The sequence below is a fragment of the Pleurodeles waltl genome, chromosome 7 (assembly GCF_031143425.1).
Source record: "Pleurodeles waltl isolate 20211129_DDA chromosome 7, aPleWal1.hap1.20221129, whole genome shotgun sequence".
NCBI classification, from domain to species: domain Eukaryota; kingdom Metazoa; phylum Chordata; class Amphibia; order Caudata; family Salamandridae; genus Pleurodeles; species Pleurodeles waltl.
Genome location: NC_090446.1, coordinates 23,906,394 through 24,050,572, shown reverse-complemented (window position 1 = coordinate 24,050,572; position 144,179 = coordinate 23,906,394). Strand labels below are relative to the sequence as shown.

General features: G+C 46.2%; 1 protein-coding gene across 2 annotated transcripts; it reads right to left on the bottom strand.

Annotated features, from left to right (window-relative positions):
• Positions 1-28,061: 28,061 nt before the first annotated feature.
• LOC138303583 (uncharacterized) lies at positions 28,062-143,597 on the bottom strand. Of its 2 annotated transcripts, XM_069242847.1 has the most exons (6): positions 142,489-143,596; positions 108,255-108,338; positions 79,871-79,960; positions 77,459-77,637; positions 41,770-41,873; positions 28,062-29,520 (listed from the first exon to the last, which is right to left on the bottom strand). In XM_069242847.1, exons 1-6 carry the CDS (start codon positions 143,318-143,320, stop codon positions 29,409-29,411), a joined length of 1,401 nt encoding a protein of 466 aa, XP_069098948.1. In that variant the 5' UTR covers positions 143,321-143,596; the 3' UTR covers positions 28,062-29,408. The 2 variants fall into 2 exon arrangements, with proteins under 2 accessions (XP_069098948.1, XP_069098949.1); XM_069242848.1 differs by lacking the exon at positions 108,255-108,338 and having other exon boundaries at positions 142,489-143,597.
• Between the last annotated feature and the right edge of the window lie 582 nt (positions 143,598-144,179).

Here is a 144,179-nt window from a genome sequence, read left to right as displayed (position 1 = left end):
TTTGGGGCCCTGGGGCTCAGCCAATGAATGGCAATGTGTTGTTTTGCGACCACTAGACCCAACATCGTAAACCTCCTACTGAGTTTCTTGGCCGGGTTTTCTGGGATTAGACCCAGCAAGCACTATTCAATCCCTAATGGGGCTACCCAACACGTTGCTGCTTCAAGTTGCACCACGATGTCCTCACAAAAAGTACGTATTTTTGGGCACCTCCATGCTAGATGAAGGAAGTCTGCTTCCCCCTTCCACACTTAGGACAACGATGGTCACGTGCAGGATAAATGGCATGCATACGTTTGGGGGTTAGGTATACCATGTGTATAAAGTAATAGCAGGCCATCTTAAATCTGGCACAGACTGCTAGCTCCCTTACCCCTTTATGTATCCTTGTCCATTCTCCTGATGTCAATACATGTTCCTTGAATGCCAGCGACTCTCCACCACCAGTGGCAATTGTGCTTTGTCTGAACGCAACACCCGGAATAGATGAGTGATGAGTCGAAACCCTTCCGCCATCACCAACAGGGTTACTAAAGTTTGCGTGGGCTTGGGTGCATCTGGGAACATGGGCCACAATTGCCGGGCTATTGTTGCAATCTTTCTGAATTGCAAAAACTGACCAAGCCCCACACTAAACGTTTCTTGTGATTGTTGGAGCGTGATAAATCTATCATTGGGGTAGAGATCTGATATCATCATACATCCACCTTTCTGCCACCTAAACACTGACATTACCTGTTTCATTTGGAGGAAGGGTGATAACATCCAGATATCCAGATCCAGAGTATAGGGTGCCCTCTTAAAAAGCCTTCTGACCATTCTTTCCCACACTTTACCCATTAGCTGGAATAAAAGGGGAAGGGTGGAAGGTATGTGCGACCCCCATCATCAGGAGTTCTCCTAATTGGTAGGCCCCATGTGTTCCCTCTAATAGTTTTCTTTCCCAATTGAGTTCCCCGTCCAGCCAGTGCACTGCATCTTGTAATTGGGTGGCTAAGTAATGCAATTCTAAATCAGGAACTTCTAGCCCACCTTTTTCCTATTCTCTTCATAGAATGGCCAAGCTCACCCTTTGGTGTCTGCTATGCTACAGAAGTTTGATTATTAAACTGTCTATCTCCCGGGAAACCAAGTGTGGGAATTCAAAGAAGGACCCCAGCCTGATGTAGAAACCTCATGGGAGTACTACCAATTTCAGCAGGGCTATCTCCCTCATTAGGGAGAGATGCAAAGTATTCCAGAATTGTATGCAGGGCTTTAGTTTCCTAATCACTGAGCCCAGGTTACTGTCAGAAAATTTGCCCTGATCACAAGTAATATTTATGCCTAAATATTTGACCCTGTCCGATTTCCATGGGAGGCCGTCCAACACCTCTCTCTCCACGACACCTGACCAACCAAGTCCCTCAAAGGGAATAAACTCGACTTTCTTACATTGATTTTTAGGCTGGAAAAATTCCTGCATGATGTTCAATAGTATTGGGACCGAGATGTCGGGCGTCCCATATATATCATAGCATCGTCCGCATATACGGCTACTATATGTTCTATAGTTCCTATGCTGATGCCCCAATCTTCCTGTGCATATTTACGTCTACAAGTAAAGTGTTCAATAGCAATAGTGGCAGAAGAGGGCACCCTTGTCTCGTGCCGCGCTGGAGGACAAAGTCTTCTGAAACATAGCCTCCCATTCGAACTTGTGCCCGTGGGCGGGTATACAGTACCTTCACCCAAATAATATATGTGGTTCCAGTCCTACCCTTTCCAGGACCTTCCATACATATGCCTAATGTACTGAGTCAAATGGTTGTTCTATCAAGAAAGGCGAGTGCGTACATTCCCTCTTGTATATGAGGGTTCTGAATCACAAAGGACAGCTGACGTAGGTTTCTCAGTGTGTTCTTCCCAGGAATTAACTCGAACTGATCTTCATGAACCAATCATTGCAGGTGTGGAACAAGTCAAGCTGCCAGCACATGACTGAGGAGTTTAGCATGGATATGGGGTAATATGATCCTGTCTCAAACTAGTCCCTACTGAGGGAGGACCTGCTTTTGGTAGGCCTCTGCATAGACCTTCACTAATTTATCCAATACAATAGTTGGGAGCTGCTTATAAAATTCAGATTGAAGCCCCCTCTCCTAGAAATTTGGCCATTTTTAAAGACTGCAATGCTTCCAGCAGTTCTTGTTTGGTGATGGGGCCCCCAATGTTTTCTGGACATCTTGGGAGAGGTTTGGTAATGGAAGCTGTTTCAAATAGGTTCCCAATTCTTCCATTGTGTCTGGCAGTTGTGGTTGTGTATATGTCGCTTGCAAGAGTGTGGTGAAAACCTCGTTAAGTGATGGTTGAGAAAAACATATCATGTCCTTGTCATCTCTTATAGAAAGAATGGGAAGTGGGGCTGTAACTGATGTAATCAGTCAGGCGAACAATCTGCCCGCCTTATCCCCTTCACAGTAACAGTGCTGTCTCGCATGTTTCCTACCATATTTTTCTAGTTGATCCCACAGCTCATACAGTTTATGCCTTTGTGTATCTCAGTCTGGCATTAGGGAGGGGTCAGTAGCAAGTCGTTTCTCCAGCCTCTCTAGTTCTGGAGAGGTTGTGCTCCAACAGCCGCCGCAGCCCCACAGTGGCGGACATACATAGTCCTCACACCACCACTTTCATGGCGTCCCATTCACCAGCACAGGATTCAGTTGATCCCCAATGGTCCTCAAAGTGTTGCGTCAAAGTGGTGTTTATTGTACCATGTAATAGGGGACTCGAGAGGGAGTCTACCTGCAGCCTCCAAAGCGGTACTCTGTGTGGTTGTCTATGAAGGTTGTAGGTTAGAAGGAGAGGTGAGTGATCAGATACATAGCACGCCATGTATTGGATATTATTTATTCTAGGGGCATTGTAGGAAGCTTGGCTGGTGTATGGCGGGTACCAAAGGTACTTACACCTTATACCAGATCCAGGAACACTTTTAGTGAATTGTAGGCAGTGTCTAGAAGCCAGGCTCTCTAGAGGTAGCTGTGGATGAGCAGTAAAAGCTTATCTAGGATACATGCAAAGCTTATGCAATACCACTGAAGTCACACAGCACTTAAACACATGAAAGAAAACACTCAGTTGTACAAAATATAAGGTACTTCTTTTTGGAACACAATACCACATATTACTAGAAGGGCAACCCTCCAATAGGAGGTAAGTAATACACTAAATATATACACTAGTAATCAGAAAAAGGCATAGAAAAGGTTAGAAAACAGTGCAAATAGCCATAACCAATAGTGGCCCTAGGGGGAGCACAACCATGTAATAAAAAAATTGAATGCTCCTAGGTAAGTAACACAGGACCCCCCCCCCAGCAACCAGGAAAGCAGGAGTAAATCACTGGAATTTCCCCAAGCCACCCAAAAGGAAGGAAAAGACGAAAAGAAGACACCCAGGCAAGACTGCAAAAAAACAGCAGTGGATTCCTGAAGAAGACCTGTGGAGAGAGGGGACCAAGTCCAAGAGTCACAGTGGAGTCCAGGAGGAGTAGGAGCTACTACCCACCCAGTTGTACTTGCAGGAGTTGGTCGACGATGAGGAAAAACAGGTCAGCACTGCAGCCCTGGAGCTGGAGAAGAGTTCCTGATGGATGCACAAGATGTCCCAGACAGGAAGAAAGAGTGCAGATGGATGTCTTGCAGGAATTCCATCAACAAGCCTTGGAAAAGACAAATTTGCGTTTAGTGGAAAAGTGGTGCTGCTGGGGATCAGCAAGGCCTAGGAGGACTCAACCCAGAAGGGGGAGTCCCAAGGGGCCCTCAGTGTCACAGAGAGTCCACAGGAGCAGAGGCAGCACCCACAGGAGTCCTACAGGATGGGGACACAGAAGTCATAGGAGCCCATGCAGCACTATAGGAAGGGATCCCACACCGCAGGAGAATCACACAGAGGGCTGTGCATTGCAGGAAGGAGTGCTGGGGACTGGAGCTACACATCACCTGAAGATCCCTTAGAGGAGATACAAACAAACCTTGGCAGCTGCAAGAGGTGTGGTGCATGGGGGTACTGTCCTGTGTGGGAAGGCAAGAGCTTACCTCCACCAAAGTTGTATAGCTGGCAGAAAGAACCAAGAGGACTACCCCGTATGTGATGCTATTGATTAAGTTTGACCAATGACTTTGTGTTTCACCACTGCGCATATTAGTTGCTCAATGTTCACCAGTAGCACATTATGGCCCTCATTCCGAGCCTGGCTTCCCCCCTCCGAAATACCGCTCCGCGGTCGTAAGACCGCGGAGGGTATTCCGAGTTTTCCCCTGGGCTGGCGGGCGGTCTTCACAAGACCGCCCGCCAGCCCAGGGGAAAACTCCCTTCCCACGATGACGCCGGCTCGTAATAGAGCCGGCGGAGTGGGAAGGTGCGACGGGTGCAGTTGCACCCGTCGCGTATTTCAGTGTCTGCTTTGCAGACACTCAAATACTTTTAGGGGCCCTCTTACGGGGGCCCCTGCCGTGCCCATGCCATAGGCATGGGCACGGCAGGGGCCCCCAGGGGCCCCGCGACTCCCCCTCCCGCCATCCGGTTCCCGGCGGGAGAACCGCCAGGAACTGGATGGCGGGAGGGGGAGTCGGAATCCCCATGCCGGCGCAGCATGCTGCGCCGGCTTGGAGGATTCCTTTGGGGCAGCGGGAAACCGGCGGGAGACCGCCGGTTTCCCTTCTCTGACCGCGGCTGAGCCGCCGCGGTCAGAATGCCCCGCGGGGCACCGCCGGCCTGTCGGCGGTGCCACCGCGTCCCACGGCCCTGGCGGACTTGTTCCGCCAGGGTCGTAATGACCCCCCATATGTTTTGTTCAGTTTAGCCGCCTATTGGCTTTGACATGGCATTAGCCATTACTTTCTGTATTTAGTTTAGCCGCCTATTGGCTTTGACCTTGCATTAGCCATTACATTCTGTATTCTGCCTATTGGCTTTGACATGCTGTATTCAGTTTAGCTGCCTATTGGCTTTGACATGATATTAGACATTGCATTTTGTATTCAGTTTAGCTGCCTATTGGCTTTGACATGATATTAGACATTGCATTCTGTATTCAGCTCAGCTGCCTATTGGCTTTGACATGATATTATATATTACATTTCGTATTCAGCTCAGCTGCCTATTGGCTTTGACATGACATTAGACATTGCATTTGATATTTAGGTTAACTGCCTATTGCCTTTAACGTGGAGTTAGACATTGCAGTTGAGAATCCAAACTGTATTTTTCCAAGCTATGTTTTTCCACAAGATGAACCAAGCTGTTTTCTTCTCACACTAGACTAGACCTGATAAGAGAGAGTACATTTGGTGGTTTCCTTTCGGCTCAAGCTTGGGAAGAGGAGCAGTCTAGGAGATCTGGCCAGTCTACAAAGGCTTGCGTAGTTTTCCCAGGTCTGAGAGGAGGGGGAACGCTTTTCTAAGGGTGGCTCAGGGCTTCAGAGAATTAGATCGAATCTGCCTGACTTCAGACCGGAACTTGGTGCCAGTTGCCATTCTCCCGTGTGGGTAGATAATCTCTTTCTCGCAGTTGACCGGAGTCATCAACTTGCAGACCCCAGAAAGATGAAGCTGTAAACAGTTTCTCACACGGTGAAGTATTAGTTTTGCTTTGCATTCAATATCTTATCAATATCTTATATATATATAACATGCTGTGTACATTGCAAACTGTGATATATTTTGTTTTCATTGAACGTGTGCTTGAAATCTATTAATTCGTCTCTCACGAACTTGCGGGTGGGAAGAATGAACAACAATAAAGGTCTTCTTTGAACTCAGAAGTGCATTCCTGATATGTTCTGTAAGCTCTGATTACGAGATAAGTAGGAAAGCAGAACACCCGTACCACCACCCATGATGCAGGATCCAATGCCGTCAGTATGAGAGGAGATCCACACAGCCAGTCATCATTGCAGCAGGTACCTGCGGATGCAGGGAAGTGACTCCTTCACTCCAAGGGAGATTCCCTCTTCTTCTTGTGCAGGCTGAAGAGTTGCTGTCTTCTGAGGATGCACGGCTGAGGAAATGTTGCAAACTGGAAGGAGACGTGGAAACAAAGTTGCAGAAGAGTCTTCTTCATTGATTGCAGCATTGTCGGTTCCTGGAGGTTCCAGGGTTGCAAAGGAATCCACCCAAGAGAGAGACCCTAAATAGCCCTCAGAGGGGGGTTGGTCACCTAGCCAGGTAAGCTCTGATGTCACTTGCCTGGCCTGACCACTCAGATGCTCTCAGAGTCCCCTGCCAACCTTGATAACAAGATGGCAGAACCCAGGAACGCTCTGAAGGAGCCTTGAGCACCACCCCTTGGGTGGTGATGGACAGGGGAGTGGTCACTCCCCTTTCCATTGTCCAGTTTCATGCCAGATCAGGGTCTGGGGGTCCCTAAACCGATGTGGGCTGGTTTATGCATGGAGGGCACCAAATGGGACCTTCAAAGCATACCTGTGACTTGGGGAGGCTACCCCTCCCAAGCCAGTCACATCTATTTCCAAAGGAAGAGGATGTTACCTCCATCTCCCAAAGGAAATCCTTTGTTCTGCCTTTCTGGGCTTGATCAGATCAAGTATCAGGAGGGCAGAAATCTGTCTGAGGGGTGGGAGCTGCTAGGGCTGCCTGGAAAACCCTGTAAGACTGGTTATAGCAATACTGGGGGCCCTCTAAGGAGCCCCCAGAGTGCATGGAATCATATGTCCAATACTTGCAACAGTATTGGGACATGATTCCAACATGTTTGATACCAAATATGCCTGGGTTCGAAGTTACAATTATGTAGCTGGACATAGGTAGTGACCTATGTCCAGTACATGCATAAAATGACGTCACTGCACTAATGAAGTCCAGGAAAATGGTGCTGGAGCTAATGCAGGGGTGCCCTCACACACAGGTACTTGCACCCTGCCCTCGGGGCTAAGAGGGCCTGCCATAGAGGTGACTTACAGTGACCTGGTGCAGTGACCTGGTAGTGAAAGGGTGCATGCACCCTTTCATACAGGCTGCAATGACAGGACTGCAGAACACTTTGCATGGGCTCCCTGTGGATGGCATAATACATGCTTCAGCCCTTAGGGACCCCCTGGTACCTCTATGCCCTGTGTACCTTGGTACCACATACTAGGGACTTACATGGGGGCACCAGTATGCCAAATGTGCGGTGAAGAAAAAGGTTCCGGCAACCAAATTTGCAAGAAGAGAGCATAATCACTGGGGTCCTGCTTAGTAGGATCCCAGTGAGCACAGTCAAACACACTGACAATCGGGCCAAAAGTGGGGGTAACCATGCTAGAAAGAGGCTACTTTCCTATAGGCAGCAGCTGCCTGCAAGAAAAAGTAGCCAAGATGGCTGTGTATGTTTGTGACCGGAGTATAGCAAAAGTATGTATGAGTGTCGGGTTGGTGATGTCGCCACAAGGCCAGGATACCCAAACTGTGGATTCTTTGAAGAAGTGTTGTGGAGGCATGGGGTTTAAGACCCTTCCTGTGGGAGTGTCTATTAATCATCTCATTGATCACACAGTTAAAATGTCCAGAGGTCTCAGGGTTAATCGGGGCCGCTATGACCACATCCCCAAAAAGTCTACATTATCTGTTTTGGGGACATGGACATTAATAATACATATTACATGTGGGTCTAGCGTCCATTCTAGGATAGTGTACCTGCCCCCTGGGTCAGTGACCGTTTGAAACGGGGTCCCCGGAGCAATCCATATTAGAGGACACGGGCACAGCCAGAATATGATGTGGCAACTATCTTACCTCACCACCTTCTCTACAGTGCCTTAACACAATCTCCCCATAACTGTCTCTTGTAGACATGCGATCGCCACTCTATAGCATTGTAGGGAGCTTAACATCCTACTACATTTCATCATGTGCCCCAGACTCCGGACGTTCCATGTCATAAATTTATAATGTGGTTCTCCCATTTTTGGAGATATTAAATAGTGCAGGTGTCACTATCAGTCCCAATGATGGGAAACCCATAACATTTCTGCTACATCTATTTTATTTTGGAAGCTTCAATACAATAATAAAAATAAATCATGCATCAACTAATTTCTCAAATCAACCCAAGAATAACTGACCAAACCAGCCCCTCGTTTGGCAAAAATCAGAAACCAGAAACAATAATCATGTATTTCAGCCCAATACCCCTTCACCCTCAGGCAGTGGCCTTCATCTTCAAGACGCCTGGGTATACCTCTTTGGAGCCATCAAGCCCCGCCCCAATGCCCCACAGCAATGGTTAAGTGTCCGTATTTGTGGTTGTGTGTACATAATGTAGAATCTATCCGGGGCCCCAGAGCTCTGCTCGTCGCGGGGGGATTCAGCAAGTCACAGCTGTAGGGGTACCCGGAATTCCTCCCATCTGGAATCGTGTTATCACCCAGGAAATTCAACTGTCAGTCATTCTTAATGCAATGCAGCCCCTTATGGCTCTGAGCAGGCGTTAAAAGTGCCGAAAAAAATGACACAAGGAAATCTCCTAACAGGGGAACGCCCCACCTTGCATACATTATGCCTTGTGCTAGCATAATGTGGTGCAAAGGTTTTCAAACTGGTGCAATGCATGCATTGCGTTAATTTGTAAATATGGCATGGGGCATATGCCACTTTAGTGCCGCCTTATCTGAAAAGAAATTATGCTATGGCAGTGTTAAAGTGGCTCTATGGGCTCTTAAATCTGCCCTGATTTGTTTCTATGGAGGCCCCTCCTGTTGGAGTGTTCCATCCTCGGTCACAACAATGTGGCCTGCAGTGTGTGGTGAAGATGCATCCTGTCGCTGGGTAGACGATGCTCACTGCCACAGAGTTTTTGCCGTCTTTTACGCTGGGGGGCTTGCCACTCAGGGATCCATACCCCGCTAATGAGTCCTAGGGAATCGAGCCAGTCAGCGACCTGTTGAGAGGTGTCAAAAAAGTGTGTCTTGATCCCATAGTGGCTGGAAAAATCAGGCTATATTTGATATTTTGGTGTCTCATTCTGCACTTGACCACCAGAAATTGCCTCCTGAGTTCTTGGAGTCTCCCAGTCTGGGAAGAATTGTATAGGAGTGCCTTCATAATGGGGAGGGCCATGAGTTCTGACATATCGAAGGATGTGGTCTCTATCCTGATAATTGAACGAACATTAAATCATGGCCCTTGGCGGAGCCCTCGGTCCTGGTTCCGGACCTAATGCTCTAATGGCTATTTCTAAGGAGAAACATTTTGACTAACGAAGGGAGGGCATTGCCAACTGAACCCACTCCTCCGTAAACAATTCTGCTGAGGGCCCCTAGGCGCTCTCCAGGAACTCTAAGGCCCATATTTATACTTTTTTCGCACAGCATTTGTGGCATTTTTTTACGCAAAAACGGCGCAAACGTACAAAATACAATTGTATTTTGTTAGTTTGCACCGCTTTTGCATCAAAAAGCGGTGCAAATGCGGCGCTAAAAAAGTATAAATATGGGCCTAAGAATCTAAGGTAATTACGTCGGGAGCATCCCTCAGCATCCTCCAGGCAGTTTTCCAGTTGCGTTTTAGTGTGGGTACGATCATCCACTATGGCTTATAAGTCGTGAACATTGGCCTTAAGTGCGATGAGTTTGCCCTATGTGGTGGCCACTCTATCCACCACCTTTCAGAGATCTAGGCGTAGATGGTTGAGGTCCAGCCATCTAGACCATTTTGGTTTTGAGTGCTTCTCATCTGCCTTGAATCGTTGCCAGAATTTCTGATGCAGTATTGGTAGCCCCTGTCCCCTCCATGGACATATCTCGGTTCTGGACAGTAAATTGCACAATTTTATTGGCCTAAGAGCTTTTCATGTGTCCATCCTTCACCATTTTAAACAGCTGGGCAAAGTTCTTATTAAGGTCTCAGTGCTTCAAAAGACTTCCATTCAGGCCAACCCTCCCTAGCCTCATGCAGTCCGTCTAAACTCATGATTGATAAGCCTGTGCTCCAACACCAATCCAGCACGGACAGCCGAGAAGCTTCCCCTAATTTTGCCGGGCGGCCGTGAGTAAGTGTAAGCAGGGGTTGAAGTCTCCAGTAGCGCTGCTACCCCCACCTGCTAGAGCCCTCTATATATGGAGCCCTATCAGGTCCATGATGAGAAAGTAACGGGTGCTGGAATGGTGGGGAGATGCACAGTCCCTCTAGGCCAGCCACCACTCAAATGAGGTCCTCGGGCGTCCCCATCTGTGGAGCACGGAATCAATGCAGCTTCATCCATGGCTGCGGACCCTGCACTGGGTGCCCCAATCCAAGCCTCCATCTTCTGGGGCCTCCTCCTCTAGGCAGCAGGACCCTCACAGCTAAGCAACGCCTCCGCCATACCTGCATGTATCGGATCTGCCGCTGGCCTAGAGGGACAACGCAAGGAAGCCACCCACCACTCGTGTGGCTCCCCGGTCACACTCGCTGGCTCGCAGCCCTCATCCCTGTCAGCGAGGCCCTCCTGGGCAGGCCCTATCAAGCACCACCTCCGGTACAGCCTGCTCCTCTGCACTCACTGATTGCGGCTGCTTGGCGCAGATACGGCTCACTCTCCCCTGCTCTGGGTTACAGCAATCGTTGGCAGCCGGGAGGGCCCTCAATAAGTTCTGGTGTGCAATAAGTTTAATTCTGCTACTGCAGATGGTACGGTACCATTTGCAGTCGGGTGCACAGGATTTAGAGAGGATATTTTCTCCAGGCCTGGAGCTCAGGTAGAGGGCTTCTATGCGGCCATCCTACTCTGCCACGCCCCTAAATTTACCCTATTTGTATAAACTTAAATGTGATTTTTATTGTGTTGTGTTGTCTACTATGTAACAGATTGTGGTGCTGGCAAATGGTTTACAAATGTCTCCTAAGTTAAGCCTGACTGATCTGTGTTACAACTAGCAAGGACTGAGCTCATGCTTAAATTATTGAGACCTAACTGGACCTAGTACGGAATAGTGCAATCATTATTTGACAGGGTCTACTATCCACTTCAACTAACAATTCACTTTGTCACATATCCATTTTGCTTTACAATCACCCTTTCCCTAGTCTTCTCCTGCCTTTTTGGGAAATAGGGTTACACTTTGGCAGAGCACATTACTGTGTGCCACCCAGTCATGCAGGCGACGATGTCACGGAAATTAAGTTTCAATTGGGTCTGCTATACCATTGCTTCACCCTACCATCGCCTGTCCTGGTGCCTTTCACCTTGACATGGGTGCCCCTATAGCATTGCTGCATTTCCTGCTGGCGTCTGTTAATGTGGTTGCCTGTGTTGTGTTGAATCGTTGGTAATATAGTATGAGTGTGTTAGCCACATGTCAGATGGAGCTCAAGCAATATAATGAGACAATAGGACAGATCGATATAGGGAGTTTTGCAAGTAAGATGAGATCTAGTTTATTTGATTCATTGTCCCTCAATGCCCAGGGAATTCTCAGGAGTTTCTTGCATGGTCAACAGATCAAAAAACACAGCCTGATCCCAGAGATTTATTAAAAAGGGATGCAAATAGCATTGTCTTCCAATTGTAACAGGCTTCCTCAGTGCTCCTGTCTAACCTGAATTCAAATTGGTAACCACCCAGCAGTCTATTGTTAGTGTGAATAAACTAAGTTGGGATACTGTGATGTGTCTCTGGCCAATAAGGGTAAACTGTAATGAGCTGAAAATTGTTGAGGTCACAAAGGTCTAAAGCGGCTTCTTTTACTTCTTGTGCTCAGCATACAGCTAAGCTACGTTCTTAAAAAGAAATTCGCATTAGGGGCATGAACATTGACAATGCCAGACATAACTTTTTTGTTGCAAGAGGGTGGTGAGTTAAAAACAATGAGGGAAAAGATAGGCCAGATGAGAGACCCTGTTCAGACCCAACTATTGGGTCAATGATTTTGGCTTCCTGAATCTAGACTTAGCCCCTTAGTTAAAGTTGATTGGACAAGTTACTCTGCTACAAACATGGTGAAGTAACTTTCCAGCCAGAATTGAGTTACCCCCACCCAGTGTATTCAGAGTCTAGGGAATTGCCATGTTTCCAGTGCTAGAGTCAGTACTGGCACTTCTGGCGGACACCATTCACTGACAGTCTGTTAAATATTGGGACAATGGACATCATTCTTGACTGTTTGGGGCCATCATTGAAAACCTGGCTCTCTCAAATATGAAATAAGATTAATGACCACCACGCACCGGATAAAAAACTCACAGAGCATCAGGGTGAACAGTTTTTTGTGTTATTATTTAAAACTCTCACTGGATTTTGTTTTAAAAAAAGAAATTATTTTGCTCTTCAAGTGAACTGAGATTGGCACGGCCCAGCAAACATTCACTACCTTCAGCAGATCTGCGGTGGTTGAAGATTCACACATAGCATGAATATCTCTGCCTGGTGGAGAGCTCTCTATAGGGTGGGTGATACTAAAGGCTTTTATGGTTGTTAGACGTGTCAGCCTTAGGGTGGTCTTCTCCAAAATGTTATGCATGCTTGCCTCATCTTCTTGCTGCATCTTTTGTTGGCCTTAGGACTTTGCACACTTTACTACTGCTGACCACTGCTAAAGTACATGTGCTTCTCCCAACATTGGTGTGTACACAATTGGTATGTTTAATTTCCTTGCACGTCCCTTGTAAAGTGGTTTACCATGTACCCAGGCCCTGTAAATTAAATGCCACTGGCGGGCCTGCAGCACTGATTGTGCCACCCACCTAAGTAGCCCTTTAAACGTGTCTCAAGCCTGCCACTGCAGAATCAGTTTCACTGCCACTTTGTGCTTGCATTTCAAAAGTCGTTTCTCTGCTCTTCCAGCTATGTGGGACTACAGCCTGTCTCCAATACAAGTCTGGGGTGGGTGACAGCTACACTTTGTGCATTCACTCTAGACAGCCACAAACACAGAAAAGTTAGGTGTGTCTGAGCACTCCCCTGCATTCTGATAGCTCTTCCTGGGCCTGAAGGATTGAGGAGGAGCTGACACACCCAAATATGGAGTGTCAGTCCCCACACAAAGGGCTGATTAACCCCTACTGATAGACTGGAACCAGGACTAAGAAGAAAGGACCTCTGTGCACTTCAAAGACCCTTCTTTGAAGCCACTCCACTAAAAAAGGCACATTTGGGTATAAGAGCTGGGCCTCGGATCCTACCAAATCAGTGCACTCCTGGATCTGTGAGGACCTCAGCCAGTAAGGACTACTGGGCTACAAGGAGTGCCAATCTGCTGGATTGCTTTCGAAGAAGGAATGCTCTCTGCTGTGGTGAGTTACCCTGCTGCCTGCCTCTCTCTACCCTGCTGAGTAAGGATTGGACACCCCCATCTCAGAGCCAAAGTGACTCCAAGCTAGCTGGCTTGCCTCCTGTTTTCTGAAGTCTCAGCATCACAATAGATTTCCAACACTCTTGCAACAGCTCCTGGAGCCGTCTTCATCCAGCTTCTGAACCCCAAGAGGCCCTCTTCAGTCCTGGGACCTCCAAAGTGGTTTTGTTGGTTCTGAAGTCAAGCTTTTGGGCTCTTCACTACTGCAAACGGACCACTGGCACCAGAACCACACCAAAGAATCAAAGGGAGCCGCCACAAGTTTGTCTCTTATCAGAGCCAGCATTGCCACTCATAACCGCCAGGCTCCAGTCTGACAATGCCTGGCAGCACCTCACAACTGCGAACCACCACCTGTGATGCTCTCCTTGCACCCAGCGAACTGTTTCCCCGTGAGTGGGACTCTTGGCTCAATTTGGGAAGCTAAAACTTCATCAGGACTTACCTTAGACTGTATCAAACCCACACTCCATCACAGTCAGTCTGAACCTTTGGATTTCACCCTGGCTAGCACGAATAGATAGCCCTGGTTGGCGCTTAATGCTTCTAAGCACTATATTCCTTTTTTTTTTTTTTTTCATTAATCTCTCGACTTCTACTTGGTGGATTTTTGTTGTTTTGGTCTTGTTTTACCCATAGAATTAAGCTCTATGTTTCTACCAAAATGTAGTGTCTTGTGTGTGCTGTTGCCACTGTTTTGCTGTTTTAAGAGTTGCACAAATACTTTGCACATTGCCTCTTATATTAAGCCTATCTGCTCTGTGCCAAGCTACCAGAGGGGGAGCACAGGTTATCTTTTAGTGTGTATCTGACTTATCCTGACTAGGACTGTGGTTCCTGCTTGGACAGGGTACATGCCTCTGCCAATTAGAAACCCAATTTCTAACAGTGGAGTAGCAGAGTACGACCCGTCAATGTTAAAAGCCCCTAGGTTTGTGGTCCTCTAAACATTGCTGTGCGTAATAAGTTGCTCCTGGCACCTCAACATTTTGCTCTTCCATAACAGTATTAATTTGCTAGTGCACATATTTTGTGAAGGATAGCATATGGAGACTTTCACACTCCATGCAATAACTGTTCCTAGGAACATGTTAAGGTAGAAACACAATTTTTTAAGGGTCCCAGGGTTCTACAAAGTGTGTATGCAAACACTGTAGTGGTGCCTTGTGGTTAAGGGAACCATGAGTTTCCTCCTGAATTCTCCAATGAAGCCAACAAGAAGTGTCAGCTGGGAGACACTAAGACTATGCGACTCCCATTCATGTTTCTCTTTAAAGAAATAGGAGAATATTCGAGGATACAGCCCGTAGGGTCTATTGCATGTATGTTAACTTCAAGGTGCATTGCTCACTTTTTCTATTTCAATTTTATAATCATCTATTGATTTAGCATATGGGTATTCTCTAGAAGAGCATCTAGTTCCCTCACTGCTGATACCGCCAAGCAAAGAAATAGATCACAGAGTTCATTCACAAGAGTAACTTACACTTTTGAGTAAGTTTACACTTTTGTGTAGGTTTAGTACTTTTCAGTGTTCACAAACTGCCCTTTTGCAGTAACATACACTTTTGTAGGAACTCCAGTGCTACACGTGGCCAACCACTGATACTGCAAAACACTCCCACTGTTTTTCGGTACTCACAGATTATGATTTAATAGTGACTTTACATCTGCAAAGACTCCGCAGTGGGCAAGAGAACTCCACACATAAAACGATAGGCCTGTCCTATCATGCATACTGCTCCAAATAATTTTATTAGTACAAGAGTCAAGATCAGTTTGAGGATTCATCTTCCTACGTTTCCAAACCACTCACATATCTTTGAAGTCTCTGATGATCAAACTAGCTAAGGAATCTATTCCCTCCCACTCACCAGTCTCTTCTAATCCATTTAGTTCATACGTGATGTTAGAAATTACCATGAAGTTATTAGCAATCTGGTTATGTATCTTTGGGATAGAATCAAAACACTACCTCAAACTTTGCACTTCCGCACTTTGCAAAATCAGCCCACTTTTGCAAGGAGCATGTCTAAAGCAAGCATGTTTTGCATTATCATAAGTCTAACAGCAAGCATTTCCTTGGTAATAACTGTGAATGTACCAGTGGTGTAATAGCAAGGTTATCTACCAAGGGCGACAGACGATTCCTCAAGCTTCACATCGTTTAGAGCCACTCCTATTGCATTATGGCACTGAAGGTATCTTCCAATATTAGCTCAAAACTCAAACTACTTCTTTTAAGGAAAGTGTCATTCCTTGCCATCAGATTATCAGTGTAGTATATCATTGGAAAGACTTAAATCACATCAGTAATGGACTCTTTCATGAATAATGCATAATGTCCTTCTCCTTGACAAGTCCAAATGTAACTTTGGATGTAATTCCTTTTTTTCACCTCTCTTTTTTGCCTTTCAGTTCTTCCTTTGTTTCTTAATCTCTCTTTAAACTTGTCTAGAAACATTATCTTCGTATGGGTAACTTTGCAGGGAAGTTCATTAACATTTGATAATAAACATTGTAACAAAAATGCTTTCAGAATTAGTTTTATTTGAAATGTTACCTTTTATTTTTTTTTGTTAATTCTTGTGTTTGTTTTACTATAATGTTAGGTGAGGCATCTCCTGCCAGAAGATAGAAGTCTGCCAGCAAGCGAACTACAGATACTACTGTGACAAAGGCCAAAACTATTAGCATATTTTTGCAGCAAAAGTGTGCCTTAAATGCTATGTTAATATCTTTACAGCTGAAGGTGAAAAAGAAAAACCAGTTTCTCTATTCAGGTTTCACTTTTTGTTGGTCTGATGCAAGCTCCCCTGCGGTCTTTACCCTATCTCAAGATCTGCAGTGATAGTCACCTTCTTCAGCTGCATAACCAGGGGCTCTATAGTCAAAGGTAAAATTATCTGTAAAAACCAATCCTTCCCACTGTGATGTTCTGCAAGCTTAAAACATTCTCTGTCAATATTTCTTGTCCTCAAATACTGCTTCTGATTCTCATGGGGGTTAGCCAATGTCAGCATCAGTCTTAAGTCCATTCAGTGCCTGATTACGTTTGGTTTGGTTTCTCAGTCTCTTTATCTCTGTTTGGTCGCTGTCAGTAAACTGTCCTTGATCTGCGTTGTCTCATTCCTCTCGCGCTCTCTCCTCTCTAATAGTCTCGGGGGTCCTTGCTCTCATCAGTGCTATGGTTCTACTGCTTTTGTTCTTTGTCTATTCATCTTCCTGATGCACGCCTTCCCTTGAGGTACTTGTCATTTCCAGTTCATGGACCACGGTTTGATCTTCACTCCTGTTGCTTCTGCTGTATCATCTTCATCTGGCAGTGCATTGCACAGTGCAGTATGATCAGTCTCTGTACTCTGGGATTCATCAGGGACAGATATGGATTCTCAGTCCTGTTTTCTGTGTTTCTCTTTATGGTGGAGACACCAGTGTTCAGCCCGAGCTCTTCTCTGGCTGCTCTTCAGGTGACTGGACCTGTGGACTCTTAGATCTGGTCTCTTCTTCCTCTGATGCCTCAGAAACTTCAAATTGAGCTGGACTTGAACAACCAGTGGGTGTAGTCCCCCCTTTGTCTCCTGCGCTTCTCGCTCTCTTCATACGTGAGGCATGAACCAAGTTAGGAAGACCTGCATACATGGCAATGTTGGGCACAAGAATTACTGGGTGAGGACCTCTCCAGCCCTCTTCCAAGCATGATTTGGCATGTGTTCAGTTCACAAGAATTGAATCCTCTGAGTTCAGGTCATGGTATGGGTCAGACTGCATGGGTGGTATCACCGAGTAGACCCGGTGAGAGATAGAATGGACCACATCAGCCATTTCTTTGCATTAATCGAGGACTATGTCATTTGTAAAGTTCACTTACATAACTGTAGAAACAGAACAAATTCTCATGGCACTTCCCATCACTGTCCCATTCTTATGCAGGGGGCACTTTGGATGCTCAATACTACTTTCAAGAGTGCATCTGGCCACTTGAGGGATGTGGAGAAACATACTTTTCCTAACTTAGCCTTGATCTTCCTATTTACCCTGCCTATTACTCCTAATGCTTCGGTCTGTAACTGCAGTTGGATTTCTGGTCGATAGAACAGATGTATCACCTCAGCCAAAGTATGGAATCAATTCCCCCAACAGTTTTTGGGCCATAGTCAGACTAGCACATCTCCTACTCGGGTATGCCTCCACCCACTTTGAAAACAAGCACACAACAATTATGATATACCCCAGCTGATTACATTGGGGCATCTCCAAGAAGTCGATCTGAAAGGCCATCTGACTTTGCTTTGACTTTCCTATGTCCCTGTTTCAGGCTGGGAGGCTTACTTTGTGGCTCAGCACTTTGGCACCTTTGGGTTTAGTGCGCTGTACAAATTTGCTTCATTTCATTTAATTTCATGGTCACAGCAGCGGTCTTTCATCCTGCATTTAATTTTTGACGCACTATACCAGTGCTTCCCAAGCGTATAAGAGCCACTACGCAACTTTTAGTACCACAAACGTTCGCCACTCACCTAGCTTTAATAGATATGAGGTGGGGGCTAGTTTTCAATGTAATAGTTGACATGTTTTCAAAATCCTTTCTATTATCAAAATAACATACTCTTTACAGCAATTGTTTGTAAATGACACGCCTTTGACCAAGCCCTTGCACATGTCTTTATCAGATTGTGGCCCGGGTGTTGATCTACCCATAACAGTGGCAGATGGTGAACTGCACTGGGGCTGGAACACTTTTCAATGAGGGATGCTGAACTGTTGCGTCCATTTACTCAAATCACAAGACCTCTGAAAAATCTTGATGCTGATACAGATGATTTTAGAATGGGGTAAGGCCTCATTGATGAACTAAAAGCTGACCGTGCTAAAAATATTAAATGAATAACATGACTAAAACATGTTAAAGGCACAGGTTAAGGGCCTAATGCTAAAATTAGGGTGTCCAAACCAGATACTAAGGGGGGCCCACAACATCAGCAGCTCTGGCCATTAGGCCACATATATATTTCTCCATTTATGTGTGAAGGTTGAAGTGGGATGACTGTGTATGATCACATACTGTGAGCAAATTCTCAGTTGACATGACTTTGTGAAGAAAAGAGACACAGCAGCAAAGTGTACTGGAAAGTCTTCTTGGGAATACTTGCAAGGATTTATTAGGAAACAGACTCAGTTCAGCATCTTTGTACCGCTGGTGCTGGAACAATTGTCAGAGTAGGGGTGTAGATTTTAATGTTACATCACTGAAGTCATAGAAATTAAACATAATCCGAGCTTCAAACAAAGTGTAGCAAATGTATTCAGTTCAAGGCTTGTAAGTTTAATTATGTAGTTGGAGGCATTTTGGAGCACACTGTCACACATTTATTCCGAAAGCATTGCAAATAGCACACTGTCATTTACAGACAGCAGATTTTCCACTGAAATGGCTGCTAAATGTGCACAAATATACAGTTTTACTTATAAAACTATATAGCACACAAATGATAATGTGTGGTAATCAGGTTTCAGTGGAAATTTAACATTCACTCATCATCAAGTGATTTGTTTTGGTACTGCTAAAATCTAAGACCCAGATTTAAAAGGGCGTAGCGCCTACTTGTGCCACATTAGCAAACATTTATTTTACTTTACTGTGGCCCAACGAGGCCAAAATCGCTGCGCCAGTTTACAAAGTGGTGCAAGACATGCACTGCATCACTTTGTAACCCCTTGCGCCACATTATGCCTGTGCAAGGCATAATGTATGCAAAGGGGGTATTCCCCCATTAGGGGAGCCAAAAAAAAGGCACCATTTACTGCGGCATTAAAAGGAGGCACACCATTATTTATAATGGGCCTCTATGTGCTTTGCAGGATTAGCGTCAGCATTTTTTATGCTAATCCTGCAAAGTACCAAACTAACGTAAAAATAGTTGACGCTAGTTCCATAAGTAGCCCCATGGTGCACCGTGAATTACATACGGGGCACACATGGTGGCGCTAAGGGGTGCAAGAAAAGTGGCGCTACAGTAGGTGCAGCACCACTTTTCTTAAATCAGGCTAAGTTTTCAGGTTTTTAAATTATGTTGTGAGTAACACATATGGAATTCTACAGCCTTTCCTTTCATACTCTATGTGCCCACGAGATTGTCACATAGTCCACTATAGAAACTTCTTTCACTTTGCAGTCGGCAAAAGAAAAGTGGACCTCTGCCTTTGCCCAGGCCAATGCTGTAAGTTAATGCTTGAATCTCAGCCACCTATAGCACTATGGGTCTCATGTCGCAAAATCACAAGGTTTGAACCCACACAATTGCTTATTGTTATGTACAAATTCCCTTTGACTCGTAATAAAGAAGTTGCAGTCATTTCTAATTGCAATTAGGAGGTGTCATAAAAGGGTTCCCCACTTTCCTTTTCAAATTTGAAAAGGAATATATTAATAGTTTACGACTGCAATTGATGTCACAAACTATTGATGACATAACCACCCCTGAGTTGTGGTGGGAACTAATTTGAAAGGGGGAAATGGTCCCTTTAGGAGCTTTCTCACTTTCGGAATAATTTCATAGAGAGAGCAAAAGGCCATGAATGATGGTCTATGTGTAGGAAGGTGTCCCTTCCTGCACATAAACAATCATTTAATAATGACGATTTCTTACTCCTATGTGAGGTGCACTTTGCAGCACGCATAGAAGTGCCAAATCGCCATGGTAGATTGTTTATGTGCCAGAAGAGCCACCTTCCTGCACATAAATATTCATTCCCTTCAACGCAGACACCTTTGTGCTATGGTGCGAGGATGCCTGCGTTGGCGCTGGCAGCTCAGGGGAAACATAAGGGTGCAACATATTTTTGTAAATAAGATGCATCCTTGCGCTTCAGAAGTGGTGAGGCACTACCAATTTTGTCACAGCGCCGCGACAGTTCATTGTAAATATGCCCCTATGTGTGCAATTTGGAACAACATTTTGAGAATGAATGATCACACATCGGGACTCTAACATTTATAAGAAGAGGGATGCAGTTCTACCTGGTGGTAAGTGCTTGTTGAAATCTGCATAAGGCATAATGCCACAAAATGAAATCTGTTCAGACAGCAACTGGGCTAGTAATGAAGTTCCTCTGCTTCTGGCCAGGTTTTGCATTTAGCGAACCACCAGATGAATAATTAAGTTTATTTTCCATTTGCTAGTCCAACAGTACATCACTTTTGCCATTTAGCCAGCTGCCTGATCAATATTATTTTGTATTGCTACTTGCCAGGCTGCCAGTGAAATAGTATAGAATTTCTGCAGTTTAACCAGCAGCCAGCAAAATAGGTAATTTTATTTACTACTTGTATGGCTGCTGGTCATATTGTAAATAATGTTTGCTGTTTTGCGAGCATCGGAGTAATGAGTGAAGTTCCTTTGCTGTTTGCTTGACTACTGGCCAAACAGTATATAACCTGTGCAATTTAGACGGCCAGGTAAACTGTGACGCTTCCTTGTTATTTGCATGGCTGTCGGTGAAGCTGTGCGGACTCTCGACTATTTTACCAGAGGCCGGTTAAAAAGACAAGTTTTTCAGATAGTTGTACAGCCGACGACCAAAGAGTGCAGAATCCCTATTATTACACAAATGGGCAGGTAAGTAGCTAAATGTCTCTGCCATTTTCTAGGTTGCCAGCCAAAAAGTAAATAATTTCCAGTATTTAGCCAACCGCTAAGTAAAAAGCAGAGAAAAGTCACTATTTACTAGGTGGTCGGCTAAACAGCGGGTACCTTAAGCCAGTATTGCCTTACTGGAGTTACAAAAATAAAATCTACACCCAATGGAGCAATACTTTAGTAAATGAAACTTAGGCCACAATAGTTATGTCAAATAACATTTTTTGTTTTTAAGTGGGTCAAGCAACTTCGATGTAAGTCCCCCTCAAGCAGTTCCTAGAAGGTCAATTCGAAACAGTCAAGCAGGAACAGCTATGAAGGAACCCACAGAGTCAATTCAGTGAGCAGAAAGCCACATGAAAAATCAGAATTGTGCTAAAAATCAGTGGCTTCCCAGTTTCTGTGTGCAGAGTGTATTTATGACTGAGCATGCTGTTTAGTAACAATTTGATCCTTCTTAAAACCTGACACTGCTTTTTATCCTACAAGATGGTCTCCTGTTATCCACTCTTCACCCTACTTTGTAAAGTAGGCTGAAATAGTATTGAGGTTCTACTCTTAAAAGGTACAGATAAAATTCGAGCAATATTTACAGTTGTCAAGATCTCTTCTGATGTGATCGCGCACCGGAGCAATTAAGATGGCCGCGAGATAACGACGTTCAAGAACTGCGGAGGTCGTCTTCAAAATGTGGAATGTGAATATGCAGGGAGCAATTTGGTGAGTTTTTTAATCTTTTAAACTCTGTTTTTTCACAGAGTTTACTTCATTAAACCTGCTGCTCCCTTTCTCACAAAAATGTCACCGCCATTTTGTGAGGACCACTTTTATTCTCCTTGGCCACACTCTATATTACCCACAATTATTTTAATTAATGTGGGGACCGCTATACTTTTTTTTTTTGTTGCCATTTTGAGATGTCGAGATTTTCTTCTATAATTTTCAACATTCATCCTTTGAGGTGACCTAACCGACGGTGAGAGAGCATCAATTAAAAATACTGTATTAAGTCTACACTACATCGCTAAAATGGAGATTCCTCATACTTCAAAAGTATCTGTATCCTCTGTATCTAATTCTAACGGTCTTAAAGACTCCAGGGGTAACAAAAGAGCTAAAAAGGACCCGTCCTCGCCCACTAAGTCTCCATTGCCTTTTACATTGGAAGACATTATGGATGAATCAGTTAATAAGACCTTTTGTTATGGAAACACATATTGCACTACAACGAATTGAGGAGAAATGGTCACGTCTGGAATCTCAACTTTCTGATGTGGAGCAGAGGATCAGCGACATACAACACACTACTATTAAAGTTGATAATCTGACTAAGAAAGTCACACTTACCCTCTTTCTAAAATACTCAGATTTATTGACAGTCTTACCTGCCGCCAAACAACATAAACAAATGTTGTCTTCAGGCCAAAAGATTTTCTTTAGCCAGGATGTGGCCACGGCGGCAGCCAAAAGAAGGAAAGAATTTCTGGATCTTCGACCAGCTTTAAGATCTATGAATGCTAGATTTGGCCTTGTTCACCTTTGTTTCTTTAAGGTTACCTTCAAGGACAGAACAACTACTTTTGAAAATCCCTCTGACTTGAAACAATTTATATTTACCAATAAAGGGGAGGCAATGGAACTCAGCAAAACTTGATTGGTTAATGTTGGATTTTTAAATCATTCATTTTTTCTTTACAGGTATTGAAAACACTGAAATGTCAGGCAAAGAAAATCCCCTTTCCGATTGTGTCTATATTCCTGTATAATTAGATGGCATAGTGTTCTTTCCCTTGTTGGTAAGTCATGTCGTCAGTTGTTTATACTGTAATGTATTCATTCTGTTTTAACGTCTCTCCTCCCTTTTGCTATATAATTATTTTAATTCCTCGGGGTGTTGTTGCCGATTGGCCTCTAATTTTCTTGCTCCTCCCTTTTTCCCTTGCAAAATATATTCTTAATAATTATGACTCGTTTTTCCTCTTGTTCATCTTGTTTTTCTTTTATCAATGGGTTGCTTTCGCCACCTCTTTACTTCTATATCTCTTTCATACCGTCTTCTTCTCCTTTTGTCTTTCTTTCTTCTTTTATATGTTTGACACAACACAGGTTTAGACAAATAGGAAATATTTATCTAAACAAAACAAGACCAAAACAACAATAATCCACAATACAAAAGTCAAGATATCAATTAAAAAGCAAAAAGAGTCTTTTTGTAGTTCTAAACACACACTAACACTGTTAGCGTGAAAATGTACCTTGGTTGCGTCAAAAATAATCCCGCACGGGCGAGTGTGTGTCAAAAAGGGCTTGTGATGCTTCAATTTCACTCACGAGCAAGACCTTGCGTTGTTTCTCCTTTCGTTGGGTCGGGCGCGTTGTTTCTTCTTTCCGCAGGACAGTGATGCGCTGATCTGGTCAGCACTCTCGGGTCGGGCAGGCCTTGCGTTGCTTTTACACGCCCAGCAGTGTTTGCGTCTGAAATCCAGCCGCACGATGATTAGAAAACCACGCAGCGGAAGTTGCTATCTCACCAGCCTCCGTCAGCGATGCTGTGCGTTGTTTCTCCAGCTCCGTGCGTCGATTCTTCGGTCGCGTTGCAGACGAGCGTCAGTTTTTGAGGTGCAAAGTGGCAGCGCATCGATTTTTCAGCCCCAGATTGGAGTTGCGTCGATCTTTTCCCCACACGGAGTTCTGTGCCTGAATTTCTTCCTATTAGGCTGCCAGCTTCTCCTTTCAGGGTCCCAGGAACTGGATGGGTACCACAGGGCAGAGTAGGAGTCTCTCCAGAGACTCCAGGTGCTGGCAGAGAGAAGTCTCCTGAGACTTCAAACAACAGGAGGTAAGCTCTAAATCAAGCCCTTGGAGATCTTCACAAGATGGAAGGCACACAAAGTCCAGTCTTTGCCCTCTTACTCTGACAGAAGCAGCAACTGCAGGATAGCTCCACAAAGCACAGTCACAGGCAGGGCAGTTTTTCCTCAGCTGTTCAGCGCTTCTCCGGGCAGAGGTTCCTCTTGGTTTCCAGAAGTGTTCTAAAATCCAATTTCTCCTTTGAAGTAGGCCTACTTCAAAGTAAAGTCTCTTTTGAATGTGAAATCCTGACTTGCCCAGGCCAGGCCCCAGACACTCACCAGGAGGTTGGAGACTGCATTGTGTGAGGGCAGGCACTTCCCTTTCAGGTGTGAGTTACCACTCCTCCCCTCCCTCCTAGCACAGATGGCTCATCAGGAAATGCAGGAAATGCAGACTACACCCCAGCTCCCCTTGTGTCACTGTCCAGTGTGAGGTGAGCTGCAACAAGCACAACTGTCAAACTGACCCAGGCAGGGAATCCACAAACAGGCAGAGTCACAGAAATGGTATAAGCAAGAAAATGCTCACTTTCTAAAAGTGGCATTTTCAAACACACAATCTTAAAATCAACTTTACTAAAGATGTGTTTCTAAATTGTGAGCTCAGAGACCCCAAACTCCACATGTTCATCTGCTCCCAAAGGGAATCTACACTTTAATCATATTTAAAGGTAGCCCCCATATTAACCTATGAGAGGGTCAGGCCTTGCAACAGTGCTAAACAAATTTAGCAATAGTTCACTGTCAGGACATATTAAACACATTACTATGTGTCCTACCTTAACCATACACTGCACCCTGCCCTTGGGGCTACATAGGGCCTACCTTAGGGGTGCCTTACATGTAAGAGAAGGGAAGGTTTAGGCCTGGCAAGTGTGTACACATGCCAAGTTGAATTCACAGTTAAAACTGCACACATAGACACTGCAGTGGCAGGTCAGAGACATGATTACAGAGCTACTTATGTGGGAGACACAACCAGTGTTGCTGTCCCACTAGTAGCATTTGCTTTACAGGCCCTGGCACCTCTAGTGCACATTATTAGGGACTTACTAGTAAATCAAATATGCCAATCATGGATAAACCAATCACCATTACAATTTACACAGAGAGCATATGCACTTTAGCACTGGTTAGCAGTGGTAAAGTGCTCAGAGTTCAAAAGCCAACATAAACAGGTCAGACAAAAAATAAGAGGCAGGAGCCAAAAAGATTAGGGATGACCCTGCATAAGCATACAAAGTCCAACACAGATGTATTAGAATTTACATTTTATTCTGCAGCACATCACTCATATTCAAGAATAGATTATATATTTGCTACACAAAATATTTTACAATTAATTTCACATACTGACTTTGGGTCCATTCTTATATCAGATAATGCCCCAGTAATTATTGAGTTGAACTTTCCAGGCAATTCTCCATCTTCTAATCGCTGGAGATTAATAACATTTTATCTCAAGACCATTTATTTATTGAACAATTTACAATGTTTTCTAAAGAATTTTTTAGGCACAACTTATCTTCCAATACTCAAATGAATTTTATATGGGATGCACATAACTCTGCTGCTAGAGGTTTTGTTATAGATTATGTTGCAACTAAAAAGAAAGAAAATTCTAAATTGACCTCTCAATTACTTGCACAAATAAGGCATCTAGAGGATGAATACTTCTCCTCTAACAAACCAGATACTCTATCCAGGTTGATTGATTCTACAATACAATAAACAATCTTTGGATAGTGCATGTGGTACTCTACTCAAAATAAATTCCAAATGTTATGGGGGGGGAAATAAAGCGGGTAAACTATTGGCAAACTACTTAAAGATTAAAAAACAAAAGTTTAAAATTTCTGTTATCACAGACACATTTGGAAACTGACACACTAATGACTTTAAATTTCTGGAATGTTTTACTGATTACTATACCACATTATACTCTCGAAAATACTTCTTATATATCTGAGGTTGATGCTTTCTTCCACTCTATTCCTATGACACAAAGTAGATTGTCTCTATTAGACTCTGAACTATCGGATTCAGAAATTAAAAATGCCATTACCAAACTTCCTAAAGATAAGGCCCCAGGTCCTGATGGCTTTTCAATTGAATTTTACTCAACATTTGCATCCATTTTAGTTCCAAAGTTATTAACACTTATACAATATTTCATATCCCAAGATAAAGCAAATGGCACCTTTTCTGAAGCTATGTTGTGCCTGATTCCTAAAAAATACAACGATTTATCCAAATGTGGTAATTATAGACCTATATCCCTTATCAATGTTGACTGTAAAATGTTTGCAAAAGTCCTTGCCTTACATATTAATCATTTTATCCCAGATTTAATAGACTTTCACCAGTTAGGTTTTGATAAGGGGCGGTACATATCAGATAATTCTAGAACTTTTCTCAATGTTCTCCATCTTGCTTCTAAATCCAGAGACCCTATAGCTGCTATAACTCTTGATGCTGAAAAAGCCTTTGATCAAGTTTGTTGGGATTTTATGTTTCGAGCATTAAAATGGCATGGTTTTAGTCCTCATATTATTAAACTCATTAGTATTTTATACTCCTCACCTTATACACCTATTTTAGTCAATGATAAACAATCCCACTACTTCCCCCTACACAGAGGTACTAGACAAAGTTGTCCTCTATCACCTCTTTTATTTATATTAGTCCATGAGCCCCTTCTAGAGAAAATACGTAGGTCGTCTTATTTTTACGGCTTTAAGCAAAAAGACATAGAGATTAAATGTACAGCAAATGCTGACGATATTCTGCTCTTCATCTCTAATCCTCAACAGACTATTCTGGAATTTTTTCACTTACTACGAGAATACTCGAATGTCTCAGGATATATGCTTAATATAGACAAATTAGAGGTTTTGCCATTAAATGCTTATTGTCAACCCGACATGTTTAAAGATACTGGTTTTACTTTGAACTCTAAGTCTGGGCATATCCTATTCCAGTTATATTAAAGACACTATTTGAATTAATCTCAATCTTTAAAACTATAAATACATTATTTATGATTTTTTTATGGAACAAACGTAAATCTTGTATATCTTTAATCAAACTACAAGAACCTAGAGATAATGAAGGTGTACATTTTCCATGCCTTAAAATATACCATTCTGCATTTGTATTTAAATAAATCTGGTTATCCCTCTCTCCCACTTTTCACAATGGAACCTCTCTATGGAATCAATTGGAACACTCATAAATTACACCATTTACTCTTAGAGATGCAATTCGGCTTTCAAAACCCCATAAATCTCTTCAATCTCCGATAATCACTCATTCTATCTCTATTGCCAAGCCAATACTTATTGCCTCTCACTCCTCATCTGAGAACCTTAGGCAAACTCCCATAAGGTACAACAAGGATATTAAAATTCAAAATAGAACTTTAGTCTGGAAGGAGTGGGTGCACAAAGGCATTATAACTCTGGATCATTTAATTTTAGATAATGCTGTACTTCTATTTCAAGATAGTCAACAGACATTTCATATTTCCTCTCATTATGCCGTGCAGTACCAATCTCTCTCTGCAATCCTCTATAAATTGTTATCTCATAATTTCTCCTAACAAGTCCCAGCATCCTTTATATACAGAACCCTTACACATACCAGTCGCGTGAGACCAAAGTCTAAAATAGAATTGGCATGGGAACAGGATTTCAATAAACATTTTCCTATATCTACATATAAAAAAATATGGTCAAAACTCCATACAGGATCCTGTTCAGTGTCTCCAACCCAAACATTATTTTATGTTTATAATAGGTTGTATTATGCTCCTATAGATCTTTATAAATGTAAACTTATTACAGACAGGAAGGGGCATATTTATACTCTGTTTGGGCCGAATGTGCGTCAAAAATTTTGACGCACAATCGGCGCAAACCCTGCCCCATATTTATACTTTGACGTCCGACCCCGCGGGCGTCAAAATTCCACCATGTGCGTCATTTTTTGGAAGGGGGAACCAGCCATGCGTTAATTATATGCAAGGTAGGCGTTCCCTTCCAAAAAATGACTTTAAGGCCTGTGCCCCATATTTATACTCTTACGTCATTTTGACGCACAGGAGGGGGTGGGCCTTAAAAAACGACGCACAGCCTGATGGGCGCCATTTTTTAACACCTGGGTCAGGGAAGGCGTTAAGGGACCTGTGGGCTCGGAGGGAGCACAGAGGTGCCCTCCCCTGCCCCCAGGGACACCCCCTGCCACCCTTGCCCACCCCAGGAGGACACCCAAGGATGGAGGGACCCATCCCAGGGAAGTAAAGGTAAGTTCGGGTAAGTATTATTTTCAGATTTTCTTTGTGGCATGGGGGGCCTGATTTGGGCCCCCCTACATGCCACTATGCCCAATGACCATGCCCAGGGGACATAAGTCCCCTGGGCATGGCCATTGGGCAAGGGGGCATGACTCCTGTCTTTGCTAAGATAGGAGTCATGTCAATGGAGGTTGGGCGTCAAACAAAATGGCGCAAATCCGGTTTGAGGCCTGAATTTTGCCTCAGACCTGACTTGCCCCATTTTTTGACGCACAACCCCCATTTTCCCATACGCCGGCGCTGCCTGGTGTGAGTCATTTTTTTTTACGCACACCAGTCCGCAGCGCCGGCTAACGTCATTCCATAAATAAGGCGCCCGCATGGTGCGTTGGAATGGCGTTAGCCGGCGGTAAACTTTTTGACGCACAACTGCGTTGGCGCAGTTGTGCGTCAAAAAGTATAAATATGGGCCTAAGTGCTGGTCGTGTTTTAAAGAAAATAGCCATTATATGCACATGTTTTTTTAATGTTCAGTCCATACTTTTTGGAAACAAGTTTGGGATAAAGTCAATCACATTTTGTCCATTAATGTACCCTTCAGTATGTTACATGTTTTTTTGGGCAGTACCTCACCTATTTGGCATTCCCAATCCCTGCTTGGCAAACTGGCTGATTTCCTCATTGCTTGTGCACTGCAAATTATAACTTCTAATTGGAAAGATGCCACAAAAATATCTGTTGTAGCTTGGTGGAATCTAATTTGCTATAATCACAGAATTGATCGAGCAAATGCTAATACTATTCAACTGTTAATTAAAAGAGACAAGTTATGGCTTCCTCTCACATTTTTTCTTTCACAACACAAGACCTTTCATGCTACGGTTAGTACTGCTTTTGAACCTCCTTGAATGTCCTTTATTTTGTTTTTGTTCTTTCTCTTTTTTCTCTTTTTTATTTAGAATTAATGGTTGCTCTATTGAGAACATGTGATCTTCATTTTGCTTTGTTTTCACTTTTCTTTTATTTTTATGTTCTCTCTTCTCTTTTTTCTTTACTAAAATATAACAAAAAAGGTATTATTTTATGGTACAATATTTTATTCTGATTGTGTATATAAATTGTTTTTATAGGTCTAATTATCTTTATGACTTTTTTTGTTCCAATGTAGTTATCTTATTGTACTAATGTTTGTTAACTTATTCAATAAAGCATTATTAAACACATAAAAAGATCTCTTTGGATGTTAAAACTAAGACACAAAATTTCAAAATCTTTTTGGGGTCCACAGGAATAATGATGGAACACTGCAGTCAGTCACATGGCTTTCTTCTACAGAGGGAACTCCGTCTCATGCTGCATTCATTTACGGAAAAAACATCCTTCCTAAGGTATACGCAGTCACCATATCCATTTAGGGGAAACCTGAAATGGGAAGAGCAGAAATTTGACCACATGCATTTAGAACAACAAAATATGTTAATTGTTTTCTTTGTGTGCCAGATATGTTGTTCTACTATTTATTCTCCTTAACTGGCAAGCATCATAAAATACAATACACAGATCCTAAGCATTTAGGGGATTATTTACAAAAAATTAGCGTAGACAGCACCACAAGTCTTTTTGCTGGCTCTCCCTATATCAATGTGAAAGGGCAAGAATGCACTGTATTTATCAGATATGATGCATTCTTGCCCTTTCAGCCAGCACTGGCACACAATTTGGTGCCTAGAGCCAATCCAAGGGTGTCTGCATTGTTAGCAGGATTGTTTTTGAGCAGGAAGGAACACCGTCCTGCACAAAAGCAATCCATGGAGGCTTTTTCCTTTTTATATGTGTGCTGCAGAATGCTAACCAGTGCTAAAGTGCACAAGCTCCCTGTCTAAATTGTATTGGTGATTGGTTTTTCCATGACTGGTATATTTGATTTACTAGTAAGTCCCTAGTTAAGTGCACTATGTGTGCCCAGGGCCTGCGAAACAAATGGTACTGGTGGGCCTGCAGCACTGACTGTGCCACCCATATTAGTAGCCCTGTAATCATGTCTCAGACCTGCCACTGCAGTGTCTGTGTGTGCAGTTTTAAACTGCCATTTCGACCTGGCAAGTGCACCCACTTGCCAGGCCCAAACCTTCCCTTTTACTACATGTAAATAACCCCTAAACTAAGCAAAGAGCAGCCCCGTGAGCAGAGTGCGGTGTATTTAAAAGGTAGGGCATGAACTGGTGTGTTTTAAATGTCCTGATAGTGAAATACTGATAAATTTGTTTTTCACTATTGTCAAGCCTATCTCTCCCTTAGGGTAACATGGGGATTGTCTTGAAATATCTTTTAAGTGTAATTTCCCTCTGGGAGCAAATAGAGATATGGAGTCTGCAGTTCTGAACTGACAATTTTAAAATACAACTTTTGGTAAGATTGTTTTTTGAATTGTAAGTTTGAAAATTCCACTTTTGTAAAGTGGGCATTTTCTTGCTTGACCATTATGTGCCTCTGCCTGTCTGTTGAATTCACTGCTGGGTCAGGATGACAGTTGGGCTGTTTGTGCATTCACTCTAGACAGTCACACAAAGGGAGCTGAGGTGTGTCCTGCATATCATGAAGACCCATCACCCAGCTGATAGGTCTTCCTGAGCTAGAGTGGTGGGACAAACTGACACCCCTGAAAAGGGCTGCGTCTATCCTCACACAAAGCCTTCTCCAACCCCCTGGAGTGTGTCTGGGGCCATGGCAGGGAAAGGCAGGGTCTTGTCAAAGACTTATCTTTGAAGTTTGCCTACTTCAAAGACAGAACTGGGTATAAGTACTGGACCTCTGACACCACATAGTTAGAATCCTTCTGGACTCAGGATATTCTAACTGGAAGAAGAGCTGGATGCTGTAGGAGGGACTGCCACTCTGCCTGTTGCTTTGCTGTACTGGCCTGCTGCTTTCTGCTTCTGTCCTGGAAATGAAAGGACTGGACTTTGCTTTCTACATCTTGCTTCCAAAGATTCTCCAAGGGCATAGACCAAGCTTGCCTCCTGTTAGTCTCAGGGACATCAAAGACTTCACCTACCAGCACCTGTGCTCTCCTGCTGAGAGTCTGGACTTGTCAAGTGGTGCCAGATCCAGTGCCTGGGCCTTTGGGAGTGAGTTGTGGTGTAACAAGGAAGAAACAAGTGCATCGACCTCCACAATGACTTCGGAACCGGTGCCACTCTTTGATCCCGCCCCACTGTCTGCACTGCAGCTGAGGTCCTCGCTGAGTGCAACAACAGCGACCAAAGCCACAGCACCTCCTAAGTCCTGCCAGAGGACGCTGTGTCACCGACATCTGTGGCACCCGACTCCACCGCAGCAGCTGTGGCCCCGTGGTGTGTTTGCGACAGCGTGGAGTTGCCGCCTCACATTTTGACTTTCTGGATTCATCGACCATGCCTTGTTGTAAGGAAACTGTGCCTCACCACCAACAGTGTATCACCTCCTGCTGCAACCGTAAGGAACCAACGCCTCACATCCCCTGCCTAGCAGTAAGGAACTGTCGTCTCACCTCCCCGTTTTGTAAAATAAATAAATAAATAATCTATAAAGATGTATCAAGCAATCTACTGGGTGATTGAAGTAAGTGCTGCAGTTGGCTTGGATTTGTACATTCTCCTTCAAGATTTAAAGCTTACAATATTCTTCTTCATTACACACACACTTAAAACTAGACCGGTCTCATGTTGGTGGATCCTACATTACTGCTCCCCTTAAAGTAAGGCTGTAACTATCATTATAACATTGGAATGTTGACAGCTCCATTGAAAACACTGGAGCAGAAGCATGCTATAAAAACTGATACAGGCCCACTGCTGTCCACATTGCAATGCCCAAATTTCAGCCTTTGAGACTCTCCCTCACTCCTGACTCTCCAAGATATGTGGATTGCAGGGAAAAGGAAGACGCTTAGAGACCAGGTGAAAGCACACAGCAAGCCTTCTCTCCCATATCCTCCCATGCTCCATAGTGTCACATGAGAAGCAGAAGGATGTAGTGGAACTCTTCTCATTTTGGTTTCTCTCTCAGCTCTGCCAAATGAATAAAATACGTTTGTCACAGCTGAGTGAGAATCAAGGACTACTGACTACTCTCACAGCTCCTGCTATCCATGATCAACAATAAATCGTTGTGACTATGCGTGTGACAATCAACTGCTACACATACACCATACACAGCAGAAGCTGTGAAACGCTAGATGGTTTGAGGACAAGAGGTTATGTAATCGACTGTCTCTCTCTGAAAATGTTTTCTTTTTAATTAGGACATTTCATCCTCATGGGGAAAGGGGGAATGTTCTGAATAGCCTTATAGTATGATGTAGAGGCTGTTCTGCACATTGGGGGTCACCTCTTGCCGTACACTATCAGCTTCAACTTGGAACAATAATACTGGAGCTGGACTTTCATTGGTGGTACAGTCTGCTGGGATGGGCTATAAGGCTATAGTGTATTCGGAATGTCTGAAACAAGCCAGAACATGTTTTGGTTTTCCAATAACTATTCCAACCAAGGTACAGATCTGATATGTTTAGGTTGTTACAGATATGTGCATAACAGTCTTGGGCAAGAAGGACATTGATCAAAGGAAGGTGTTCTTCTGGGATAAAAAATATGCCCCTGTAGAAGAAGATGAGAGCTCAGAAACATATTTGTCTAGATTATGGTTTATACATTTAATATCTGTCTAAGAGTGGAGGAGCCACTGCTGTTTTCAGGTAATGAAGCTAAGCATCCAGTTGGTGCCAGACACATCCAGTGTGGATGCCCAGGGATAAAAACTGGATCCCTGCAACTCATCTGTCTTGTGCAGTATCTTACCCCCATATTTGCAGGGAAATTCTTCCTGCACAGCAGTCTATGGTGTGGGCTCTCAGCTAGGTGAAGGAGATAGATGAACCACCACTGACAAGGTCATTCTGGTGCTATCATTATCATTCTTGTCTTTGACAGGTAAAATGTGATCAGAACAGTTGGTAAGAGAGGAACTGGAGGAAATGCATAAAGATATTTCTCTAACCAGTCTGTCAAAGGGGTGCTTCACTTCAACCCTGGCTGGTAAAATCTAGAGGCATAATTTTGGCATTTTTTGGGCCTGATCTAGATATTGGCAGAAGAGTTACTCCGTCACAACGGTGATGGATATCCTGTCCTCTGAAATCGAAATCTCATTGGATATAATGGGATTTGGATTTCTGCAGATGGGATATCCATCACCGTTGTGGCGGAGTAACCCCTTTGCCAATATTTAAATAAGACCCTTTGTCATTTAGAATCTAGTCATGATTTTCTTATAACGCTTGACTGAGGGTGTCGGTTTTCATGTTTTGAACACCTGGGAGATGGGCAACAGTGACTGTTAAATTCCTTGCAATTAGCCATTTCTCTATGGCCTGTGACTCTAGGGAAAGAGGGTTTGAATGCATCCATCTCTGCTTGGTTCGTTAGTACATTGTGGCTGTGTTATCCTTTGAACTAGTAGAGAAGTTGTTCTTAATGCAGAAAAAAGCATTTAATTCAGAAACAAAGAAGGGAAGGAGAGAAGTTTTGCAATGCGGTCCAGCAGACTTTCTCCTCATAATCAATGCAATGTGTCTCCTCACAATCAATGCGATACTCAAATCAGTGTGCTGTTATGCAGCAAGTTCTCACCATGAAAATCTGATTCAAAGGATGTCAGAGGTATCTTTTAAAGGATGCACTGGATCTTTTTTTGCCAGTCTCAGTGTCCAAGCCATGATCAGGCGACAGGGTGGTGAAGGAATTCCTGCTGTGAAATCGAACATTTGGCACCATTTGCGCTCTCTAATTGGCTGCTTGTTCATTGGTTGGTCGATTGGGGTTTACTCTGTGTCTCAGATTCATGAGTTTCCCAATGTTTTTTAAGCAGGTAACCTCCATTGTTGATGATCCTTCCGTTCGCAAGTATCCAGGTCCAGGTTTCGTCAGTTTCTGAAATAAGCGAGTTGTCTCACCCTACACCACTCCCAGTTTGCTGGCAAATAGTACGGTGCATTTCAGGCCCACCTGTTGTAACTGCTGTTTGATTGTTTTGTAGGAACTGCACAGCTGTTGCATCTCCGCTGTGTAGTCTGTGTAGGCAGTTACCATGGCTGCCTCAGTGAAACGGTGCTCTGGCTTTGAATGCTTGCAAAATTAAGTCTTTGCCATTGTAATTCAAGAGCCACATAATGACTGGGGATGGGGGATGTTCCTAGGGACGGGGCCGACCTGAGTCCGGTGGGCCCTTTAAAAGGAGAAGGCATTGGGGACCTTCCTCATCAGGACTGTGTCCATTAGCCATTGTTCAAGGAACAGTTCTAAATTTGGGCCCTCAACCCTTTCAGGGTGGCCCAAGAAATGGACATTATTGCATCAGGACCTTACTTCTGCATCTTCTGCTCTTATTTGTAGACACTTGATGCCAGCCTTTATAAGTTGCATCTGATACTGCACCTCCTGCAGTGTGAGAATTATTGTTGTTAAAAGCAGAGTCCTGTCTCCAACCCTATCAGATAATTTCTGATGGTCAGTTCTCAAGAAGGACACTTCCAGAAAACCTGTATCAGTTTTATCTCCAGGGTTGTCTTGGTGTCTTGTATCACCTGCAGTATTCTCCCCTTCCTGTGACAACATATCTTGGTAGTCCAATATGTCCTTGGTGGACGACTGGGGTTGCCTGGTCCATTGTGGTTTCACCATCATGGTGTGCATGTGATTAAAGGTATGTTAGGCCTAACTGCGGCAGGGGTCCGGTCTCTGGGACACTCTCTCCCCTATTTCCAAGAATCGTCCAGAGGGTGTTGCCAATCCATCTCTGCTTCATTCCTTTCATGTCAGGGGAAAACGTCCAGATAGGGGAGGATCCAGAAGGCCCTGAGTTTGTGGCACTCTCCACGTCTCTGCCACGTGCACCACTTTTCAAAGGGTCCCATCCCAGATAGGGAGGATCCAGAAGGCCCTGAGTTTGTGGCACTCTCCACGTCTCTGCCACGTGCACCACTTTTCAAAGGGTCCCATCCCATCCTCCTCACCCCCAAACCGGAGGCAGAAGCTATGCAAGCAAACCCTGTTGAAGGGGGGGTGTCCTCCACAAAAAGGGCAGGCAGCAAAAGACCATCCTGGAAGCAAGGCAGGGGGGCTCAGTCCACAGAGATCCTCCAGGCCTGCTGCGGGGTGAAGCCTGCACCGTCTGGCCCTTGTAGTCAGCTGGTCTCTGGGACCTGCTGGTGCGGGCAGCAGTACTCCTCCACCACCTGCAGTGTGTCCCCAGTCCAGAGCTTGTGCAGGCACTCCCCTTGCATACACTCATCACCATTGGACTTCCCTCAACCAGCATCTCAGGCCCTAGGGTGCCTACCTGCACCGGTGGACAACCACCTCTAATTGGAACTACCCCACCCCTGAGGCCGAGCCCCGCTCTCACCACAGGTACAGCTATTGCCTAGGGGGGCACCTCCATCTCCGGTGGTCCCTTAAGGCACCTTAGTACCTGAAAAATGCTGAGGCTCCAGTCCTCTAGGCGGCCACAGGAACCAGTAGGGCTTTGTCCCCTCACTGCAGTAAGTCTGCCTCACATTCACTAATAGGCATGCGGCAACCTTCTGTTGCTCTGTAGGGAGCCACTCAGAGTGGTCGGGGCCTCCGGTTGCCAAGCCGAGGATAATATACGATTTATACAGGATTTATGGCAGAGTTCAGCAGTGCACCTCTAGATTGACTGCCATCCTGGCCACGCCCCCACCAATACATTGTTAAATGTTGTCAGATCTTTAACTGGTGACACTCTTGCTGGAGGTGTGTTTGACCGACTTAGAGAGGAATCTCTGATAGAAGAGGTGTCCATGAATGAGAGTATGTCCTATGGCAAGATCATGACCTCCTGCTAGGTCTTGTATTAGATCTTCTTGATCTAAAGTGAGAAGATATTTTTTTTCTCCAAATTTTCGGTAGGATTTAGGGCTTGATCTAGGGCTTGATATGTATCTGATCTTGCATGATGTCTATGTGATGAAAGTGGACTTGTGTGTTCCTGTAGTTTTGTGGGAACTAAGAGTGATGGGTTGATCCTAGGTGAAGGTTTAGGGGATGTTACTGAATGGGGTGAGAACCCAGATAGTGTTGCCCCCTGGTAAAGGTGTGCCAGCTATTACTATTTCAGGAAGGTAAATATGCCTAAATATGCCTAAAAATAATCTAAGCCTGGAGTAGCAGGTAATCTCTCTTTTCCAAGCTACCATAGCCATCTTGGAGAAAGTTGTATAGATAGTGACACAGAACTTGTTATGGTTGTCAGTGGCTTCAACATTGATGGTGGTGGCTTTTGGTGGCTTTGCTGTCAACGGTATTAGCTTTGACACTGATGATCTTGATGCACAAGGTGATATATTAAACATCAATTTTGATGGTGACCATCAGGATTCTATCACGTCAAGTGATAGCAATACCACTGACCTGGTCAGTGCACTGGTCTGCCTCCTGTGGCTACACCTTGTAAGTAGAGCCCTTTCCCTGGCTCCTCTGAACTCCTGACCCCTGTCAGGAGTTCGAGGCCCTCCTCCACCTGCAGGCTTCTGCATGCACCTCATCCCTGGTGTCTAGTGGGAGAGCTCTGCTTTCCTACTAGGCTACCCTCTGCCTCTCTTCTCCTTTTCTGCTCCTTTCTCTGCTTTTCTCTCTGTTCCTCTTCTGTCCCTTTGTGTTCCTTTTGCTTCCCTACTCTCTTCCTCATTTTTCTCTCACTCCGCTCTCTCTCTCACTTTCGCTCTCCCTCCTTTCTCTCTTCCCTGTGGCTGCTGCCCCCAAGGCCCCGCCCCCTTTCTACAGCCCGTCCCCTTTTTCGTGCCATTTTTCACCTCCACTCCCGCCTCCCAGCTGTCCTCTCCTCCCCTACACCTTCCTACTTAAAGGCAGCCCATCTGCGCCCATCCATGCCTGGAACGTGCCCAGCACCAGAACCTCTGGCCCCGACCTCCCACCGCCGCCACGCACGTCTTCACTATGACGCCACCACCCTCCACACCCTCAACACCGGCTGCTCTCCCAGCTGCCTTCAAGGCTCCCCGCAGACCTCCCGCGGACCCTTCTCCTGCCGAAACTGCACCTTCACCAGCCTCCACGCCAACCACCCACCCACCAAGGCAGGACGCAACCATCTCAGATGTATCCTCCTCAACATCTGCTCCGTCCACAAGCATGCAGTAGAGCTATGGAATCTACTCGACTCAGCCATCCCAGACGCCGCCTTCCTGACTGAGATCTGGATGAACCCCTCCTCAGTGCCTGACATCACCGTAGCCATCCCGGGCAGCTACAAGATCACCCTCAGGGACCACTCCAACAAACCCGGAGGAGGCATCGCCATCATCCACAAGAAACCCCTCAGGATCACGACCAGCATCGAACGCACCCTCAGCACTGCCGAACACCTGCACTTCCAGATCCACACTGACCCAAACACCACCCTCCGAGGGAACCTCATCTACAGGTCCCCCGACCCCAGACAGCAGTTCAGCAACTTCATCACTGACGTCATCAGCACGCACGCTCTTGCACTGACTACATACACCTCGAGAACACCAACGACAACAACACCGCCACCCTGCTCGACAACCTCTCCAACCTCAGCCTCAAACAGCTTGTCACGATCCACTCAGCAGGACACACACTTGACCCTATTTTCTCCACCAGAAATCACGTCTCCTTCAGCCACACCACCGAACTCCACTGGACAGACCAATGCTGCATCCACTTCTCCTTCAAGAAACCAACAACACACCACTACCAACAACGGATCCACCACCACAGTTGGATCAAGGTCACCGAAGACCAACTTATCGCAACCCGCTCCTGGATTCCACCCATCGACGCCACTGACACCAATGCAGCTGCCTGCAACTTCAGGCAATGGGTCGACACCTGCGCCAATACTCTTGCCCCAATCAAGAATCCCTCCAACAGACACACCGACAGAAAGGCCTTTTGGTTTATCGCTCACCTCCATGAATCTAAGCAGACCTGCCAAAACTCGAAAGAAAGTGGCGCCAAGATCAGACTCTGTACAACCACACAGCCTTAAAAAATGCCAGACAACACAAACTCATCCGAGCTACCAAGAGAACCGCCTTCAAAGATCGAATCAATGCACACAACAACAAGGAGCTCTTCAACGTCATGAAGGAACTCTCCAACCCCAGCTCCAACGGCAACAACATCCTGCCATCCCAAGACCTCTGCGACTCCCTAGCCTCCTACTTTCACCACAAGATTACAGGCATCAACAACAGCTTCAGCAACCCAGACCTTACCCCCCCCCCCCGGCAACCACCAACACCACAGATTCACTTCCGACCAACCTCCTGCTCTCCTGGACCCCGGTCAATGACAACAACACCCTCGAAATCATGAACACCTTCCGCTTGGCTTGCCGTCTGACCCCTGCCCTCACCACATCCTCACCTTCCCAAAGAGCTGGAAACACGCAGAGATAAACGCCCTCCTCAAAAAACCCAAGGCGGACCAAAAGGACCTCAAGAACTTCCGACCTATCTCCCTGCTCCCCTTCCCAGCAAAAGTCATTGAGAAGGCTGTCAACAGACAACTAACCTGCTTCCTCGAGGAGAACTGCACCCTGGACCCTTCCCAATCTGAATTCCACAGCAACCACAGTACCGAAACCGTCCTCATCGCCGCCACTGATGACATCAGAGCCATACTTGACAACGGCGAAATCGCAGCCCTTTTCCTCCTGGATCTCTCTGCGGCATTCGACAGTGTCTGCCACCACACCCTACGCTCATACTTCAACAATGCAGGAATCCAGGACAGAGCCCTTGACTGGGTCACCTCCTGTCTCACCGGCAGAACCCAGAGAGTGCACTTCCCCTATTCTTCTCGGAGGCCACCGAAATCATCTGCGGCGTAACCCAGGGTTCATCCCTCAGCCCGACCCTCTTCAGCGTCTACATGGCCACGCTCGCTAACATCGCCCGATCCCACAACCTCAACATCATCTCATACTCTGACGACACCCAGCTGATCCTCTCCCTCACCTAGGACTCCACCAAGATCTACCTCCACGAAGGAATGAAGGCCACCGCCGAATGGATGAAGAGCAGCTGCCTAATACTCAATTCCGACAAGACGGAAGTCCTCATCTTCAGCTCCACCCCCTCTGCATGGGATGACTCCTGGTGGCCTGCCACTCTCAGAGCCGCTTCGACTCCCACCGATCACGCACAAAATCTAGGATTCATCTTGGACTCCTCATTATCCATGACCCAGCAAGTCAACGCCATAACACCCTCTGCATGCTCAGAAAGATCTACAAATGGATACCCACCGAAACCAGAAGGACAATCACCCAAGCCCTCGTAAGCAGCAAACTGGACTACGGCAATGCCCTCTACGCATGAACCACGGGCAAACTCCAGAAAAGGCTTCAACTCATCCAGAACACCTCCGCACTCCTCATCCTGGACATCCCCCGCCACATCACAGACCACCTGAGAAACCTCCACTGGCTCCCAGTCAACAAGAGAATCACCTTCAAACTCCTCACCCACTCTCACAAAGCACTGCATAACACCGGAATAGAATACCTCAACAGACGGCTCTCCTTCTACACCCTGACCTGGCATCTCCGCTCCACCGACCTCGCCCTCACAATCATCCCACGGGTCCGCAGAACTACAACCGGCGGTAGATCATTCTTGCATCTCGCCGCCAAAATGTGGAACACTCTCCCCACCCACCTGAGCCAGACCAAAGACCTCCTTACCTTCAGGAAACTTCTCAAGACCTGGCTGTTCGAGCAGTAGCAGCACCCTCTCCTCTCCCCTCCCCCTCAGCGCCTTGAGGCCCTCACGGGTGAGTAGTGCACTTTACAAATTCCTGATTGATTAAAGTGGTGACAGTCTTTGACTTCATGGTCTTCGATGTCAAGCTTCTCAACGTTGATCTGAAGTGATGTCTCCTCCTATGATGTCTTCTTTTCTTCGATCTTCCCCTGGGAGCTTTCTGGGAGCATGACGATGTCCCTCTGGCAGAAGACTGACCTTCTCCATTGGGTTTCGAAGATCTGCCAGCATATTCAAGTTTCTTCCTTTGCCACAACCCAAGTAGCCTAATCTTCTGTCTATCCTTCAAAGTTATTTTTTAGAATGATTGACAATGAATACAGAAGTTAGGAGAATGATCTTCAGGAAGAGACACTACTCAGACTATTTGGGGATCTGACTGTGTCTTCTTTTTTCCACAAGAAGGGCACTTCACAAAAAGTGGAGCCATTTTTGACAGACAAAATAAAAACACTCCATATACTCTATCTGTCAAAAGACGTCAAGTGAAACTCTAACTATAAGGTTTTGGAAAGATTTCAAGTGGATTTGGCCAAAAATGGCAGAGCTCAGTGCCCCAGGATTCTGTTTCCAGGAACGAGAACTAACTTAACTGTCACCATTGCGGCATGATGGAATGCAGGGTGTATGGTGGGGTTCTTAAAAGCACGTGCCAGTTTTTTAATCTCCTAAGCTGTACATTGCATCCTACTGGCTAACTATGTCATACATTCCCTTTCCTTTTCCTTTTAAAAAGATCTTTTGTGAAAGATTTTCTATGGTCACTTTTCTATCAGTCACCAATAGTTATGCATTTGGCGTCTTTTTTATAATGTAAATTAAATTAAATCTGGCCATGTTTATTCTTCCTTTAGGCCGCAAAGGTATATGTATAAGTTAAACATAAATATATCATTTTTAAATATGTTTTTCGGGATCTCTGCACGAGGTTGAGACTATACAGTGGTTATGACTATTGATGAAAAACCTTTGAAAAAGAGCAAAAGATATTTGAAAACAACACAAATTTCTGTAGCGATCACAGGTGTGTTACGGGCAGTGGAACCAGGACTAGGGAGCAAGGACAGGTCTACATAAAGAAAGGAATACATAGGCATACATACAAAATATGACATCACACAAATGCAGTGTGGAATTTTTTAAGGCAACCTTATTGAAATTGGTGTGGAAGAAGGTCATACCCATGACCGTTCCATCCCAAACATCAGAAAGGCTGAATTCTAATCATGGGCCTTACAACAAACAAGCTAGGGTGGATGTAGATTTATTATAGGATATGCCCAACAAGCATGGTGAATCAGACATAACTTGGCAGGACACTAGCAGGATCTCATTTGAGCATAAAACAAAAATAAAATAGTAAAGCACAAAAGAGTGATATGGACATCTAATTCTCTATCATCAGTAGAATGCACTTTTTACATAAACAGAACCGTGATATTCATGGGCCTGAGTGTGGTGCCCCACCATACTAATAGAAGTGACCAAGCCCTAACTCTTAGACACCAGGAATATAAATTGATTATTAAGATGCAATGTTGTAAGACAGATGGATTAAACTACGATGAAGGTTAGGTCACCGATTTATCCGTGAATAAAATATCTCCTTCCTGAATAAATCTCATTACGTTACCTTACCAGCTCCTAAAAGGAATCCAGACTTTTGTTTTTTAGATTCAAGATGCAAGGGGGTTTAGAGAATGTCACTAACAGCAAAGAATCATGTCTTTATGATGTCTGCAATAGTTCTTGCTTACACAAGTGCTTAATAATTCAAGTGTACGCCTGTAACTTACACAGTGCTGTTCCAACTGGTTCCATCAACCCATTGAAATTCTTCCTCCAATTTATGAAGACCAATCCATGGATACCTCCTACCGTATTCTTCGAGTAGCTCTATCTGCAAAATACACAATAAAGTGCATCATTCTTAGCAATACAGGATCATCAAGTGATCTTGTACCTATATAAAATGATTTTAAGTGAAATATTGCACTGAAGACACTGCACAGTGAAATATCCCCTCCCAGACTAAACAAAATGACGAATGTAACGCTGCAAACAATTTATGTCAGGAACCAGAATGTTATAGAACACAGGATGTGTACACATAGACAAATTGTGGGGAATACTGTGTGAGAGGATATAGGAAGCAGATGAGATACAGGTGCAAATGTGAGGGGTTTGTATTGGCTCTTTGTGCTTGGCTTAGGGAGAGGACATGAAAAGATGTGAGGAGGAACATAATCTGAACTAAAGATGAGTCGATCACCTCTAGATAAGCATTAATACAGCAGTGTTTAAGAACGTTGTAACTTTGGAAAAGTAGAGGTTTACTGAGGATAGAAGAATGGTGGTGAAGAGATAGGTATATGGAAGACAGACTCAGTGACAGCTGGATCTGATATGTAGAACTAGACGCTGGAATTCATCAGACTCCAAGTCCTTCACTGGAACCAGTGAGCCAGAGGCAAAGGCTATATGGCTTTATAACTCTAGGAATCACAGACAGTAGAAGTTAGTTGTGTTTGCCTAGCTACGAGAAAGGGGGCTCAAAGGTGCCCGAAAGATCAGTTCTAAAAGAAAATGACTGGATTGGTATCATCTTTGGTGACACACCTTTTGGTGCTTGTCAAAGTGAATGTAACATGAAAACTGCTGTGATTTCTGTAGAACAAGTTAATCAGGAGTCAAAGCTAAAAGAGTTTGTGATGAAAATGTGGGGGGCTAGGTGGAGGTCTCACATTCCTGAGGGACCATCTTAGTAGCTCAGATCTCACTTGTAATCTAGATTAATTACACACTGGACTGGTCAATGTTAGTTGAACCTCTGTGTTGGGTGTCTTCAACTGTTTGTGGAGTAGAAAATGATATGCAAGGCAAGCAACTCATTTATTGTACAGCTGTATGCATCGGGAGACCTCTGTGACCAATCTGACCGCTTTCATTAGCAGAATCAGCACCACTGTGGCAAAGTATTCAGTAGTCTTGTGAATCTAAAGAGGAGGTATAATTGATAGGAACAAACTGATATTTCATCTTACTGTAATGGTGGCTATTAGTATACAACTATAACTATCCCTCATGTTGCCAACGAAGTCCAATTTTCAGCAGCGCATCTCATATGTTGTATTTGACTTATTTAGTTGGGAATAGTCCATCAAGTAAATGTGTAAAGAAATGTGTAGTTTAGTGCTGCTTAACGTCCAGAGGTCGTGGGTACAAGAGGTACACCTAATCAGATTTGTACATCATTTGTAGTTTCATTGAATTGTGAATAGAAAGTTCCCTACTGTGCACCAAAGAAATCATGATTTTATAAAAGGCATCAATTTCTTTATTCAGGAATAAATCTAAAATATATTCAGCTTGACCGTGGAGGAATTTTATAAAGATTTTATAGCAAGGCCCCGAGTGTGTCCTTGTATGTTAGCTTCTCATTTGAATGCCACTGAGCAGCACATAAAGTTCAAGTAGTGGTACCTGCCTTATGGGATGCTGCCCACAGAGAACTTCAGTACATTCTTACGTGTGGTTGGGAGCCTTGCTGTTCCACTTGGGAAGCTGCTGTCACCCTTTTGGTAACTTATTCTAATGCACAGAGCAAGCCACCTAAAAATGGATTGCTTGGACAAATCAGTCCAGTAGCATATAATACAAAGACATGTCTTGAGGTCATGACAGCTTCAGTGTGAGCTCCATATAAAAAAGAATCCACTGGGACTTTCCAGCAAGAAGTGTCAAATTGGAGGCAAATACTGACATGAAAATCCAACTAATTTTGGATAAGTAGGAAAAACAGCTTATTTGACCAACTGTATCTAGATAAACAACAAAAGGCTACTTGTGAATAATGCTCACACTTTACAAACTATCCTAGTTGGAATTAAATCCCCCAAAAGACATTTTCATGAGAGGGTTCTGATTTCTTCTAGCTCAAAAACAGGACCTATGAACAGCGGCAGACTGAGCTCCAAGCAGAAGGTTTCCAGATTAGAGGGAATGCATGAGGAAAAAAATCCCCAATATTGCGGATTCATTTCTAGTAAAGAAAGATCACTCAATGGAATTCCTTGCACATGCAGTAAAATGGGATGAACTCTTAACAAAGACTGCTGGAGCTGTTACAGGTGCAGACGTAAAGTAGAATGCCCTACTCCTGATGGAACACCAGCCTTCTATCAGCAACCACATGAAAAATATCTTTCAAGAACAGTCTTATAGGCATCGATGGTTTAGGAACCAGAAGTGACCGGGTCAAGAAAAAGCAATCCAAATGACCTTGGCATTCATAGTCATAATGATTCTATAACCGAAGGGAGCACATATGGCCGCCAAGGGTATAAGCACCTACACTGACCACATTTTAACCTATAGTGCAAGGTCTCCCAGCTTTTAAAACTACTAGCCTGGAAGGGAGAAGATGGCTCTAACCTTGAGTAAACAGGCCTAGAGACCATTGTTCAATTTTTTATTAAAGAAACTCTTATTGTAGATCATGGATGGTGAAATCCCATTTAAGAAAAAAACATAATCAAGTTAACCTTGAAGTGTGGGAACCAGAACATTAGACCACTTTTGGTGTGTGATGTCTAAAGGAGGTCAGAGCATCAACTAACATACAAGAACTTACAAGCAGACTGTGCCCATCTGGACTGAGGCACCTTCGAAATCAAGAAATATTGAATACACATAAGTCTTACCAGTGCTATAGGTGATGAATGCTTCCGCTTTTAGCATTGGCAAAGCGGTCATGATGACCCCACAGGTTATTGGCTTAGTCAGTCAGGCTCAATGATCAGAGGGCAAGGGACTCTGAGGAGAACTAAGGAATAGTTTCTTACCTGTGATCCTAGTTCTCTTTCAGGGGAATCACCACTGAAACATGAGCACTGAATAGTCCTTCCCACATGTGGGGATCCCGGAGCAATTCTTTGCAATATATTTTCTTAAGTTTTCTCAAGTAAGGCCTGGAGGGACACTCAAGATAGCAATGTTTTACACCCTATAAGAAGGCTATATTGGCCATCTGCAGATTGCATATGAAAAAGGGTAATATATATTAAAATATATCAGACAAATTAACTAGAATTGTGTTATTTCACTATGTAAATTTCTTTCACAAACCCTTTTTTGACACAAAAAAGATAAATGAGAGGACAATGCAGCCCCGTAAGCCACAACTGTGCAGATATTGAAAGAGCTCATAGCCCACCAGTATCCCATCATGCCCAGCATGTGGCAATTGCCTCTGTTATTTTTACTGAGACAGTGGAAGTGTCATGTAGGGAAAGTGACCATCCATTAATCGCTTATGTCTCTTCCACTGGGGAGGAGAGCGGGTTGCCTAGGATTTCAATGGAGAGTCCCCCTGAGCGAGAACTAGGATTACAGGTAAGAAACCATTCCTTCTCTCTCAGGGGAATCATAAGCAGTGAGTAGAGTAGCAAGCCCATCACTACAAACTGCAGTAGAAAAAAAAGAGGCGGCCCAAAGACCCGATTAAGCGACTAGATTCCTCAGGGGCCTGCCCTACTGGAGCAACTATTTTAGCATCTAAGTCCAAACAACAGTGTTTGGTAAAAGTGTGAAAAGATCTCCGAGTAGCTGCTTTCCATATTTCAGTGATGGGGAAATTCCTCATTAAAGCAGCTGTAGCCACTTTCCTTCTAGTGGAATGAGTTTCAGGTGCACCGGATCAATCAATCAATCATTGGATTTATAAAGCGCACTACGTACCCATGAGGGTTTCAAGGTGCTGGGGGGGGGGGGGGAGAGAGCTGGTGTTTACTGGTCGAAGAGCCAGGTCTTGAGGAGTCTTCTGAAGGTGAGTAGGTCTTGAGTCTGTCGCAGGTTGGTGGGGAGGGTGTTCCAGGTTTTGGCGGCAAGGTATGAGAAGGATCTGCCGCCGGCGGTCTTTCTTCGGATGAGGGGGACGACGGCGAGGGTGAGGTTAGAGGAGCGGTGCTGACGGGTGGGGGTGTAGAAGCTGGGTCTGTTGTTTAGGTAGGCTGGTCCGGTGTCGTGGAGCGCTTTGTGAGCGTGGGTAAGAAGCTTGAAAGTGATCCTTTTGTTCACGGGAGCCAGTGAAGGTTTCTCAGGTGGTGGGAGATGTGGCTGTGGCAGGGTATGTTGAGGATCAGTCGGGCCGAGGCGTTTTGGATGTGTTGGAGGCGTAGTAGGTCTTTCGCTGGGATGCCTGTGTAGAGTGCGTTGCCATAGTCCAGCCTGCTGCTGACGAGGGCCTGTGTCACTGTTCTTCTTGTTTCTGTTGGGATCCACTTGTAGATTCTGCGGAGCATACAGAATGTGTTGTAGCATGAGGAGGAAACTGCGTTGACCTGTTTAGACAAGGTGAGGGAGGAGTTGAGGATGAAGCCCAGGTTGCGAGCGTGGTCGGCCGGTGTCGGTGGGGTTCCTAGTGCGGTGGGCCACCAGGAGTCATCCAAGGCGGAGGGGGTGGATCCGAGGATGAGGACCTCCGTCTTGTCCGAGTTCAATTTCAGACGGCTGATTCTCATCCATTCGGCGATGGATTTCATCCCCTCATGGAGGTTGGTTTTGGCAGTGCGTGGGTCTTTGGTGAGTGAGAGGATGAGCTGGGTGTCGTCGGCGTAGGTGAGAATGTTGAGGTTGTGTTGTCGGGCCACTTGTGCGAGGGGGGCCATGTAGATGTTGAACAGCGTTGGGCTGAGGGATGAGCCTTGGGGGACGCCGCAGGTGATGTTGGTGGCTTCGGAGCGGAAGGGGAGAAGCTTATTAGCTTTATGATAGCATAATAGGATGCACTACACTAACCATTGGGATATAGATTGTTTGTTTAGATGTGGCTAAACCTGTATGAACCGTGCCATAGTTTACAAACAATTGATCAGACTTGCAGGTATCCTTAGTTTTGACTAGATAAAACTTTAAGACTCTTCTGACATCCAGAGAATGAAGAGCACTTTCAGTAGGATTGGAAGGGTGCTGAAAGAAAGTAGGCAAATAAATTGGCTGGTTAATGTGGAAATACGAAACAACTTTTGGTAAGAATTTCAGATGTGTCGTCATACCTAATTTACTACTATAGAACACGTATACAGTTCGTGACAACACAAAGCCTGAATCTCACTAATGCTACGTGCTGATGTAATAGCTAAGAAGAAAGCATCTTTCCATGAAAGGTGTTGCTATGAGGCTTTATGAATGGGTTCAAAGAGAGCCTGCATGAGGTGTGAAAATATTACATTCAACTCCCAGGGAAGAGATGGATGACTTCAGAGGGAAAACGTTTTTCAAACCCTCTAAGAAGTCTTTATTAACAGACATTTTGCAAAAAGAGGTTTGTAAAGGATATTTTCTTTAGGCAGTAATTGCTGCCAATGAACAGTACTAGAAGAGAAATGTAAGCCTGGTTAGGCCAGATAAGGCAAATATGGAAAAAAGCTTCTTCTTGGCACTTTGTTGGATCAAAGTTCTTGTTAGGACACCAGATACAAAATCTCTTCCATTTGAAAGTATAAGCTGCAAGCGTTGACGGTCACTTTGTTCCCTTGAGCATGTTCATGCATTCTTGTGGAAGGTTCAAATGTCTATATTGAACTAGCTCAGGAGCTGTGCTGCCAAACGCAAAGAAGAGAGATTAGGATGTACTATCTGACCTCTGAATTTCCTGAGAAGGTATGGTCTGCATGGCATCTTCAGGTGTGAATGCTCCGACATGTGAAGAAGGTCTGTGAACCACCATTGTTGGACCCGCTCTGGAGATATCAAAATCATTATGGCCCTTGAGTTAGACAATTTGATTATTACTGATGGAATCAGTGGAATTGGAGGAAAGGTGTAGAGACCTTTACCAGACCAGTCAGTACTAATGACATTGTCGTGAAGATCCCACTTGTGGTTTTCCTGAAGAATCCTGCTCAAGGAGTCTGTTTGAGCATTTTGAACCCCTGGAAGATGGGGTGCGGAGATGTGCAGGTCTCTGGATATCAACCAATTCCAAATTGGATGTGCTTCTTGAGACAAGGCTCTGGATCCCGCCCCCCTTGTTTGTTCAAATAGTACATGGTTGTTGTGTTATCTGTCTGAACAAGAATGGAGTTCGACTTGAAGGACAGATGAAAAGCCTTCAGAGCTAGACAAACCACTCATAGTTCGAGAAGATTCATGTTATAAGTCATTTCTCTCAGACACCAGGATCACTGGATTTGAAAGTGATCAATGTACACTCCCATGTGGAAGTAGCCTCTCCTGGTCTCAGCACTCTCCCCTGCTGCCTCTGCCTTGCTCCTCATGTCTGCTGCCCGGCTGCAGGACATGAGGCTACCAGTTCAATCTCTTGGCCTGCCTGGACTGACTCACCATCTTGTGTAATTGCCATAATGCTGTCACAGTAAATGTTTTTTGAAAAGTGTAATTACAGTCTCCTTTTTTTTGGACCCTGAGGGGCGGATTTACACTTTTCTAGTGCTGGATGTGCATCATTGTGTTTGACGCAAAACCGGTGCAAAGTTAAATCCATATTTATACGTTGGTGCTCAACCCATCTAGCACCAACGTTTTGGAGTTTGTGTCATTTTTTGGTTGTGGGAAACTACCTTGCATCAATAAGATGCAAGGTAGGCGTTCCTGACCAAAAAATCACGCTATCCCCTTAGCTCCATATTTAGCCTCCTGTGCAAAAAAGATACACAGGAGGGAGGTGCCCTTAAATAATGACGCTAACCTTGCTTAGCGCCATTAATTAACGCCTGGGTCTGTACAGGCATTAGGGGACCTGTGGGCCTATTTCCATGGTCGGCGACCATGGAAAGAGCTCATGCGTGCCGACCCCAAGCCCCAGGGACACCCCCACCCACACCAGGAGGACACCAGAAGATGGGGGGACCCCATCCCAGGTAAGTAGAGGTAAGTATTTCAGAAGTATTTTTAAGTGCCATAGGGGGCCCTGAAATGGGCCACCCTGCATGGCACTGGGCCCAATTGCCATGCCAGGGGACATATGTCCCCTTGGCATGGCCACTGGGGTGGGGGGCATGACTACTGCCTTTACTAAGACAAGAGTCATGTCCATGGGGGTTGTGCACCAGGAAATGGCGCTAGTCTGGTTAGAGGCATTTATTTTGCCTCTATCAGACTAGAGCCATTTTTTGACGCACAACCTACTGTTTCCCCTACACCTCCCTGTAGGAGGCTGGCCTGGCTTATAGTGGGTACCAGATGGTACTTACACCTTGTGTCAGGTCCAGTTATCCCTTATTAGTAGATTAGTAGTGTTCTAGCAGCTTAGGCTGGTAGAGATAGCTATAGCAGAGCAGCTTAGGCTGAACTAGGAGACATGCAAAGCTCCTACTAGTACCACTTATATCATATAGGTACTATATCATAAGAAAGACAATACGCAGAGTTACTAAAAATAAAAGTACTTCATTTTAGTGACAATGTGCCAAAAATATCTTAGAGGATATACTCCCTTAGGCGGTAAGTAAAATACACAAAATATACACACAAACCAAATTCAGGTAAGTAACACAGTCAGAAAGTAGTGCAAACACTGTAGAATACAATAGGATGCAATAGGCCTAGGAGCAACACAAACCATATACTAAGAAGTGGAATGTGAACCACAAATGGACCCCTAGGCTAGTGTAGTGTGTAGAGGGTTACTGGGAGTGTAAGAAAACACTAAGGGTGTCCAAGATACCCCATCCCAAGACCCTGGAAATTAGGAGTAAAGTACTACTATTTCCCAGAAGCACACTAAAGTCGTGATAGAGGATTTTGCAAAGACCACAACAGACTGCAAATCACTGTAGACGGATTCCTGGACCTGAGGACCTGCAAAGGAAGGGGACCAAGTCAAAGAGTCGCGAAAGTGTCCAGGGGGCAGGAGCCCACTAAACCCCGGATGAAGGTGCAAAATGGCTGTCTCCGGATGGAAGAAGCTGAAGATTCTGCAACAACGAAAGATGCTAGGAACTTCTTCTTCGTGCAGAAGATGTCCCACGGAGTGCTGGAGGATGCAGAGTTGTTTCCTTGGCAAAATACTGCAAACTAGCCTTGCTAGCTGCAAGTGTCGCGGTTGAAGAAAAGGGTGCTGCCTGGGCCCAGGAAGGACCAGGATGTCACCACTTGGGAGATGAGACAGGGGGGCCCTCAGCAACTTAGAAAGACCACGCACAAGAAGGTAGCACCCGCACAAGTCCTTGAACATGGGTTCAAGAAGTCTGAACATGGCGGTCTTCTCAACACTGCAAAAGAGGGTCCCATGACACCGGAGATCAACTCAGAGAGCTGAGCGTCGCAGGACAGAGTGCTGGGGATCTAGGCTTGGCTGTGCATGCAGGATTTCATGGAAATGTGCACAGAAGCCCTTGTAGCTGCAATTCACACAGTGCACAGGATTACTGCCTGGAGAGGGGAGGCAAGGACTTACCTCCTCCAAATTTGGACAGTTGGACCACTGGACAGTTTGGGTCTCTTGGGTCCACCACCTGTGTTCCAGGGGCCACCCTCATCAGGATGAGAGGGGTTCCAGTGTACCAGTGACACTGAACTTTGGTGCCTGCTGGAGCAGGGGGAAGATTCCGTCAACCCACAGGAGATTTTTTTGTGGCTTCCAGTGCAGGATGAAGGCTGGCAGCCCCCAAAGCATGCACCACCAGGAAATAGTTGAGAAACCTGGCAGGATTAGGCGCTACAATGTCGCTGGTAGTCTTCTTGCTACTTTGTTGCAGTTTTACAGGCGTCCTGGAGCAGTCAGCGGTCGATCCTTGGCAGAAGTCGAAGAGAGAGGTGCAGAGGAACTCAGGTGAATTCTTGCAAGTCGTTATCTGAGGAAAAGCCCACTGGAGGGACCCTAAATAGCCATCAGAGGAGGATTGGCTACCTAGTCAGGTAAGCACCTATCAGGTGGGGTCTCTGACATCACCTGCCGGCACTGGCCATTCAGAGGCCTCCGGAGTGCCCTCACACCTCTGGATTCAAGAAGGCAGAGGTCTGAGACACACTGGAGGAGCTCTGGGTACCACCCCTGGGGTGGTGATGGACAGGGGAGTGGTCACTCCCTTTTTCTTTGTCCAGTTTCGCACCAGAGCAGGGACTGGGGATTCCCTAAACCGGTGTAGACTGGCTTATGCAAGGAGGGCACCATCTGTGCCCTTCAAAGCATTTCCAGAGGCTGGGAGAGGCTCCCTCTCCTCAGCCTTTAACACCTATTTCCAAAGGGAGTGAGTGTAACACCCTCTCTCAGAGGAAATTATTTGTTCTGCCTTCCTGGGACTGGGCTGCCCAGATCCCAAGAGGGCAGAACCCTGTCTGTGGGGTGGCAGCAGTGATAGCTGCAGAGAAACCCCCAGAGAGCTGGTTTGGCAGTACCCAGAGTCCATAGTGGGATGCATGGAATTGGCTCCCCAATACCAGATTTTGAATGGGGGCCTATTATGTAATCTTAGACATGTTACATGGCCATTTTCAGAGTTACCGTTGAGAAGCTACATATAGTTATTGACATATATGTAGTGCACGCGTGTAATGGTGTCCCCGCAGTCACAAAGTCTGGGGAAATGTCCCTGAACTATGTGGGGGCACCTTCACTAGTGCAAGGGTGCCCTCACACTTAGTAACTTTGCACTTAACCTTCAACAAGTGAAGGTTAGACATATAGGTGGCTTATAAGTTACTTAAGTGCAGTGAAAATGGCTGTGAAATAACGTGTGCGTTATTTCACTCAGGCTGCAGTGGCAGTTCTGTGTGACGGTTTGCCTGAGCTCCCTATGGGTGGCAAAAGGATGCTGCAGCCCACAGGGATTTCCTGGAACCCCAATACCCTGGGTACCTGGGTACCATATACTAGGGAATTATAAGGGAGTTCCAGTGTGCCAATTGAAGTTGGTAGAAGTGGTCACTAGCATATAGTGACAAATTCAAAGGCAGAGAGAGCATACGCACTGAGGTTCTGATTAGCAGAGCCTCAGTGACACAGTTAGTTACTACACAGGTATACACATTTAGGCCATAAACTGGGGTCCTTGCTAGCAGGATCCCAGTGAGACAGGCAAAAACAAACTGACATACATGTAAAAATGGGGATAACATGCCATGCAAGATGGTACTTTCCTACACTCCCCCACCTGGCTAGCGTCATTTTTAATGATGCTAACAGGGCCTTACCGCCGGATAGCATCGTTCCATAAATATGACGCCCGCCCGGCTTCCAGAAATGGCGCTAGCCAGCTGTAAACGTTTTGACTCAAAACTACGTTAGTGCATTTTTGCATCAAAAAGGATAAATATAGGTCCTAGTTGCCACGTTCTGCTTTGTCTCCTTGCTGTGCCCTGTTGTTACCTCTACTTTGTCAGTTTTTTCCTGCTGTTTTTTCCTTCCCCACTTGCCACCCTCCTGCCTCCCTGCCAGCCCCTCCCACAACTACTTACGGGGGCTGATGTGTGACCTCCAGTGAGTACTCTCTGATCCCGAACTACACACTCTCCCCCACTGCAACTACCTTGCTCCTCGTGACTGCTGCCCACCTGCACGCAAAGGGCCACAGGTTCGATGAGTCCGTTCCTTGAAGGAGATTTTTTGGCTTGCACCATTATTTGAGGGACTGCTTCGCTTAGAGGGAAACTATGATCCTTTCCTCCCAGTTGCCTGCTTACTGATCCCACTGCTTCTCCAGACATTCCTAAAGAGGTCTCATGTATAGATGAGCATTTGGTGTAAAAATATGCACAATGCCATTGAGCCCAAGAGAGATGGCACTCTTCTCACTGTGGGGTGAGGACTTTCAGCGGAGAGTGACATTTCAGACCAATTGATAACTGTCTCTCTTCCAAAGGACACATTTTGCTTACATTGTGTTGATGGTAGCAGCTAGATAATGCAAAGACTGGAATGGAGAGAAAGTAGATTTGTTGTGATTGACATGCAGGCCTAATCGGTGGAGGCCACTGATTGTCATCGATAATGAAGTAGTGTTTCTTGTTGCATTAAAACCTTGATAAGCCAGACGTGTAGGTATGGATAGATGAACATCCAGTGTTTCCTGAGATGTGCAGCACCACTGCCCTGCACTTTGAAAAGACTCTGGAGGCTGACATGAGGCCAAAGGAAGTACCTTGTACTGGTACTGAGTGTGACCTTCTACAAACCTCAGGAATTGGTGGTGTTTTCTGGCTATCGGAATGTGAAAGAACATATCCTGGACATCTATGGAGCAAAGCCAGTCTCTCTGATGGATTAGAGGATACATTTGATGTAATGCTAGCATACTGAACTTTTCTCTCCGTATGCACTTGTTGGTAAGTTTCAGAGCTTCTATGGGTCTAAATTTGTTTTTGGAGCCTTTATTATTCTTCATCAGAAAATGAAGGGACTACATTCCTGCACCTTGTTAACTGGGAGGAACGAACTCCACCACTTAATTCAGGATGTTCACTTCTGATCTGAGCATTGTAGATGATTCGTTGATGGTTTAGGTCAGTGATACTCAAAGTACGGCCCGGGGGACGCATGCAGACTTTTTGACCTTTACATGCGGCCCCCAGGGAACAGTAGCACTAGGCTGGTGTTTACTCGACTCAACAAGCAATACTTAATTTAAACATTATTAAAGATAAAGAAAGGAAGTAAGGAATTTGTCCTGAAGGGCTTAACTGTAGGAACACTTTAATTTTTTAAGAAATCTTGCAGCAAATGTCTGCAACTATGATAAGGGTTCTTAAAAATTCAAAAAGTGTATTTCATTTACACGCAGGACCATTTCATTTTACTACATCAGATTATATCAGTGCATGGAGAAGTTTTTTTTTTTTTTTTTAAGAACAATAGATTTGAAACATAAAATTAGAAACATTCATTCTTACTCCTACCTTGATAACAATGCCAATAGTGAATTAAGAGCGGTCAGTTGTCATCTTCACTCTTTGATTGGCCTGATTTGCTGTTATACATGAACAACTTCATAGTTTATTAAATCAAACACAGGAGAAGGGTTCGCACAGCGCACATACTGAAGTCATGAATTTGAAGGTCCTCCTACATACAATAATGAAGAAAATGAAGGGAACGTGAAATAAAACAATTGCCTAGGATCACACAATTTGGTAAAGTGGGGACGCTTGGATTAATGCCAGGTTTTCTGCTTTCACTTTGAGCGATTCAGCCACTAGATCTATATGTTTTGCTGCCCCCTACACCTGCCATAACGCCACAACCCCTCCCCATCCAGATCCCCCTTCCACCTTTGATTGCCACGCTGCTAGCATCAGTGCGGCCCTCGGTCACACCACAGACCAACATTTGTGGCCCCTGGGAAAATGTTTGTGAGTGCCCATGGTTTAGGTGGAATATCTGGAGAAGTGCTGGTGAATCTGAGGCAATAACCATTCTGCACAATATTCAGGACTCAGGCGTCTTTTCTGTATGGGAGTGGGCCTGTAAGATCTGTGTCTTCAGGCTTTGCTGCTTGAGACAATACGATTGTCTATCTTGCTAGACATCTCTTTTGTCCGAGTACTATCAGCCAGATAAATCCCTCTAGTAGGATGTGAAAAAACAGAAACAGGGAAGTCAAGGAAATGATTTGCACTATTTGACAAGTTTGAGTACACCATGTCAAAATTAACTATTCTGCTCTATGTTTTCACTCTTTTAGGGGTGAAACCCTTCACAACACACTTGAGAGGATTGAACGTATGTGCTACACCATGAAACATTTTAAGGGTTGAAACCCTCTACCTGTTACTGTTCACTGACTGCAACTGTTACAGCGACGCAGGAATAAAACAAGAAATATTACTAAGTAGTTAGCGGACCTCAGCTGCTGATTTGTTCCTGGTCTTTTGACTTACACCACTGTAAGTAACACAGGGAGCAACCTTGAAATGCAAAAACACTGCAGAGGACCAGATTATACACCATATAATTCTCACCCAAACAATATGAGAATGTTTTATCAGTTTATCAAAGGAAGAAACAAATCTAAATAAATCAGTAGTAGAAAATATTATTTGTTGGGTAGGTTTGAACAATTAGAATCTAACAAGGAAAACACAATAGCCTACTTAAACAACAGCAGGTCAACTGCATGCAGAATGATAAGAAAGGCCCAGATTTCCCCATGCTTTGACCTCAATCAATCAATCAATGCTTATAAAGCGCAGCTACTAACCGTGAGGGTCTCAAGGCGCTGTGGGAAGGGGCAAAGTGGAGGTACCTCAACCGAAGACACCAGGGTTCCTTGTGCTGGGAGCAGTCCAGGCGCAGATGACCATGCGGCCACCATTAAGAAGGGGAGGGGGCAGGGGGAGCAGTCAGCTGGGAGGCGGGAGGGCAGGAAAGGTGCTTCGTGGGGGCAGAGGAAGAGTGGAGAAAAGAAAAAGCATTGGGGAAAAACAAGGGGTGATAGAAGAAAAAGGCAGAAAATGGAAAAGTGAAAGAGTGACAGAGAAAAGAAGAGAAAAGGCAAATGATAGCAGAGAAAGGCAGAAGGGAGCAGCCAGAGGAGCTGGGGAAGGCAGCAGACACTGACCAGGAGGTCAGTGCAGGGTTTTGCATCACAAAAGTTTTGTGTGCTGTCTGGCATCCTAAAGTGCACCACTGCTTGGGGACAAAGAATCTGTGCCAAAACTTAGACTATATGGCACATTTTGGCCCTGATCTATATTTGTTTTGCGCTGCATTACCGTAATTGTATTTTGTAGTTTTGCACCGCTTTTGCGTCAAAAAATTACGGTAATGTGGCGCAAAAAAAGTATAAATCAGGGATTTGGGCTTTCTCCCTTTGATGCAAATCAGCACTGCAACTTCGGTTGCTGCCCTGCCTTGCATCAACAATTTGTAAATCTGGACCAGAGACTGCAAGAAGTTGATGTAGAAAATACTACTTTTCTAAGACACTAACTGCAAACTCAATACAAGCAAAGAGCAGGGGCACAGCAACAGACTAGTAAGACCCCAAAGAAAACCCTTTCAGTTGTTCCTATTTTATAGATGGTTCTAATAGGAAGTAAAAGGGATGAGTGTGAAGACGCACCTCAGGAGTAGCCTCCAAAAACTTCAGGGAAGACTGGACATATTGTTGCTGTACATGTGTATTCAAAAACAAAGCACTCATGCATTTCATTTACAAGTTAATCCTCTTCGCGATTAAAGCGTGCTTGTAGGGTGTCACGCTGTAATCTGAAGTGCAAACCACTAGATTTCAAGCACATATCCTATCAAGGATCCTGTCTCTCCAGCAGTTCTGCTTGTCTGGTGGTTTCTTGGTACAGAGAAGGGAACTGGCACAAGAAGCGTGTTCATACTTAAGCTCACGGTCACCCCTGACGAAGGACCAACTGGCATCCGAAATGCATTGGGGACATTGGGCAATGATGTGATTTACCAATCTGAAGAATATTAAATGGAATACAAAATGCAATAAAATCCATAAACATAATCAATAGTAGAAGAGAAGACTGATTACTTGTTCGTGTCATGATTTAACATCAAAACATTAAAACTAAGGATTAAAAAATATGGAGGCCATACGGGGCACCAGGCAAGCTGCTGTTGGGGAGAGGTGACGCCATCATATTGTAACTGTCTCAGACAGATTCCTCCTCCAATGACAGGTATATCATGTCAGAGATGAGGAATGCAGACATTTCTCTAAATTTGCACCCGGGCCGGGGTGGTAACTGATTCATAAAGGGGGAGCTATAAATAATCAGCCTAACTACAGTGATCAGTTCTTTAAAAGCGATCATTTCCCACTAACCAATTATTTTTCATATGGACCCAATTTTCTCTTTAAACACCAAAATGAATGCCAACATTAGTTGAGCTTCAAAGAGTTTACGAAATGCAAAAATTTTAAATTTAACTTCTGGATCCCCTTCAGTGGGATCACATTCATCTTATTTCTTTATTTGAAACATGGAATTGACTGGTTGGCACTTTCTGCTAGATCTAGTATTTATTTTTTACCCTCGTTTGATGCTGTATCTTTGAATCACCTGATGGTTTCCAGGTGTAGTACATGATTTTTGGAGTTATGATCTTCTGCTGAGTCTATGCTAAGGAGGAAGGATGAGTAGGGAATACCACCAATGTAGTGCATAACCAGAAAAGAAGCAATAGCTAATTTGTGTCAGACATAGGGCTCAATGTTTATGAGGAAGGGAACTATGACTGACTAGCGATACAAGATGTGACGTAGCAGACATAGGAACTTAAAACTAATTTACTTCTCTACTGGAAGACAAACCAGGAACTCAACACCACTGTGACATGAGCTTGCACATGAGCCTGGAAAACAATTCCAGTGACGGACCCTTTCACCTTATTCTGGAAATGTTGGTGCCTCCTATTCAGATAAACAGAAGTGCCCACTGCATTCAGTCCCCATAGTCTATTCCTGCTCCCACTAACACAATGGTTAACATGTACCTGATGTACCTGATGGGGTGCTTGAATGCATAGAAGATGTGCTTGAGATATCCAGATGCAAAACCTTTTCATTGTCTTTCACCTAATTTTTTGCTCATTTACTTTAAGATAGTATTTTCAACCACCACAAGAAGTTGCCTCTAAGATATTCTGAATACCATGCCTTGCAATAGACAAACTCAACCAACCTTTCACTCAACGTCACAAAATGTTTGCGAATATAGCATTCAATTTATCACACTGAAAACTGCTTCCTTAAACGTAAAACATTGTTCCAAGCTTCTATCAAAGGTTTGATAGGTGTGTTTCCTTCATTGCTTTTTTTGTCTTTACGCTTGATGCTCCTCTTCTTCTGTTTAAAAACATCATGTCAACACAATCATGGAAAGATCTACCCTCTTGTAATTCACTCTCTCGTCTCTCATATATTCTTTGCCCCTCTTATTTTCTTTAGATTGTTTTGCTTTCAGAATGTCACAACTGAAGAATCCATTGCTGACTGACGTTATAAAATAAAAATATTTGAAATGAAAAAAATAAAGCAAATGTTTGTTGCATCAATACTCAAGAGGGAAACAAATAAACCACTGGACAGGAATGAAGATGAGAGATTTTTTAAAGATTATTCCTGTAGGAATTTACTACTCCTAGCTCTGGGTCCAATGAGGAATACTACCTCCGGCCGGCAGCTTTATCACAGCCTCCTTCCTATGAACAGATAAGGAATCGATTGTGGTGTCCTCTAACTGACTTTCTGACATCTGCTGGACACTTCACCACCACATTTTCAAATTCCTATCACCCTCTCTAAAACCCACACCTGTCTGCTTGTTATATCTCTCTGTTTCTAGACTACATGACAAAAAGGTAGATGTGTATGTCAACACCCACACCACTTCCCACATGCAGGCTGTTAAGTGTGTCTCCATATATGCCCCTTCCAGCACACATAACACACTGAATTTCAACTCCAAAACACATCCTATTCCCTAATCCTACAATCGCAGCCCCCCAATAACATTCTCTAGAAAGCATCTGTCTAACCCTCACAACCAGTAGTGAACTCAAGACCGCAATCCCAGGGATTTTTAACAATTTGAAAGCAGGAGTAGCCCCACCTCTCCACCCCTTTTGGATCCTTGCCAACTATTAGGCTACATCATCCCCTTCTTTAACAGCAACACAAATATTTCTGATGGTGTTGCCTTCATTCCAAAGGAATCCTTTCATTGTAAAAGGGTTAAAATGAAGAGCTTTGTCTCCCCAGTGACTCACTCTGACGGTCATGATCTCAGCATCTGAACCAGTGAAGATATATATTTTATATCACCTACCTAATAAAAAGAGCTCCTTCTTAGATAATTTCATAGATTTTTTGACTTAGCAACTCATCTCCTTGAGTCATTTTTTTGGGAGATGTAAATCTTTATTGTGAGCGAAGAGGATATCCAAATGTACCTCGTCACACATCTTTAATTTGAAAAAAATTTGAAAGGCCTGGAATTCAATGCCTTCACATATTGGATGGCCACTGTAAATGTCCCTTTAACGAGAGACATGAATGTATTTTTTTTTCTTAAACATGATATAATTTTAACCCAGAGTTATGATTCTCCTTCTGGTATTTCCCATGTCTTTCACTCATTACTTTGTACTATGTAAAGCCATTTGTGTAAAGCGCTCTCTCACTTTGTGCTTAGGGTTTTACTGTGCTATAGTAAGACTGCAAACAAATAAATAACTAAATAAATAAAATACACTTGATGCACAGAAGCTCTTCACCTCAAACCCTGGCACTTGGGGAGAGGCATTCAAGACCTCAGTACTAATGCAGTGACAATAATCAGTTCTCCATAAGGTTCCCTCTGGCCCAAGTGATCCTGGGCTAACCACCAGTTAGTGAAATTGCACTACTTTTCCCTTTGTTAATGGTCACACTTCCCGCATTAGTGGTGGTGGACCCACTACATTTCAAAGGAATGGATGGCTCTATGCTCTGTTTCTCTCAAACATCTTGTTCAAGAGTGGCTCAAATGGTCATGAGGAGTTTAAGATATCCAGTGGCCGTTTACAGAGCCAAACATCCAAGTGCCTACCACCATACACCAAAGTGGGGGTGACACTATTGAAAACAGCTAAATATTTGAGACAGGATAAGAGATTGACAAATAAAGCCCCACTATGGGACACTGATATTTTGGCTGAGGCAGGGAAACTCCAGGGATTCCACATTTGGGATCGAATTGGAATTTGCAAACTAGGTGATATATGGAAAGATAGGCCCAGGCTTCCTGGTGCTTCCTCAAGGAGAAATACGAGTTGGCAAACTCAGAAGCCTATAGATACCTATAAGTAAAGCATGCACTGCCAGCTCATATTCCAAAGGAAACAGCTATAGAGGAACCTTCCCAATCAGATGACAGACTCCACACTGAGCCTCTCCATAAAAAACAAATGTAGTTGTCATATAAGAAACTAGCTATGAATTCCCACAGTACTCCAGTAGGACTGAAAATTGACTGGGAGAAAGATTTGAGAGTCATAAAAGAGCAATATGTGCTAAGATCTCCCAGATAGGTTGCAATTCAAGTGGGGTCTAGCCTGGTCCAAGTACACTTCACCCATAGGGCCTATCACACTAGAGGTGTGTTGAGTAACATAGGGAAGGCAGACTTGGACACCTGTGTAAGAGCATGTGGTCAAAAGAACATTGTTATCAAGCTACCGTGGCTCTGCCCAATATTGGTGCCATTCTGGGAACAGGTTAGGGCTTGCCTGAGCAGGTCGCAATAATACAAGTAGACAGGTCACCTAAGTTGGCCATTCTTAACACCTGGGACAAGGAAGGATACCAAAAGTCTCAAAACTGTTTATTTCCCTGCATCTAATGGTTGCTAAAAGAAACATTGCTGAAAAATGGGAGGTGGCTGCCCTGCCAGACTTGGTAGAATGGAAGGAAGATATGAACTGGTGCATGCTGACCAAGCGGCAAGCCAACTAAGGTAGAGTCTGCCCGTACAAGTGGACCAAAATATGGCAGCACTGGCAGGGCTATGTAGGCATGCCACTGTTGTGTTATACCGTGGTGAGCCTCAACCCCTGGAGGCATATCTAATGGGGAATTGCATTTTAACAAAATTTTGTCCTTCATGTATGATAAAAGGTGTACTTCTTACAGATATGATCAACTCTGTTCCTTTTATTGCTTCTATATAAAAACCAATAAAAGTTTTATAAAAAAAACATGCTATTTGATGTCATGACAAGTGGAACAATCACTATTCACAATTATTTTTGAGTTTAGTTCCTGGATACTGTGGGTATGCCAGGACACAGAAGTTATTTTATGGAAATACAGATACAATAAGAATATGGGTGGTCACCCCATGGCCATGAATAAAGCAAAGGAATACAGCTAGTCCGAACACACTGGACTTTCCATACTCTCTCCACACTCTCTTCAAAGCACTGATTAGTACCTAAAATGTTACTCACCTATTACTGTTGTTTTGAAGATTGTTTTGCTACAGAGTCACATGCTATGAGTTTTCCAGACATCTAATATTTTGCTCGGAACAGCACAACTTCATTTCTAAGGTTGTGTTTTCAGCTTGTGGCGCCACTGGAATGACCATTTTTCCAGGTCTCCATAATGTAATGTGACACAACGATGCCTTCCTTATTCATGTGTCCTTACACTAAAGTTCATCTTTTTATCCCCTCAGCATCAGGGAGTTGGACGGTAACATGTGAAACCGCAAGCAAACAAACGGGAAACCAGTGATTGGAGATGAGTAAGAATTTATGTTCCAATGGTGTATCTGTTGCAGACTCACATGCCCAGCAAACACCTTAAAGTAGCTCTTACACCTTTTCCAAAGTGGTGGTTGATGTGAAGCAGAAGCAAATAATGTCCTGAAAAATAGTCTACATTGTAGTCCCTGAATATGTCTACAGATGTAGGAACAGCTGCCTTATGAATGTCAGATGAAGGTATACCACTAGAATCAGCAGATTCTGAGCCCTACTAAATGTGGAATATATACGTGGAGTAGCATACAGAGACTGATTTATGTATGTGTAACAGATTTGTAAGTATCTTACAGACTATCTAGCACTGCCAGATTTGGAGTCTGCCTTCCCTTTTCTGTGAAAAGGCATCAAGCACATGCTTTGTGGTGCAATAAATAGCTTTTGACACAGATCTACATGTTAGATCTCTTAACCTCCTTATGTGGGTCAGTTGAAGTATGCAACTGGAGGACTGATTAATATAAAGAGGTGATACATCCAGTACTGAGCATGCAACACAACTATCTATTATTTACCTGCATATAATGTTTGTTTGCACCAAAAAATTTTTTTTATCTATGACAGGTTATTGAGATCACAGCAAAGCTTTGCTTCAAAAGGGGGCAACATTCAGGTCCAAAGCATGGAGGTGTTGAGATAGGGTGGTCATCTTCAGACTTCCATAAATTAACCAACGACAAGATTCTTAAAAACAAAGGCCCATACGTATGAAAAATGACGCCCAACTCCACTACCGCAGTTCTGCATCATTTTTCTTAACACCGGCTAACACCATTCCTTAGAGCCATCTTAGCACCATATTTGTTAAATGACGCAAGATGGCGCTATGGAATGTCTAGTGTCTAAAAAAAAAGGCAGTAGCCCGTCAGGGATGGTGTTAGGGAAAATGCACTAGTGGGTCTGAAATGATGTTAGGCTAGTTAGCGGACGATAATATGGCCCTCATTATGACCCTGGCGGTAAATCCCGCTTACCGCCATGCTGACGGCCGCCAACTTACCGCAGCGGCAGCGGATATCCCTTCACCATATTATGATACACACACACCAATCCGACAGAATACAGCCACATACACAAATCCGCCAGCCCAAAGGTCAGTGCTAAAGTGGCGGTATCAAAACCTATACCGTTACGCCAACAGAACAACACCCAACACATTATGACCAACGAATCACCCCTTCTGTGCCGCGGACGTAGTGGTTACGTCCTGCGGCACAGTGCTCCTGTGCCGAGGACGTGACCATTACGTCCTCGGCCCGGAGCCCGGAAGGAGCGCTAGCGCTCCCTCCGTGGGGTTTCCCCCCACCCCCCAAGGCGGGGATGGAAGGGGAAGAACTTCACCTTCCACGCCCGCCCCCACCCCAACCCCTCCACCCCCCCGTAATGACGTCAGTGCGCCATCACGCGCTGACATCATTACAAACTGCCGGTCGCACTGAAAGCCATTTGCTTCCAGTGCGAGTACGGAGAAACAAGTGAGTTTCTCCTCCGGCGGGTGGGGGGTTTGGGACAAAGAGGCACCGGGGGAAAGGAAAGGCTTTTCCTTTCCCCCGGTGTCTCTTTGAGCATTCCTGCTGCCTGATCGCATTGCGATCGGGCAGCAGAAATGCCCACTAGACCCCAGGGATTTTCTCTTTTTTTGTTGAACTTTGTTGTTTGTCTGTCGGGGAGCGGCCCCTTGGGCAAGGGTCACTCCCATCTGGGGGCATGTTTCTTGTGGCCATTTCTGCCCCCCTTGGGGGCAGATCGGCCTAATATTTTTAGGCCGATCTGCCCCCAAGGGGGCTAGAATCAACTAGACGTCAGGGCTTTTTTTTGTATTTGGGATGTTTGCAATGTTTTGCGTTGGGGAGCGGCCCCTTGGGCAAGGGTCGCTCTCATTTGGGGGCACGTTTCTTGTGGCCATTTCTGCCCCCCTTGGGGGCAGATCGGCCTATTATGTTTAGTCTGATCTGCCCCCAAGGGGGGCAGAATCCACAAGACGCCAGGGATTTTTTTTTTTTATATTTCCAATGTTTTGCATTGGGGAGCGGCCCCTTGGGCAAGGGTCGCTCCCATTTGGGGGCATGTTTGTTGTGGCCATTTCGGCCTATTATTTTTAGGCTGATCTGCCACTAGAACGCCAGGGATTTTTTAATATGTTTATTTTTGTTGGGGATGCCTCCCCAAGGGGGGCATTGAACTGTTGGCCATTTCTACCCCCCTTGGGGACAGATCAGCCTATTATTTTTAGGCTGAGCTGCCCCCAAGTGGGGCAGAAACCACTAGAACGCCAGGGATTTTTTTGTATTTGTTTATTTATGTGCGGACGTACCCTTGGGCAAGGGGCGGACCCCAAGGGGGCATTGAACTGTTGGCCATTTATGCCCCCCTTGGGGACAGATGGGCCTATTTTTTTAGGCCCATCTGCCCCCAAGGGGGGCAGAAGCTACGTAGGCACCAGGGATAGTGTGTGTGTGTTTTTTGTTTGTTTGGGGGTGGGCCCTTGGGCAAGGGTCGCTCCCCCTGGAGACTCACTACTAAAGATATTTTCGGCCCTCCTTGGGGCAGATAGGCCTATTTTTTGGTAGGCCCATCTGCCCCTATGGCAGAATCCACTTAGGCATCAATTTCTAAATGCTTGATGGTGGGATGTTTGTCAACTGACGAAGTATTTGCATTTGTGATAATTTTTTTCCTCCTTTTTGTTCTAGTTCAAAGCGTTTGCTTTCTTTGCTGTGGCTCCTTGCGGTTTTGGCGGTGGTTGACCTGCGGTTTGCATAGTTGCATGTTTTAGGTAAGTAAAAACAATTTACTCCAAAGGTGTATTGTTGCCATGCATGAATGACATGTTTGTAGGTGGTGTACTAAATGCAGGTTTGTGTGAAATTGTCCTTAGATTTGTGCACAATGATATTTGTGTTGTCGTTTTTCTAACTTGCTTTTCTTTCTTTCTTTTTAGTGGGATATCATTGGTGATTGCTGTGTCTGTGCAGAGTAGTTGCTGGTGATGCAAGCTTTTTCAGGCAAGTGAGCGGTATAGTTTTTGAGTTTATAACTCTTACTAATAAGCTACACTTTATTACTTATCTTACACAGTGCTGGTTGTTGGTGGTGCATTTGACCAGTTAATTTTCATAGGAAAGATCATGGCTAGCCGCAGGATGACCACTCGGCAGGTGGTTGGTATGCTTTTTGAGTCATTGTCTGATCATGATTATGAGACAGACTCTGCATCTGAGGCAGAGGAGGAAGTGAGAGATTCTGGCAGTGAAGTTTCTGTCGGAGAGGAATCTTCTGATGAGGAAGCCACACTCAGTGCAGATGAAGGGCCTGTTTCAGAGGAGGACACTGATGTGCCATTAGTGCAGCAACCTGGGGCTGAAAGGTTTCCTGTTAGAAGACCTGAACTCTGGGTTGCCCCAAACATGGAGCAACCAGAGTTGCCTGCCTTTACTGGTCTGCCGGGGTGTAAAGTCAATACAGATAACTTTTTGCCTGTCAATTTCTTTGAGTTATTTGTGGATGATGTGTTTTTGGAAGAGATTGTTGAGCAGACTAATTTGTATGCCGAGCAGTATTTGAGGGACAACGCTGCTAGACTTAGGCCGCACTCTAGAGCTGCCCAGTGGATTACCACAAATTTGGAGGAGATGAAAAGGTTTTTAGGTTTGACTCTTTTGATGGGGTTGATAAGGAAGCCATCACTGGCTTCTTATTGGTCTACTAGTCCCTTGATGGCAACAGCTATATTTCCTGCAACAATGAGTCGTAATCAGTATTTGCTTCTTCTTAGGATGCTGCATTTTATTGACAATGCATTAGCCTTGCCACGAGATCACCCTGATTCTGACCGTCTTTTGAAGATTAGGCCTGTCCTTGATCATTTTGTAGATCAGTTTTCAGAGGTCTATGTTCCAGGCAAAGAAATAGCTGTGGATGAGTCTTTGGTCCTCTTCAAGGGTCATTTGGTTTTTAGGCAGTACATTCCTAGCAAGAGGGCACGATGTGGAATTAAACCGTATATGCTGTCTGAAAGTAGTACAGGATATGTGTCTAATTTCCGTGTCTACACTGGTAGGGATTCCAGTATTGACCCCCCTGGTTGTCCTCCCACTTTTGGAGTTACTGAGAAAATTGTGTGGGAACTTGATAGACGACTGTTCAACAAAGGTCACCATTTGTATGTAGATAACTTTTACACTGGAGTGCAGTTGTTCAAGAAGTTGTTTAGAGTGGACACTGTTGCTTGGGGCACAATTCGTTGTACAGAAAGGCTATCAAAGGGAGCTTGTCTGTTATAAACTTCAGAGGGGACAGTGCAGTGTCTTGCGGAATGATGAGCTGCTAGCTTTGAAGTTTTCAGACAGGAGGGATGTCTACATGCTAAGTACCATCCATGATGAGAGTACTTCCCCCGTGACTGTTTGGGGCCAGGATGCTGAAGTGCGCAAACCTGTGTGCATTTTAGATTATAATAAGCACATGGGAGGTGTAGATAGAGTTGACCAAAGGTTGGAACCTTATACTGCTATTCGTAAGTCTTACGTTTGGTATAAGAAGTTAGCAATTCACCTCTTCCACTTAGCACATTTTAATGCTTTTATTGTGTTTAAGGATAGGTCTCCAGAGTCAAAGATGAAATTTGTGAAATTTCAGGAGTCAGTGATAGAGAGCCTTATTGTGGTGGAACAGGCCAGAGTTCCTAGAGAAGCAGTGGTGGAGGATGTGGCTAGATTGAAAGATCGCCACTTTGCTGAGCACATTCCTCCCACACCCAAAAAAGACTTTCCAGCTAAGAAATGTAGAGTGTTTTTTCTAAGAGGTATCCGGAGGGAGACTCCTTCAAAGCCTGGGCTGTGTGTGGGTGGTTGTTTTAAGAATTATCACACCCAGAAGAATTACTGGGAACAACCATGAGTGTAAACTCATGTCTGTTTTGTAGTTTCATGTGTTTAGTTTCATGGTTAGCATTTCTGTCATGTACTTAGTTAGAGCTTTTGTGTTTGTAGTTTTGTAATTATTTCTAATTAGTTAGTGGTTTCTTTGTTTAAAAAAAAAAAAAAGTGATGCCATTGTGTGTGGAGTGGGGCTTGTCTGAGGGTGTACATAGTGTACATATTGACTTGCTGTTGGCTACTGCAACACACTGCCAGCCAAAACCAGTCGACACACTCCCATCAGCTGGTGTGATTGCTGTATCAGGCATGTGGGCGTATGTAAGTGATGGGCCCTTGATTGGCGCTGTCTGTGGAAGTGAGTGTTATAATGTGCTGGGCCCGTGGCTGGCGGCGTGAATGGTCTTGTGCATGTCATGTATGAAAGGTGTGTGAATGGACTGTAAAGCGGTTGGTGCCTGGCCGTGGCTTTACAGCTCACGAGCTGTGAGTCATTGGTTCAGTTTTTTGGCCTTTCAGTTATTAACAGTGCATTTCATTTTTGTGAAATCTCTTGTTAATAAAATTTGATCCACTGAACCATCACTCACCCTCGTGCCAAATCCAACCAGTATGTGTGGTAAAAATGACAAAACCTGCCCGCTGTAAGTAGGTGTCGCAGCACACCTGTGACACGCTAGGTGCCTCGGGTGGGACCCCGATGATGAAGCATGCCACCAACTTGGTTGGTGGGTGAGGGGTCTTTTTAACATAACCTAAGTGCGTTTCTTTTCACAATTTTAGTGTTTGGAACATCACATAAGTATGTGGACACACCAAAATGATCTATTGTAAAACTACCTGTGTTTTGGGGGGTGGGGGTGGCACCTATGGTTTTGGTCCCGGGTGCGGCCTTCATCTAGGGAAACCTACCAAACCCAGTCATGTTTTAAAAATAGACACCCCAAGGAGTCCAAGGAGTTGTGGCTTGCCTGGATCTCCCAACATTTTCTTACCCAGACTCCTCGACAAATCTCAAAATTTGCATTAAAAAATCATATTTTCCTCACTTTTCTTTGTAGGATCACCGCTGCCGCACAAATTTCCTACCACCCAGCGTTCCCCTCAGTCCCCCAAGTAAAATGATACCTCACTTGCATGGGACCCCAAAGCAGAGTCAGCCTAAAAGATGTATAAAAGAAAAATATGTGCTTATCAACTCGCTGTGCTCTCCCCTCAATCTCTACAAATTTTTGGCCTTTTTCAGTTGCAGCCACCTGGCCCACCCACACAAGTGAGGTACCATTTTTATTGGGAGACTTGGGGGAACGCTGGGTGGAAGGAAATTTGTGGCTCCTGTCAGATTCCAGAACTTTCTGTCACCGAAATGTGAGGAAAAAGTGTGTTTTGGGACAAATTTTGAGGTTTGCAAAGGATTGTGGGTAACAGAACCTGGTCAGAGCCCCACAAGTCACCCCATCTTGGATTCCCCTCGGTGTCTAGTTTTCAGAAATGCGCTGGTTTGCTAGGTTTCCCCAGGTGCCAGCTGAGCTACAGGCCAAAAACCCCACAGGTAGGCACTTTGTAAAAAACACCTCTATTTTCTGTGAAAAAATGTGATGTATCCGTGTTGTGTTTTGGGCCATTTCCTTTCGTGGGCGCAAGGCCTACCTACCATTTTTATCAGGAGACATGGGGGAACACAGAATAGCAAAACAAGTGTTATTGCCCCTTGTCTTTCTCTACATTTTTTCCTTCCAAATGTAAGGCAGTGTGTAAAAAAGACGTCTATTTGAGAAATGCCCTGTAATTCACATGCTAGTATGGGCACCCCGGAATTCAGAGATGTGCAAATAACCACTGCTTCTCAACACCTTATCTTGTGGCTATTTAGGAAATACAAAGGTTTTCTTGATACCTATTTTTCACTTTTTATATTTCAGCAAAATAGACCCGGTATAGAATAAAAACCCATTGCAAGGTGCAGCTCATTTATTGGCTCTGGGTACCTAGAGTTCTTGATGAACCTACAAGCCCTATATATCCCCGTGTCCAGCTGACGTAACGGTATATTGCTTTAAAAAATTTGACATCGCAGGAAAAAGTTACAGAGTAAAATGTGGAGAAAAATGGCTGTTTTTTTCAACTCAATTTCAATATTTTTTTATTTCAGCTGTTATTTTCTGTAGGAAACACTTGTAGGATCTACACAATTGACCCCTTGCTAAATTCAGAATTTTGACTACTTTTCAGAAATGTTTAGCTTTCTGGGATCCAGCATTGGTTTCCCACCCATTTTGGTCACTAACTGGAAGGAGGCTGAAAGCACAAAAAATAGTAAAAATGGGGTATGTCCCAGTAAAATGTACAAATTGTATTAAAAAATGGGGTTTTCCAGTTCAAGTCTGCCTGTTCCTGAAAGCTGGGAAGATGGTGATCTTGCCACCGCCAACCCTTTGTTGATGCCATTTTCAGGGAAAAACCCACGAGCTGCTTTCTGCAGCCCTTTTTTCCCATTTCTTTGGAAAAAACAACATTTTCATTGTATTTTGGCTAATTTCTTGGTCTCCTTCAGGGGACCCCACAAAGTCTGGGTACCTCTAGAATCCCTAGGATGTTGGAAAAAAAGGACGTAAATTTGGCGTGGGTAGCTTATGTGAACAAAACGTTATGAGGGCCTAAGCGCGAACTGCCCCAAATAGCCAAAAAAAGGCTCGGCACAGGAGGAGGAAAAGGGCTGGCAGCGAAGGGGCTACACATCCTCACCAACACACATCAAATAACACCCATGGCACCACAAAGGCACCCCCGTTTCACTTAGGAGGAGTTAAGGGTCATGGTGGAGGAAATCATCAGGGTAGAGCCAAAGCTATTTGGAGCACAGGTGCAGCACATGTCAATAGCCAGGAAGATGGAGCTATGGCGGTGAATCGTGGACAGGGTCAACGCCGTGGGACAGCATCCAAGAACAAAGAACGACATCAGGAAGAAGTGGAACGACCTACTGGGGAAGGTACGTTCCAAAGCAGCAAGACACCAGCTCGCTATTCAGAGGACTGGCGGTGGATCCCCACCTCCTCCCACACAACTCACAGCATGGGAGGAGCAAGTCTTGGCAATACAGCATCCTGAAGGCCTGGCTGGAGTCGGAGGAGGACTGGAATCTGGTAAGTCAACTCTCTACCACTATCACTTTCCTATCTGCATGCCATCACATACCTTCATCCTCACTCCCATCACTCCACTACATCCAACACACCCCACCATCACATCTCACTAATCCCAATGCCAAGCCCTTCATGCCAAACAAATGAATGGACACCCCTCACAGCCCTGCATGGGCACTCATCACTAATGCTTGCACAGCATAGATAACTAACAATCCCACCATACACCAATATACACAAGTAAAATCTGGCAGGGCGACACCCACCATAGAGGGGAAGCTAGGAATATACAATATGTCATACACATCAACCATAACACATCATTTACATCCCCACAGGTACCCCAGCCAATGTCACCGGAGAGGAGCTGCCAGCACTATCCAGTCCCCCAACAGAAGAGGCCCACAGTGATGACAGTAACTCTGGAATTCAGGATCTGGACGATCTACCTGGCCCATCAGGGACCACTGGATAATCGATTACCCAAGCCCAGTCACACACCACCACAGAGCCTCCACCATCAGGAAACAACACTACAACACCCACCCAGCATACCCAAACCTCTGTCCCCAGGACACGTCAATCAACAGTGTGCCCACCTGTACAGGGACCCCAGGCTACACCTTGCACCCAAGACAATCAGGGACCTGGGGTCAGTGCCAGTGGGCACACGGTTCAGGGGACAGAGGCACAGGCCACCAGGGACACTGGGAGGACTGCTGTGCACCAGAGGGAGGACAGGACCAGGGAACCGACTCTCCAGGAGGCACTCTCTGAGATCCTGGGAGCATATCAACATTCCCAGGACAAGATGGGCCCGATCCTAGACAACGTGCAGGAGAACAGGTGGCTGCAGGAGGGACAGAACCAGGGGATCAGGGAGGACTTCCAGGACATCAACAAAACCCTGATCTCCATTGCAGGGGTACTGGCAGACATGGCCAACATTATGAGGGAGGCAGTCTCACACCAGCAGGCCCCTGCCACTAGTCAGTCATCTGAACAGCCTTCCACTTCCGCTGCCGCTGGTGGCCAGGAGGCCCCACCAGAGGACTCACAGGCCACCAGCACCCCTCCCCCTGCAGAAGGTGAACCATCCCGCAAATGTTCCCTGCGATCCAGACAGAAGCCAGAGGCACTTGCCAAGACCACCCCTTGTGTCCCACTCTGTCACCCTGTCCACCTTGAACTGCTATTACTCCCCTTCCTATGTCCCCTTGGACAATGCACCTGTGCTGCAAACAGACTGGACTAATACCTTGGACTTCCCTCCAGCATCACCCCATCCCATTACACCTTCCCCTCTAGATATTAGCACTTCAATAAACACCCTTTGATAAAACTCGATTTCGAGCATGTCATGTATTTCAAATATGTATTGATTTGAACAGGTACAACCATTGAAAATGAGCTGTACATAGAATGAGCATTGAATTAATGACCTGTAGCTGGCTGTTGTGATCACACCAGGAGTATCTGTCAAATCACCAACATCTGCAAAATGAATAGCCAGAGGGAATAGTAAGTGGGCATAGAAGTGGGAAATACCAGCATGCCAATGCCACACAGAATACAACTAAAGTCATTGAAATGTAAAGTTACACTGTCTTACCTGTGTGTCATTGGAACTACTGACGGATTACAGATGATAAGTTGTCCTCATCCTCTGCCTCCTCATCCTCACTGTCAACAGGGTCCACCGCTTCCACAGGGGCCTCTCCAGTCTCCTCCTCCTGCAGAAAAGGGACATGGCATCTGAGGGCCAGGTTGTGCAACATGCAGCATGCCACTACTATCTGGCAGACCTTCCTGGGTGAGTAGCACAGGGATCCATCTGTTAGATGGAGGCACAGGAACCTGGCCTTCAGGAGGCCAAAGGTTCTCTCAGTTATCCTTCTGGTTCGCCCATGTGCCTCATTATAACGTTCTTCTGCCCTTGTCCTGGCATTCCTAAAAGGGGTCAGCAGCCATGATAGGTTTGGGTAACCAGAGTCACCTACAAATATTGAGGGACAACATTTTAGCCACACACTATCCTATATGGCCCACACCAAAGGCTTACACCAACATATACTGGGTGGGAACCAGGGCTCACCTATTATCAACACCCTGTGCCTCTGTAGTTGGGCCATCACATTTCGGATGCTGCTATTCCTCAGGACAAAGGCATCATGCACTGATGCAGGATACTTGGCATTGGTGTGGGAGATATACTGGTCCGTCAAGCAAACCATCTGCACATTCATAGATTGGAAACGCTTACAATTCCTGAACACCTGTTCTTTCTGGCGGTGGGGATCAAATGAAATATGTGTTCCGTCAATCACACCAATTATATTGGGGAAATGTCCCATTGCATAAAACTCTGCCTTCACAGTGGCCAAATCCTCAGCCTGGGGGAATGCAATGTAGCTGCACAAGTGTTTTATAAGGGCACTTTTGTCAGAACTATTGAGAACATTGGCTGTGACGTTCCTGCTGCCAAGCCCACTGTCACCTTGAAAGAACCAGTTGCCAGGAAATGGAGCACTGATAGCACTTGCGCAAGAGGAGGGATCCCAGTGGGGTGACGGATAGCAGATATCAGGTCAGGCTCCAATTGGGCACACAGCTCTGTGATTGTGGCCCTATCCAGTCTATAGGTGAGTATTATGTGCCTGTCCTCCAGTGTAGCCAAGTCCACCAGAGGTCTGTACACAGGGGTATGTCTCCATCTCCTATTCATCCGCAGCGGTAGGAATCTAAAGGACAAAAGAGTGAGAAGGCTGTCACAAACTGAACAATGGACCCACAACAGTAGTCTGCAATCTGTAAACATGTCATGGGTCAGTGTGATTTGTCCAGTATGTGCCTATTTCTCCTGCGACCCAATATTATTCCATAGGTCTGCCCCCACTGAAATGGCATCCGCCTGTCCTGTGAGAAGGGACAGGTGGAAGTGAGGTAATGCTGCTGACGTTGTGCCCCCCGTGGCGGTAGGCGGTCATGCAGAGCCGTGCCCTTCCTATTGGGCCCTATGGGGTACAGTGGCCAATGGTGATCTACGCCGGCAGTGACGGTATGCACCGCTGCGGACGTGACCACCATTTTATATCTCATTCCTGACTTGTTTCCTGACCTTCTATAGGAGGGGACCTACACTGCATGTGCTGCTATGACCTGTGTCTGGAACCTACCATAGCCTGCGTGACCGGCGAAAGGGCCTCAGCCTTCAGTTCAGAGGAGTTGGAGAGACTGATGGATGGGGTCCTACCCCAATACGGACTGCTGTATGGGCCTCCAGACCAACAGGTGAGTACACTGTGGGCACGATGCATGTGGCATGAATGTATGGAGGTGTGTGTGAAGGCATTGTGTAAGGGGGAAGGGATGTCCTCCTGGCTGGGTACACATTGAGTGCTGGGCTATGTGTGTGCTAATAGTGCTGAAAACGGGTATGGTGGTCCATTTGCATTACTGGCTGGACTGTTTGTCTAATGGTGTTCTCCTGTCTATATTTCCTCTGCAGGTCAGCGGCCATCAAAACAAGGGTATATGGCGTGCCATCACCAAGGAGGTGCAGACCCCCGGGGTCTATGGCAGGTGGAGCACCCACTGTCGGAAACGGTGGGAGGACCTGGGACGCTGGGCACAGAAGACCGCGGAGGCCCAGCTGGGGATGGCCTCCCATCGAGAAAGGGGTGCCCGTCGAACCCTGACCCCCCTGATGGCCCGCATACTGGTGGTGGCCTATCCTGATCTGGATGGGCGCTTGAGGGCATCACAGCAGCCACAAGGGGGTGAGTACAGTGGCCATCATTGAAGGAAACAGCTGGAGGGGTGGTATCCGGGTGGTGGTTGTGTCAGTGGGTGCCCCTAGGCCAGGCCAAACATAGCAGCATAGGTACTGTCGTGGCTAAGGGTCTGAAGGGGAAATACTGCCTACCTAGCTTGTTAGCATCCACTACTGGTAAGGGCTGTGTGGGTCCCAGTTGTGCTGCAGTTGGCAATGTCTGCTCCTCCTCATGCCTTGGTGGCTAGCAATATCACCGGAGTGCAATGCTTTGTGTGCAGGCCTGTTCCCTGTGTGTGAGGGTGCTGTGTACGCCAACGGTGGTGTTGTTGCAGTCATTGACACAGTGTATCCTTTGTCTCTCTCTCTCCTCCTTTCTTGTTTTGTCATCCTTTCCTTATGTGCATTAGCATGATCTGGCGGAGGCACCGACGACGGAGGGAGCTGCATCCCACAGGACCTAGAAGGCAGAGTCCACTGACGCTGAGGGCACCAGTGGGACGGAGGATGAGGGGAGCACCACGGCAGAGACTGGAGGGGACAATACAGACTCTGATACCTCCTCCAATGGGAGCTCCCTGGTGGTGGCGGACACCTCTGTGACCACCCCAGCTACAGGTACTGCTGCCACCCCCGGTACCAGCACTGCCCTCCCAGCAGTCCTCAGCGAGTTGCCCATGCCTGCTCACCCAGGATGGTGGGCATCTCCTTTGCCCCAGGCACATCAGGCCCTGCCCCAGTGAGCCCTGCTGCCCTGAGTGAGGAGGCTATTGACCTCCTGAGATCCATCTCTGTAGGCCAATCAACCATTGTGAATGCCATCCAGGGGCTGGCAGCCCAGATGCAACAATCTAATGCATTCCTGGAGGGCATTCACACTGGATTGGCGGCCCAACAGATATCAATCCAAGCTCTGGCCTCCTCTCTGATGGCAGCCATTGTCCCTGTTTCAACCGTCCCCCCTCCAACTTCCACTTCCCAGTCCCATTCTCCTCAACCCCAACCCATGCCAAGCATACAGCCAGACGAGCATGAGCCAAGACAACACACAAGAGTGGCACAGGCAAACACAAGCACCAAACGTCATCCCACAGGCACTCACACAAACACCATCCAGTTGCAGATGCAACAACATCCACTATTTCCACTGTCTCCTCCTCCTCCTCCACCTCCCACCCAGTTAGGTCCACACTGACCCCTGCATGCACTAAATTATCATCCACTACCAGCATCATCGCAAAACCAAGCAGAACACACACCTCACTGTCAGACACCTCCACAACATCCATGCACACGTCCCCTGTGACCTCTCCCACCGTGTCTGTCCCTACCACCTAAAGTATACAAATGCAAGGACTCAGACAACCAACAGACATCCACCTCACAACAGCATACAACCCAAATACAGCAGACAAACACCTCAAACAACCACTCCCTCATCCTCCACTCCCATTTCTTTTCCCTCTTCCCACCCCAATGTCCCTAAAAAGCTTTTCCTTTCTACCATTGACCACTTCCCTACCCCTCCACCCCATCCTGCACGTATGGCCAGGGTACCAAGAACCCAGCCAAGCACCTCAGCCAAACAGTCCACGGGCCCTGTTCCATCTGCACCAACTCGTGGTGAAAAGGATTCCAGGCCACAAGTACTGGAGGGGAAGGAGCCTGCACCAGCCAGCAGAAAAGGGCAAGAGCCTACACCAGCCAATAGAAAGGGGAAGGAGGCTGCACCAGCCAGGAAAAGGGGGAAGGAGCCTGCACCAGCAGCTGGCATAGAGCCCCCACTGCCAGCCGTGGTTGTGCAGCCATCAGTGAATGCAGAGGCTGAGCAGGAGCCTCCCACCACCACAGTATAACCATCGGAGGATGCAGGGGCTGAGCAGGAGCCTCCCACCACCACCACCACAGTGCAGCCGTCACGGCTGGCAGACACCATGTAGTCCACCCTCCAGGGGCTACTGTGCAGGCTGCACCCTCCATCACCAGTGGGCAAGTCGCCCACTCGAGAGACTGTGGCCTGGCACTCCCCAGGACCAACCACAGGTCATGTTGCCCCCTCCAGAACCAGTGGGGAAGAAACCCACTCGAGAGACTGTGGCCGGACACTCCCCAGGACCAAGCACAGGGCATGTTGCCCCCTCCAGAACCAGTGGGGAAAACACCCATTCGAGAGACTGTGGGCTAGCACTCCCCAGGACCAAGCACAGGACATGTTGCCCCCTCCAGAACCAGTGGGGAAGACACCCATTCGAGAGACTGTGGCCTTGCACTCTACAAGACCAAGCACAGGGCATGTTGCCCCCTCCAGAACCAGTGGGGAAGACACCCACTCGAGAGACTGTGGCCTTGCACTCCCCAGGCCAAGCACAGGGCATGTTGTCCCCTCCAGAACCAGTGGTCTTGTTTCCGCATCCAGCTGAGGTACCCCCCCGAGGTGCCTGCCTATTTGCCAACTGATGCCCCTACAGTGTTCTCTCCGTACTGGTGAAGGGAACGAGTGGGGCCTTTGACTTTGCCCTGTGGCCATGTGGCCCCTTTGAACTGAGGACTGGGCAGTGTCCCTTTTTTGTACATTTGTACATATCTGTTGCATAGCCAAATCGATTTTTTACTTTTGATGTTGATCTTATTACATTCACTTTAGTCAATTCCTGTTGCCCTTGCTTTATTCAGGCGATTTACGGGGCTAAATTGTTTTTTAAATGCTCCTGGTTGTGTTCGTAGCGTGTGTGTGGGGTGTGTGTTGTGCGTGTGTGTCACTCTCGTTTTCCTGTCCCCTCCCTTGTGTGCTAGGCGGCTGTACTCACCGTCGTCGTCTTCGCCGGCGTTGTTGTTCGTCGTGGAGAATAACATAGAAGATCATCGGGAAGACTTGCAGTTCTGGTTCCATGGTGGAGTGGTTCTTCCCTGCGTCTCCAATGGTGAGTCCTTTCACTTCTGTGCTCTGTTTCCACCAGGATTTTGATGGCGTTAGTAACGCCCCAGAAAAGGTGGCAGATTGGCATCTCATAATATGGGGGGCGGTACTTTGTCTTCTGTCTGGCTGTAGGCGGCTACTGCTGTGGTGCCTGTTGTTTCTGCCCTGGTGGTCGGTGTGGTACATTGGCTGTCCATGGGATCTATCACAGCCATGGTCATAATTTGGCAGTACTTACCGCCAGCCTGTTGGCGGTATTATAGCCACTTTATCACCGACCGCCAGGGTCGTAATGAGGACCTATGTCACTAACCAGTCTAGCATCATTTTTTGATGCCCAAGCAGCCAAAAAAATGACTCCTGTCTAAGTGTAGACAGGAGTTATGCCCACCACAAGGGTGTAGTGTCTCCTGGTCAATCCCATCATACCCAGGCAGGGGGCCTCATGTAAGGGGCCCCAATGGCACTCACAAAATAAATAAAATAATACTTACCTAAACTTACAGGGGCGGTCCCCCTCCTGTAGTGTCCCTGTGGTGTGGGTGGTGGTGTTCCTGGGGCTTGTGGTGGGCATCTTAGTGCCCATTCCATGGTGTTTCACCAGGGAAATGGGCCTACCTGCACCCTAATGCCTGGTCTAACCCAGGCTTTAAATAATGGCGCTAATTGGGCTTAGCACCATTATTTAGGTCTGCCTCCTTCTTGCGCGTGGTTTCTGCACCTGAAGAAAACTATGGCGCTTGTGGATTAGCGTAGTGTTTAGGATGGGAACATCTACATTGCATCTCATTGAGGCAAGGTGGTTTTGCGCATCCTAAACATGGTGCTAACTCCAATATTTTGACAATTGACGGGTCTAGCATCAAAATATAAATATGGAGTTAGGTTTTGCGCTGTTTTAGCACCAAAATTAATGGTGCTAAAACAACACTAACCATCCATAAATATGGGCCAAAGTCTGGTTCTCAGTTTGGTAAATAAGCTGCTAATGCTGCCAAATACACACTTTTAAAACTATAGGGTAAAACAGTTCCTTTAACATATTTGCACCTTTTCCTGTGACAACTCTGCACCAGCAGAGGACCACCTCTGGAAATGTGAGTTTTTTCAGGAGAACATCTCACCGCACCCATCACTGACTGAGGGATGCTTTGAGGTCTGTGTCTGCCACATCTCCTGGCCCACCTGTCAACTGCAGATATACCACCTGAGCAGTTACATGTGATTAAACGCAGGCCATTAAGTGCATGCAGAAATCAATCGTGTGAATTTGTGCATGCACAAAAAGAGTTGTTTTCCCTGATAAGAGTCACCTTGGCTCCGGGATATGTAAATAAGTAGTGAATAGTGAGTATAACTTCTCTGGTATCATGGACAATGAAAAAAAAAAACAGTTGACATTTATCAGTGTGAGTATAGTAAATATACATTCAGCACATACATAAAACACAAATCTCAGGCTATGAGCAGCAAGGCCCACTGGTTAAGGCGCTAGTCACTTAAAATGAAACTATACAACAAACTAATAAATATTTCCATACCACTTGTGATTCATCATGGAGTACAGCCAACGTGCCATTTTTCTCTTGACACAACCTCGACGATGTGTCCCAATCTGTTTCCTCTTTGTTCCAGAAATATTTATTCATTGACGGCGTCCAGTCGGTACGATAACAACCATTGTAGTTTCTTAAAATTACAGCAGATGGACCAGAGAGTGCTATATATGGACAGAGAAAGATAACTGTGTTACATTTCAGCCACTAATCAAGAGTCCTAGCCAAGACGCCATCAAAGTCCAAATGTGCCCCCATGTTTATACTGCCAAAAGGAGGCTTTCTCTCTAGCTAAAGGTCAGTTACCATTTGTGAGTGGCCATAGATTATTTCACTTTCATGAAACCTGACTAGGTTTACAGAACTGATTAGCCTTTGGTAATATGGCTGACTGGATATTCATCATGTCTATAACCCAACTGCAAACCGTCTGCTGAACTCTAAATCATACCATAAATTTGAAGAATCAGTGTTGTAAATTATCTAGAGTCCACAAGACCCACCCAATATGACAAAAATATGAAAATGAGAATACCAATAGTTACATAAAAATGGATGTTCATGGCCTTCCCTTTGACTTGACTACACGCCTTCAATCAATCAATCAATCAGATGTTATTTGTATAGCACAGCTTGTCAGCCGAGTGGGTATCCACATGCTTGTGGCAGGTGTTTATTTGAAAAGTCAGGTTTTCAGTCCCTTTCTGAAGTGGGTCAGCGAGGGAGCAGTGCGGAGGGGGAGGCTGTTCCAGGCTTTGGCAGCTAGGTGGGAGAAGGAGCCTCCTCCGGCGTGGCAGCGGCGTATGCATTTTATCTTGGCAAGGACGATGTGTGTCGAGCATAGGTTCCTGGATGGATGGTGGAGGTGAAGGCGGTGGTTCAGGTAGGCGAGTCCTTGGTTATGGTGGGGTTTGTAGGCACAAGTCAGGAGCCTGAAGTAGCATCATTTCTGGATTGGGAGCCAATGGAAGTCCTTCTGGGGCTGTGTGATGTGGCCCCAATTCTCCCATTTCTAAGAACCAGAGCTTAATCTGTGCCGGTAACTCCGTTGGTAGGTTAGGAATTGGCAGTCACGTTTGGGGACCGAGATACATTTTTCATACTTGGACTACGAGGAAGAGCGCGAAAGTTAGAAAAGGGAGGAAAAACACAAAGAGAAATATTGGAAAACAGTGACAACAGGAGAAAGCAAGAATGAAAAAAATCCTACAAAAGTGAGAGATGCAGCCTCAAAGTTTTGGGCGGTAGAAGAAAGATGAACGAAGTGGAATCCAGCGTAGCCAGCCGTGGTATTCAGCATCCCCGGCATTCAGCAGTTCCGGCAACAAGCTCCTCAGAAAAAATGTAGGCCCCTTCATTTACTTTTCTATTTATTTTTTTTCTTTACCAATTCAGCACTGCTGAGAAACAGCTACACGCCTGGATTTGACACACTGAAACATATTTCTGATATGTATACATTGACTTTTCCACAAAGTGATGCAGAAAGGTCATAAACATAGCACATAAAATTAGACAGAGGAATAAAGAAATAAGAAATGTTGGAGATGGAACAGAAGCGGAAGGAAGAGTTATGTGGTTAGTGGCAATCTAGCTGAATAATTTGAAGCAAGAACAATGAAGAATAGGGAAAATGACCACCAAAGCCAAACAATCCTTAGAGGGAAACAAGAGTGCCAAAGGTTATAAATGCATCTGAATACTGTGTGTGTACTTCGAAAGGGAAGACCTAGAAAAAGGTAGTACTCAGGTAATTTAGATTACTAAACACTGAAAGACTAGTGTGGAATGTTACAAACAAGATAAGAACAACAATCCAGATAAGAGAGGAAGTTCAAAATTGGAAATTTAGCAGCAAGACAATTGTTACATTAGAAGAACGTACAAATTTTAGAATCACTGAATCCCTAGAAGTAGCTGATGGAAGATTTGAAAAGGAAAATTGAGAATGCTGGTTTGAAACACACCTCTAGGGGGAATACCCACATGTGAAAGGAGATTGGGGAAGGAGAACAAGATGGGTGGATGCAGTGGCGAGGAAGCTGATGGACAGGAGGTAGGAAAAGAATGCCTGTTTTTCTCCGATTGAAACAAAGAGAGTAGACAACATCAGAGGTTATTAGTCAAGAAGACAGAGCTTATGATGTAGGGATTTTCAAGTATAGCAAAGGACCCAAAACTCTCCATCATAATGGTATCAGGGCCCCAAAGAAGACTGATGAAAGTCAGAGTATAGTATGTATGCACAGAATATATGAGAACAAAGCACAGAGCCTAGGATAACAAAGAAAAAAGAAAAGGAAACAGAGAAAGTCTACTCAAGAGGAGAGATCCACTGTAAGATTCCCAGAAGAGGGCACAGAGTCCCACAGGCAAGTAGTCAGCTCTAAAACTTACAATTAAAAATAATCACTGCAATCGTAATGAGATAGATGAGCGTAAGAGCCATTGCAATCCGTGGCCAAAAACGAGCATTGCTCTGATGTCCTGAAAAAAACAGGAAAAATGTTGCATGTCAGAAGGTAAATCGAGGGCTATCAACTTGGTTTTAAGAGAGAACTCTACATAATACTCAAAGCAGATATACATTCCAGAAAGACACAGAGATCAGTTATCTGCGCCACCATTTTCTCACATAAGTTATTTTAGCTAATATATTTTCAGGGGTATACATATAAAAAGTGAATCCTACATTTAAACAATTAGAAAATTACCTGGTGACTCAGGGAGTTGCAGTTTGTGACAGAATAGCTAATCTCTTGCTTGGCCAATGTAAAATAGAACATACACCAGAACATAGATCCATTCAGTTACTCACGCTGCACTGATTGACAGGGCCAAGAGTTGTATTTAGGCAATGTTTTCCCTTCCAGATGTTTCGGTCCACTTCCTAAGGATGGCTGGACATTCCTTACATCATAAAAACACTAGTGGACCGCTGCTCTTTTCTGTGTCATGCTGACTGCACCCTTCAGTGGTTGCCATTCGAAAAACAGCCCAAGATCCACAAGGAATCTGCTTCCAAGTGTTGCTCTGCAGACAGGATGCCTCCCTCTGCAACTACCACCTCCCTTCTAGAGGGCAAGCTGTCTCAGTGTGTAAGGCACTGCTTACATCTACTGAGCTGCAGGTCAGAAGCATGAATCCACACAAGCCAAATTAGCTTTCCATTCATCAGAGGTCAGTAAACTGAGTACTGTTAAACTGGAGTGATTGTAGCCTCTGTTGTTAACAGAGCTTACAAACAGAAGTGTGATATGAAGTGCTATATGAAAACAAGCTATGATTATCACTTTATAAATGCCAGCTTTCAGAGTGTTTTTCCTTTACTAAGCATTAATGATGTGAACTAACATAAACCAGCAGGGATAGATGGGTGGGAGCGATGAGTGAGGGAGCACAACAACTAAGAGGATATGTAAAGCACAAGAGGAAAAGGTGGAAGATGCCACAGCGCTTGCACATCAACACAACCTTTTGAGCACTGTCCATATACAGCAGTCTTTAAGCATATCCAACAATGGAAATATGATGGGTGCCAAGCTGGCCGGGCACCTACCACCCAAGGTGTCCAAAAACTGCTGACTGGAGAACGGTCAGTGGTTACATAGACTATATGAACAAAAGGCCAAGGCACACCGAGGAAAGTTCCGTGTGTTTGATCCAAGTGGTCCATCAATCAGAGTCGAAGTCCAAAGAACAAGTGAAACTGGACATTTATTAACGGATGAAAAGGTGTGGTCACTATTCATATCAAAGACCACGTGTCACAAACAATCCAAAATACAGCCAGCAGCCGACACGTGTTTCGTCTCCTAGACTTTGTCAAGGCTTAAGATATGCGGAGATGTAAATGTAGGTATAGAAAAGAGGAGTTCCATGAAAGGCGTGCCTGATTTTCAGTCTCCAAGAAGATCAATGACATCCAGAAAATGGAGGTAATGGCAGGCCCTGATAAGCCAGAAACCGGAAGATAATGCTGTGCCAAAGGCGTCGGTAAGCAGCATGAACTAGGAGACGAAACACGTGTCGGCTGCTGGCTGTATTTTGGATTGTTTGTGACACATGTGGTCTTTGATCTGAATATTGACCACACCTTTTCATCCGGTAACTAAGAGGATATGAATCACCACAAAGGTAAAATTCTCCTTGATTGTTTGTCCATGCTTTGAGAATGAACTGATTCATGTGTCCCGGTGCAGTTAGGGCTTACTGGGATCAGTTTGTGGTTTGTGTGAGTTAGAGTTGTTTACTACTGATGTCCTTGTGCTTACGCCTAGCATTGGACCCAAATCTAATCAGCAAAGACACACATTAAGCACTTGATTCTCAGGGTAGCGAAGTCGAGCAGTCCAAAGCAGGGAGGTGGTATCCAACCAGTACCTCCACTTAAGAAAAGAAGAACAAGTTACTTACCTTCCGTAACACCTTTTCTAGTACAGACTTGACGTAGCAGAAGATTTATTACCTTAGAATCATCCCCAGGAGTCACACTGGATCCAGACATTTTTTGTGATCAGTACTTCTGCATGCCGGTAGGTAGCATGGTTTGACTCCACGTGGCGTTGTCCACACCGGAAATAACGTGCACCATTCCTACGTAAGCGCCAGCCCAGCGTGCTAATGTCAGTTTCTTTTCACAAATTTTCATGCCAGGAGCGTGGAGCCACGAAGAACACTGACCACTGGTTTGTGAAACTAGGACCCCGAAAAGGGAACAGCCCTATTTCTAAAACTTTTTTCGCAGTGTGGAGAGGATGGGTGGGTCAGTAAGGAATCTGTGGCTTGATATTGTGTCTACCAGATAAGGTGTTACCGAAGGTAAGTAACTTGTTCATCTGATAGAGACTTCTAGCCACAGATTCCTTACCTTTGAATAGATACTCAAGCAATACCTCACTAGAAGAGTCTGCAAACCTGATTTAGGCTAGAAGGTCATGCAGACTGAACGGGAATGAGAAATGGGTCTGACTGTCCAGGCAGTAGTGTTTGTTCAACATGTGCAGTGAAGCCCATGTTACAGCCTGACAGATGTGGGGGAGCGGAACTTTGTGTGCTTACGTAGTAGTTGCAGCCTGTGTTCTGGTGGAATGAGCATGCAAGCCCTCTGGGTGTTGCTTCGTGACCAGTGTGTCGCAGATCTTAATGCAAACCACAATCCATCAGGAGATGGTTAATTTCTGCAAGGCCTTCCCTTTCTTAGCTCCAACATCCCCTACGAAGAGTTGATCGTCCATCCAGAACGGTCATGTGCAGTCAAGATAGAATGACAATGCTCTTTTTGGAACTAGCTGGTGGAGTCCCTCTTCTTTCTTAGAAGGATGAGGTGGCACATAAAAGGTAGGCAAGGTGATTGACTGGCTTCCAGGAAATGAGGTGATGATCTTCTTCAAGGAGGATGCTGGAGTCCAATAGACCAGTTTTTCTCGGTAAAAAGAAATGTATGGAGGCTGAGATAATGCCTGCAGTTCACTGACCCTCTGGGCACACTTGATGGTAAGGAGTATAAGAGGGCAGTTAGGAAGCAGCTCAACTGGAGGGCACATTTGAAAAGCAAGAAGCAAATTGAGGGCCCATTGAGGCATAATGAAGAGAGCTGGAGGAAACGTATTGAAAAACTTTAATCTATTTACATTAGGGGGCTGGAAAAGGGAGGGTTGATCTAGAAGCCGCAGAACGGCTGAGACAGCAGAAAAATAACCCTTTATCGTGCCCAATGCAGGGCCCTGCTGGGACAGGGTAAGGATAAACAAAGGAACTTGGGAAAGGGGTGCAGATAAAGGGTCAACCTGTTTTTCTGTACACCATGCACAAACTTGCTCCAACGGCTGGCGTATACGTCTTGGCGGAGGGATACCAAGCTGCCAAAATAACATTACAGACTTCGAGCAGAAGGTAAAAAAGCTGTCAACTGTCAGCACTCAATCTCCAAGCATGAAGGTGAGGTGAGAACCCTCCTCTGCTGCTGTGACAGGAGATGCTCCCGAAGGGACAGTCTGGTCGAAGGACCGATGGACGTGGTCAACAGCTTATGCTACCAGACTCTTTGAGTGCAGTCCAGAGACACAAGGATGACTTGGGCCCTATTGTTTCTGATCTTTTTGAGAATTCTGGGCAGGAGTGGTATTGGCGGAAAGGCGTAGAGGAGGCTGGAGCTTCACTTAAGACAAAAAGCATCTCAGAGCAAGAGCTGCCTTGGAAACTCCAGCGTGCAATACTGCTGACATTGCATGCTCTTGGTGGTGGTGAGCAAATCTAATTAAAGCTCCCCCCACTGCTGAAAGAGAACTTGCACCACCTCCGGTTGGAGATGCCACTCGCAATCTGCGATCTGGCGTTCGGAGAACCCGGCAGGTATTGAACCACCATGGCAATGCCCTGGTGTTACAGCCATGTCCAGAGACGCAGAGACGCTTGACAGAGGATCTACCACCCCACCCCAATCTATATGTTACAGTACCACATGGCGGTGGTATTCTACAAGAACATCTTCACTAGATGTCCCTTGATGGAGGGTAGAATGGCTTTAAATGTCAACAGGATCATCTGGAGCTCCAACAGGTTGATGTGGGGTCCAGATTCCACTGGAAACCAGAGTCCTCTGATCTCCAACTCTTCTAGATAGCCATCCCAGCCCAAGAGTGATGCTAGTGTCACTACTGTAAGATCTGGTTGGGGAAGGGAGACGGGTCTGCAGCTGACCCTATTGTGGGTTGTTAGCCACCACTGCATATCTTTTGCAGTGCCATCAGAGATCCGGTCTTTGTCAGAGAGATTCCCCTAATAGTGTACCCCCAGTGAAACTTCAGCTGGCACTTCTGTGAGCTCATAAGCCAGTGGACATGCATCACTAGCAAGATGCAGGAGATCCTGAAGGCGGAAGGCTTACAGTCAGTCTCACCAAAATCCAGGATAAAGGCTGAAACATCAGTATGATAGAGTGAATATCCTGGACTCTCCGCTCAGGAGGATAAGCCCGAAATGAAACTGTGTCTAGAACAGCTTAGATGAAAAGGAGCATCTGAGAAGGTATCAGGTGTGACAATAGCACATATATAGTGAACCCCAGAAAGTGCAGGGGGTAGGCCGCAGTCTGAAGGTGGGAGACGACCACCTGGGGTGAGCCTGCGTTCAACAGCCAGACAGCCAGATAGGGGAAGACTGGCACCCCTGATCTCCATAGATGAGCTGCAACAGCCACCATCACCTTGGTGAACACCCAAGGGGCACTGGTAAGGCTAAAAGGGAGCATGGCAAATTGAAAGTGCTCGTGGCTCAACGTAAACCACAGGTAAAGTGTAGACAGGCAGGACAGAGATGTGGAAGTATGCGACCTGCAAGTCAAGAGCTACCATCTAGTCTCCCAAGTCCAGGGCAGGCAGAACTTCAGCGAGCATGAGCATTTTTTATCTCTAATTTTTTAAGGAAGAAATTGAGAGAGCGCAAATCTAGGGTGGGATAAAGACCTCCATCCTCTTTGGACACCAAAAAGTAGTAGGAATAACAACCATGACCTTCTTCTGATGCCGGCACCCTCCCTATGGTTCCCTTGGCCAAGAAAAGCCTGCTCTTCCTGGCAGAGTGACGAGATGTGGTAATTCGTCACCCAATAGTATGTGGGTGGAATGGGAGGAGAGGTAGTCACAAAGGGGAGTGAATAGCTCCATTGGGCAAATTGGAGAACCCAGAGGTGGATGTTATCGACCTCCAGTGGCAGGTGATGCCGTATCCTGCCTCCCACTGGGTGACCATAATGTTCGAAGGGCAAACTAAAGGAGCTTGGAGGCTGCATCTGCCGGAGGGGTGGAATTGGGTGGTTTGGCCCGACCTCTAGCTAGCTGACCCACGAGGCCTGTGGGTGCTGCGTCCTCTGCTGTGCAAGGATTGAGACGTCTGCTGGCTGTGGTGACCAGGCAGTTGGAGATGTGGTTGGAAGCCACTTCCATGGTCATGAAAGAAGCAGAAGGCGGACAATGGTTGGCAAGGGTCCATGGAAATGCCCAAGGACCTGGCTGTGGCCCTGCTGTCATTGAAGTGTTCCAGAGCTGAGTCTGCCTTGCCTCCAAAAAGACCAGAGTCATCAAAGGGCATGTCCATGAATAAGTCCTGGACATCCCCAGAAAAGCACGTTGTTCTCAGTCACCTGTTGCACTGTAAGGCCACCAAAGATGAAACCGCTTTGCCTAGCAAGTCGGTGGTATCCAGCCCCCAGCGTATGGCGAACTTAGTTGTATCCCTCCCATCAACAATAGCTTGGGAGAATATGGCTTGGGCCTCCTATGTGACCATAGACAGCACCAGCACAACTGAGTCCCAGAGCGAGTGGGAGTAGTGGCCCAAAAGGCATGCAATGTTCACCGACTGCAGTGCCAGGCTAGCAGAAGAGAAAATTTTCTTCCCAAAGTATCCAGTCTCATGGATTCCCTGTCAGGGGGAGTGGTAGGAAATATTCTAGGATGTGCTTTGGAAGTGGAGGCTTGGACCATCAAGCTCTCCGGGGTGGGATGTGTTGTGAGAAAACTGGGCTCCCAAGGGGTAGGGTGATGGTGGTGGGCAATCGACCTATTCATAGGAGCTCCTATGCAGGGCTTGGGACAGGCCCTAAGTAGGACTTCCGTGAGGGCTTTGCTAAACAGGAGAAGTGGTTCAGATGCAGTAGCTCCCCGTTGAAGTACCTCAGTCAAGACATTTGTCTTGACATCCATAGTCAATAGCTGAAGGTCTAGGACCTCATCTGCCCTCATCACAACCATAGCGAATGAGGCTCCTTCCTCTGTAGCCATGGTAGGAGGAGAAGCCAAGCCAAAAACTGGAGAGGTATCCAGTCCACTGGTATCCACCAGATTCTCACACCAACAGTCTTTTGTGACATCTAGGGGCTGGTATTCATCAGGGTCCTGTGGCCATTCCCAGTCATCCCCAAGCCCTAGCCCATCGGAATATGGCACAGGCTCCGACCTGGGTGGTGTGCCCCAGTCAGTGCCAGAACTGGCTTTGAACGATGCCCATCCGGCTCTGGATTGGAGTCAGGGAGGAGTATAGGGACTGCACCAATGGTGGCTGCCGGAGACATCAGCAGTGGAGCTAGTACTCGGAAAGGTTGAGCTGGCTCAATCCGTGCCATCCTAGTTCCATCCAGGGGACATGACTAGTACCTGTGGGTGCACCCGCCAGCAGAAAACCTGTATAGGCCGCTCCTGAGGCAGTGGGCCAAAGGCATGCTACCAGGGACAGACCACCCAAATATAAGGTGCATAACTAAAATTCACAAAGTTGGGTGGGGGTTGCTCTGGCTCCAGGAAGCTCGGGGAAGCTCAGAGACAGCTCAGGTGGAGTCACTACCGTGGATCAAGACCTCCAACAGCGACACTCCCTTATCTCGTTGGGATGACTTTGACAGACGGGGCAAAGTCAGAGACCTCTTTGACTTCTTGATCTTCTTCCGTTTGTGGCGCGACAATCAATGCAGGTCTTGAGTCACGGTCATGGTCATGCTCGAGGCACCAAAGGCCTTACGAGATATGGCTCTGTCAGATGCATTTGCGGGTGATAGGCACAACAGATCTTGAAAACAGCCTTCTTTAAGGTCATCCCTGCCACACCAGAAAACAAAGTCTGCCTATATAGGCACTGCGCAAGTCACTAATCCCACATACTTCTTTATCAAGGTACCACAGGACTCCCACTTCGATGATGGGAAATGATTCAAGCATGTGAATCTATGAAAGATCCCATACTGGATAACTCCGTCAAAATGACAGAGCTGGTCATCAAAGTGTTTTCTTTTTTATTTTCAAAAACAAAAACCCGAAGCAGGACATTTTTAGAAAATACAAAAGAAAATGCTGCCCTCACCATGGAAGTTATCTTCCTTTGGCAGGGGGAGATTTTAGAAGTTTTCCCTGGTCATTTCTGCCAGGATTTTCTGAGTGGTGATGGGCAGTGAAAACTGACCTCTAATGCTGCTCTAAATTAGGTGGGAAGAACTAGAGGTGTGCCTCTGATGGCCCTTAATCCGTAGGACTGTTGCAGGGGTTTAATCATGGCAGTGACAAAGTAGTCTCCACCATGGTTAAAACTAACATCCGCCTGCACATAACTCTGGTGGGTGGAATACCGTCTTGGAGGTATAGATACTAAATCTCTATTGTGACAGAGTATCCATACCAGCAACATCTAAACAGGTCCTTTTCCTAGATAGTACATCCTATGACCCATCTGTTATGTAAAGGCATGTCCGTTAAGTGGACCCCAGACGCCAAAGCATCTTTCTCTCATTTGAAGACGTGATACGCGCAAGCCCCTGTTGCACGTGATACGTGCAAGCCCCTGCTCTGTGTCACCGAGGTGTGAAACTATCCTCTCTTTTGGAAGCTACCTCTTCATATCATGCAGTGGCATAGGTGCCATCCAAGAGGCATCAAGTCACAGATCAAGTACACCCTGTGGCATTCTACTCTGATATGTTTACACCTTGTGAACTGAATTATAATATTTCAGACAAAGAACCCCCTAGACATTAAAAGAGCCTTTGACGAATGGTTCTATTGTTTGATGGGGCTCAGACATACCACTGAAATTTGTTCAGACCACAGGAAATTTACGTTTCCATACATCTGCACGAGCCTTAACACCTCGCAAGTTATGCTGGTCCTTATACATCTGCACAAGCCTTAAGACCTCACCAGTTACGCTATTCCGTGTTTTTCTCTGACTTTAATTTCTCAATAACATATTGGCTAGGGCCTCTAAAGAAAAAGGCAATGCCTTATCAATAGATTATTCCCCGTTAGAAGACATTACTGAGTTAGAACCACCTCAGACAACGGGCACACAAGTGTCTGGTATCTCCCAGCCATCCTTCTCAGTCTTCCTTCCAAAGGTCCTGGATGCAATCATGCGTCGCACACCCCACCACATCTGCTTCCCAAACACCCAGCAACTGCAGCAGGATACCAAGCAAGGTTTCTATCAAATAGCTGGGTTCCCGCATGTGTTGAGTGCAATGGACTGCACCCCTGTTCAACTGGTACCACCTGCAGCAACCAAACCCTTCCACAAGTACCGCAAGCACAGCCATTCCAGGAATGTGCAGGCCATTGTGGACCACGGTGGGCTCTTCACTAACATCCTTACAAAATACTCTGGCAGTGTACATGATGCATACTTATTCTGGCATTCCACCATCAACAAGTGGTTCCAGAATACAATATGGCAATGGGCTACACGTAGCTAAGCCACCATACCAGTCAGTACACAGACAACACACCAACGTTGTAGGACAAACAAGACATACACCACACTAAACACACGTGGGCAAGGGAAGACAGATGTACAGGCAACAACACATATGCCACATGCCACACTACACCGCAATCATTGCACATCACACACACATACACCCATATGTACATGAAGCATCCACAATCTGACTGGCACACCACGTGAGGACAGCTGGAGCTATGTCCCTTTTACATACAGAAGCTGAGCTCAAACCACTACTAGTGTCCACTGGTTGACCCCTAAATATAGATCCCACACACATTACACCAAAAAATGAATAGCTCAGCTATGTGAATTTCATAGGCCATGTCAATGTAAAGAAAGTCACACATAGGCACAGCCCCACATTAAACATGGTGTTCAAGCCTCTGGCAGCACCAATATCAAATGCCACCCAAGTGGTGCCATTACCAGCTACATATCACCTACACATACCCGACATACCTGTAGTGTGCACATTTACCTGTCTGCTGCATTGGGTCCCACACATAGGAATACAACATTACCTGCCATGAAAGACAATGGGGCAGAATAATGAGAAATGGTGTAGCACCTACTCCAGTATCACCACACATGTGACCTTTAGCGCCCCCTAACACCACCATGTGTGTCCCGTATAAAGAGACAGTCCACCATGGTGCAGAGATTGTAAAGATCATGGATGCTACAGTAGGACTCTGTAGGGGTATAGAGGACATACCGACCCTTCATGTACCGTACACAGGGACCCATGTAAAAGAATGGTGTGCCCCCTCCCAGCACCTGCACTGTGCATGTGTTGAAAGAGTCTGTGAGAAATCACGTATAGGTACTGTGGAGGATCCACTGAAGCAAATTTTGATCATCCTCCAATTGTGTGATTCACACCCTATTACACTTGATGGCTGACACAGACATCATCTGCCACAAAGGGTCACTAATTGTCGCACTGCATGCGTAGAGCCACATGGTAACATGGAGGCCAGAGTTTGGCTTTGTAGGGCTACCATGGCGTCTGTACATATGACAGCACAGTGGTGCAAGGAGGTGGTAGTTCCACCAACAATATGACACTGCCTCAAATATGGACAACACAACACATACTTGCAATGGTTGAACCATCAGCTTGGATTTCATTTGACAATCCCCAGGTCCCTGAGCCACAACCAAGATTGTCATGTCCATCAACACAGACCTATTAAACCATTTCACAAAACATGAACATACACTATACCAGAAGAAATTATGAGTCATCACTCCACCTAAAACTAACAACTGCCATGATATATGTCAAACCACTATCAAGCTTCACCAACACATCTTCTCTCATTCCTTTGCAACCGATCAAGGTTATAGCATACAGCCATAGGCCATGACTCCATTTGCCAATCCCACAATGGTGGAAGAGTGTGCATATAATGAAGGGTCAGAAAAACACGCCATCTGGTGGAGAGGACATTTGGGCTTCTGAGGTCAAGGTTTAGGTGCCTGACCCTGACCGGAGGAAGCCTGTTGTATGGTCCACAACTGGAATGTAAGATCATACTGGTCTGTGCAATCCTGCATAATAAATGTATTCGGACAAATGTTCCCTGGGATGATCAGGTAGATGTCCCCAACGTGAAGGATGATGACAGTGGTGCAGCCCATTTGGAGGGGGAACTACATAGCACTGCAGCAGGAGTTTGCAGGAGACTACAAATTGTACAGAACCTTTACACATAGTGACTGTAGATTCATTATCACTTTGTAAATAGCACCAATAAAATACTTTACACCTGAATCTCCTTGGTCTACTCATTCTCCACTACATATACCATTGGAATGTAACTCAAATCTCAGAGTGCAGGAAAGAAACACAATAGTTACAAATATGGTAGCAACATAGTTTGTGATGTAAGATGGTCCAGTGCCTCTATGTCACATATCAGTGACACGTAACTGACGTAAGTCACGTGACTTTTGAAGGCCTAGATCCATGTACCACAACATATAACGTGCCATCAAGTGAGCAATGTGCTAAATCCTAGCCCTTTCCCCACATCATCACCATGCTTGCCAGCATGTATGCAAGGGGGCTCTTATCAAATGGTGTTTAAGTAATGTAGGAACTGGACAGTGTCACATCTCAGGGGGATTGCTGTTTTGCCTGCACTGTGCATGTGTGACAAGGGGAAGACATCATTGGTAACAAAGGACCTTCAGTAGCTGTACAGGGTTTGTAACCAATGTAATAGGCAGACCTGCACTGTGTATCCATGGGATTATGTCCTGACACTGCCATTGGGCACAATGCTGACACATGGTAGGCTGTACCTCATGAATGGCACACACACGTTGGCTGGGTAGTGCACTATCAGTTGCCAGACAAATGATGCAGCAATGGGTGCTGAATCATTATACAAACATATGACCCATTGTCAGGATCTAAGAATAAAATGGGACAATGCACCACCAAAATATTGTCTGGGTGGAATGTAGGCAGAGTGTGTTCCACTTCCTATGTACATTAGATACACTAGACAGTTCTGCTGTCTTGAACCATGCCTACAGCAATTCCAGATATACAAGTGAAGACTGATGTACAGGTGTATGTCCTAGGTAGAAAAAAGTTTGCGAGTACCAACAATGGCTGACAATTTTCAGCATGGTTTCCTAGTATGCTCTGAATAACAACATCACACAGCACATAGCAATACATATAGCAATACACACCACTCTTTGTCACGCACATGCCAGACCAGGAGCAAGGTACCAACAGTTGGAAATTATCCCAAATATGTTTTGGTCTCCAACATGGCAATCAGGCGTGGGATATGCAACTATGTTCAGCAATGTCCAAACATGTCAGAGACCCATTCAAAAAATGAATTAGAGTAGTAGTGGACATATATGTTGCATTTGGCTAATGAAAAAAGCAGCACTGAGATGATTTTACACATCAACATCATACAGTCATGGTTAGAGTTACATAGGTTGTGGCATGCAGGAGTAAATGAATACCCACGTTCAATCAAATTAATCAATCAATAATCAGGGATTGGTAAAATGTGGCTAATCACCCATGGGGTCTCAAGGCGCTGGATGCAGGCGTGCTGCTTAGTCGAATAGCCAGGTCTTGAGGTTCTTCCTGAACTGCTTCAGTGAGCCTGAGCTTGAGGGGTAGTGTGTTCCATGTCCGGGCTGCTAGGTAGGAGAAGGAGTTTCCTCCTGCAGTAGTATGTTTTTGGATCTTGGCGACGGCTGCAAGGGTGAGCTGAGAAGAACGGAGACGTCTGTTGGGTATGGAGAAGGTGAGGAGGTAATTGAGGTATGACGGTCCTATGTTGTGCAGTGCCTTGAAGGTGTGGATCAGGAGTTTGTAAGTGATGTGCTTGTTGACTGGGAGCCAGTGTAGGTCTCAGTGTGGGAGGAGATTTGGCTGTGTCAGGGGATTTACAAGATGAGTCTGGCTGCTGCATTCTGAACTCTTTGTAGTCTTGATTGAAGTTTCTTGCCGGCATAGAGTGGATTGCCTTAGTACAGTTTGTTGGTGATGAGTGTGTGGGTGCCTGTCTTCCTTGTGTTGGTGGGAATCCATTTGAAGATCTTCTGCAGGAGACGGAAGGTGTGGAAGCCTGATGAAGAGAAGAAGTTAACTTGGCGGGTCATCGATAGAGAGGAGCCCAGGATGATGCCCAAGTTGCGCGCATGATCACTGGGGGCAGGGTGTTACCCAGAGCGGTGGGCCACCAGGAGTCGTTCCAGGCAGAAGGGGTAGAGTTGATCACGAGCATCTCTGTCTTGTCTGAGCTGAGCCTGAGGCAGATGGCCTCCATCCTGGTGGCGACTGCTCTCATACCATTGTGGAAATTCCTCTTGGCTTGAGCAGAGTCCTCTGACAAGGAGAAGATCAGCTGGGTGTTGTTGGCATAGGAGACTATGTTTAGCTTGTGTTGTTTGGTGATCTTAGCGAGCGGGGCCATGTAGACAATGAAAAGCGTTGGGCTGAGTGAGGATCCTTGGGGCACTCCGCAGCATGTGTCTTTAGGTTCTGACGTGAACGATGGTAGTCTGACCCTCTGTGTTCCTCCGGTGAGGAAGGACCTGATCCAGTTCAGAGCTTTGTCTTGGGTGCCAGCGTCATGCAGTCTGTCACTGAGGATGGAGTGGGAGACGGAGCCAAATGCAGCGGAGAGGTAGAGGAGGATGAGTGCGGCAGTGCCTTTGCGGTCAACATGAAGCGTATGTCATCAGTGGCTGCTAAGAGTGTGGTTTCAGTGCTGTGGTTGCTTCTGATTCCGGACTGGGATGAGTTTAGGATGCAGTGTGTCTCGAGGAATTTGGAGAGTTTCTGGCTGATGGCTTTCTCCGTTACCTTGGGTGGGAAAGGGAGCAAAGAGATGGGTTTGTAGTTCTTCAGCTCCCTAGGTTGGCAGTGGGTTTCTTGAGTAGCGGGCTGATTTCGGCGTGTTTCCAGTCTGAGGGGAATGTGGCAGTCTTGAAGGAGAGGTTGATGGATCAGCAGAGCTCCGGTGCAATGGTGGCACTGGCCAGGTTGAGGATGTGATGAGGGCATGGACACGAGGGTGCTCTTGACTGGATGGAGTTCATCAGTCTTTGGGTGTCCTCTATAGGGATGGGGTCCAGGAGTTCAATAACTGGTGAGGAGCTAGGACTGTGGCAGTGCTAGTGGGCTTTAGTTCCTGAAGCCTTCGTAGAAGTCCTGGATCTTACGGTGAAAGAAGGTGGCGAGGTCATTGTAGAGGTCTTGGGAGGGAGGGACGGAGGGATGGATGAGGTGTCTGCCCCAGAGTTCGTGAACTCTTTCACGATGGCGAGGAGCTCTTTGCTGTTGTGAGTACTGGCATTGAGGCAAGCTTGAAAGGCAGCTTTTTAGGCGGCTCTGATGTTCTGGTGGTGCGTGGTGACTGCATTTTTGTAGGCTGTGCGGTCTTGAGTAGATTTGCTGATCCTCCATTTATGTTCCAATTGTCTGCAGGCGTGCTTGGATTCCTGTAGGTCTGGCGTAAACCACTTGGGTGTTTTGCTCTGTCGGTTCCCTGCTGATTTCCTTAGGGGGGCTACGTTGTCGGTGCAGTTTGAAAGCTAGCAGTGTAGGTTGCTTGTTGCTTTATTAGCATCCGCTGCATCTGGTGGGAGGGAGTGGTTGAGAGTGTTGGTGAGCTGTGCTTCTGTAACTTTGTCCTAGCATCTGCCGAGGGGATGGGGGTGTGGTGGCATGCAGTGTTCTTTGTGTAGGTAAAGTGGATGCATTTGTTGTTGGTCCAAAAGTGTTCGGAGGTGTCGGAGATGCTGATGTTGTCCCCTGCTGAGAGAATCCGTTGAAGAATGTGTCCCACTCTGTGGGTGGGGATGTTGATGAGTTGTTTGAGGCTGAGAGTTGTGAGGTTGTCCAGGAGGTTTGAGGTGTTGGGGTCATCAAGGGTATCAAGGTGGAAAGGGAGGTCACCAAGTTGGATGTAGTTGGAGGAGGTGAGTGCTTGGGGGGCGATGAGGTTGGCGATGTCTTCGCAGAACTGGGGTCGGGGTCCAGGTGGCCTGTAGATGAGGGTGCCATGTAGGGAGGTGTTTGGGTTGGTCTGGATCTGGAAATGTAGGTGCTCGTGCGTTGACTGAGACTGCGACTCGATAGTGGTAGTCAGGCAGAGGTTGTTTTTGTAGATTATGGCAATGCCTCTTCCAGGCCAGTTGGCTCTGTCCTTGTGGATGATTTTGAAGTTGTCCGGGATGGCCACGGCGACGTCTGGGGCAACGGATGGGGGTGATCAAACTCTCTGTAAAGAAGGCAACGTCCGGAGCTGTTGAGTCGAGGAGGTCCCAGACTTCTACCACGTGCTTGATGAGGAAGCGTGTGTTGAGCAGTATGCACTTGAGGTGGCTGTCTGTGTGTGGTACGGGATCATGGGGTGGTCCTTGGAGGGTGCTGGAGCAAGCACGGCAAGAAAAAGGTCAATGGGTGTTCCTGGGGTCAGTTTGGTGGCAGGCTGATGATCTTCCTGGTTTGAGGGCATGTAGAGTGCTGGCGTCGAACCGGCAGATGGGGTGAGAACCACAGTCCGTGGTGCTGGGCGCAGTCCAGGCACAGAAGGGTGCAGATGGGCTTGCCTTTGGCGCACCAGCAGCACGGTTGCCATTAACAAGGGGAGGGAGGCAGGGGGTCTGGTCAGCTGGGTAGCTGGGGTGGGAAAAGGTTTCGCGGGGGAGCGGGGTGGGGCCACGGGGACAGCAGTGGAGAGGGGAAAACACAGAGGTAGAAAAATGAAAAGCAGACAGAAAAGAAACAGAAGCAAGAAAATAGAAGTAAAGGCAGAAGTAAAAGGCAGGAGTAAAGAGAGACAGAAGATACTTGCAGATGGCCTCTAGGCCACCAGGGATAAGGCGCAGGCAGGAACCTGCAGGTGGAGGAGGGCCTCAAACTGAGAGTCAGGAGGCTATCAGTTCGTCCAAAGCAAGGGCAGCAGCAGGAGGAGCTGCACGGGGAGGGTAAAAGACGCTGACCAGGAGGTCAGAGGAGTCGCCGGAGGATGTGGCAGGTGTAATGTCATGTGTATGTGGCACACATGAAATCTCGCAAAAACCGTCAATGGGACGGTAACTATCATGCAGCCAGTAGTAGAAGATGTGTTCAGCTACAATTTACACAAGTCACACTTTGCGTCCAGTCCATGTATGGCCAGGAAATGTTGCTGTAGAAGATCTGTACAAAGTGTTAGCAGCCTAAATAATGGCAGAAGTGTAGGGCACAAAATATTCTTTACAAGTAATGTGGTAAAACGTGGAGAAGGAACACATACAGACTAGTACAGACTGTGCAACACATCAATGTCTACATGTGATCAACGGACATATATACAGAGAGGGTGTCTAGGTCAGTACATAACCCAGTCATATTTGTCGCTAATATAACCTGGTAGTTTGCCATCACATGTGAACATGACAGGAGGCAGTGACAGATAATACCATCTGTCCCCTAGCACGTTCCCAAAACAGAAGTCACAACAGAGATACAACCCCTAACCAAGCTGCCTATGGAAATTACTAAGGACATCAATTGATGAGACATGTCCAATACGTGCAAGTAGCCAGTCCTAATTACATGATAGGGGAAGGCTGACATCAAGTACCCCAGAGGAGAATTTATTTCCCAGTCCGATTGATCACAATTGTGCATGTGTCTGTCTGCAGGGGACTGTGCATTGCTCTGCTGATTAGCAATCATGAAGAGACTAGATCCCCACTCAAACCACGCTAACACCTCTGCTCAGGCTACATGAACTTTTGACATTGTCAGGGGACTGAATAATCTGGAGCTCTGTAAACCTGCACCTTCACATGCAACCATGGGTTTGTGTTGGCATAAAAACTCCCACAGTAATGATGAAGAGTAGCCTGCCATCTTTGCCAGACAGCAACACTGCTACACAGTGGTATGCCATTGTATGTGACAGTCATAACAAACATGATGTGGACGAATGTGTGTGCCTAGTTTGTGGCATGCACACATATACAAGATATCTCAGCACATATTTACCACTTAAATGGCTCAGGCATGGTAATGTCTATTGGAGTCTGAACAAAGGGCAACTTACCACAAATTTAATTGCATATGTATCTCGAGGTCATTGACAGAAATAATTTACCTTCACATGTGTTTTGACATACGAAACATAGATGGCACTGATATGACTACACAGGCATTTGTCAAAGTCCAACATGTGTCTATGCAGGAAGATAGATATGTGAGGTTTCATATCCCATGAACACACCACTGTGGTCATATATTACTGAAATTACACTACATATATCTTTACAGACAGTGCATATTGCAACCTTCACTGACATGTGTTTCTACCATCTCCTGCAACTAAGATGCATGGGGAACTGTTAGAAATGGGGTCTCTAGGTGGCAGAGGTATACACCCTTGTCCAAGTAGGGACCACAATCCTTGTCAGGGTAAGCCACATACAATCCAAATTATCCTGTGCCCACCCTTTGGTACCTTGGCACTGAGCAGTCAGGCTTAACTTAGAAGGCAATGAGTAACATGTTTGTGCAATAAATCATACAGTAACACAGTGAAAACACCACACAATGACACCACACAGATTTAGAAAAATCGAAGAATATTTATCTGAATAAAATACTGATGAAATTCCAATATACACAAGCAAAGATATGAATTTTTAAAGATTAACTCCAACTAAAGCGCTTAGAAAACACAATAGCTCCAACTGGGACTATCATGGTGTCATTGGCGGAGGCGTACCCAACAATCCAACACCACCGGTGCAGGTCACAGAGTCACACGGGACCCCAGCTAAAGTAGCTTTTGAAAACGAAGAACAAACACATCGCATGGAGTCAGAAAGAGGCATCGCTGGAGTCAGTGCGGTGTCAGTCCGTTATGGCGTCGCTAAAGTAATTCCGGAGTCGATGGAGTCGGGTACTAGCAAAAAGCTAGTAGTTGAAGTCTTTGCTGTCCCTGAAACTTCAGAACAGGAGGCAAGCTCAATCCAAGCCCTGGGAGAGCACTTTGGGGCAAGGCAGAGTCCTTCCAGCACAGTCAGAGACCAGCAAGGCTGCGGTGCAACAGCCAGGCAGCAGTCCTTCTCAGCAAAGCAGTCCAGAGAGTCCTTTGGGCGGCCTGGCAGGTCTTCTGACAGAGTTCAGGTCCAGTAGTGTCTGAGTTGGTGGGGTCAAGGACCCAGTTTATATACCCAAAAATGCCTTTGAAGTGGTGGATACTTCAAAGAGTGGTTTTGAAGTGCACAAGTTGCCCTTTCAGTGAAGCCCTGTCTGCCAGGGTCCCAGTAGGGGGTTTGGCAGTGCATTGCGTGAGGCAGGCCACTAGCCTTTGAAACATAAGTGTCAGGCCCTCGCAGACATTGATTGGAGACATGCTGTAAGGCACAGATAGTTTTTGAGTGCAGAGAAATGCTCACTTTCTAAAAGTGGCATTTCTAAAATAGTAACATAAAATCCAACTTCACCAATAAGCAGGACCATTTTGACCATACTAAATATGACCCGGTTACCCCTTTCAGGTCAGAATCTATCACACAGAAAATATATGAGGGCAGTCCTAATGCTAGTCTGTGAAAGGAGGAGGCTTCACAGTAGTGGAAAACGAATTTAGGAGCTTTCCACTACCAGGACATATAAAACGCATATGTACAGGTCCTGACTTTTATCTACATAGCACCCTGCGCTATGGGCTACCTAGGGCCTACCTTAGGGGTGACTTATATGTAGAAAAAGGGGAGTTTAAGGCGTGGCAAGTACTTTAAAATTCCAAGTCAAAGTGGCAGTGAAACCGCACACAAAGCCATTGTAATGGCAGACCTGAGACATGGTTAAGGGGCTACTTATGTGGGTGGCACAATCAGTACTGGAGGCCCACAAGTAGAATTTAATTTACAGGCCCTGGGCACATGTAGTGCACTTTACTAGGGACTTATAAGTAAATCAAATATGTCAGTTGGGGATGAACCAAGGTTACCATGTTTATGGGAGAGAGCATACTCACTTTAGCACTGGTTAGCAGTGGAAAAGTGCGCTGAGTCCTAAAACCAGCAAAAACAGTGTCAGAAAAGTGGAAGGAGGCAGGCAAAAAGTTGGGGGATGACCACCCTAAGGCTGTCAGGTCTAACAGGAACTATATGTCACACGTGTGGCAGAGCATCAAGAAGGCTAAACCAACAACACACCACAGAGTGCACACATATGCACACGCAAATGGCTAGGGGTGACATGATTTCAACCCAGCTGTAGTCCACTGCATCCTCTGAGTACAAATTGTCAAGGCTGTCACATGCCTTACCCTGTATTGGACATACGCCATCATATCTATTGCATTATTGGTATGTGTAGATTTGTATACCAGAGTTAACAAAGTGGCACACCCACAAAAAGTGTTCAAACACATCTTTACACTCATAGTACACGTGCTAACATGTATGTGGACACAGTATAGCTAAACATGCACATTCCATGCTGTGCCTTATTTCTCATTAGGCGCCCACATGGTGGGGGAAAGGGGTACACTAAGGGCCACAAGGACTGTAGTGATGCACTTGGTGCAGCACCACTTTCTTACAATCTGTCCCCTTGTGTCATTGGCCACAGCCTTCTAAGGGATCTTGACTATACACTGGGTCCAGACTACTAGCACTTTCCCCTTCCTGTACATTGTGTATCACATACACCCCAAACTTTGTCTATTACCCCACACACATGTGCTGATTTAGTACCACAAGCCTGAAGCATCTTACTGACAGTATGGGACTGCCCTGCATCTGCACCATCACTGGCACATTACTCAGAAGCTTGCACCAAAACATGCATCCTTGGACCACAGAGCAAGTGTGTCTATGTTGAGGCATATGTCTATTCACATGTTCTTATCCCTTCCTGGACAAATAATGGAATACCATACCAACAATGGCTTGCCACACAGTATAGGCTAGACATCCGTAATTTAATTCAGTTAATATGCAGGTAGGTACAACTAAATTAACATAACTAAACTCCCATGGCATTATTGCACAAGTGTGTGCGCCTTGTAATGGCACACACATATTAGTAACTACAAACAAGGATGTAGCAAATCATTCCTCACACTTTGGAATACTCACACAACTCCTGGGCAATTGTTCGTCAGCGGTGACAATGAGATAGATGTCTTCAAATATCTGGGTCAGACTCAAAAGCTATGGGTGTCTCAATGGGATGGCGACTGCAACAACCATTGCATGTCCCTCAGTTGCAGAATACAGTGTCATGCAATCCCATATGGTCATGGAGGTATAAAGCTACAAAATGCCTGCATGATAATTCCATGTACAGATGGTGCAGCGAAAAGCACCACAGGAGTGTCTGGGAAAGTGATGGTATGTAGGTGCCAGGGTCTCCATTATCTGAGACCATGTGTGATTGACTGATCATTGATGTTTGACAGTTGGGCTGATCTACCACTAGGTTGACTTGCTCACTCAGCCTAACAAGTTGATTTTAAACACTGTCGTCCATGCACAGAAATGTCCAAATATCACAAAGCTATGTTTCCCTTTCCTGTATTGCAGGTGGACCTCCACCTTAAAGCGTTAGAGACGTTGCCAGATTTGAAGACCCCAATGCTGCCAGTAAGTGTCACCTTGTGCATCATGAGTGGCAATCCACGGTTTAATGTGAGTCATTCTGAGGTGTATAATGCAATGAATAAGAGTTTTGTGTGCCCAATGCTATGATATCATTGGAGTTAGGATGGTGACATGTCTGTTGCAATATTGATCATTGAGAATGGCTTGATTGTTGCACAAGTGGCAACATGTGCTGGTATGGAATTGTGGGTGTAATGCATAGCCACATATACATAGTTGTCAATCATGATAGGTCTCAAAGCAGCTGTTTATGTAATTAGCATGCCTGTTGACAACAACTTTGTCACAGTACTTTTGACAGTACTGTGTGCCACATATAGCTTACACAAAATGGTATAGATTAATAAAATTTATAGAGGTCTCTAGGGGGCTTATGTTGGAGACACTTGCACCACAGGTGCCTCAGTAACCTTCAGATATAAATTTAGGCTGCAGTCGTGCAAAGACCCATATTGTGCTGGACAACAGTCAGTAGAGTACACAACTAGTAGACACCTCAGCTCCAGATGGTTGTGGGAAATGTCTATGGATTGTCGCTAGCTAGATCTCGGCAGAATTACCAACATGGTCCTGCCATCATATTTGTGAGTGATCTTGGTCACATCACATGTGAATATGATGTGAATGCTGAGTGCGCACCTGGTACTTTGCTGATGTCTGACCTGCATGTGCACATGATGTTCAATGAATAAGAATACTGTAGCAGCACCCAGTGCAGTGCCAAACTTACTGTGGCCGTAAGGGCACCCAAACATCCACCATGTGTGTGCTGCTTTACTCATTTAGCAAAACATAGTACAGGGTGGGGGGCATTAGTTACTTAATCCGTAGACAGCTTTATTGTGCTGGTCATGCTTTGACAAAACTTTATGGGGACATAGCATTATTTGTACATTTGGGCACATCATGAGCAATTGTGTGCCCCTTGTAACGTATGCTCAGACCAGGTCTTAAACCAGGACACACCAATGAAGCTTTACCAAATTTTAGAGTAGCTGGTGGGAAGTTTCCAGCCCACCTATCAGATGACTGCCACCTTGCATCCATGACATCTAGGCAAGCCTTGATGTATTACTAGGGGTGTCAAAGTGGCGGATTGCACACAAAGCCCCCCATATTGACAAGGACACAGAAATCTAGACTTGTTGGGCCACGTGATCCTCACAAGTTTGTTAACAAATTTGTTGAGCAAGGGCGCACTTGTCCCCTCACCTCTGGGGCCAGATGGTCAACTATGGATAGCCATTATCCCAGTGACATGTACATTATACCGTAGATGGCTGGTAGCATATAGTCATAGATAGGAGTAAATCTTTGTTGAGGAATGGGTAGTGGACTGCATGTGTCATCTGTGGATACAGTGTACATTACATGTCTATTCTACCTCCACCCAATGGTTTAGTTAAAACTTGATTCCCCTAATTTTTCAGCTGCCAATATGACACCTGAGGAACGTCATGCTTTCCACAAAAGGGCAGACAGGTACCGCCACATTATGGATGTCGATGCTGGGTACCAGCGGATGGCAAGGAGGTACAGGAAGGAAAAGAGCACAGGGGCATGGCATGCCTTCCCACATGGGGGATCTCCGCAGCATGCACAAAAAAAGAAGGTGACATTGGAGAAAACATCAGGGGCCCAGGGGGCCTCTGCTGCTCAGACCCCATCCACATATGCTGCACCTGTCACAAGCAAGGCACCCGTCCATCCTCCTGCTGAAGCATGGTGCTCAAACTTTGAAAGTGACATGAGACAGGACATGGTCACCGTGATAGACAAAATGGACAGGTTGGAGCAAGAAAGTGCAAAAAATAGGAAATTATTGAAGAAAAAGAAAGTTGAAAAGATTGGGATGTAGCACAGGCACAACTACACATTTCCTTCCCTCTCTCTTTCATTGTTGTTAATAGTTTTAGATTGGGTTTTAGATGCTTAGTGTTAGGTTAGTGAAGTAGTGTAGGTTAGGCATAGGTTAGATTAAGTATAGCTGGGGGGTGGGTTTTAGTCCTGTTTTCTTTGGGGGGGCGTGTTGGAGGGGTTATGTTGGGGTATACGTGTAAAAAAATATAAAATAAAATTACAAAATAAAAATACCCCAAAAATATATAATTGTTTAGGCCATGGGTTAAGATAATACATGTTAGACATAGTTTATGTTGTCCTACTTGTATCTTGTATCTTAAGGGGTGTGGGGGAAATGTCTGGAGTGTGGCATTACATGTGTAAGATTAGTTTAGAATTGGTTAGATAGGTGTAGTTGTAAGGTAAGTTAAGTGAGTTTAAGTTAGTTTAGTGTAGGGTAGTTTTTAGAATAGTTTTAGGTATGTAGTTTAAAAAAAAAAAATGTGCCATGTTGATTGAGTGTCTGGGGGTTCTCATGTGTGCACTGGCCAAGTTGGAAGAATGGCCTATGGTATGCTTACTGTCTAGATTTCCATTGATTACCATGTGCACACACTTTGACCAAGGAGCTATCAGATTGGCTGCTAAATAACATCAACTAGTCCATACATTTGCCATCCACTGTTCCAGCCATTCACATTGTCTATGTATACTTTATCCTGGACAGGTAAGTATGGAACTTCAACTGTCATTGGTGGGGTCTTCAGTTTCATTGTTGGCAAGTGTGGCACATTGGACAACAGACACATTTTGAACTGTATCCAACAACACTGAGAGGTGCCCATCACTGATAAGGTCAGCCTCTTCTGTACCACAGAAATTAGTCGTACTGGTACTCCCATCTTGGTAAATTACCATTGACTTGGTTCTGAGCCATAGATGCTGTATGTCAACTTCCAAGGATATATGTACAATATTTGTATAGAATACTCAGTAAGTTGGTTGCAGCCATCAACACTATCATTCACCTTTCTCATGTTAGGATCCTAGTGTGTTGCTTTGTGTCTGACAGTAATGCACTTATGTAATGAAGTTTTGTACTCACTGACATGGATGCACACAATGCAATCATTTAGCTGAGTAGATGGATCACAGTAAACGTAAAAATGTTACATGTAAACAAGGTGTTTTATTTACGTTTTATTTTATTTATGTGCAAGTGTATTTTCAATAGCTATGCAATGTCTAGTTCACAGACCCTATGAGTGAACCTTAGCCATTTGTAGCACAATCCGAATCCAGGGGTGAAGGACATATCATGAGACATGGTTATGAGAAGTATGCATTAGTGAGGAGGTTTCAAATTGCCAATAGGTAAGAATAGAGACAATGACAGTACATAGTAGACAAGTCAACAGTGGTTGAGTGAAGAGAGCACATTTCCTGCTGGCACAACACTGGCATGATCTTACACCCAGAACTAAGGAGACACTGCCCATGTGGCATAGACTGGTACTACCGGGTGGTTTTACTTGGGAACACTATTCCTTCCACATCTTCATCCTTTGATGTCTGTGGTGTCTCCTGTGCCATGGGTGATGCTGTTGTTGAGGTTGAGGGGGCCACACACACCTCAGGGGATAGGGATGTGGAGTCAAAGATCCTGGCAGCTGCCATTTGTTGGAACAGATAAGGCATCACTGCAGCAAGGAGGAACTGCTTATTTTTCAACACCGCAGCAACATCACAGTGGTAGGCAGCCATGTTTTCCCTGAGGGAGGCCACTTCCAGCTGTTTGGACTCCAGGTTATTCTGCATAGCCCCCAGCCTGTTGTCTATCATGCTGCTGCCACATAGTAGGGAGTGGGTGCCTTTGATGGCAGCTCAGTTGTCCTTAATTGGACTGAGGCACGTCTGCACTGCCTCTAGGCTGCCTGCCATGGTCCCCATCCCCACCCTCACCTGCCTGGCCAGCTCCCACTAGAGTCCTACCACTATCCTCTGAAAGGTGTTCACTGGGTCCTCGGAGTCCAGGGCTGTGTCACTACTGGCTGGAGGTGTATTGGTAGCTGGGTGGTTCATGTGGAGACCCTGCAACGCTGTGTTTCCTCCCTGAGACTAGAGGTGGTGTCTAGAGGGATCCTCGGACATCCTCGAGAGTCTCCACATTGATGGTCGGCAATTGGTTATCCATGTCATCTGTAAAATCCAGGACAGGCAGGTCAGCAGGAGGTAAGCCATCATCCTCTGCAATGAGAAAGTGTAAAGTCAATCTTAGATTGTTTTGGCTGTTGACATGGCACATCATTTATTTGCTACTGGTGGCTCAGTGACATGTTACTGACCCAAGGTTCGAGTTATATATTATGTGCAGTATTGTGCATCACACATGGCTCAAGCTCACAAGGTATTTTGGGGCATAATTAGGTGCCCTTTATGCCACCTGAGAATCACTTTTTGTGACGCTCGGGTGGCGCAATGCCCTGTGACGGTGTTACAATGTGGCACTAAGTGACTTATTGTGGCTTACGGCCGTCTTGTAAGAGGGCCCCTTCACATGCAGCACATTGTGTGGTAGGGGCGTGCAATATGTGTTCGTGTGGGCATGCCACAGCAACACTCATTGCTTTTTGACAGTGCCTCAGATTGACAAGGTTTTGTAAACCAGAGTCCTTGCCAACATATCACACCACCCCAGGGGTGGCATTGGCATGGTGCAATGTTGTAAAAGGGCATATTTTTTCCTCATTTTCAACTTGTTCCATATGTGCTGCATTTAGCAACACACATGTACAAAACTTATGGCTGTTTAAGAATGTTTGTGTGCAGAAAGGTGTTCCTTCCTAATTAAAAAACAATCTCCCCCTCAACGCAGCCATCCCTGCACTATGGTGCAAGGCTTGCTGCATTGGCTCACGTCAGCTAATTTAGCCCCAGCACAAGGAGTGACACAGGAATGACCCATATTCTAGTGATTACTGGCCATCAGTGAATTTTGAAAATGATGGTGCGCAACGCTGCAACACTTGGGGTAGTGTGTAACACTATCATTTCCTATTACATCTGGGCCTTTGTGCTTTGATCCCACACCACATACTTCCTTGCAGGCTCCTTCTCCCTGCCATTGACACAATGGTGGCATGTAATTAGCCTTCCTGTTCACCATGGTGGATATTGCCACAGTAGTATAATGTGTGCTGTCACTCTTTTGATGCAAGGATGCATTTGTGCCATGAATAATGGGACTAGTGCAGCATAGCACAGGTAGGTCCATTGCATACAATGCTTTTGTTACATTCTAAGTTGCCTGTAGCAGGCCCCACAGATGTGCTAATTGGAGGTGACAGTGCAACCATTATGGATTGTCTGCCCCAGTAGATTGTCCCTCCCAAACTTTGTAACATTTCCTTGCACACAAGATATCAGCAACAGGCATGTGTTGGTGTAAGGATGTTGAATGTGGATCATTGTGTGCATTTTGTGACTTTGTAGATGTGGCACTAGGGGAATGTGCAACTTGGTTCCAGATGGGCTATTATTTGTATGATGGTACAGGGCATTACCCGCTACTGACATTGTGCCGGTAGTGCAACACTGATGCCACTTGTGCCAGTTATCTTGCATGTTGAATGGCCATTAAATAGTAGAGCAACCTTTCACACATGACACTCTAACTTGTCAGATAGTGGGATTGCAGCTACTTGCACAGCTTCACACATGATGTTCACAGACATGCTTCATGTGTTGTATGTGTTTTATTTTGTGGCAATTCCCATATGGCACATAGAGTTGTGTGTGAGTCGTTGTGGGTTCACTCTGTGTGGGGGTTGTGTTCCATAGGTTGCACACTTTAGGGCAGATTTTTTCTCAAGTAGCACAGCTCAGTGCAGCAGCAATATGTGTTTCACAACACAGCGCCAGTTTGAAAACGCAGGGATGTGCCATGTTTACTAGAATACGGTACACCCCTGAAATTCCCCCTGCACAGATTTGTTCTTCTTGACCCAACACAGGCATTGTTGCAGCATAATGAAGGGGTGCCTGCCTTGAGGGGATAATTTGTTTATGTGCAGGGAGGTGTCCCTTACTGGACATGTACAAGCTATTTTTTGGCTAAGGTGGCATTTCAATGTGTGCTGGACAGTGCTTAATTTGTGCTCGATGTTTCCGGTGCTGAGCACCGGCACTTATTTCTGAGGTCCGCTGCTTAGTTTTGTGTCTCAAGCATTTACTGTGAGCAAAAGACATGTGGGAAAGACGGAGGAAGAGAAAAAAGAAGAAGCGTCACAAAGGAGCAAAGCAGGAAGCTGCAGGAGTGAGCTGAAGGGGCGGGGAGTGGCTGTTAATGGATTGAAGAGGCCCGAGGCGGCTTCAGGATTACTCTGCCTCAGTATTATGTTCTCGCACTTTTAATTGCAGCAGCCGTGTGTTTAAAAGGAGAGCTTTTAGCACCGGCACCTTTTTATTTACAAATTAAGCACTGGTGCTGGACGATGTAGCACACATGAGAAGGACAATGAGACAAGGAGGAAGGGAAGCATTTTGGCAAGTTATATCACTCTGATACCAACCCTGGGGTGGTATTGACTTCAGTCCTAGTCTCTGATGTCTAAGGTGTGTAGGTACAGGGGCTTTGATAATATACAAGGGTGTTGGCGTGGCACTGCCACAACCATACTATTTGCACGTCTCTTCCAAGCAAGGTGCTGCATATGTACATGGTGGAGTATAGCCACAATGAGTGGCATATGCCCAGGTTGTGTATATGTTGGAGTGCTTGCACAACCAAAGCGTCAGTTCATATGTGGCTTGGGTGGGGATGGCGCATCTTGATACAGGGCCTATGTGTCCCAATGCAACCTTTTAGCATGCATTGAGTGCGTCCTATGTGTTTCCCCCTTCTGCCATTTGTGGAATTCCAAATATTCCCCCCTGCAACTTACCCTGCATTTGTGGTATTTCTTGGTAGTCTGCCTTGTCCTGCGATTCCAGTGACCAGCTCCTCTGGGATGACCGCTGTCACCATCTTCTCCAGCTGATCCAGGTCTTCCTGTGGTGCAGGACTTCCACCTCCAGGCTGCAGTGCTGCCTTCTGGTTCCTGGCCAGTTTATCCTTAGTCCTGCACTTGCAATCAATGACAATCCTCTTCACCTCTGCCATGCTGTTGACTTTGCATACTATTGCCTGCCATATTGCATCTCTCCTACTGATTGGTAATTTGGAGGTGACAAAGAGCTGGTGTTTGTGCTCCATCACCTTTCTGACCAGGATGTCATGCTCCTCCTCACTAAAGCGACACTTGCACTTCCTCTTCTCTTTCTCCTGGGACTTTTCTGAACATCCTGGCTAGTGCTTGGGTGAATGGGGTCTCCTTGGGGTTTCTCCTGGCCTGCAATCTCCATCTTGTCTTTCAATTTCTATTTTTCTTGCTTGTGTTTTTTTTACGTTAATGCAGGAAAAAATGGCGCAAACCCGTTTTGTGTCATACATACGAGCTGCAAAATGGTCTAGCATAATTTTTCTTTATGGCAAGTCCCAATGGTTAACATCATTTTTGTTACGCTAACCATGCCTTTGCACCATCGTGCATCATTTTTTTAAATATGGCGCATGGATTGCACTAGCGAATGACGTTAGCTCTCGCTAAATGTTTTGACGCACAACTGTGCTTCATAAATATGGGCCACACTTTGGCTGGCAACCAAGCATTTAACATTGCACGGAAGCAGTGAGTTAAAGCCCCACTTTTAGGGCCATTCACTATCTGCGACATAATCAATCCAGTAACAATGAAATTACAACTCCATTCTAGTCTTCATGTTGACCATGTTTTCTCTGTATTTATGCTTAAGTTAATGGAACCAAGAGAAATTCAAGGAAAACAGGAAGACAAAATCAAACAGATTTTAGGCACCAAAAACGAGGCACAGGCAAGTATTTTTCTTAATGGATTGGGTGGATATCGAAGAGAGGTCATGCCCCTCCACTTCTGACATTTCACAGGTTAGACTGAAACAAACCCAAAACACTGCCAGGCGGCAGTTATCGGGAGTACTGTCACAACCTTCAATGAAGTCCCCATGGTAGCTAGCAAATTACTGAAACATAAATTACTATCCACCTCCAAGGACGCGTCGGGACTGCCAAGGTCTGGGCATGGAATAGGTGACAGAGTAAAGACAAGGTGGGCAACATCAGGATCTGCGCCGTTGGCTTTAAACTATGTCCATGATATCATCAATATGAGAATCCTAACTTGTTACAAACTGCGCTACTTGAGCCACATTCTACTCCATTATGCATGGTGGAAGGAGTCTATGGCAAACAATGTACTCTGCAGGCAACCTGGACCATTCAGTATCATTCCAGAACACTCTGGATCATTCAGTAAAATCTCAGCAGCCTTCTTGAGGGCAATAGGTATAAAAGGCCATTCCCATTCGAAGACGCTTTGTTTGGCAATTGGTGTTTGTGAGGAGAAGTGTTGTCTGCCCAATGTCGCTATGAACCTACCTAATTTCCAGTCCGTCCACTTCTGTTGGAGACTTCTTAACCAACTCCTGCGTCCCTCTTCAATGTCTCTGGATTGGGTGCAATCTGATAGATAAGGAGGAAAAGACAATTAAGGAGCCTTATTTTAAGGCACTTTCAAGAAATAGTATGAGACTAAAACAAGCAAGTGGTTGCCAACTACACTGTAGAAATCCCAAACTTTATACTAAGTTGGGCAGATGGAACCAATACAGTCAGTAATGACTTCTGCCCTAGAGCTGCTCTGGGTCAGTGGATGACTGGTTAGTGCATCAGTTACCTCTACCGGCTAAAACCTGTCCTAATGGAAACCCTACAGCCTGTCACCTTGACAGCAGTGTCTTTCTCAGGTAGAGGCCCTGTCGCGTAGGCTCTCATTATCCTAATGAGACTACTGGATTTTTGGGCGGCAGAATCGTTCGCAGTGTGGGGGACTAAGTCTGACCCACGGTGAAGGACCCTTATCACCCCAAATCCGGGATATGCTCTGGCTAACTAGCAGTACTTCATCTCTCCCAAAGGGAAGAGACAATTGGGCAGCCGAGCGCATGACATCTTAGTGCTTCCCAGGGAAGTCGTGGTCACTCAAGTCACAACCAGTTCTCTCGTACAAAGTGCGGTCTCATGTATAAATGACAAAGGCAGTTTGAGTTTTAAAGATTGGTTTAATAAAACGACTGCATTTTAGATAACAAGGCGTGAGCCGCAATAACCAGAACCATACAACACAGTAGGATTGAAATAGTAACAAGGAGAGTGTAACATAGGAATAAGGCTATTATATTGCAACTAAATTATGTTCTCTCTAAGTTCTGTTTTGAGCACAGCATGTGAAGCTCTAAGCTTGCCTTTCAGGTTCCCCCAGGAGGACATCAACCCTCATACCTGAGCAAAAGCCTGTGATCTGAATCAGCATCTGCAACAGGGCAGTCAGCATCTAGTGGTGGGTTCCTGGTCGGAATCTCCCTCTTACGTGTACCCGGACTAGAAAGTGTTTTTATAACTAACACGCTGGAGTTCTAAGAAACGTCCCTACGTAAGGATGTGTACTTTCTACGAACCATAAAGACTAAACTTCTACCACATCTATCGGCAATGTACCAGACTGTATCCTTGACATAAGCACAGAGCGAGCAAGAATGTATTGTTTGAGAACACAGTGCTGAAGTAAGCTAAACAGTGTGATAGAAGGAAATAAAAACAAGACCGTGAAACTGGTTATTGTAAAATAACAGTGCGAGGCTAAAAAAAATGCATCTAGGGCAAAGTGCACAGAGGCCTAATACGTTAAGCAAACGCGCAGGAAGCAACATTAAAAATGACTACACTACAGCCCTACTAGTCTGGAAATGCCCAGCTCATTAAGACCAGAAATTCAGTTTGCAGGTCACTGTTTATAGAGCTGGGTCCCTAACCGGGAAGGACTATTCCCACTTAATCTCTTTGCTTGAAAGTTATTTTTTCTTACCTTTCTAAGAGATAAGTTTGTAATTGCTAACCAAACACATTCAACCCTCTTTCACCAGACACCTGTGCTGCTTAACCTTTCTAATCTGAAGACCAAAAACGTAACTGTAGCATGTTTAATATACCTCTGTGACATCTAAATTTCTGCCTTACAATTGTCTCATAGTTTACAAACTCCAAATTATCAGAGTTCTGACCTCCTAGCATCCTTGGTTCTAATTCCACACAGACCCTCTATAACATGATTCTAAACAACCTTGGAATATAGAAAATAGTGCATTACCTGAATACCAAAATATTCAAATAGAAGATGTACTTGAAACAAAACTATGGGAATGGTGATCACTGGTAGCTTTACAGTCAAGAGTTAAAACCCAAAAGATATTTCTACACATAACTAAAAAATGTGTTGGTGGCAATCTTTCTCAGAAAATTCCTACCAAATATGGTACTTAGGAAACAGATAGATCCTAAAGTAAGATTTGTATTTGTCAAACTAAAAATGATACATACCACCTATTGGACTTGAGCCTAATGCAGGGTTAGCCCTAAACTGTTTGCCTTCACCCTCTTGTTTTCTGAACACGTTTGTGTTGTGTTTTAGGACTCTGTGTTCTTTACCACTACTAACCAGTGCTAAAGTGTGTGTGCTCTGTCCCTAAAACATGGTAAAATTGGCTTACACCTGACAGGTATATTTAATTTACCTATTACACATTCTGTGATGTCGCTTAGTTGAGTATTCTATGAGTTTATAGATGGTTGGGCATAGAACATGGAATATTATCTTGGAAGGATGAAGGCAGGTAGTGTCAGAAGGCTGACCGGTGTGGTGGTCTAGCAGTTCATTCATCATGTTCACTTAATAAATACATTTCAGTGTCGTACACACTTGTGTGCTGAAATTACTACAACTTTGTTGCAAGGAGCATTCTACTTAGAAGCTGTTCACAACAGACCTGTGCATAATTTGCAATATCCCTAGTGTGATGTGAGTACATTGGATTTTCCATGAGTACTCATTGATGGTCAAAGTGGAGGTGTTTCCAAGAATCATTTGGCACTACTGGGTAAGTGTTGAGACTTTTCACTTTTTGCGTGCTAATCTACATAGCCTGTTGCCATTCAAGGGCTGGACTTGGGTGTTGCACACATCGGGGACAGCTGGAAAGCAAGAGCTTTGTTTAATGTAAACTGGATGGGCCTTTTGGAAAGCAGAAATTTACACTTTATATTTTGGCGTACTAAGCAGCCCTTTTGAAGTCAACTGGAATGCAAGAATTTACATGCTACGTGGAGGACTACTGAGTGTCCATTTTAGGTTGGGAATACTCACTCTTATGTGGAAATCATTTTAGTCTGAGAAGCGGCGGATGATTTCTATCACACTCAATTAGATTGTGACCGGTTATGCTTCTCAGACGCTGTGCATCATGGTGATGCATCCATCGGTTCAATATTATTGCCTTCTGGATATTAAGGCAGTGATACGTTCATCTGGTGGTTGGAGATTATGGCCCTCATTTCAACCCTGGCGGTAAATCCCACTTACCGCCGTGCAGAAGACCGCCAACATACCGATGCAGCAGTGGAATTCCGCTACAGGTATTACGACCCACAGCTCGGAATAAGCCACAATACAGACACCCACACAAGTCCACCACACCAAAGGTCAGTGATAAACTGGTGATAACAAAACCAACACCATCACGCCAACAAGAATACACCCACACTATCACGAATCAACGCGGCGGTCTTTCAACCGCGGTAAACCATTGGCGGTACACATCGCTGCGCTCAAAATACACACACATTTACAAAACACAATCACATTGGACAATTCAAAATACACACACCTGATACGCATACACACACAACACCCAATCCGATATAAAACACCCACCCACATTACCCACAAAACCTTACTAACAGAAATTTGAAAGCAGGCCAGAGAGAGAGACTACCTAAAACAACACCAGCATCCACAGACACACAACACCATCACTTACACAACATTCACGCACCTCAAACAACACACACCAACACATCCCATCACACATCACAACAGACACCACTTCACACATCACCCACTCCACATCATGGAACCTCAAAGACAAGCCAGGTTCTCTGAGAAGGAGCTCAGGGTCATGGTGGAGGAAATAGTCCGGGTAGAGCCACAGCTATTCAGCTATTCGGATCACAGGTGCAGCAGACATCCATTGCAAGGAAGATGGAGCTATGGCGGACAATTGTCAACAGGGTAAACGCAGTGGGACAGCATCCAAGAACACGGGATGACATCAGGAAGAGGTGGAACGACCTACGGGGGAAGGTGTGCTCCGTGGTCTCCAGACACCAGATTGCTGTACAGAGGACTGGTGGTGGACCCCCACCTACTCCCCCACAACTAACAACATGGGAGGAGCAGGTCTTGGCAATACTGCATCCTGAGGGCCTCGCAGGAGTAGCATGAGGACTGGACTCTGGTAAGGCAAATCTTTACTACCTTATCCCCCCACCCCACCTGCATGCCATCACATACTCCCACCCTTACCCTCACACCCATCACCCCAACAACCCACAGATACCCCACCAACGCAACCCACACATCCCAAAACCAAGCCCTGCATGTAACACCAATGCATGGACACCCATCACCCAAGCATGTCCAGTACAGAGACTCACTCATGACCCAAAATCATCAATCACACAAAGACCAAGCCAATAATGCCAGCACAGGAGTAGAGGGTCACTCTCCCATTGCACAAGATGGCACACACAGATACAATAACTATGCATTTACACCCCAACAGGACCCATTCCCAACGTCACCGGACAGAAGGTGCCAGACATATCCAGTCCCCCCACAGAAGAGGCCCACAGTGATGACAGCAGCTCTGCACGCCTGGTTCAAGATGACCAGCCCGGCCCATCAGGGACCTCGGGACAGTTGGTTCCCCTGACACAGTCCCAAACCACCACAGAGCCTCCCCCCTCAGGAAACACCAGCACAGCACCCACCCAGCGGGCCCTTCCCTCTGTCCCCAGGACACGTCAATCAGCAGTGTGTCCAACACTACAGGGACCCTAGGCAAACCCACCAACCCAAGAAAATCAGGGATCTGGGGTCAGTGGCAGTGGGCAGACGGTTCAGGGGACAGAGGCACAGGATAACAGGGAAACTGGGAGGTCTGCTGTGCGATGGGGGGGACAGGCCCAGTGAACCGACATTCCACGAGGCACTCTCCAACATCATGGGAGCTTACCATCATTCTTAGGAGACCATGGCAACAGTACTGGCCAAGTTTCAGGAGACCCAGCGGCTGCAGGAGGAATACTACCTTGGGACCAGGGAGGACTTGAAGTCCATTAACACCACCCTGGTCACCATTGCAGGGGTGCTGGCAGACCTTCTCAACACCAGGAGGGACACAGTAGCACAACAAGGAGCCCTTGACACTAGCCTGGACGATGAACAGCCCTCCACCTCCGGCGCTAGTGGACAGGAGGCACCACCACAGGAACAACAGGACACCAGCACCCCACCCCCTGCAAATGGAGAACCACCCCGCAAACGGTCCCTGAGATCTAGGAACAAGACAGAGAACATTGCCAAGACCCCCGCCAGGAAATGAGACCCCCCTGAATGTCCCCCTTCTGTCCCACTATGCCACCCTGTCCATCCTTAAACTGCCATTGCTACACTTCCTATGCCCCTTTGGACAATGCACCTCGTAAACAAATAAACTGGACTCTGCCATCGACATACCTCCACCATCACCCCAGCCCATTTTACAACCCCCTCCACTTATTTGCACTGGACTGAACACAATTCAATCACAAAACAATCTGGAGTCATTCTGTGCTTTCACAAATGTGTAATTGGAATAACTATGGAATTTAGCAATGTCAATTTACTTGTTCACATACCAATGTAACACAGCTCTAGGCCAGGAGTAAACAGAGCAGAGGGCACAAAGTGGGACCCAGATCTGTGAAATGGAAAGTGAAAGTGACAAGTCAGGGTTCATACACTGAGTGAAAATGACAGACTTATGCTAGCTCCAGAAAGTGTATGAGATGTGGGAGGCAGTGACATCTTCTTACCTGTGTCTCACTGGAAGTATTGCATGATGATGTTGTTTCGGTTGTCGATATTCTCTTCTTCTGTCTCCTCTTCGTCACCGTCCACAGGCTCCACAGCTGCCACAAGACCACCATCTGGCCCATCTTCCTGCAGAAAAGGCACCTGCCGTTGCAAAGCCAGGTTGTGCAGCATACAGCAGGCCACGATTATCTGGCACACCTTCTTCGGTGAGTAATATAGGGAGCCACCTGTCAGATGGAGGCACCAGAATATGGCCTTCAGGAGGGCGAAGGTGCATTCGATCACCCTCCTAGTTCACCCATGTGCCTCATTGTAGCGTTCCTCTGCCCTTGTCCTGGGACTCCTCACTGGGGCCAGTAGCCATGACAGGTTGGGGTAACCAAAGTCACCTGCAAACTGTTAGACACACACTAACCCTTAGGGACAGCCCCATACCCAGACACCTATGTCAACTGTATTGGGACCTTGCCCTCACCTATTAGCCACACACGGTGCCTCTGGAGTTGCCCCATCACATAAGGGATGCTGCTATTTCTCAAAATGTAAGCGTCATGCACAGAGTCCAAATACTTGGCATTGACATGGGAGATGTACTGGTCTGCCAAACACACCATCTACACATTCATCGAATGGTAGCTCTTCCGGTTTCTATACACCTGTTCATTCCGGCGGGGGGTACAAATGCCACATGTGTCACATCAATGGTACCAATGATGTAGGGGATATGTCCCAGGGCATAGAAATCATCTTTCACTGTGGGCAAATCCTCCACCTGAGCAAACACGATGTAGCAGCACATGTGTTTCAGCAGGGCAGACAACACTCCGGACAACACGTTAGAGAACATTGGCTGGGACATCCCTGATGCCATGGCCACTGTTGTTTGAAATGACCCACTGGCCAGGAAATGGAGTACAGACAGAACCTGCACTAGAGGGGGGATTCCTGTGGGATGGCGGATAGAATAAATCAGGTCTGGCTCCAACTGGGCAAACAGTTCCTGGATTGTTGCACGATCATGTCTGTATGTGACTAGGGTGTGTCTCTCTTCCATTGTCGACAGGTCCACCGGAGGATGCAGCCATCTCATCACCTGCCCCAGCAGGCATGCTCTATGGAGGAGAACAGCGAGCAGAGAGTCATCCAACACTGAGGTATCACAATTTGTTATTTGCAGAAACGTTATTAATCCACAATGTGCCGGTATCTGTCTATATTCCCGGCCTAGATAGGTGTGACGCAGTTAACATCAATCCAATGTGGTCCTCCTGAAATGGCGGCTGCCTGACCTGTAAGGTAGGACAAGGGGATAGGAGGTAACTGTGCTGGCGTTATACACCATCGCAGTGGGCGGTCGAAGACTGCGGCGCAATTCTGCATTAGTTAACATTGGGCCCTATGGGTCCCAGGAGCCAATGATGATGTACGCCGGCGGTGACTGTACGCACCGGCGTGGATGTGACCGCCATTTTCTGTCTGTTCCCTCACTTGATACCTGACAGTCAACAGGAGAGGACCTACACTGCAAGTGCTGCTGTGACCTGTGTCTGGAAACGACGATGGCTCATGTGTCTGGGGAAAGGGGCCTCTGCCTTCACTTCGGAGGAGTTGGAGAAACTAGTGGATGTGGTTCTCCCCCAGTACACGCAACTATACGGTCCTCCAGACAAACAGGTGAGTACACTGTGTGCATGCTGCATGTGCAATGCCTGTTTTGAGTGGTGTGGATGGAAGATACATGGGGGGGCTGAGGCCTGCATGTGCGGATGGTGAGTGTATGTGCATCAAGGCATGGGTGGGAACTGGTGGGCAATGAGTATGACGGTCCGGACGGGTAAGTAATTTCATTCCCCCGTACCATTCCTCTAGGTCAGCGCCCACCAGAAGAAGGGTATTTGGCGTGCCATTGCCAAGGATGTCCGGACTCTGGAAGTCTACCACAGATGGAACACCCACTGCCGTAAAAGATGGGAGGACCTGCGCCGCTGGAGCAAGAAGAAGGCTGGGGCCCAGCTGGGGATGGCCTCCCAACGTGGGAGAGGTGCCCGTCGCACCATGACCCCCCTGATGTTCCAGAGCCTGGTGGTGGCCTATCAGGAGTTGGATGGGTGCTTGAGGGCATCATAGCAGCCACAAGGGGGTGAGTACACTCTCATTCAGCTGACTCTGCACGCTTTACGAGGTGTCTGGGTGGGGAGGTGGGCAGTGGGTTCCCCTAGGCCAGGGCGAACTTGGTAGGCAAAGGCCCTTGTGAGGCAGGCTATGTGGCACCCCAACCCCACCAGTGGTAAGAGCCATCTACACCTAGTCAGGCTCCTGTGACTTCCAGTTGTGCAGCGATTGGTCTTAGGCCTCGTACCTCATGGTCAGCTGAAATTTCTAGGAACTGTCAGTGCATGGTGTAGTGCATAGGGCTGCTCCATGTGTGTTGTGTCCGCCAACGGTAGTGGTGTTGCATGCACTGAACATGCCTTTCTTCTGTCTTCCTCCCCCTTTTTGTGGCCTCCCTGTTCTTGTGTGCAATAGCATCATCAGGCGGAGGAGCATTGGCACCGGAGCAGGAGGGAGCTGCAACCCACTTGGCCCTGGAGGGTAAAGCAACGGATTGTGAAGCCACCAGTGGGACAGAGAGCGAGGGGAGCTCCACGGCAGGGACAGGAGCAGACAGCAGTGACAGCGACTCCTCTGATGGGAGCTCCCTTGCAGTGGCGGGCACCTCTGTGCCCACTGCATCAACAGGTACAGCCGCCACACCCCTACCAGCACCGCCCTCCCAGCAGCCCCTCAGCATGTGTCCTGTGCCCGCTCACCCAGGAGGGTGGGCATCTCCTTTGCCCCAGGCACCTCAGGCCCTGCCCCAGTCAGCCCTGCTGCCCTCAGTGAGGAGGCTACTGACCTTCTGAGATCCCTCACTGTTGGGCAATCTACCATTGTGAATGCCATCCGGGGAGTAGAGAGGCATTTGCAACAAACAAATGCATACCTGGAGGGCATTCATTCTGGGCAGGCAGCCCAACAGAGAGCATTTCAGGCTCTGGCCTCAGCACTGTTGGCAGCCATTGTCCTTGTGTCCAGCCTCCCCCCTCCAACTTCCTCCACCCAGACCCAATCCCCTGTACCTCAGCCTATCCCAAGAACACCATCAGAACAACATGCACACTCATCAACACACAAGAGTGGACATGGCAAACATAAGCAGCACACATCCCACAGCCACTCACACAAGCATCGTCCCCATGCAGACACAGCAACATCCACTGCCTTCATTGTTTCCCCCTCTTCCATGTCCTCCTCCTCCCTCCCTGTCTCGTCTCCACTCACACCTGCATCCACTACATCCTCAGCCACTACCTCTATCACCAGCACGCCCATCTCCACACACCGCTCACTTGCACTCACCACCCCCACTACCATTCACACATCCCCAGTGTCCTCTCCCAGTGTGTTAGTGAGCCCTCCTCCCAAAGTACACAAAAGCAGGCACACACCCAGCCAACAGACGTACACCTCCTACAACCATTACCTGTACCTCCACTCCCAAATCCCCTCCATCTTCCCATCCCAGTGTGTGTAAAAAACTCTTCCTGGCTAACATTGACCTCTTCCCTACACCTCCCCCCCTTCTTCCCCTAGGGCCTGGCTTTCCAGGTCCCAGCCCAGCACCTCAGCCACCACATCCCCAGGCACAATGGTGCCAGCAACTGCGGGGTCATCGAGTGCGCCACCCATCAGGGCTGCCAATGTGCCACGTGACACGGACATTCCGCCACCTGCCAAGGTGAAAAAGGTGCCCACATCCCAGAGGGAGAAGCTGAAACTACCAGCCACCAAGGGCTCAGCAAAAACAAAAGGGGATAGTGGCAAGACAACTGCGGCACCATCAAAGGTGAGGAAGGCCAAAAGCAGAAGAGCAGGTCAGGAGAGGGCATGGTGGCACCGACTGAGGGACCAGTGTCACACCTTCTGTCCACGAACACCGCTAGCTGCCCCGCCACCACAACAGCCACCTGCACTGCCACCTGTACCGCCAACGGCACGTCTACAGCCTCAGCGACAGTCCTCAGCCTCTTCCCCAGTGTGCAGCTGTCCAAGGCTGCAGGAGACGTCCCTCTTTGTCCCTCAGCAGGTGCTGACCCATGCACCGCCGCCAGCACCGCCGCCACAGACACTGCTGCAAGCACTGTGCACCACAGACACCGCCGCAAGCACCGCCACTGGCCCACAGCATCCTCAGACATTGGCACCACCGCTGACATGGCTGCAATCCCCAGTGGACAGTCGTCTGAGGCTGGAGGAGAGTTCCTGGACCCTGGGCAGCTTCCATAAGGCATGACTTCCATCACTGTTTGCACCTGCAGGTGGAAGGCGAAGCCGCAGCAGTGTGGGGTATGTCGCTGCCTCCATGGCATATCATGCTACCTGAACCTCGCCAATCTCGTGGCACGCACACCCAGGTGAGGGAATTGTACGGGCCATACTGCACGTGGAGCACTCTGGGCACCATGCCCCCTCCAAAACCAGCGAAGTATCACATCCACTTCCTCAGTCCTTGGCAGGATGAAGCACTCTGGGTACCAGGCCCCCTCAAGAACCAGTGGAGTATCACATCCACTACCTCAGTCCTTGGCAGGATGAAGCACTCTGGGCACCAGGTCCCCTCCAGAACCAGTGGAGTATCACATCCACTACCTCAGTCCTTGGCAGGATGAAGCACTCTGGGCACCAGGTCCCCTCCAGAACCAGTGGAGACTGTTATCCACTTGAGAGACTGTGGCTTTGCACTCCCCAGGATAAAGCAGTGGGCAAACCACCCACTGGAGAGACTTGAGAGGCTGTGGCTTTGCACTCCCCAGGATAGAGCAGTGGGCAAACCACCCACTGGAGAGACTTGAGAAACTGTGGCTTTGCACACCCCAGGATACAGCAGTGGGCATGGAGCCCCCTCGTGCAGCAGAGGCGTCGTGCGTTCATCCGGCTGAGGTGCCCCCCCCCCGCTCCCCCTGAGGTGCCTGTGTATTTTCTATCTGATGCCCCAGCAGTGTTATCTCTGTTTCCAGTCAGGTATCATGTGTGGGCTTCACCCAAGCATTTTGGGCCCAGTGGTCCACGGACAATGATTGGTACACTATCCGGACTTGTGTAGTTGGTGTACATATTTGTATATACAGAATTTTGACTTTTGACTAATGGATTTTTCATGATTACAATCGTTACAATCATTTCCTTTTGTCCTTGCGTTCTTCCAGGGGGTGGGGGATGTATATGTAATGTTGATGCGTGTATTTGTGTGTATGTTGTTGTGTGTGAGGGTGAGGGTGGGGGTGTTGCGTGTTTGTGTCACTCTCTTTCCTCCCCTCCTCCCCTGTGTTGTAGGTGCAGTACTCACCGTAGTTGCTGCCGCCGCCGTTCATACTCCTGGTAGAAGAGGAGGTAAACCAATATAGGTAACACCTGAAGTTCGGGCTCCATGGCGTCCTGGTTCCTCGTTGGGTGTCGAGAGGTGAGTGATTTCGCTTATGTGTACTGTTTCCGCCGTGCTTTTGATAGCGTTGGTTCCGCCCTGGAAAAGGTAGCGGATAGGCATCTTGAAATACAGTGGGTGGTACTTTGTCTTCCTGTCTGTTGGCGGTTACCGCCGCAGTGTTTGTTTCTATCGCTGTGGCGGTCAGAGTGTTAAAGTGGCTGTCTATGTTGGCGATTTCCACCACGGTCGTAATCCCTTTATTTTTCCGCCGGCCTGTTTGCGGTATTACCGCCGCTTTAAAACCGACCGCCAGGGTTGTAATGAGCGCCTATATCTGTTCTTATGTGGCAGGATACTTCACTGTGTATCATGCACTTTGAATCCAGGTAATGTTTAGATAATATGTCCGTGGTGTATCACAGTGATGCACACATATAAGTTTCAAGATTTGTGAACATACAAGTCTTACCATAGTACTATAAAAGACAAGTGTATTTTTCAGGGGCTATGGAGGAGGAGCGTCACCCCACTGCCAAAAAGCAGCAAAAAAAAATAATTATAATGAATTATCATTTTATTTTTCCGCTGAGTCCACGTTGCAGCTCGGCCAGCATCCTCCGCATCATCAGGGAAGAGGAGTAGTCGGTGCACCCTAAGTGCGCATGTCAGTTTGGCCGGTTGTCTGAGGCTGGCCAAACTGACATGCGAACTTAGAACTCTCCACCGGAGCTGTATTTCACAGCCGGGTAGACCAAGCGCAGTGTCCCACTTCCTCCCTGACCGGCATTTCAGCCTGCTCAGGCCTATCCCTGTGCTTCTCTCAGGCTGAGTAAAAGCATGAGAAAAGTGCCTAGATTGGGTGGGGAGGGGAGCAAGGCGCGCTGCCCCACCAGCCCTTCTTGACAGCAGCAGCCCCTGGTATTTTGATATTGTTTGGAAACCTTACAAGCTATGCGATTTATAAGTCCACCACCCAATTTCCTTCAGACATTGGTTAATCCTTCTATTCGATGGAAAAAATGGTTTGATGCATTTAAAACATATTTAGGAGCCTTACGTTTTAGACCTGAGAGGAGAAAATATTGTCTACTTCATTCGTTTTGAACAGAGAAACCGTTTCATGCATCTTCCAGATTTACTGTTAGGAGACGAAGACTAACTGGATGCATACCAAGGGACCGTCAAAAAACTATAAAATAGATTTGATGTTCATCAAAGAATGGATATTTTGAGACACAAATTTCGTAAGAGGACTCAGCACTTTCTTAGACAATTAGTGGCTAACTGTCAGTTTGGTAACCTTGCTGATCAATTAGTGAGTGACCCGTTCTTTAGTCATTGAAAAGGCAAATGTATACATCAAAAGTTGTTGTCAATGGGGAACCTGTCTTTGGAAGACACTATTAAGACAGCCAAAAGTATAGAACTATCCCAGATTTTAGTACAGGAGTTAGATGATAAATCTAATGAGCATGTACGAGCAGGTAAAGGATCTCATGATAAACAACGGGACGATTCAAATGATAAGCCAATTAAATCTAAACCATTTTTTCTCAACTGAATATTTGCTTCAGATGTGGAAATACCATTCACAGAAAAGTGGGAAAATATGACCAGCGAGAAATGTGATATGCAGGATGTGTAATAAACGGGGCATTTCACAAAGGTGTGTCAAAGTTTCAAAGGGAACTTTTCAACAAAAGTCACTAGGGCAGTTGATGGAAATACTCATATTAGTGATGGGAAATTGGAGGAAGGTTTACGTGACATGGTTATTAATGTCAATAGAAGGAGACCCGGGTGAATGTGGGAATCCATATATTGATATTCGAGTAGGAGACAGTGTTGAATTTTTTGGTCGATTTTGGTGCTCGCATTACAATGAGATCTCAAGCATTACATAAGGAGAAGTGGGAGGCAAGATTTTTACATACTCCTGATTGTTCACCAGTTTCATCTGAAGGTCGGAAAATTGAGTTTTTGAGTTTATTGAAGAAAATATTTGAAATTATAGTCAGAAAAATGTTTGGCAATATCTATGTTGCAGTGAAAGGTCTTAACATATTAGGATGGTTTCACCATGGGTTGTTCCACCACTTTCAGGGATCACCAGCTGCTACTGCCTCCTTTATTCAAAGCTCAATTCTGGCATGGATGACGTATGCAGCACGGTCCTCAAGCAATCACTAGCTGAGGAATGAATTAAGCTAAGACGTAGATAATGCTCCTCACTGGTTTAAATGTGCATTCACATTGATCTTACCCCAGTTGTGGTTTTGGGCAGAGTTAGTCTCATGTTATCACAGTCACATTAACACAATGCAGTTCTCTGAGCTCATGCAATGTCACTTATATCATATAGGTACTATGTCATAAGAAAGACAATACTCATAGTTACTCAAAATAAAGGTACTTTAATTTAGTGACAATGTGCCAAAAATATCTCAGAGGATATATTCCCTTAGGAGGTAAGTAAAATACACAAAATATACACAACAAACCAAATCAGGTAAGTAAAACAGTCAGAAAGTAGTGCAAACACTGTAGAATACAATAGGATGCAATAGGCCTGGGGGCAACACGAACCATATACTAAGAAAGTGGAATGTGAAAAACAAATGGACCCCTAGGCTAGTGTAGTGTGTAGAGGGTCGCTGGGAGTGTAAGAAAACACTAAGGGTGTCCAAGATACCCCACCCCAAGACTCTGGAAAGCAGGAGTAAAGTACTACTATTTCCCCAGAAACACACTAAAGTCGTGATAAAGGATTTTGCAAGGACCACAACATACTGCAAAGCACTGAAGACGGATTCCTGAACCTGAAGACCTGCAAAGGAAGGGGACCAAGTCCAAGAGTCGCTAAAGTGTCCAGGAGGGGCAGGAGCCCACTAAACCCCAGATGAAGGTGCAAAATGTCTGCCTCCGGATGGAAGAAGCTGAAGATTCTGCAACAACGAAAGGTCGTAGGAATTTCTCCTTTGTGCAGAAGATGTCCCACGTTGTGCTGGAGGATGCAGAGTTGTTTTCTTGGCAAAATACCAAGGTTCTAGTTAGCAGAGCCTCAGTGACACAGTTAGTCACTACACAGGTATACACATTCAGGCCACAAACTACGAGCACTGGGGTCCTGGCTAGCAGGATCCCAGTGAGAAAGGCAAAAACAAACTGACATACATTTCCTACAGTGGCCCTCTTCTGGGTCAATGTAGACAAACCTCACAACAGGATAGTTGGGTTGATGCATCTGAAGGCATGGGCTCCCAGCAGCTGCAACCTACTTAAGCTCACTGGCTTTCCATCACCAGCGGCACAGCACCCAACACTGTCTGTGGCAGCATCACCATATCACAGCCCATAGCGTTACACCATTTGCAGGAAGAGTTGACCCTGGGGCGCTCTCTCAGGCAGGTCACTTTTCCTGGGCATTCCACGCACTAGGAACATGCTGGAATTCTCCTCTTGGCCATTCTCTACTCCTGCTGGGGCGACCACACTCCTTTACTCACTTAACAGATATGCAGGTTTCCAGGTACAAAGCAGACCCTCTGCTCCCTCAGCAAGTACAAACTTCAGGTTATGTCACCTCAGACCTGGGAGACTGGCTGTGAAATAGTCCCCAGCCTGGGTCACCCAGCAGTCCTTCCAGTACTCTGCGGAGCACTCCCTTCCTGAGTCAAGAAGAACTTAGAACTGGAACAAAATGAGGTTGCTTTGATTCTTCAACATTTTCCAGGCAGGGGATGTGGGTTCACTGTGTCAAACGTCAGAACCAGTTTGGAGTGGTTCTCTTTCAAGTGTCCTTCTCAGGCCTCTCTACAGACACAGCCTTTGTGTTTAGTGATGCTTCCCACAACGGATAGCACAGGGGCCATCTCCCTGCTGGAGCACCCATGGCATGGAAACAATGAAGGATTAGGCTTCTGCTCCTGGCTGTCATGAGTCATCCTGAAGCAATTATCAGGGGCAGGCAAAAGTGCAACCCGGACCTGACAACTTCCTCACCTTGAACAACCTAAATGCAGTTCCACGCCTCTACGCCTCTACGCCTACCACCAACCAAAGTTCAGGGTGAACTAATCAAAAGCCCTTGTCTACAATGGGCTTCCTCTGTCACAAATGTGATGGATATCCTGGCACTTTTAATAAGGTGGATAGGATAGCTGTCACATTTGTGACAGAGTAACCCTTCTGTCAGACTCTAAATAAGGCCCAAAGACGTCATGGGGTATCTAAAGGTAGCCCTATCTCAATCCTCCTCATTTCAGTCTGGCTTTCCAGTCACATGTGCAGGCAGGCAGTTCCACTGTCTTGAGAACCTGTCTTCAACATCCATCTTCTGCCAAGCAAAACCAGGGCTACCCAAAATGGATCCCACTGACTTCGATACTTTAGGCTCAGTGACAGAATGATCTATTACTATGCATATGTTTACACACACAACATGTACGTGCGCTTGACATCAAGGTGGGATATCAGTGCAATATTATGGGTTTCAAATGACAGTGGAACTGTACACATGAGGGGACAGAAGGCATCACTCTCACTGACACAGATAAAATTGTCTGGTCATGCTGAGGTACACTGCCACCACCATTTTATATGCTAAACCCTGGTCAGGACAGTAGTCCTCCGCCCACTATGAGGGCAAGCTTAGTACACCCTTCCAGGTCCTCTGTGCACATGTTATATTAGTGTAATGCCAATGCTAAAAGTCAGGATACCAGATTCAGTAGCAGCAGGTCACTCAGAGCAGGGAAATATGCTATTTCCCCATGCAGGGGACATTTCCATCCAACACCCAGCAAGTACGAGATCGGTTGAGGATGGTGCAAGTTGTTCATTCTCTGTATTTTCTTTCTTGTGGCTACTGTGTGGACTTCATGACTGCTGGACAATGCTGGGGACATCTTTCATGTGGATCTTTTACTTAGCTTGTCCTTGTGCAGACTATACTTTTGCTCAAGACCCGTCACAACAACTTGGCTTCTTGCAGTCTCCTCAGACCTAGACCCAGAGTGGAGGGAGATTGGTTGTTAAACTGAGGTTTAACTTCTGGTCCAGTAGTTTTTGTCCTACACTGGTGTGCAGGCATCCTGGGCCTCCAAATAATAAAGAATACAGTACTGCTCTAGGGCTTAAGCACTTGTACCATTCTGGTGGCTGTGGCGGGACGCCTAAGCAACAAGAGGGTCTAAAACTATCAAATGTTCTTGGTCTCCACCACTCACCAGAAGCATCCTGACTATGTTTCTGACAACATTTGGAGGATTCTGAGATTAGTCCTCTACCTGTATTTTGTCTTGGACTCAGACTCACATGGCAACTGTTCCAGTGAGAAGTGAGCCAGAATACAGAAAATAGGTTTTCACTCACAAAAAAAGAGATGTCCTGAAAACTCACCCCCATATACTAGGCACCCACATACACAGATAATACAAAGAAAAACACATACAGGTAAAGAACCAGGTGTGCATCTCTCTGGTAGACAAGCAAGTAATGGTATGTCCGAGAAGAACATAGATAGATTACCCCGCAGAGACCACACATTTTTGCAGCACGCACACATGGTCCACATGGACTCTACCTTCCAAATGTCCATCGGTGACCCACACATATCACATACTCATGCAGGCATCCTTCTTACATGTCCCAGACACAATGAAGACAAGGAGCTTCAACTATGGATACTGGATCCACTTTTACGGGTAAGTATTGGTAAGTCTCCCCAGTGAAAATAAAGTAAAAATACTAGGACTAAAATTACATTGCTACAAAACCATTACTGGTCACTGCATAGCCTGGGATAAGCTGGCACTAGACAACCTCACTCAAGAAGATTATAGCTCTGGTGTCAGTAAGACCAAAAGGAAGCATTCGAAAAGCCAACATCTATACTACACAAGAGCTATCAGTTGTGTCCATGTCTTCTGGTGGTTGGTATTCAGCATGACTGAAATAAAGGAAAAAAGCGCTATGACGTGGCATATTTTTTCTTTTACCTTCTGCCATTCTGTACAGCAGCCACACTGAGGTACAACATGGCTAAACAAAACACTGACCAAGGCAAAAAACCTATTGGCTTTGCCAATGCTTGACTGTAATGGTGGCAGGTGATCTTGTTAAGTGCAGTACATAGATAATATTCCTATGGCCAGGCCCGGCGGCCACCCCTCCTGCATGCACCCAAACCCACTAGGTGCATGTGTTTGGATGGAGTGGGTGGATTTTTAAAACAAAATGTTTCTGGAACCGCAGATCGACCAGTGGATTTGCAGGTCCGCAGATCCATGGATCGGATGAAAAAAATATATAATTGAGCAATGTTTTGCCCACGAGGGACCACTTTATGTGTCCTATGGGGTCAGGATAGCCGTATCCTGACCTCTTATGTGTTTTTGCACTCTTCTTTTCCCACTCTTCAGCCAAAGCGAGAAACAAAATGGCGGACGCAACTTTTCTGTCAAGTTGCGGCCAACCAATCAGGGTCTTGCTTTTCCCCCAGATTCATGGATCCTAAACTGCAGATGATCTGCATCCCTAGATATCTATATTTTTAAAACTCTAATATCTCAGAAACTACTTAACAGATTTACACCAAACCACAAAAAGCGTAATCTGCGGAACAGGACCTAGGTTCCTGCCAAAGTTGATGTAATTCCGTTCTGCAGTTTAGGCTGCAGAGGTGTCTAAAAACTCTATGGAAAAATAAATAAGGAAAACACATTTTGAGATCCGCCTGTTTCTCAGCCCCTGCTTGACGGATCCCCCTGAAACTTTCAAGACAGCAGCTGAACTGACCAAAGTATAAGTCTTGGAAAATGTGTGAAGTTTTGGCAAGCAGCGTCCATCAAGGGAAACTCCCATTGACCTTGGTTTGATCCATGCCTGTAGCAGGCAGTAGGCCCAGTCACACAAGTGAGGTACCATTTATTTCAGGACACTTGAGGGAAGGCTAGCTGGTAGGAAATTTAAATGCTGCAGATTAGAGAACTTTCCACCACACAAATGTAAGGAAAATGTGTGGTTTTCCCTAAGTTTGAGGTTTGCACAAGTTTCTGGGTACAAAAACATGGTGAGAACCACACGTCATCCCACCCTGGATTTCCCCAAGTGTCTAGTTTAAAAAAATATGCAGGTTTGCTAGGCTTACCTAGGTACTGGCTGAGCTAGGGTCCAAAATCCACAGCTCCCACATTGCAAAACAAAAGGGTCAGGTTTCTGTGAAAAAATTTGATGTATTGATGTTGCATTTTGAGCCCTTTCCTTTAAAGGGCACTAGTCCTACCCAAACAAGTGAGGTAACATTTTTATCACAACACTTGAGGGAATGCTGGGTGGTAGGAAAGGTGTACCTCCTCACATATTTCAGAACTTTCCATCACAGAAATGTAAGGAAAATGTGTGTTTTCACCCAAAGTTTGAGTTTTGCAGGTGCTTCTGAGTCAGAAATCTGAGTGACTGCCAAGCAAGTCACCCCAATCTGGACTCCCCAGGAGTCCAGTTTTTCTAAATCTGCATATTTGCTAGGTTTTTCTAAGTGCCAGCTGAGCTAAGGCCGAACATCCACAACTACCCACACTGAAAAGAAAGGGGCAGTTTCCTTGGAAAAATGTGCATGTCCATGTTGTGTTTTGGGCTCTTTCCTGTTTCAGTCACTAGGCCTATCCACACAAGTGAGGTACCATTTTTATTGGATTACTTGCCAGAACTCTGGGTGGCAGGACATTCATGACTCTGTGCAGAGTCTAGAATTTTCCATTATACAAAGTTGAGGAAAATATTTATTTTTAGTCACAGTTTGAGGTTTGCAAGGGCTTCTTGGTAAGATAATATGGTCAGAGCTGTGCAAGTGTACCTAACCTGATTCCCTGGCTGTCTAGTTTTAAAAAATCTGCAGGTTTTCTAGGCTTCCATAGGTACTGGATAAGCTAGGACTTAAAATCCTCATCAACACACATTTCAAAAAAATGCTTTTCGTGAAAACTCTTAAGTGTTCATGTTGGATTTGGGGTACTTTTATACTGCAGACACTATGCCTACCCACACAATTGAGGTACCATTTTAATGGGAGACATGTAGGAACACAGAATAGTAGGACATTTGTTTTACCTATTGGATTTATCTGCATTTGTGCCTTCAATTATAAGCCGGTGTATAAGACAAAAGACATTTTGAAAAATGCCCTCTGAAACAAATGCTAGTGTGGGTGCCCACGAATTTAAAGATGTCCTGGCAATCACTGCTCCTAAACTCAGATTCTGGTGTCCATTTCAGAAACGCAGAGCTTTCCTTCATACCCATTTTCCAATCTTATTTTACAATATGAACTGCTGTATGGTCGGTACTGTAGGAAAGTACCATCTTGCCTCGCATGTTACCCCCATATTTTACTGTATGTATGTTGTTTTAGCCTTTGTGTCACTGTGATCCTGCCAGGGAGGACCCCAGTGATCAACTGTATCACTGAGGCTCTGCTAACCAGAACCTCAGTGTTTATGCTCTCTCTGCTTTCCAAATTTGTCACTACAGGCTAGTGACTAAATTTACCAATTCTCATTGGCACACTGGTACACCCATATAATTCCCTTGTGTATGGTACTGAGGTACCCAGGGTATTGGGGTTCCAGGAGATCCCTATGGGCTGCAGCATTTCTTTTGCCACCCATAGGGAACTCAGACAATTCTTACACATGCCTGCCACTGCAGCCTGAGTGAAATAACGTCCACGTTATTTCACAGCCATTTTTCACTGTACATAAGTAACTTATAAATCACCTATATGTCTAACCTTCACTTAGTGAAGGTTGGGTGCCAAGTAACTTACTCTGTGGTCACCCTGGCACTAGCGAAGGTGCCCCCACATCGATCAGGGCAAATTCCCCGGACTTTGTGAGTGCGGGGACAGCATTACATGCGTGCACTATACATAGGTCACTACCTATGTATAGTGTCACAATGGTAACTCCAAACATGGCCATGTAACATGTCTAAGATCATGGAATTGTCCCCCCAATACCATCCTGGTATTGGGGGGACAATTCCATGATCCCCCGGGTCTCTAGCACAGAACCCGGGTACTGCCAAACTGCCTTTCCGGGGTTTCCACTGCAGCTGCGGCTGCTGCCAACCCCTCAGACAGGTTTCTGCCCTCCTGGGGTCCAGGCAGCCCTGGCCCAGGAAGGCAGAACAAAGGATTTCCTCTGAGAGAGGGTGTTACACCCTCTCCCTTTGGAAACAGGTGTGAAGGGCTGGGGAGGAGTAGCCTTCCCCAGCCTCTGGAAATGCTTTGATGGGCACAGGTGGTGTGTGAGAAATAAGCCAGTCTACACCGGTTCAGGGATCCTCCAGCCCTGCTCTGGCGAGAAACTGGACAAAGGAAAGGGGGGTGACCACTCCTCTGACCAGTACCTCCCAGGGGAGGTGCCCAGAGCTCCTCCAGTGTGTCCCAGACCTCTGCCATCTTGGAAACAGAGGTGTTGGGGGCACACTGGACTGCTCTGAGTGGCCAGTGCCAGCAGGTGACGTCAGAGACCCCCTCTGATAGGCTCTTACCTTTCTTGGTAGCCAATCCTTCTTTCTTGGTAGCCAAACCTCCTTTTCTGGCTATTTAGGGTCTCTGCTTTGGGGAATTCTTCAGATAATGAATGCAAGAGCTCACCAGAGTTCCTCTGCATCTTCCTCTTCGACTTCTACCAAGGATCGACCGCTGACTGCTCCAGGACGCCTGCAAAACCGCAACAAAGTAGCAAGACAACTACCTGAAACATTGTAGCGCCTAATCCTGCCAGCTTTTTCAACTGTTTCCTGGTGGTGCATGCTCTGGGGGTCGCCTGCCTTCACCCTGCACCAGAAGCACAGAAGAAATCTCCTGTGGGTCGACGGAATCTTCCCCCTGCTAATGCAGGCACCAAAAGACTGCATCACCGATCCTCTGGGTCCCCTCCCATCCTGACGAGCATGATCGCTGGAACACAGGAACTCTATCCAAGTGACTCCCACAGTCCAGTGATCCTTCAGTCCAAGTTTGGTGGAGGTAAGTCCTTGCCTCCCCACGCTAGACTGCAAACCTGTGTACTGCGTGATATGCAGCTGCTCCGGCTCCTTTGCACTCTTCCAGGATTTCCTTCGTGCACAGCCTAGCCTGGGTCCCCAGCACTCCGTCCTGCAGTGCTCAACCCGCTGAGTTGGCCTCCGACGTCGTGGGACTCTCTTTTGTAACTCTGCATGGACTCCGGTTCCCAAATCTTCCAAGTGCCTGTTCAGGTACTTCTGCGGGTGCTGCCTGCTTCTGTGAGGGCTCTCTGAGTTGCTGAGCGCCCCCTCTGTCTCCTACTCCAAGGGGCGACATCCTGGTCCTTCCTGGTCCTCAGCAGCACCCAAAAACCTCTACCACGTCCCTTGCAGCTAGCAAGGCTTATTTGCGGTATTTATGCATGGGAACACCTCTGCAAGCTTCATCACGACGTGGGACATCTTCCATCCAAAGGCGAAGTTCCTAGTCCTCTTCTTTCTTGCAGAACTCCAAGCTTCTTCCATTCGGAGGCAGCTTCCTTGCACCTTAATCCGGGGTTTTCTGGGCTCCTGCCCCCCCGGACACTGTCGCGACTATTGGACTTGGTCCCCTTGCTTTGCAGGTCCTCAGGTCCAGGAATCTGTTTTCAGTGCACTGCTGGTGTTTGTTGTTCTTGCCGAATCCCCCTATCACGACTATTGTGCTCTTTTGGGTAGTAGGTGTACTTTACTCCTTCTTTTCAGGGTCTGGGGGTGGGGTATCTTGGACACCCTGACTGTTTTCTTACAGTCCCAGCGACCCTCTACAAGCTCCCACAGGTCTGGCGTCCATTCGTGATTCGCATTCCACTTTTGGAGTATATGGTTTGTGTTGCCCCTAGACCTATGTTCACCTATTGCAACCTATTGTAATTCTACACTGTTTGCATTACTTTTCTGACTCTTACTTACCTATTTTTGGTTTGTGTACATATAACTTGTGTATATTACTTACCATCTTATTGAGGGTACTCACTGAGATACTTGTGGCATATTGTCAAAAAAATAAAGTACCTTTATTTTTAGTAACTCTGTGTGTTTTCTTGTGATATTGTGCATTTGATATAAGTGGTATAGTAGGAGCTTTGCATGTCTCCTAGTTCAGCCTAAGCTGCTTTGCCAAAGTTACCTTCTATCAGCCTAAACTGCTAGAAACACCTCTATTCTACTAATAAGGGACAGCTGGACCTGGCACAAGGTGTAACTACCTTTGATACCCACAACAAGCCAGGCCAGCCTCCTACATTGGTGGTGCAGCGGTGGGATAAGTACTTGCAACTGCTTTACCACTTGTCATTTTGTACTTTTCATAAGAGAATCATATACCAAACAGTTCAGTATATGAACACTTAACCCAAAAAGTTTGCTTTTCTATCCTAAAACGTTTTACAAAGTTCTGAAAAGTTTCTTAAAACTTCTAAACGTTTTCTAAAAGTTAGAAAAAGTTTTTTTTCCCCTATGCTTTCAAAAGTTCTAAAACTTTTTCTCTCTTCTCCCTATCCCTAAACCTTTTACTATCATGTCTGTTGTAGATTCCACTCTCAAAACTGTCAATGCTACTTATGACATTTTGAACTACAAAAGTTTAAGGAGTCTCTGCCTAGATAGAGGTTCAGTTATAGGAAAGAACCCTACAAAAGAGTTTCTTTTTAACATGCTTGTTGTGGATGACCAGAACCAGTCTGGCCCATCAAATGAGAGGTTAAAAAATGTGGAAACTTCCCAGTCTGACTCAGTAGAGTTCCCTGAGAAGGGTGGGGAGGGTTCTGATCAGGGCCTGCCCCCTAGCAAGGCACCTAGTGATGCTGGTAGTGATGAGGGTTCCCATAACAGTATGGTATCCTTTATCCCTAGAGGCCAGGTTACCAGTGTCCAGACAGTGCGGGACAGGTCCCCCTCTGAAGTTTCCAATTTGTCATCTGTGTCAAAACATTCTTAACCCACCTACCCCGAGGATAACTTGTTAGAAAGGGAACCTAAAAAGTGGAGGGTTGAAGAGACCAGACTGAAGCTTAAACAGCAACAGCTGGTCTTAGATAGGGAATCCCTAACATTGAGAAGGAAAGTCAGAGGTTGGGGTTAGGACCCCATGGTGGCAGCAGCAGTATACCTGATAGCAATCCTGTTAGAGAGCATGATTCCAGGAATCTGCACAAGATAGTCCCCCCTTACAAGGAGGGGGATGACATTAATAAGTGGTTTGCTGCACCTGAGAGGGCCTGTATGGTACAGTTGGTCCCTCAAAGGCAGTGGGCTGCTATTTTGTGGCTATCTTTCAATGGAAAGGGTAGGGATATGCTCCTTACTGTTAGAGAAAGTGAAGCCAACAACTACACAGTTTTGAAAGATGCACTCTTGGACGGATTTGTCTTAACCACTGAACAATACAGGATTAAGTTCGGAGACACCAGAAAAGAGTCTTCTCAAGACTGGACAGATTTTGTGGACTGTTCAGTGAAGGCCTTGGAGGGGTGGCTACATGGCAGTAAGGTATCTGACTATGAAAGCCTGTACAATCTTATTCTGAGAGATCATATTCTGCACATCTGTGTGTCTGACTTGTTGCACCAATACCTAGTGGACTCGGATCTGACCTCTCCCCAAGAATTGGGAAAGAAGGCAGACAAGTGGGTCAGAACAAGGGTGAACAGAAAGGTTCATACAGGGGGGCAAAAGGATGGCAAGAAGAAGGATGGTAAATCTTCTGACAAGGGTGAGGACAAAAGTAAACATTGAGTCTTCATCAGGCCCACAAAAATCCTCTAGGGGTGGTGGGTCCAAATCCTCTTCCAATAATCAACCTAAAAAGCCTTGGTGTTATTTGTGTAAAGTCAAAGCCCATTGTGCAACTGATTCTAGTTGTCCAAAGAAAAACACCAAACCTCCCACCACCACAACCCCTGCGGCAAATTCGAGTGCCCCTAGTAATAGCAGTGGTGGTGGGAAATCTACTACTAATAGCCAATCCAAGGGTGTAGCTGGGCTCACTATTGGCAATGTAGTTGGGGTTGGTCTTGTTAAGGAGACCACAGAGGCTATTTTAGTCTCTGAAGGTGCCACTGATTTGGCCACCTTGGTTGCTTGTCCCCTTAATATGGATAAGTACAAGCAACTTCCCCTAATAAATGGTGTTGAGGTTCAGGCCTACAGGGACACAGGAGCCAGTGTAACTATGGTGATAGAAAAACTGGGCCACCCTGAACAACACCTACTTGGTCAGCAGTACCAAGTGACAGACGCTCATAACAACACTCTGAGCCACCTCATGGCTGTTGTGAATCTCAACTGTGGGGGGGGGGGGTTACTGGTCCAAAGAAACTTGTGGTTGCCTCAGATTTACTTGTAGACTGTCTACTAGGGAATGATTTGGAGACATCAGCTTGGACAGAAGTGGAGTTGGAGGCTCATGCAGCAATGCTGGGCTTTCCTGGGCATATTTTTTCTTTAACCAGGGCTCAGGCAAAAAAGCAAAAAGGACAGGGTAACTTGGATCCTGGAACAATGGACCAAGTGTTCCCTAAAGCTAGGGGTAGCAAGGGTAAATCCCTACCCACTATCCCTCCCTCTACAGATGATTCCCCTTCTGAGGAAGAGGAATGTCCTCCTTGTGCAGAAACTATACCAGAGGAGCTGGCAGCAGACACTGCTGAGCTTTTGGGTGGAGGGGGGCCTGCCAGGGAAGAGCTGAGTGTGGCACAGCAAACCTGTCCCACATTAGAGGGTCTCAGACAGCAAGCTGTCAAACAGCAAAATGGGGATGTCAGTGACAGCCATAGAGTATACTGGGAAGATAGCCTCTTGTACATAGAGGCAAGGGACCCAAACCCTGGAGCAGCCAGGGTATTGGTCATTCCCCTGCAGTACAGAGAGTTTCTTCTAACTCTAGCACATGACATTCCTTTGGCTGGGCATTTGGGCCAGATAAAAACTTGGGAAAGACGTGTTCCCTTGTTTCACTGGCCTCGTATGTCAGAGGACACCAAAGATTTTTGCAAGTCTTGTGTGACCTACCAAGCCAGTGGCAAGACTGGTGGCACTCCAAAGGCCCTTCTAATTCCACTGCCAGTGGTTGGGGTGCCCTTTGAAAGGGTAGGGGTTGACATAGTTGGCCCCCTTGACCCTCCTACTGCTTCAGGCAATAGATTTATCTTGGTGGTTGTAGACCATGCCACAAGATATCCTAAAGCCATACCTTTAAGGACCCCTACAGCCCCTGCAGTGGCAAAGGCCCTCCTGGGAATCTTTTCCAGGGTGGGTTTTCCTAAAGAGGTAGTTTCAGACAGCGGTAGCAACTTCATGTCTGCATACTTAAAAGCAATGTGGAAGGAGTGTGGTGGTACCTACAAGTTCACCACCCCGTACCATCCACAGACAAATAGACTGGTTGAGAGGTTTAATAAAACTCTCAAAGGAATGATAATGGGACTCCCTGAAAAACTCAGGAGGAGATGGGATGTCCTGATACCCTGCCTCTTTTTTGCTTACAGGGAGGTACCCCAGAAAGGAGTGGGCTTCAGCCCCTTTGAACTCCTCTTTGGGCACCCTGTAAGAGGTCCACTCACTCTTGTGAAGGAGGGTTGGGAACAACCTTTAAAAGCTCCTAAACAGGACATAGTGGATTATGTACTTGGCCTAAGATCCAAAATGGCTGAGTACATGTAAAAGGCCAGTAAAAACCTTCAGGCCAGCCGGGAGCTGCAAAAGCAATGGCATGACCAGAAGGCTGTTCTGATCCAGTACCAACCAGGACAGAAGGTGTGGGTATTGGAGCCTGTGGCCCCAAGAGCACTCCAAGACAAATGGAGTGGACCCCATCTAATTGTTGAGAAGAAGGGTGAGGTTACCTATTTGGTAGACCTGGGCACTGCCAGGAGTCCCCTTAGGGTGATTCATGTCAACCGCCTGAAACCCTACTATGACAGGGCTGATGTCACCCTGCTCATGGCAACAGATGAGGGACAGGAAGAAGAGAGCGACCCTCTCCCTGATCTCTTCTCCTACATTGAAGCAGATGCCTTAGTGGAGGGAGTAGTTTTAGCAGATTGTCTGACTGCAGAACAGAAAGACAACTGGATCAATCTCCTAGGCCAATTTTCAGACCTCTTTTCAATTGTACCAGGTACAACATCCTGGTGTGAACACACAATTGACACTGGAGACAGCCTGCCTGTCAAAAGTAAAATTTATAGGCAGCCTGACCATGTCAGAGACTGCATTAAACAAGAGGTGCTCTTTTGGGGTAGTAGGTGTACTTTACTCCTACTTTTCAGGGTCTTGGGTTGGGGTATCTTGGACACCCTGACTGTTTTCTTACAGTCCCAGCAACCCTCTGAAAGCTCCCATAGGTCTGGGGTCCATTCGTGATTCGCATTCCACTTTTGGATTATATGGTTTGTGTTGCCCCTAGACCTATGTTCACCTATGTTCACCTATTGTACTTCTACACTGTTTGCATTACTTTTCTGACTCTTACTTACCTATTTTTGGTTTGTGTACATATAACTTGTGTATATTACTTACCTTCTTACTGAGGGTATTCACTGATATACTTGTGGCATATTGTCATAAAAATAAAGTACCTTTATTTTTAGTAACTCTGTGTATTGTGTTTTCTTGTGATATTGTGCACATGATGTATAGTAGGAGCTTTGCAAGTCTCCTAGTTCAGCCTAAGCTGCTTTACCATAGCTATCTTCTATCAGCCTAGGCTTCTAGAAACACCTCTATTCTACTAATAAGGGATAACTGGACCTGGCACAAAGTGTAAGTACCTTTGGTACCCAATACAAGCCAGGCCAGCCTCCTACAGGTACACAATGAAAAACCATTGTTAGGCGCAGCTCACTTTTTGGCTCTGGGTACCTCAGGTTCTTGGAACAACTACAAGCCCTATACAGCCCCATGACTAGAATTGTCTGGCAGACAGAATGGTATAATCCTTTTGTACAGATGAAAACTATGAAAAATGGCAAAACTGTTGTAACGAAAATTGTTTTTTGGTTTCAACTTTCCATGCTCCTGAAAGCTGGGAAGATGGTGACTGTAGCACGCCAAACTTTTTGTAGTTACCATGTTTAGGAAAAAATGCAGACACTTTTATGTACAGCATTCTTTTCCTATTTCTCCCCCAAAAAACATAATTAGCAGTATTTTGGCTATTTTCTCGGGTCAGGGTAATCAGTCTGACAAGTGAGACTGGCTGGCCTTGAGCGGTACTGAAAAAAGATGGGATGATCTGAGGCCTAAGGGGTGGTGTCCAATCACTCCCGGCAATTACTGTGCTTCCCCGATAATTCCCGGCTCTATCCCACAAATGCCAGATCCGGAACAAAGCCTGTCACGGATTAACGGGTCCCTCAGGCACCCTGAAATAACTTTTCGAGGGAGCGGGTGAGGATAAATGGGGGACAGGCAGCAACAAAGCATGCTAAACCAAGGATGGGAGAACCCGGACTTGTGCCTCGCTGCTTCTGCCTCACCCTCTCTGCAGCCTTCTCTCTCCTCTCTACTGCACTCACTCTTTCTCTCTCTCTTCCACACTCACTCTTGTGCATGTTTTCTGCTCTCTCTTCGTGCCCTGCTGTCTTTAGGGCCTCTCTCTCTTTTGCATCTTTTTTGCTTTCGGCTTTCTTTTACCACTTTTCTCCACTTTTGCGCCCTTCTTGTTTTAGTGCCCCTGTCTCCCTTTGGTCTCTCTCCACTTCTTGCAGTTTTTCTTTGTGACTTTTTCCCTTTTGTGTGCCTTTCTCGTTTGTGCCTTTTTTTCTTTTCAGCCTCTTTTCTGCTGTTTTCCTCTTCCATCTCTTTCTCCCCCTTCAAGATCCCTCAGCCTCTCTACACCCTCCTGCGCTTTTCCTTCTCCAGCCTCTCCTAACTCCTTACTGACTTCCCGCGTGGCCTTCTCGCCTCTTCTTCCCACTTTTAGAAGCCCGGCTAATCACCCACATTCTCTCCCCCCCCAAAACCAATTTAATGGCGGAAGCTGTGTGACCATGCTATTGGCACACCAAAGCAAAGCTCATCTGAACCTGTCGGTGCTTGGACCGCACCCAGTACTACAAACCTGGTCCGATCAGCTCCCACTGCTACACCACAGGGATCCTAGGCTTGCTCGACCTAGGCCATCGTTCTACCCACTGCTGCCACACCACACACCATGCCGCATACCATACAGAACCCTTTACACTCACCCACTGCCGCTTCACCGGCAGCAACACACCCCCACATGTCCCCTGTGCACCAACACCTTTGCCACCCACTTGACAAATGACTCACAACATACCAACAATTCAACACTCACTCGCATGCATGCTTCTCAACACCCGCTTGCTCAGCAAATACGCAACAAGATCTGAGATCTCCTCAGCAACAGCGTGCCAGCCCTCCTCTTCATCATGGAATCGGCACCTAACATCGCCATGGCCATGGCCAGCATCGGCACCCAACATCGCTATGGGTCCAGTTATCCCTTATTAGTGAAATGTAGACAGTGTCTAGAAGCCAGGCTCTCTAGGGTAGTGTGAATGAGCAGCCAAGGCCTAATTAGGAGACATGCAAAGCTCATACATTACTACTGTAGTCACACAGTACTCACACATGGTGACACGAATACCAAAAATACCATAGAGACTATACTCCCCTAGGAGGTAAGTAATACATAAACTACATTCACCATTATGCAGAAATAGCTGTACAACAGTTAGAAAACCGTGTGAATAGTGAAAATCACAATAGTTAGAAACATGCCTGGGGGAACACAAACCATATACTAAGAAACTGGAGTGTCAATGTTGGTTCCCCACCTAGACAAGTGTAGTGTGTAGAGGGGCGCTGGGAGTGTTAGAAAACACCAAAGGTTAGTAATAGAACCCACCACAGAGCCCATGAAAGCAGGAGTAAATCACAGTTACTTTCCTAGAACACACAAGAATGCGAGAAAGAAGATATTGCAAGAATCAGAAGAGACTGCAAGACACCAACAATGGATTGCTGGACCTGAAGACCTGTGGAAGAAGGGGACCAAGTCCAAGAAGCACTGAAGAGTCCAGGGAGAACAGGAGCCCCTGCTAACCCCGATGAAGGTCCAATAGAAGAACCACCGGTGAAGGACAACAGTCAGTACTGCACTCAAGAAGATGGATGCTGGTTCATGGATGGTGCAGATGATGTCCCACGTCTGATGCATGATTGCAGTCTGGGTTACACTGCTGGATTCCGCCAACAAGCCTTGGCACACGCAAAGCTCGCGGTCTGTGCAATGTGGAGCTGCCCGGGACCAGGAGGGACCTGATGGACTCTACCCAGGAGGGGGAGTCAGAGTGGGCTCTCAGCATCTTAGAGAGCCCTCAGAAAACCAGGCAACACGCACAGGAGTCCCACAGCACAGGGACAAAGAAGGTGCAAAAGGAGGCCCATGCGGCACTGCAACAAAGGGTCCCACGCCACGGAGAACCAATGTGCGTCACAGAAAGGAGTGCTGGGGGCTAGAGCTGCGCGGTGCATGAAGAACTTTGTGGAAGGATGCCAAAAAGCCTTGGCAATTGCAAAACATGTGGTACATGGGTGTATTGTCTTGCGTTAGGAGGCAACCTCTTACCTCCACCAAAGTTGGACAGTTGGACGTCAGAACCATTGGGACCACTTCAGTCCACCACCCGTGATGCAGGATCCATGCAGCTCATCAGGAGAGGGGTCCCACACAACCGGTTGTTGTTGCAGAGAGGTGCCTGCTGAAGCAGGGGAGTGACTTCTTATCTCGAATGGAGATTCCTGTGTTCTTCTTGTGCAGGCTGAAGACAGGCTGTCCTCTGAGGAAGCACGACTGGCACTTGTAGAGTTCCTGGAGGGTCCAGATACAGTTTCTTCTGAAAGAAGGTGAAGTAAAGGATGCAGAGGATTCCTGCTGGAGTCTTGCAACCTGAATCTGAAGAACCACCCAGGAGAGAGACCCTAAATAGCCCTGAAAGGGGGATTGGTCAGCTAACAGGTAAGCACATATCAGGGGATGGCTCTGACGTCACCTGCTGCCACTGGCCACAAAGATTCTCCCAGAGTGTCCTGCCATCTTGGAATACAAGATGGTAAAACCCAGGGACCCTCTAGAGGGGTTCTGAGCATCACCCTGGGGTGGTGATGGACAGAGGAGTGGTCACTCTCAGTTCCTTTGTCCAGTTTCGCCCCAAAGCAGTGACTTGGGGTCCCTGAACTGGTGCAGACTTGATTATGCGGCCCCGCACTCACGAAGTTGGGGGAAATGGTCCTGGGTGTCATGGGGGCACCTCTGCTAGTGCAGAGGTGCCCTCACACACAGGTACTCTGCACCCTGCCCTCAGGGCTGAAGGCCCTGCTATAGGGGTGACTTCTAAGTGACCTGGTGCAGTGTAAATGGCAGTGAAAGGGTGCATGCACCTTTTCACACAGGCTGCAATGGCAGTCCGGCAAAAGCCTTTGCATGGACTCCCTATGGTGGCAAAAGAAATGCTGTATCCCAAGGGGATCCCCAGGAACCCCAATACCCTGGGTACCTAGGTACCATATACTAGGGACTTATAAGGGGGCACCAGTATGCCATTTTTGGATGAAATCCTGGGTTACCAGTATGCAATGAAACTTAGAGGAGAGAAAGCATAATCACTGGGGTCCTGGTTAGCAGGATCCCAGTGAGCACAATCAAACACACTGACATCAGGCAGAAAATGGTGGTAAACATGTCAAAAAGAGGGTACTTTCCTACAGGCCGTCCCCGCAAGTTACAAGATCACACATCAGGACCACCTTCACAAGCTAGGAGGAAGACTCACAACCATCCACAAGGACACCATCAAATGTGCCACTTCCACAGACATTGGCACCCACTTTATGGAACACGTATTTCTGTCTACAAACATCAGCTTCCCTCTGAAAGGCACCCTTGCATATCGACCACTCGAACCATAAACAAACTTCAGCAACCTCATTACAGACTACATCGCTGCCTTCATCATCAACTCCAAAGAAACTACACGGACTTCATACTACTCTGTGACCTCAATTTAAACCTTGAGTACCATATAGATCTCTGTTTGACAGCCACCACCCTCCCCCCCAAACAACTATGGACTCACCCAGGTCGTCACAGACCCCAAACAAAACACAGGACATACTCTGGGCCCAATGTTCGCCACCAGCAAAAGGGTTACCTACAACTCCACCTCAGCTCACATGGACGGGCTACTCCATCATACGCTTCCAAATCACCACATCACGAGTCAACGCACCACCAGCACCAACTTACCAAGCCACAACTGGAGCAAAGGAAAAGAGGCAGACTGGCTCAACACCCTCAAATTGGACAAACCCAACACCCACAAGGAAATCACCAACTTTAACAAATGATTCAAGAACTGTGCAGACTCCAGCACACCCACTAAAAGCAACAAACAAAGAGGTTGGTACAGGGTCAACCTCCGGGAATCTAACCACCACTGCAAACAACTAGAAAGATAATGAAGCTTCAACCATGGTGCTGAACGAACTCCTGAGAGACGCCGAAAGAAGAGCTCTAACTGAAAGTATAGAGATGAGCACCAACAGCTGCAAGACTTCTTGATCGTTAAAGAAATCACCACCCCCGCAGCTGTGCAACACCATAACAAATTTAAAGGAACTCTGCGACGAGTAATCTAATTTCTTCCACAGCAAAATAGAAAAATTCTACCACAGCCTCAAACAACAAATCAGGCCCCAATGAATTCATTGCCAACCTGTCCACTACCAACCAAGACCTGGCTGAGTGGAAAACACTCTCTGAAGAAGACGCCACAGCGATCATGAAAACGCTACACTCAGGGCCCCCTCAGATCCACGGCCCACTACATCTACAAGATGGGAGGCCAATCAGCAACATCGTCACCCACATCTTCAATACCTCCATCAAATCCCTCACCTTGCCAGAAGACTGGAAACATGCAGCAGTCAGCACTCTTCTAAAAATACATTGGCCGACCCCAGCAAGATGAGCAATTTCTGACCCATTTCTCTGCTCCCATATCCAGCCAAAGTGATGAAGAAGGCCATCAACAAACAACTCACCAACAACTTCGTATGCCACAACCTACAAGACCACAGCCAATTAGGTTTACGGAGCAATCACAGCACAGAAACAGCACTCTTCGCAGCCACGGACGACATCCGCACAAAACTGGACCATGGAGAAACCACAGCCCTTATCCTACTTGACCTCTCTGCCACCTTCCATGCAGTCTCCCCCCACACACTGGTCAAAAGACTGCACAACAGAGGCATTTTGGTACCACCTTCAACTGGATAAGCTCCTTCCTCACAGGGAAAACATTGCAAGCCAGACTACCATCCAATGCATTGGAACCCTGGAATTTGATCTGCGAAGTCCCCCAGGGTTCATCACTTATCTCAACCCTATTCAACATCTACATGACACATTTGCTAACATCATCGGGTCACAAGGCATCTCCATCATATCCTACGCTGATTACACTGAGCGCATTCTTTCTCTAACTGACAAGCCCACCACCACAGAACCCACTTCTCAAACTGCATGATCAATGTAGCAGGCTGCATGCGATCTAACTGCCTGAAACTCAACTCGGACAAGAAGGGACTCCACCTAGTGGCCATCAGAGCTTAGACCACACCCACCCCAACCAATGGCACTAAAAACCTGAGAATCATTCTGATAGACAAGCTCAATCTGGTAGCACAAGTCAACGTGGTTAGCTCCTCCTGCTTATGCATGCTCTGCAAAACTGTCAAATGGCTACCCTGGAACACCAGACGCACTTTCATGCAAGCCCTCATCACAGGCAGACTAGACTAGAGCAACTCACTATATGCTGGGATTCCAACCATCTCCTCCACCAACTTCGGACCATCCAGAACGCCACAGACTCATCACTGACCTCCCACAATGCACCCACAACTCATTATATTTCAGAGAGCTCCACTAGCTCCCCATACACAATTGCTGCCAATTCAAACTCCTCACGCACACATCCAACGCACTTCACATCAGTCCAACATACCTGAACTATCACCTTCACTTCCACCAACCCCCCAGACACTGACCCTCAGCCTCACTCTCACTCACACACACACACACGCACACACACACCCCCCATCCGCAAAAGCAGAATCAAAGGTCTAGAATTCGCCTAGATCACACCCACGGCCTGGAACAACCTCCCTCAGAACATCAGGGCCTCCAGCTCACTTCTTGAAATCCACAAGAAGCTGAAGACCTGGCTCTTCGACTAACTCATTGGGGCTGACATCCAACACATTCAGTCTTTCACCAACACGCGTTCTCCAGAGCCTGGATAGCCTCAGGGATAACTAGTCACGCTGGACAATTTCACATAACATAGCATAGCTGACGGGGAAGAAGCAAAAAGAGGGTTTAAAAATTGTGTGTTGCAAAAAGGTGAGGAAAAACATGTGTACTTGGTCCATTCTTCAGGGAGGTGCTAAGAAAGGAAAAGAAGGGAAGCCTACGGGAGCTAAGAAATCAAAATATTGCAAAGAAGTGCCAATAAAAACAACCAGTGGTATGCTGTAGCTGGGTGGTAAACCAACTGAATGGTAAACAATACACCTAACAGCACAAGGCATGCTCTGTGGTATGCAAGATCCAATAACAAGGAGAACTGTGGTTGGTTTGCATGACTGTCAAGCCCACTACAGAAAAGCACTAGGGAATCCAAATATCATTGTAGGCGAGGTAGCTTCTCTTTATCAAGCCAGGCTCTGGGCTTTACCCTAATGCTTTGGGGCCGGAAGAGCGTTTACATGTGCTCTGATGCAGAAAATGATTCACCGGTTGTGGGTGGTATTTACTGACCCCTGTCTGCTGGACATTGTGGAAATGGATGCATGCAGGATTGCTGGTCTGCGTGTACGTGGTTATCCCGTCCGCCATATTACGATGTCCATGTGTTTAATGGGATTGTGATACAGCTGAAGGGATATCCGGCACGTTTGTTCCCTCTGCCAAAACCTAAATCAGGCCTTTAAACGTTTTGGCTTTGTCAATGATTTGCTGATTTTTAAGTCATCATTTTAAAGTGTTCATTTAACAGAAACCCCAAGTAGCCCAAGGGAAGAGGGTTCCAGACCTGATTCTGACGTCCTTGTTGGCAGCAGCCGGTCTCCTTCAGGTGGAATGTGTAACCTTGTCTCGTCCCTCCTCAGGTCTGGTCTCTTCCGGGCCAGTGTCCACCTGGCCCTATCCTCCACCTCAGTGGTCTGCTCATGGCACTGGTCTGTCAGCTGCTTCAGCTCATTCGTCAGGGTGGAGAGGTCCCCCAGGGCCCTGGCAGAGAGCTTCTCAGACACTTCACCCAGGAGTTGGTACAGCCGCCTGTGGTCCTCGCGCTCCTGGGCCGTGAAGGAGGTGTAGCTGGCCCAACGCAGCCCTGGTCTAAGCAGGGGCAGCAGCCGGGGCCCTTTCCAGGACGGGGCCAGGTTGGACAGGGTGGCGGTGCTGGTCAGCAGGTCCTTCAGGGCCCTGAAGAGGGAGCTGAGCTCACACCACAGGTGGTCCTGCGCTGAGGGGTCCTGCTCCCCGGGGTCCAGCTCCTCCTTGAGCCAGGTGCAGTCCTCTTCTGAAGGCTGCTCCCTGGTCAGAAGCTGGTTCAAAACCCACTGCTGCAGCGTCTCCCAGAGCTGAGCCCTGTCCTCCAGGGGGCACTCGCGGTCCCACAGGGCTTTGCCCACCTCCAGGACAGCCACAGTCAGCAAGTTAAAGCCCACCTTCCACTGCGTGGTCTCCGACTCATTCTTCAATTTGATTAAATGCTTTTCTTTATCAATGTCAGATTCTTCTAGCCCTAAATCTGCTACAACTCTCTCTTCTGTCACCCATCTCTTTGTCACCTCTCCCTTGGTTTGTGCCACCCCTCTCCTAAACACCTCTCCCTCGGTTTGTGCCACCCCTCTCTCTGACATCTCGTCTCGTTTTCTGCTACTCTTATGTCCGCTCCCTCTTCTCTCGCACCTCCCTGTCTGTCTGCCAAATCTTAATTTTCTTCTCTCGACGTCGACCAGCTATCTGCCTTCAGTCCCTCTCCTCTCATCACCCGCAGAATATCGGCGTCCCCAACCACGGCCACGAGACAAGAACAGAGGACTCCCGGCAGCTCCCGAGCGCACCGGCGGCTCTTGGGCGTAGACCGTCCCCTGTCCGATTTTTCTCCTTTCTCATCTCCGCTGCTGTTAACGGGAAATAAAGTCATTTCCGCCCCCAGAAGCATAGATAAAGCGCTTTTACTTTCGAAGCTTTTGTATTGCTCACATTGGAAGACACACTAACTGCAAAAATACCGCATTAAATTAAAAAGTTGTAGATTGCTGTATTTTTGATAATTAAAACATTAAAGACCAAACGCAAAGCGGAGAGGATTCTGTAAGAATTATTATTATTTTTCTGTTTCGTGTTTCCAATCACGCGCAGAGAGGCGGAGAGTCCATAGTGCAAAGGCGCTTTCAGGAAGGATGTTGGAATATATTGCATGAGGCTAATGGGGCAGCCCTGGCTTTCTTCCGGATTGCATCCCTTCTACATGAATTTTAAAGCAGCGCAATTTGACCAATTTAACATTTAAAAAAATATATATATATATATATTTGACCAATTTAACATTTAAATAAAGCGCCACCTCCATATAATACTCCAGTTAAGAGTAAGTATTTTTTACTGCCGGGGTCCCGCCGTGATGTAAATTATGAACAACCACAGTCGGCGGTTCCAAGATGTAAAGACAATCCTTTAGAATCGGGAGAGTCTCTGCAGGAGTTCGGATCCCAC

Excerpts from the sequence above, each read along its gene's own strand:
- LOC138303583 (XM_069242847.1), bottom strand. The coding sequence starts at position 143,320 with ATGTCAGAGAGAGGGGTGGCACAAACCGAGGGAGAGGTGTTTAGGAGA. Across the intron at positions 77,638-79,870 it reads TGCAGTGATTATTTTTAATT|CACTCTCTGGTCCATCTGCT; the intron begins GTAAGTTTTAGA and ends GTCCATATATAG. Across the intron at positions 29,521-41,769 it reads ACCAGTTGGAACAGCACTGT|GTTTCCCCTAAATGGATATG; the intron begins GTAAGTTACAGG and ends TTCCCATTTCAG.